Below are 141,684 nucleotides of genomic sequence, written 5' to 3'. Positions count from 1 at the left end.
TTTTTTCTTTTAAAGTAATGTCTCTGCCTGAGATGGGGCTCAAACTCATGACCATGAGCTTAAGGGTTGATTGCTCAGGGCATCTGGGTGGGCCCAGTGGGTTAAGCATCTGCCTTTGGCTCTGGTCATGATCTCAGGGTCCTGGGATCAAGCCCCGCATCGAGCTCTCTGCTCAGTGGGGAGCCTGTTTCACCTTCTCTCTCTCTCTGCCTGCCTCTCTGCCTACCTGTGATCTCTGTCAAATAAATAAGTAAAATCTTAAAAAATAAAAGTTGCTTGCTCTACCAACTGAGCCAGCCAGGCATCCTTGATGATGGCTACAATTAAGAAAGCAGATGAGTGTTGGTAAGGATGTGGAGAAATTGGAATATTTATCCACTGCTAGTAGGAATGTAAAATGTTCAGCCATTTTGGAAAGAAGTTTGGTAGTTTCTCAAAAGGTTAAACATATAGTTACCATATGACCATCACTTCTGCTCCTAGAGTAAAGAAAACAAGAGAAATGAAAACTATGTCCATGTAAAACTTTTATAAGAATGTCCATAGCAGCATTATTCATTAATAGCTAAAAGATAGCAACAACCCAAATACCCATCAGCTGATGAATGGATGAATAAAATGTGACATAGGGGCGCCTGGTGGCTCAGTGGGTTAAAGCCTCTGCCTTCGGGGTCAGGTCATGATCCCAGGGTCCTGGGATTGAGCCCCACATTAGGCTCTCTCCTAGGCGGGGAGCCGGCTTCCCCCTCTCTCTCTGCCTACTTGTGATCTCTGCCTGTCAGATAAATAAATAAAATCTTAAAAAAAAAAAGTGTGACATAGTCATACCATGGACTATTATTTGGCATTAAAAAAAGGAATGTAGTACTGATGCATGCTACAATGAGCTTTGAAAATACTATGCTAAGTGAAAGAATCAAGTAAAAAAAAAAACCTATATATTTTGTGTGATTCTATATATGTCAAATGTCTAAATTAGCCAGATTCATAGAGACAGAAAATAAGTTAGTGATTGCCTGGAGTTGAGGGTGAGGGTGTATTTGGCGGGTGGAAGGTGGAGAATGACTGCTTTACAGGTACAGGATTTTTGGGGGGAAGTGATGAAAATGTTCTCAAATTGATTGTGTTGATGGTTGCACAACTTTGAATATGCTAAAAACCATTAAATTTTACACTTAGGTGGGTGAATTTTATAGTATGTGAATTGTATTTCAGTAGACTGTTTTTCTTTTTTAAAGGTGCAAGGGAGTCAGATTTCAGGAAAATCAAATATTTCGCATTTAAAGGAATCTCAGGTTTTTAAAAGAAAGGTAAGGATAAAATTACCAGTTTCATTTATCTGTTAATGGTGGAAAATAGTAACTTTTTCTCTAGCCATATCCACAAAGATTGTGACATTTTTTAGACATTAGTATTCTAAAAGGGATGATACCATTTTTTATTGGAGTCCACACTAGATATTACTTAGTTTTAAAATTTTTCTTGGGGACTGAAGCTAGTGAGGTGACTTCATCATTGCTGATTCATCTCGGGGTACAGAGTGTTTTTCCTCATTCTGGCATTTTATTTTATTTTGTTTTTAAAAATTTTTAATTAACATATAATATATTATTAGCCCCAGGGGTACAGGTCTGTGAATCATCAGGTTTACATTTCACAGTGTAGTGCCCGAGTTTTCGTGTCCGAGAGACCAACAAGGAGCCAGGCACCGATGCAATCACACAAGGGTTTATTCGACAAGCTTAAGCTCAGGCCCAAGTATACGGGACACAGTGGAGTAGGGACTCGGGCCCCGAGGCTAGTTAAGGCAGGGGTTTTTATGGGTCATTATAAGAGGCTTGGGGGTGGGGCGTGGAGAAGTTTCAGACTTTTCTGCCTTAGGCTGATTAACTGTTGCCCGGCTGTTTATAGGGTTAGGTACTTTCTTGAAGTGTTTCAAGGTTAGTCAAGTTTACAGTTAGGTAAGTTTACAGGGTTAGGTATAGCGGTTTTTCCTGGAAGTGTTTACAGGGTTAGGTATTCCTGTTACTAAAGCAGGGTGGGGGTCTCTGAAACTAAAGCAGGGTGGGGGAAAGTTCAGCCCTTGGTCACAGGGGCCTGAGATGGCTACCAAAGCCAAGATGGCTGTACTTGTGCTAATGCTAAACTCGAGGTGGGGTGGCCTTAATTTTCTTGGCCTCCACATTTCCCCCTCTCAGAGGAACCTAAGGAAGGACCCAATTATGGGTCCAGGCTGGTCTCAGCAACAAGGTCCCGTGGTTGGTATTGCTGTCTGAGTACCATGAGCTGAACTGTACTGACTCTGTCTTTGACAAAAGTAACTAATGTATTGATAATGCAGGGCCTGAAGGTAAGGAGGAGGAGGAGGATAATGAGGGGCCCAGCTAGGGTGGACAGTAAGGTGGTTAACCATGGGGAATAATTGATCCATGACTCGAACCAACCCTGCTGCTGTTCCCATTCCCGTTTGCGTTTGGCCAAACCTTCTCTGACCTTTGCCATTGATTCTTGGACTATTCCCGAGTGGTCAGTGAAGAAGCAACATTCTTCGTTTAAGGCAGCGCATAAGCCCTCTTGTTGTAAGAAGACAAGGTCTAATCCTCTTCTGTTTTGAAGGACAACCTTGGACAAAGATGTTAGGGAGTCTTGGAGGTGGGAAATAGAGGTTTCTATCCATTCTATGTCTAGATCGATCGCTGCTCTGAGACTGTTATGGTAGGAGTTCTGTACAGCAAGTGAAGCAATACCTGTCCCCACTCCCGCTAACCCAAGTCCTAACAGTGTGGTTTTTGTGTGGTGATGGTGATAGTCAAGATGGGCTCTCTTTTATCCCATCTATGGGTACCTGCCTCGAACCACTGAAGTACCTGCTCATCTGAGTGGTAGATAATTTTAGGGAGCAGCTGAACTAGCACACAGAAACCCTTTGTCTAGTTTAGAATCTGACCATGAAGACAGGGGGTTAGGCCTGTAGAACATGCCCACCAACCATCTTGAGGAGGTAGGTGATAGTCTAGGCTAGATATAGATCTTGTATCATTACATAGGGACCGGTATTGGGGTCAGGGTGAGCCTATACAGAGTCCCTGACCTGACACTGATTGTAAAGTGAGTCCTTGAGTCTTTTGATGACATCTACAGGCATTAGGGTTGGAGGTTGTGTTGTACTGACCCAACATCACAATTCCCTCATAGAAGGGAGGCTGGATGTCATAGCAGAGCCAGCAAGATTGGGTAAGATTAGGCTTGGTCGCATTGAGGAACCTGTAAGCTTGGAGCATCAGGTCCCAAAGTGGATGCTGAGAAGGGCTGAGGAAGAGAGGACCTAGTGGGAAGGAGGCTGGGACAGGAGTGATTGTGTCTGCATCAGGGGTGTTATTGGGCTCAGACAGCACGGTAGGTACAGGGGAGGGCAGTGGGGAGACAAGAGTTGTCTGAGGTTTGGGCGGAGGAGGTGCTAGCACAGGGTTTGGGCCTAACACAATTGGGTTAGTCTGGGTGGTTTCCCTGGCCAGGAGTCTTATGGGAAATGGCTCCAGGGTCGGTTTTGTCCCATCTTGAGCCATCTCTGGAAGTTAAATAATTTCTAAGGCCCCAGGTAAGTCCCATCTGCCATCTTGTATCTAGTTTACCGGCCTCCGTGAATTTTAGCGTGATCGGATTACAGATTTTAGAGCCAGGGTTGTTGGGTGCCTGCGATGTGCTGGTTTGAGTTTTTTGTAAGGTGTGGTTTCTTTTAAGGGCAATTAAATCATCTTTGTAGGGGGCTGTCCACCAAATTTCGCCAGTGGAGACACAGCTCCGGCTGGCACAGTAAAAGTGGGAGGGGCCCCCGCACTGTCTTGCCAGGGCTCCTCTAAGATATCCCGGGCAAACATAGAAATGCTGTCTCTGCAAAAACCATGGTTGGGCCGGGCAGTGACCGCATGAGTCCCTCACATGGAGTATCTGTAACAAGTCAAAGGTCAAATCAGGAAACCAAGCTTGTAGTGGGGCAATTTTTGAGAGGGAATATACAATTTCTTCTCTAGAAACATCTATCACCTGCCAGGGTAGATTAAATGGTTGATGGGGATTGGCCCTGGCGTGAAGGGGACATAACATAAGCAACATTAGTGGGGTGAGAACGGCTCAGTCTTAGCTTTAAGGGATTGTCCTTGTTGGCTGGAACGAAGTCCTTGAGAACAGCGTGTGGGTCAGTTGGCCGGATGTGGGTGTAGTGGACCCAGGGAGTAATCCTATCGACCTTGAGAGCGGTGGGAGCGGTCAGGATCACGATGTAGGGTCCCTTCCAGTGTGGTTGAAGTGTCTGGCATTGGTATCTCTGAACGTACACCCAGTCACCCGGCCAATATCAATGGGGGTCTGGGGGTGGCCCAGTCTCGTAGAGGGCCCTCAGCTTAGGCCTCTCCTGTTCATGGGTTCGTTGTAACATTTGGAGGGAGAAAAGGAGTTGGTGATCATCAAACTCAGTAAGCACCTCAGGTTTTAAATTGGGAATAATAGGTGGGGGAGTACCGAACATGATCTTGTAGGGGTTAAGTCCCATCTTATATGGGGAGTTTCGTATCCTATATAGGGCGAAGGGGAGGAGAGTCACCCAATCGCTGCCCGTCTCCAAGGCTAACTTAGTCAAGGTCTCTTTTAACGTTCTGTTCATCCTCTCTACCTGTCCTGAGCTTTGGGGCCTATATGCACAATGTAATTTCCAATCTGCCCCAAGTGCTAGTGCCACTCCCTGTGTTACCTTAGATACGAATCCTGATCCGTTATTTGATCCAATCTTAACAGGAAGACCATAGCTTGGTAAGATGTCTTCCAGCAGTTTCTTGGTCACTGTCTGTGCTGTTTCATGTTTGGTGGGAAATGCCTCTGTCCATCCTGAAAAAGTATTTACAAATACTTGTAAATACCTGTATCCGTATTTTCCAGGTTTTATCTCGGTGAAGTCCACTTCCCGGTAGGCTCCTGGGCAGTCCCCCCGGAGCTGGGTGCCCAGGTTAGATCCATGGGCGGTGGTATTAGTTAATTGGCATGTGTGGCAGCTTGCCACAATCTGTTCGATCTTTGATCGGGAGTCTTTGATGGTGATCTTTGCATGTCGCACCAAGTTTCCCATTTTTTTTTTGTTCCCAGGTGTGTACTCCTATGCATTTTGGATAGGAGTCTCCATCCCACTTCCTCTGGTAGGATTATGCTGCTATCTGCAGCTCTCCACCAGCCATGTAAGCATTGTGTCCCGGGGAAGACGCCTAATCCATTTTAAGTCTGTGTCAGTGTAGTTGGGGCTGTCTGGCAGGCTCGGTGCTCCCAGATCAGGCAGTGTGGTCACTAAGACATGGTCCACCAAAAGAGGTGCCTCTTTTGCCTTCAAGTTGGCCAGCTGGTTTCCCCTGGCCACTGGCGTGTCTGCTTTTCGATGTCCTGGACAATGGATAATGGCCAGTGCCTTAGGCAGCCAGAGAGCCCTTAGGAGCTTGAGGATTTCTGCCTTGTTTTTAATAGTCTTTCCTTCTGCTGTTAAGAGCCCTCTTTCTCTATAAATGGCTCCATGGATGTGGGCCGTGGCAAAGGCGTACCTGCTATCAGTATAGATGTTTATCTTGCCTGCTCCCATTGTTAGTGCCTTAGCGCAGTCAGTTCTGCAGGTTGGGCAGAAGTCCCAGCCGCTAATGGTTCTGCCCAGACAGTCTCTGTTTCTGTGGTCACAGCTGCCCCCGCATACCTGATTCCTTCCTGGACAAAGCTACTGCCGTCTGTATACCAGGTGTCATCTGCATTCAGCAGTGGTTGGTCCTGGAGATCGGCTCTGACTCCATGCACCTGAGCCAGGATTTCTTAGCAGTCATGTAAGGGGGCGTCCAGGTCAGGGTTAGGGAGCAGTGTCGCTGGGTTTAGGGATGTTGGCACCTGGAACAAAATTCTGGTGGGGTTCAAAAGCAAGCTTTGGTAATGGGTCAAGCAGGCATTGCTGATCCATCAGTCCAGGGGTTGTCCGGGTAGTCCATGAATATTGTTTAGTGCCTGTGGCCCCCTGTACCCATGAGGTCTTATTTGCCAACTTCCCTTAAGGTTGCATCAAGACAGGGTGCGTGCCCTGGTGTCTACTAGGAATTTAATTGGTTGCCCCTCCACTTTAAGGGTTACTCTGGGCTCAGGGAGGGGTGCCGAACCCCGACTCCCCTAGTCATCTAACTCATCGACCTCCAAGATAGTAGTGGAGGCTTTTGGTCTTTTGTTGGGGGAGTCCTTTAACCAGGGGCAAACTTTGGTTAAAGCACACTGGTTCCTATTTAGTTTGGGGCGTTCTTGACAGGGGCCATCCCCCTTACCTTCTCCTGAAGCCAACTTCTTGAGACGTCTCTGTTTTTCATGTGGGTCATCCGTGGTTGTGGCCAGTAGGATCTTAGCCAGGTTCTGGCTCTGATGTCACTTATCCTAGCCTGTTGTTCCTCCAGGGTCTCTCTGTTATTGTAGACTCTTTCTGCCACCACTATCAGATCCTGTAGGCTCTTTTCTCCTAGTCTTTCTACCCTCTGTAATTTCCTTTTAATGTCCGGAGCGGCTTGGTTAACAAAAGCCATAACTATGGCAGTTTTGGTCTCTGGGGCACATGCCCCTTTGGATCACTACCTTTGTATCTCTAAGGTAAATACCTGGTAGTGTGATTGCTGGGTCATAGGGTAGCTCTATTTTCAATTTTCTGAGGAACCTCCATGCGGTTTTCCAGAGTGGCTGCACCAGCTTGCATTCCCACCAACAGTGTAGGAGGGTTCCCCTTTCTCCGCACCCTCACCAGCAACTGTCATTCCCTGACTTGTTAATTTTAGCCATTCTGATTGGTGTGAGGTGATATCTCATTGTGGTTTTGATTTGTATTTCCCTGATGCCGAGTGATGTGGAGAACTTTTTCATGTGTCTGTTGGCCATCTGGATGTCTTCTTTGCAGAAATGTCTGTTCATGTCCTCTGCCCATTTCTTGAATGGATTATTGGTTCTTTGGGTATTGAGTTTGCTAAGCTCTTTATAGATCTTGGGTACTAGCCCTTTATCTGATAATGTTGTTTGCAAATATCTTCTCCCATTCTGTCAGTTGTGTTTTGGTTTTGTTAATTGTTTCCTTTGCTGTACAAAAGCTTTTGATCTTGATGAAATCCCAGTAGATCATTTTGCCCTTGCTTCCCTTGCCTTTGGAGATGTTCCTAGGAAGAAGTTGCTGCCTGTGTTCTCCTCAAGGATTTTGATGGATTCCTTTCTCACATCGAGGTCCTTCATCCATTTTGAATCTATTTTTGTGTGTGGTGTAAGGAAATGGTCCAGTTTCATTTTTCTGCATGTGGCTGTCCAATATTCCCAACACCATTTGTTGAAGAGACTGTCTTTTTTCCATTGGACATTCTTTCCTGCTTTTTTGAAGAGACTGTCTTTTTTCCATTGGACATTCTTTCCTGCTTTGTCGAAGATTAGTTGACCTTAGAGTTGAGGGTCTATTTCTGGGCTTTCTATTCTGTTCCATTGATCTATGTGTCTGTTTTTGTGCCAGTACCATACTGTCTTGATGATGACAGCTTTGTAATAGAGCTTGAAGTCTGGAATTGTGATGCCACCAACTTTGGCTTTCTTTTTCAACATTGCTCTGGCTATTCGAGGTCTTTTCTGGTTCCATATAAATTTTAGGATTATAAGTTCCATTTCTTTGAAAAAAATGATGGGATTTTGATAGGGATTGCATTAAATGTGTAGATTGCTTTAGGTAGCATAGACATTTTCACAATATTTGTTCTTCCAATCCATGAGCATGGAACGTTTTTCCATTTCTTTGTGTCTTCCTCAATTTCTTTCATGAGTACTTTATAATAGTTTCTGAGTGTAGATTCTTTGCCTCTTTGGCATGTGTTCTCTAAATAATTTTGAAATTTGACCTTGAAATTTTTAAACATACATAAAGTAGAAAGAAGAGTACAATTAACCCCCATATACCCACCGTTCATTATCAGGGCTTTGCTATATTTTTTTCTTTCCTGCTTGTTTCCTTTTTGGATTATAAAGTAAATCCTAGGCATGTGTCATTTTCCCTATATACACAGTATACATGTCTAAAAACCGGATTGCTTAATCATGGTGCCACATTGAACCAAATAATCAGATTTCTTCAGTTATATTCAAAATTAGGATCCAAACAAGGTTCAAATACTACTTTCTAAAATTTTTTTTTATTTTTTAAAAATTAAAAAAAAGATTTTATTTATTTGAGAGAGAGGGAGAAAAGGAGAGAGAGAGAGTGAGAAGGAGCAGTTGTGGAGAGGCAAAGGGAGAGGAAGAAGCAGGCTTCCCACGGAGCAGGGAGCCTGATGTGGGACTCTATCCCACGACCCCAGGATCATGACCTGAGCCAAAGGCAGACCTTTAACCAACTGAGCCACCCAGGCACCCCTTACTTTTAGTTTTAGGGCTCTTAAATCTCTCTTAATCTTTTCATGCCATTGATGTGTTGCAGAAATTTTTGTTCTGTGAACTGTCCCATGCTCTAAATGTGTTTGTTTCCTTGTGGTGTCATTTAACTGGTTCCTCTAAATCCCAAATGTCCATTAAGTGGAATTTAGCTGTAGAACATGCATTTCAACAGGGATTATATTAGAAATTTTACATTATTCCTTTTCTCTCTCGATCTTGTATTTCAAGTCCATGTTTCTCCCCAATTTTATGTTAATGTAATCCTTTATTATCCTTGAAAGTGTTGTGTTGATCATATTTCTCTTCAACAAAAATACAGACGGGAGTGGCAGATTGCTAAGTATTCTAACATCCATTGTGCCCTCTTTTCCAGTATTGGAATGCCTGGACAGAAATTCCTTTTCATGTAATTTCTCTACTTGAGGTCCCAGACTATTGAGATAGTCTGGGAATACATTTGAACACCAAACCCCTGTGAAGAAATGCCCATGGTTACAGATTCTCAGGGAGAGGGTTTTTTTTTTTTTTTTCTCTTCAGAAGCCAGACGAAGAAGGATTTTTAAAAATCCATCTTTTCATTCAAGCTTAACATTTGGGAGGGCCCTGACTTCATGCAGAGTCTAAATTTTAACTCCCTGCCTTACATGGGCCTATGGGCTCCCCTCCTAGTTTTAAAATCCAAACTCTTGGATTGCTGAGGTAGGCCCAGTTTAAGCGTACTATTACCGTCCTAGTTTTCAGCCCCTCTTTACTTGTGTTTCTTGGGAGATTGCCTTATTGTCTTGCAAGTTTAGCTCTGAATCTGAGAACGTTTGTTAGATTTTATCCGGCATATCTTGGCATATCTCGGTGTTTTGAAGGCCGAACAGTTTCACATTATCTAGTTTCTGATATGGTGATAGAAATTCCTGTGCTTCTAGCTCCCTCCAATCTGATTCTTTCCCCCAGGAATCTGAGTTCCACTGCAGATAAAATTCTCTGTCATTCCCAAATTCTTTAGAATGTTCCTTTACCTCTTTGTCTTAACTGTAACTTGGCTGTTCCCCCAGAAACACTGTCATGCCTAGAGCCAGTTCGAACTCTTTCTCAGAGAGAGTCCTACGGTAACTATATTTCTTTAAAATATAGGCTTCATTACTTTATACCTTTTCTGTGCACTCTCCTTTGTTTACTTAGGGCCTTGACCTGCGGGACATTTCAACATTTCTGCAGATGACTGACTAACCAACACCCTAACCTCAAGGCCTCCTGCTGGTCTTAAACTTGAGCTACTATAAATCCTACTCCCTTTTGGCCGCCCACTCCCATAGCCACACCTTTGTTTTTTCATTGTCATCCTGAAGTGGACAATTTTAAGAATCTTAAACCTTGATGCATTGTATACTCCTCTCAATCTGCTTGCCCTCCAACTCCCTCACGAGTTTACACCTTGACTTTGTTCAGCCCTCTGATCTCTCCATACCTTCCCCCTCGGTTCATTCACTCTCTCGCATTGTTACTCTTCTGTTTCTTTTTGTGTGTACCCCACGGTGCAACACTCACTCACATTCTTGCCAGCCAGTTCAGCCTCTCCCCTTCTTATTTTCTATAGCATTTACCACGCAAAGTCTCTACCTGGGATTAATCTAACTGTGAGCCTTCTCCATCTCTATACTTAAAATTAAAATATGGTAAATTGGTGCCATTGGTGCATGGTCTCCAGCCTCACTGGGCCCTCAGCCCTGTGTCAGCAACCCTTTTACAAATACTGGATCAATGACTCCTTAGAAGCCTTCAGCTGAAGATGGCAGAGCACATATAAAAGGAGCTTGAGTGTCTGCTTGCTGCTTGAGAAAGCCATTTACTGAACATGTTGGGCTTTATTTGAACAAGAGAGAAACTTCACTTGTGTCTGAGTCATCAAACATTTGGGGATTCATTTGTTAAAGCAGCTACAGTTAGCTTAATCAATGCAATAAAATAGCATTTTGAAATTTTTTATTAAAGATTTTATTTATTTATTTGAGAGAGCGAGCGCGAGCACGTGAATGGGGGTAGGGGCAGAGGAAGGGAGAATCTCAAGCAGGTTCCATCTATGCTCAGCATGGAGCCTGACATGGGGCTTGATCTCATGACCCCAAGATCTCGAGCTGAGCTGAAATCAAGAGTCCAACACTTAACTGACTGAGCCATCCAGGTGCCCCCCCCCATTTTGATATTTTAATTTTCATCAGTAATTAGAGAAAATTCCATTCAGAAACAGTAACACAAAATTTAATCCCTTTATTTTAATTTAAGATGCATCATTAATGATACAGTTAAAAATCATCCACCCTAATTGGAAGGGGAGGTGAACCATGAGAGACTATGGACTCTGAAAAATAATCTGAGGGTTTTGAAGAAGCGGGGGGGTGGGAGGTTGGGGGAACGAGGTGGTGGATATTAGAGAGGGCACGGACTGCATGGAGCACTGGGTGTGGTGCAAAAACAATGAATACTGTTACGCTGAAAAGAAATTAAAAAGAAATCATCCACCCTTGGAGCATGGCTAGCTCAGTCAGTAGAGCATGTGACTCTTGATCTCACAGTTGTGAGTTCCCACGTAGGGTATAGTTTACTTAAAAATAAAATCTTGAAAAAAAAATCATATGCCCTTGAAGAGACTTTTCTCCAAAAAAACCATGCAGGGGCCAGCAAGCTTATAAAAAGATGTTCAACATCATCACTGGTCATTAAGAAAATGCAAATTAAAATCACTTCTCATCCACTGAGATGACCCGAACAAAAATAAACAATAAAGTAGTAAGTGTTGGCAAGGCCATGGAGAAATAGCCATTCTTGTATGCTGGTGGTGGGAATGTAAAATGGTGTGGTTGCTGTGGAAAACAATTTGTTAATTCCTTGAAAAGATAAACATACAACTACTAGCAATTCTACTTCGAGATTTATATATACCCAAAATAATTGCAAAAAGGAATGTAAATAAAACCTTGTTTATAGTGGCAGCACTATTTACAGTAGCTAAAAATATTATCCAATATACTGTCCATTTTTGCAAGTTTTTGATTGTCCCCATAGTGTCTTTTTTCAGCCTGCCTTTGTTGAATCTAAGATCCAATCAAAGTTCAGCTATTGCATTTTGATGTCCTATCTCTTTAGTCTTCTTTAATTCAAAGCAATACACTTGTCTTTTTTTTTTTTTAAGATTTTATTTATTTATTTATTTATTTGAGAGAGACAGAGACAGAGAAAGAGAGTACATGAGAGGGGGAAAGTCAGAGGGAGAAGCAGAACGCCCTGCTCAAGCAGGGAGCCCGATGCGGTACTCATCCCGGGACTCCAGGATCATGACCTGAGCCGAAGGCACTCGCTTAACCAACTGAACCACCCAGGCACCCTCAATACACTTTTCTTTAAAAAAGTTTGTCTTTTTTGATATTGGCAATTTTGAAGTGTCCAGGCCCATTGTCTGGTAGAACATCCATGTTCAGCACTTAACTGGTGCTTCGTGACTAGATTCAGGTTGAACAGTTTTGGGCAGGAGGACCACTTCAATGATGATTTGTAGATCCCCATACACTCCACCAGGAGGCATGCAATACCAGTGTGTCACATGATTAGGGATGCTAAATTCAGTCACACTGTTAAGGTGGCATTAACCTAACAGAACTGGGGGGCGGGGGGAGAAGGAGGGGATTATATGAAGAAATGTACCCAAAAGGTCTGGCCCATAAACCTTACCTCTTGCCCATTCCCCTTCAACTTTGGATGGCTTTGGGGCAGATACACATTTCTGACTGTACTTTATCACCACAAGTACTCTTGGGGGGACTGTAGCTTTCACTAAGTTGAGACTATTTTTAAAAGAATATTTTATTATGAAACTTCCAAACATACAGAGAAGTGGGGAGGGTAGTATAATGAATCTCAGTGTATTCACCATCCAGTTCTCTAAATAATCTTCATTTTGCCAATTTGTTTCCTCCTTTTCTTTTCTGGTACATTTTAAAGCAAATCTAAGATACATAAATTCATCCGTAAGTACTGAAGTATGGTACATCAGTAACAGAGACTACGTATGTATGCACGTACTTACATGTATGCATACATAGATTTACACAGACATCCCACACAACCATAACATCTAACGAAATGAAAAATAATCCCTTAATGTTACCTAAAACAAACCATATTCAGAGCTCTGGAATTACTTTTGAGTTTTATTTTTTGAGCCTCTCTTCTTTTTCTTAACACAGAGGTCCCCAAGTGGAAGCACTACACAGACTGTTACCAGACTTTGATTTTTACCTTTTGTTAGATACATTTGTTTCTCTAGGCAAAGCAGATGTGTGGTTAAAAGCACAGATGAACCAGTCTGTGGAGGGTACAGCCAAAGAATTCTTAACTTTGATTAGCACCCAGGTAGTGGAGACTCAGCCCATAGCTGCCTTAGATGTTAGTTATGCTCTGAGAAACGAGATGCATGGTTAGAAAGCCTCAAAGAGTTTGCTCATGCTTTCATTCTGGTTTTACCATGTGGATGTGGAATTTGTCCAGTCAGCCATCAGACGTTTATTGAGCATCCACTATGTGGACAAACAAGGGGTGGAAACATCCTGTCAGAGGATGGACGATGGAAGATAAACATGCAAATAACGAAGACACCATTACCGTACTGAGAAGCATTATAAAGAATTATGAAAGAATTAAAACAGACCCTGGTTTTCCTTGTTTTAATTGTTACCTCCTTTCCTTTTTCTTTCTCTCTCCTCTCCTTCCCGTTTTCCCTTTCTACTGTATTCCCTTCCCTTGGACCTTAACTAGCGTGACTCACAGGGCTTACAAAGATAGCTCTCAAAAGAACTGTTTTGGGGTGCCTGGGTGGCTCAGTGGGTTAAGCCTCTGCCTTCAGCTCAGGTCATGATCTCAGGGTCCTGGGATTGAGCCCCACATCAGGATCTCTGCTCAGCAGGAAGCCTGCTTCCCCCTCTCTCTCTGCCTGCCTCTCTGCCTGCTTGTGATCTTTCTCTCTCTGTCAAATAAATAAATAAAATCTTAAAAAAAAAAAGAACTGTTTCAACAGCTACCAAAGTTAAGATTGCACCAGCAATCATGAGAAAGAGTCATGAAAATCCCAACATAACCCTTCCATTCTAGCTGCAAAGTTTTGCAGCAGTTACAGATAAAGAAAATTGCAGCTGGGATGAGATCCTAACCATAGGCCACTCTCTTCTGTGCCCTATATATAAAAACTCGCATCCTGCTTTAGCTCAGGGAGCTTTGTCATTTTGAGGGATTGCCTGATACACATCAGCTAAACACCTGAGTTACATTAACCTCTGAGTCACTTCAACTAATTTTTTTCCCTTGCCAAAATAAATAAGACATCATTTGAAGGGAGAGAGACTTGTGGGAAATTGTCTCTGAGGAGGATGCATTTGAATTGAGACTAAATAATGAGAAGGAGATGGGCCTGAGATACAGAAACCACAGGTGCAAAGGCCAGAAAATTGGTAGAAAGAAGAGAGCATGAATAGAAGTGAGTCAATGGAGAGAGGACTGTGTGGTCTGGGAAACCCCTGGAAGTTTCTCTTCTCTTTGTTTCAGTGGCTTTCTTGATTGAGATGTAATTCCTAAATGATTCATGCATTTAAAGTATACAGTTCAGAGGCGCCTGTGTGGCTCAGTCGGTTAAGCATTAAGCATCTGCCTTGGCTCAGATCATGATCTCAGAATCCTGGGATCAGCCTGTGTTTTTGTCCTTGTTGGGCTTCCTGCTAGGCAGGGAGTATACGTCTCCCTCTCCCTGACTCCCTCTGTCCCCCACTCCTGTGAGCGCTTTTTCTCTAATAAATAGTCTTTAAAAAGATAAAGTATACAATTTAGTAGTTTTTAGTATATTCAAAACATGATGCAGCCATTACCACCGTCAATTTTAGAACACTTTTTATTACCCCTAGAAGAAATCCTATACCCATTAATATTCACTTTCTACTTCTATATCCCATTCTCACCCCCAGTTTTAGGCAACCACTAATCTGTTTTCTGTCTGTATGAATTTTTTTATTCTGGACATTTCATGTAAACAAAATCATACAATTTATGGTCTTTTATGGTCTTTTTTCATGTCTATAGCATGGTGTTTTCAAGGTTCATCCATGTTGTAGCACATGTCAGTACTTCATTCTTTTTTATGGCAGAATATTACACTATATAAATTATACTACTTTCTCTATCCATTCATTGGTTGATGAATATCTGGGTTGTTTCCCCTTTTTGGATATGATTAATAATGTTGCTATAGGGACGCTTGGGTGGCTCAGTCTGTGGGGCATTTGCCTTCCACTCAGGTCATGATCCCAGGGTTCTGGGATTAAGTCCTGCATCAGGCTCCCTGCTCAGCAGGGGGTGTGCTTCTCCCTCTCCCTCTGCCTGCTGCTCCCCTGGTTTGTGCTCTCTTTCATTCTCTCTGACAAATAAACTCTTTTAAAAAATAATGTTGCTATAAACATTCAGGTACAAATTTTTGTGTGGGCATATGTTTTCATTTTTCTTGAGCACATAAGTAAGTAAGTGGAATTGCTAGGTCATATGTTTAACCTTTTGAGGAACTGCAAAACATTGTTTGCCATTTTTATGTCAGCCATCATAGTAGGCATCTAATTGTGGTTTTGATTTGTGTTTCCTTAATGACTAATGATTTTGTGTATCTTTTCATGTATATATTAGCCATTTGTATATTTTCTTTGGAGATATGTCTGTTTGCATCCTTTACCCATTTTTAAATTGGATTATTTTTCTTTTTATTGTTGAAGTGTAACAGTTCTTTGTATAGACACAAGTTCCTTATCAGATGTATGCTTTGCAAATATTTTCTCCCATCCTGTGGGTTATCTTTTCACTTTCTTGATGGTGTCCTTTGAAACAAAAAAGTTGTTCATTTTGATGAAGTGCAACTTATCTCTTTTTCCTTTAGTTGCTTATGCTTTTGGTGTCATATCTAAGAAGCCACTGCCTAACCAAAGATCATGAAGATTTATGATTTCTTCTAAAGGCTATATAGCCTTTTTTTTTTAAAAATATCTTTTCAGCATAACAGTATTCATTATTTTTGCACCACACCCAGTGCTCCATGCAATATGTGCCCTCCTTAATACCCACCACCTGGCTCCCCCAACCTCCCACCCCCCGCCCCTTCAAAACCCTCAGGTTGTTTTTCAGAGTCCATAGTCTCTCATGGTTCACCTCCCCTTCCAATTTCCCTCAACTCCCTTCTCCTCTCCATCTCCCCATGTCCTCCATGTTATTTGTTATGCTCCATAAATAAGTGAAACCATATGATAATTGACTCTCTCTGCCAGTCCCGTCCATGTTGCTATAAAAGTTGGGTATTCATCCTTTCTGATGGAGGCATAATACTCCATAGTATATGGACCACATCTTAGTCTTAACTCTTACATATGGGCCTATGATTCATTTGAGTTAATTTTTGTATATGGTGTGAGGTAGGGGGTCTAACTTCATTTTTTTACATATGGGGATCTAATTGTCTCAGTGCCATTTGTTGAAAAGATTATTCTTTCCCTATTGAGTGGTCTTGGATTGTCAAAGATTACTTGTCAAAGTATTGTCAAAGATTACTTGACAATATATGCAAAGGTTCATTTTTGAACTCTCTATTCTATTCTATTGATCTGTTTGTCTGTCTTTACACCAGTACTATATTGTCATTTTTTAAGGTTTTATTATCTATCTATTTATTTATTTTAGAGAGAGTGCACATGTGTGTGAGTGGAGTGGTGGGGGGGGGGAGGGAGAGAATCTTAAGCAGGCTCCATGCCCAGGGCTCAATGCCCTGAGATCATGATCTAAGCCAAAATTGAGAGTTGGATGCTTAACCAACTGAGCCACCAAGGCATCTCTAAGAGTTTATTTTTAAATAATCTCTACACCCAACATGGGGCTCAAACTCATAAGCCTGAGATCAAGAGTTGCATGCTCAACTGACTGAGCCATCCATATTGTCTTAATTACCGGAGCTTTGTAGTAAGTTGTGAAATTGGAACTTCTTTCCCACAGTATTTTCGGATCAGCTTGTCAATTTCTGCAAAGAAGCCAGATGATGTTTTGGATTGTTTGGATTGTTTGCTAGTATACAGAAATAGAATTGGTATTTGTTTATTGATCTTGTATCTTGCCACCTTGCTAAACTCCTTTATTCTAATATTTTTTAGTAGATTTCTTAGGATTTTCTATATATATATAAGATCATGTTGTCTGCAAATAGAGATCTTTTTTTTTAAAGATTTTATTTATTTATTTGACAGACAGAGATCACAAGTAGGCAGAGAGGCAGGCAGAGAGAGAGGAGGAAGCAGGCTCCCCGCTGAGCAGAGAGCCCGATGCGGGGCTCGATCCCAGAACACTGGGATCATGACCTGAGCTGAAGGCAGAGGCTTTAACCCACTGAGCCACCCAGGCACCCCAACAATCATTTTATGTCTTCTTTCCAATCTGGATACCTTTTATATCTTGCCCACTTGACCTTCATAGAACCTCTAATACCTTATGAAATAAAAGGATGAAAATGAATTTTCTTGTCTTGTTTTTGATCTTGGGGGTGGAGGGAGCATTCATTCTTTTACCATTAAGTATATTGTTATCTGTGGGTTTTTAACAGATGCCCTTTTTCCAGTTTGAGGAGTTCCCTACTATTTTTAGTTTATTGAGTATTTTAATTATGAAAGGTTTTTGGATTTTATCAAGTACTTTTTTTTTTACATCTATTGAGATTATCAAAAGGTTTTTTGTTTTTTGTGGGTGTTTTTGGTTTTTTAGAGAGAGAGAGCATGCACCAGTGTGCACACAAGCTGTCAGGAAGGGGCAGAGGGAAAGGGAGAGAGAAAATCTTAAGCAGGTTCCATGCTCAGCATGGAGCCCAACTTGGGACTTAGTCTTACAACCCTGAGATTGTGGCCTAAGCCACAATCAAGAGTCAAATGCTTTCCAGCTGAGCCACCTAGGTGCCCTGGTTTTTGTTTTTATATTCTATTAGTATGATATATTGCATTATTTGATTTTCTGATGTAAAGTCAACATCATATTCCTGGGATAATTCCTACTTAGGGTGTACCATGTTGATAGATTGAGTTGACTAGTATTTATTGAGGCTTTTGCACCTATATTTATAAGAGATATTGTTAAGTAGGGGTTCTTGTAACATGTTTTTTGGTTTTTGTCTCAGAGTAACACTGGCCTTGTATAACAGGTTGAGAGGTATTTCCTCCTCCTCTTTATTTTGGAAGAGTTCAAGAGGATTTATATTAATTCTTTAAATTTTTGGTGAAATTTACCAGTAAAGCTATTTGGGCTTGGGGTTTTCTTTATGGAAAGTTTTAAATTATTAATTCAGTCTCTTTTTTTAAAAAAAGATTTTATTTATGTATTTGACAGAGATTACAAGTAGGCAGAGAGGCAGGCAGAGAGAGAGTGTGAAGGAGGCTCCCTGTTGAGCAGAGAGCCCGATATGGGGCTTGATCCCAGGACCCTGAGATCATGACCTGAGCTGAAGGCAGAGGCTTAACCCACTGAGCCACCCAGGCACCCCTAATTCAATCTCTTTACTTGTTAATCAGTCTTTCTAGACTTTATTTCATTTTGAGTTGTTTTTGGTAGTTTGTGTCTTTCTAGGATTTTGTTCATTTTGTCTGTTATCTAATTTGTTAGCATGTAGCTGTTCATAGCACTCCTTTATCATCTTTTTTATTTTTGTAAAGTCAGTAGTAATATCCCTGCTTTCATTCTCGATTTTAGTTATTTATTTTACTTAATTTATTAATGTTTTTAAGATTAGTTTGTGTTTTATTCCAAAACAGACATTAATAGAACATACTGAAAGTATTGAAGCCTTGAAAACACAAATGATTGGTCTCTGATATAAAGATGAGAACTTAATTATGTACTGAGGACCAAATATACATATAGCGCTGTTTAAAAACAAAAAATGTTTGCATTAGATATCACTTTTTAGTGAAGGCATCCACTAAGGGAGAAGCCTGCAATGTTGATTTGTACCCCTTATGCCACCAACACTGCCAGGTTTCTTTTCAAAATGTCTATTGGCTTCATTTTTCCCCTTTATTTACACTACCATCTATCACCCTAGTCTTGGACTTTTTATCTTCTTATGCAGATCATGGCAGGACTTTTCTAACTGATCTCACCGGCTCCTATCTTCTTCTGTTGAAAGCTATCCTGCTTGCCATTACCAGATTAGTCTCCCTAAAACGTTACTTTCTTGGTATAATTACCTTCCTAGAGATCTTTAGACAGTCAGGCACTGGAAAAAAATCACCTGGCCCCTCCTTTCATGGTCACTCTTCTCTATCAATATTCTCCAGCAACTTGTCTTAGATAGATGCTCTTTGATCTCGAACTGGCCATATTTATTCCCCTGTGTTTATGTTTGCTAATGGCTTTCACCTATCTGCCAAAGCTTAGGTGACCTTCAATACCAATGTCAATTCATCTACTTCCATAAAACCAGTTCTAATTATTGACATTTCTTTGATTTCCAATTAATATATTCGTAGAAGTTCATATTACTTGATTATATGTTCTTTAATTTTGGGTACCAAACTATATTCCTGCCCAGTACAGTGTTCTGCAACTGCAGTCTTGAATAACGTTTGAATAATGCAAGATTTGAATAATGGTGGGGCGCCTGGGTGGCTCAGTGGGTTAAAGCCTCTGCCTTCGGCTCAGGTCATGATCCCAGGGTCCTGGGATCGAGCCCCGCATCGGGCTCTCTGCTCAGAGGAGAGTCTGCTTCCTCCTATCTCTCTCTGCCTGCTTCTCTGCCTACTTGTGATCTCTGTCTGTCAAATAAATAAATAAAAAAAATCTTAAAAAAAAAAAAAAAAAGATTTGAATAATGGTGATCTTTGTCTCAATTTTAAATAAACCAAATTTCAGTAAATAGATTTCTGTCCACTTTAAATGTCTCCTGCAATGTTCTCATAAACCATTTCCACCAATTCTTGCTTGTTTGCAGGGAGTATTAAAACAGAATAAAAATAATAATTAGTAACAAATAAATTTTAACCAAACAACTAAAAATAGTTCAGCATGGTCTGGACACCTTTTTTCCCCCTCCTTTAATAAACACATTGGGTCATATAGAATTGCCATTTTTTTGTATCTTCAAATGGTAAAATATCAGTTTGCATACAATTTTATATGGTTCAATTTAATACATAGTAAAATTATTAATACATTTTCAGTTATTTCTAATTCACATATGGAATTAAAGTGAACCATCTAGTTAGGTTTAAGAATCACTCTTTTATGCATTAATTTGACTCTTCAGTTATAATTGAGATTTTGATAAATAAGCTTCATGAGAACTTAGGTTTAAAAGTTTCAAGGTGTTTCCTTCTATGCATCATTTTTTTTGAAAATTCACAAATTTCTGGGTTTTCTTAAGAAGCACATTTAAATGCAATAAGGTTTAAGTCTTGATATTTTCTTATTCATTTCCATTTTCCTTAGATATCTGTTCAGCTTATTTAAATTTTTTTTTTTTGCACATCCTTTCAGGAAAATTTTTGAAAGAACTTTTTTTTTTCTTTTTCTAAGGAAATTCCCTCAATAAAGGATGTAAGACTTAAACACAAAGAGAACCATGACCACCTGTGGGACTCAGTAGGGATTCAACTCACATGAGTCAGGATTTTTTGCTTCTTATTCAATTTAGATATCAGAATGTCAGTTTATTCATTTCTGATGAAAAACTGAATTGTCACTGATTAGAAATGGTAATGCAAGTGTAATCAGCATTTATTCTTTTTCAGAAGTCAAGCTGTATGAGAAATCAAACCACAGTAGGTGGTAGATTTTAAGCCACTGATTCAATTTCTTTCATGGTTATAAATTACAAGCCTACTTATATTTTCTGTTTCTTCCATAGTCAGTTTAATAAATTACATCTTTCTTTAAAATATCCATTTTCTCAGGGCAACTGTGTGGCTCAGAAGGTTAAGTGTCCAACTCTTGCTTTTGGCTCAGGTCATGATACCAGGGGTGAGAGCCTGTGTGGGGCTCTGGGCTGGATGTGGATCCTGCTTAAGATTCTTCCTCTCCTTTTCCTTGTGCCCCTCCCTACCTAAATAAACTGAAAAGTCCATTTTCTCTAAATTTTCAAGTATCATATATTTGTTCAAGATAGGTTCCTATTTTTCAAGTCTCTGATTTTCTGTAATTGTATCCCTTCTTTTTTTAAATTCTGTCATAGTTTATTCGATTTTAGTAATTTTAGCTTCTTTTTAAATAATTCCTTTTCAAAATAATTTTAATAATTTTTTATAATTTCTGCTTGGAGATTTGGCTAAAAGCCAGTTGGAAGGCAATCACTAAGCAAGTTTTTGCCATATGCTTCCAGGTGGCACCTGATTCATTCATATGCTACACCCTGTGAGCTCATGCAACTCTTCAGAAACCAGCATAATTTGTATAGCTCCTCTTGCCACAGTGATATCACTATTAGAAATATATGTCAACTTAATTTATGAATCTCTGCTTTATCCCCTACCTCCCATCTGCCACCCCACTTGACCCAGCACTTCTGAGCTATTTATTGGCTTTGAGATTCAACTTCCCTTATTTCTCTCAAACAGGAAACTTTTAAATGGTGAATTCTTTTTTATCTGCATCTTTTTCTTTTTTTAAGATTTTATTTATTTGACACATGGAGAGGGAGAGCACAAGTAGGCAGAGTGGCAGGCAGGAGGAGAGGGGGAGAAGCAGGCAGAGAACCCAGTGCAGGGCTTAATCCCAGGACTCTGGGATCACGACCTGAGCTGAATGCAGACATTTAACTGACTGAGCCACCCAGGTGCCCCTTATCTGAATCTTTAAAGATGTCACTGTATTTCTCATAGTAGACGGTTCTGTGATTAGCCTTTTTTTTTTTTTTTTTTTTAGTATTACATAAAGAATGAGCTCTTTACATATAATACAAGTAAGGTCAAGATTTCATTTGTTAAACATTTAATGAGTGTCAGGAACTGAGGCAGGGACTGTGCTAGACATCAGTTATAACACAGTGAACAAGATAGTTTCTGCCTTCAAAGAGCTCAAAGATGCAAACATTGGATGGTTTTATTATATAGTATTAAGTGCTGTGATACTAGAAAGCCAGTACAGGTGACACTGAACAGAGACCTAAGGGTCAAGCTGGGAAAAACTCCCAGAGGAGATGTTTTAGTTGAGAAGGAATTAAAAAAAAATGAGCAGAGAAGTTGGGGATGGGACAGAATAGCATATTCTAGGTGGGAGAAATAGGATGATCTAAGATCCAGACATGTATGTGGCACATTGGCAGAACTACAAATTTGAGATGGTAGGAAGGTACACTCTTAAGAGGGAGTGACAAGGGAAGGATGCGACAGCCCGATCATGAAAGGCTATCTAAACTGTATTAAGAAATTTGGGGGGAGGGTGCCTGGGTGGCTCAGTGGGTTAAAGCCTCTGCCTTTAGCTCAGGTCATGGTCTCAGGGTCCTGGGATCGAGCCCCGCATTGGGCTTTCTGCTCAGCGGGGAGCCTGCTTCCTCCTCTCTCTCTCTGCCTGCCTCTCTGACTACTTGTGATCTGTCTGTCAAATAAATAAATAAAAATCTTAAACTGTATTAAGGAATTTGGACTTTCTGAATTTTCAGTACAGTGTAGATTGTATTGAAGTGGGAAGCTTGGAGGCAGGAAGACCAGTCAATGCTTCAGGAGAAGGTGATGGCATGAACAAAACAGGGTGAAGATTTGGAGGGACAAGGAAAAGGGAAAAAATGTACTTAAGAAATGTTGATGGGATAGAATCGACAGTTGTTGGTGATTGATCGGTGGAAAAGTCAAGGGCAAAGTCCAGTTTTTTAATTTGGCAACAGGTTGAAAAGGTGGGGAAGAAACCCAGAAGGGATGAAGATGTTTGGCGTGGTCTAGGGTGGAGGAGGGGAAAATCATGATGTGCTGTTTGGACATAATTGAGTCTGATGTATCTTTTGAGATGTTCAAGGGATGTCAGTCAGTGATTGGATTTACAGATCTGGAGCTCAGAGAAGATATACATCAAAGATACAGATTTTGGGGGGTCTTGGGTGGCTCAGTCATTAAGCATCTGCCTTCGGCTCAGGTCATGATCCCAGGATCCTGGGATTGAGCCCCGCATTGGGCATCCTGCTTGGCAGGAAGCCTGCTTTTCCCTCTCCCCCTCCCCCTGCTTGTGTTCCCTCTCTTGCTGTGTCTCTGTCAAATAAATAAATAAAATCTTAAAAAAAAAAGATACAGATTTGTGGATCAGCTACATGTAGGTGGTTTTGAAAACGTATGTCGGGGGGGCACCTGGGTGGCTCAGTGGGTTAAAGCCTCTGCCTTTGGCTCAGGTCATGATCCCAGGGTCCTGGGATCGAGCCCCACATTGGGCTCTCTGCTCCGCGGGGAGCCTGCTTCCTCCTCTCTCTCTCTGCCTGCCTCTCTGCCTACTTGTGATCTCTGTCTGTCAAATAAATAAATAAAATCTTAAAAAAAAAAAGAAAAGAAAATGTATGTGGGCATAAATGAGATAGTCTAGAGAGAAAGCATAGAATGGGAAAAGAAGAGGATCTATGTTGTGCCTTAAGTAATGCCAACATTTAATAGCTAGGTAGAAGAGAATAATTCTATAAAAAATTGAGAAGTGGCTAGAGAAATAGGAGGAAAACTAGGATACAGTGTCTCAAGGAGGAGGAAGTTCTTGGTCAAGTTTGTTGCTGAGAGTTCAGGTGAAATGAGAATTGGAAAATGTCCATTAAGTGAATGAATAATATGGAATTTTACTATCTAGAGTTTAGAGAAGGGGGCAAAACCCAGATTGAAGTGGGTAGAGGAGGAAGTAAAAGGTGAGAAAATAAAAAGACACTGACTATAAACTAGTCAAAGCAGTCTGGCTGTGAGGTGAGGAGAGGCTAGTAGCATTGGTTCCTGACTTCTGATGGCTCAGGCTAATGACTTTATGACTTTATCATGGTGTGAAAACAATATGCATACAATAGAAACCAAACATCAGAGTTTGAATTCTTACCGTTTCCCAGGCTGGGGATAAGTGGTTCAGTTCTGTCGTGAGCTTGGATGGGGGGCGAGCTGCGGCTCCTAGTCAGCCACACTGTCACGGGGGTAAAGAGCTAATACACTGACAGCCATTCTGTACCCATACAACTGTTCCAGTTTTCACTTTAATACAGTGTTCAATGAATTGCAGGAGATATTCAATTCCTTATTATAAAATGGGTTTTCTGGGAGATGATTTTGCCCAACTGTAGGCTAATGTACATGTTCTGAGCATGTTTAAGGTAGGCCAGGCTAAGCTGTGATACTCAGTTAAGGGTATTACTTGCATTTTTGACTTGTGATAGTTTTGATCTAGGATGAGTTTAACCCCAGTGTAAATGGAAGAAGATCTGTAGATGGATAAGGATATGGGAAGGACAGAAAATTTTTTTCAAGATGTGAGTATGTACAGAGTTAAAAAGAGGAGGATTCAGTTGAAGAGAAGCTGAGTCGAGAGGTAGTGAATACTGAAAATACACAGTGCTTGAAAAGGTGAGGAGATAGAACCCAAAGCTCTGGTAGTGGGGAGGCCAGCCTTGCACAGGAGACACAACAGTCTCCATCTTGTAACACAATATCAGGAGCGAGACAGAACGTTAGGAGCTTCAGACATTCGCAGTGAGGAGTGGAGAAGTCAGGTATCAGATGGCTTTTCTTTTCTCTGGGGAGGAGGGGGAGGTATGCAGCCAGGATAGGACTAGGGAAAGTTCTTAACGTTGAGGGGGAAAGAGTTGTATGTGAGTGTTGAAGTAATCCTACACTGATGTGGGCGATCATAAAGCCCCCGTGAATTAACCCCGTGTGATCTCCTCTGTTCAGCATTTGCCAGCCCCGGGCTCAGGAGGAGGCAAAAAGAAGCCAGAGTGTTGGGGTCAGCCAGGGTTAGGATTGCTGAAGACAGCTCAGCATTTCTTAGACTGGCCTTTCTCAAAACATTCCCGTGACAGGTGTTACTAGGTATACTGAGGGGAAAAAAGCTTCCTTGGTCAAAGAAGTTTGGGAGAACCACTAAATGCTATTTTCCATTTTTAATATGCACATGGACATATTTGAAGTTCTGAGGGCCTTGCATTTGAAAACCTGGTTAAATTTAGTTTTGTCAACTTTTTCAAGCTTATTTGCTCTCGGAATGCTGTATGTGTGTGTGTGCGCGCGTGCTCACCTGGGCTCACGTATGCATCTGTTAAAATCTCCTGTTTGGTTTATCTCATCATTTCATCAGCTAATCAGGGGTTCACCTCACCCCTCCAGTGGGGGGCCTTTATCCCATTCGTCCAACATGTTTACATTATCTGTCATTAGCCATTTAAATCCATATTGATTTAGGGTGGAACAATAGCTTACTTTTCCTGAAACACACCTCATTCTTCATGAACAGCAGCGCTATGTGCCTGTTGCACTTGTTCTCCATTCTTGTCATAAACTTAAAAACAAACAGTATGTTCTTCAGGACTGTAAGATGCCATCTTGAAATGTGGCAAGGCAAAAACAGGGCCAGCAGCCATCCCAAATAGTTAAGATTAGTGCTGGCAGGGAGGGTGGCAGTGCGAGTTACCTGTATAATTATCATTATTCTAATAATAAGAAGCAACATTTTCATAGGTCCTTACAAGTTGCTCTCATGTGTGTTATTTTGCATAATCACATTTAATTACAGTTGAGCAAGGTACAAATCTTATTGGTGAGAGCAAGGAACATAGTTTAGGGGAGGTGACAAAAGACATGCTGAGGAAAATAGAGAGGAGCTGGGGAGGGAGCTAAGAGTCAGACAGTGGTCTGGGTCATGCATTCTCAGTGGAACCGCTGTTGCCACCAAGGGGGTAAAAGTGGTTTGTGGGGGGGACAACAAATGTAGGTATTACAATGATTTGTGGCCTTTTAGAGGGCCACAAAACTGTATAAAATATGCAATATATTTGTGGTACTAACATTTCATGGTAGAGGAACAAAAATGTCTACGGTAGGCTTTCTGGCGGGGGTGATAATGGAAAAAAGATTGGGGAGCCATGGTTTAAATCCTGTAGTGCCTTTGGAATTTTTGATGTTTGTGAATGATTCTTCTGTTCCCAGACATGTTAGCTCATTTGTCTAGCACAGTGTCTGCTTCTGGCTTCGTTTGTCCTTCGTTTGTCCTGCCCATCTTCCCCCAGGCCCTAAATGACCATGTTTTGCCCCCAGAAGCTCTTGTTTTCTGGCCACAGCTGACTGAATTAGGGTGGATATAAGCCAAGACCAGTTATGACCAGTGCATAACTGGTCCCAGAAAGCCTGGCTTTGCTCACTTCCTCTCATCAGACCCCTGTGATGCTGCTCTGTGTTTTTAAAACATCCGCTGCACTACTTACTCCCTTTGAGATGACTTGAGTGAGTGCCGGAAGAGCCCAGGACGCTTGGCCTAGCTAGGGGTGTACTGTTTGAGTAAGACTGGATGTGACTGAATGAGGAGAGAAGAGAAATCTGTTTGAATCACGGGCTCTTCATCTTGCTCATATTCAGTATCTGATGAGCACAGAGTAGGGTTTCTTAACAGCAGTGCTACTGACATTTTGGACCAGAGAATTTTGGTTGGGGGCGGGGTGGGGGCTTTCCTGTACATCGCAGAAGGGTTAGCAGCATCCCAGGCCACTCCCCGCTACATGCCAGTAACACGCACTCCACCAGTTTTGACAACCAAAAATGTCTCTAGCCATTGACCAGTGTCTCCTGGGGAACAAAATCACTTTGGGTTATGAACAATTGATATAGATAGTACAGACTATCAGAAAGCTATAAATCTGATCCTATCAGTGTGATCAGAAAGGCCAAAAAGGGCTTGTGATCCGCTATTGGACATTGCCTTGATGAGGATGTTACCAGAAATGATGGAAGATGGTCCCCGAGAGTGCTAAAACCAGCCTTGTTACCAAGATAGTCGCAGCTACCACTTAGTGAGTGCTAGCTTGTGCCAAATGCTTGCTACACGTGTTCTATTTATTAACTCATCAGCCCTCCCTGTAACTCCAGGAAGTCAGTGCCGCCATTATTCTGCCCACCCTACAGTTGAGGGAACTGAGACATGGAAGTGTTAGGGGACTTGCTGGAGGTCACCCAGCTGGTAATAGTAGCGTCACCCAGGCGGCATGGTTCTGGAGCCCATGTGCTCATGAGCATGTAATAACTCCTTTGGAGAAGGAGAAGCAAGCAGCTCTGCACTCCAGCATCCCGTAGAGATGCTTCCTAAGGAAGTTGCTAACATTAAGACAATTCAGGTGGAGGCTGGAATTTCAGAGGGAAAATCGGAAGAAGTTGAGTCTGTCACTGTCTGTCCTCCTCACTGGACTTCTTCACTCTTTTTGCACCATCACCTACTGCCCTGGCCTTATTTTCAATGTTGGGGAAACTTTTCTTGGTTTTGGAAGGTTCACAGAGGCAAAAATAATTTGTTTGGGAGATCCCAGCTAGGCTCTTGAGGTGTATCTAGAGTGGCTTAGGTTTATATATTAGAATAAATTCACTCCTTTAGAGCCACATATAAATGAACTTTGCTAGATCCAGCTGGCAAAGGTAGCTACCCACGCATCTCAGGTAGCGCCAGAGCCCAGGAGCTCCTCTGCAAAATCAAGCGTGAGCATTCCCATCTGCCACTGAGGGCACTTTATGAGGTGAGGACCACATCCAAAGTAGGAGTAGGCACAAAAGGGAAGAGGAAGGGGTGGTATCCTTCAAGTTTGGACAAAGTGAAATATTAAGCGAGCCCGGGCTCAAAGGTCCCTGGAGTTCCAGACAAATATAGACTGTCTTCCTATTCCTTCTACCCTGAGGACAGTGCTAGTGTCAGGGGTCAGCCGCATGGGTACCTGGCATGTGCTGAAAAGGCATCTGTCTCGGAGAAGGAAGGCAGACAGTGCTGCTTCCCGGTGGAGGGTGTGGTATTGCCAAGCTGGCCATGAAAGGATCACCAGGGTCGCTTGATCAATACAAAGAAGCCCAGCTCCCACCCTGGCGGACTCCAACTCCAGCTGGCTTGAGGTGGGGCATGGCGAAATGAATTTCTAACTGTAGATTCAGATGCATCACTAGACCCAGAGTGCTGCAAAGACTTCCTGTGCTGCAAAGACATTTGGAGAGGTGACCTGGAAGGGCTGCACAGTGCCAGCCGTACTAGACCTGAGGTCCTCTGGCCGAGGATCACATTAAAAGAACCCTTTGCGGGGCGCCTGGGTAGCTCAGTGTGTTAAAGCCTCTGCCTTCGGCTCAGGTCATGGTCTCAGGGTCCTGGGATCGAACCCTGCATCGGGCTCTCTGCTCGGCAGGGAGCCTGCTTTCCTCTCTCTCTCTCTGCCTGCCTCTCTGCCTACTTGTCATCTCAGTCTGTCAAACAAATAAATAAAAAAATCTAAAAAAAAAAAAAAAAGAACCCTTTGCCCAGACTCTAGGGTGATATATACAGTTATTATCACAACTCACACCTCACACAAGAAAGGGCTTAGTTGCTAGTTGCCTAATTTCTACAGATTCTTAAAAGCACAGTGTGATGGTCAGTATTGATCAGTTTAGACTCAGTCTAACATCTAACACCAAATATTGTCTTAGCAATTTGTTTATGTGTAGGTAATATCTAATAGCGAAAGTGTAAAACATCTGTAAAGATGCTTATGGTATCAGGTTAGGATCCTATAAGAATTAGTTAGCATTTACTACTAAGTAATTAGAAAGCACAACAGGGAGAACTCCTAACAGAATCCTGTTTGGAATTTTAGCATTAATGGATGGCAGCTTCACGAGTCAAACTCTTCCACGTGTTAGGCAAACCCTGAGGGGAAATGATGTCTACGTCAGGCCCAGTCACCCCCGTGAATTTAAGAGCTCGCTCTGCTGTGCAGGGATCTTATTTTGTATTTGCAGTAACGGATAGCTGTGATGGCCTGGCTCGCCGTAAGCTGCCAATACTGTTCTCTGTTCCCTTTTTAAATCCACCAGGAGTTCCGTGGGCTCAGAGTTCACATCCCTGTGGAATGTGCTGGTGGGCTCTTTGGCAGGAGACCCATTTCCCTGGTTTTCCTGTCTCTTCCCTTTCCCACTGGGTGAGATGGGGACAGAAAAGTTTATGGATCTACTCCGCTGATCTGTGTGGTGCCGAAGAGGACTCCAGGCCACCAGGTCTTTGAGGTATACATGGAGAGGAAGGCCAAAAAGAGAAGAAAGGCAGTACTCCTTGGTCAGGGGCGGGATATGCTGCTGAATCTCTTCTAGGCCTGAGTAGAGACACGAACATTTCTCAGCCTGAGCACAGCTCAAGCTCCCACGTACACCGACAGAGATGTCATTAAGGCTCAGAAGCTTTCAGTTAACTCGCCTGAGGCTGGTGCCCGCTGGGAACAGCACCTCTTCTGCCCTCTTGGTGGACTTACTTGGAGGGAGTCCATGCAGACAGAAGGTCCAGGGACAGGTTTTTCTGCTCTTGCTCCGATCTGACAAGGTGGTAGCCCAGCAAAGTCATGGTATCATTGCAGACTTTCTGAAGTCGAGAAACCTTCTTGTAAGGCAAGGTCCAGCGCCAGGCCTGGGAGGTGTTGAGGGCATTCCTGGCATTAGTGTGGAAGGCGTGACTACCCATGCCCTTGCCTCTAGTGATGTTGTACACCCAGGTCTGGAGGTGAGGCAAGAATTTCAGTCCCACATATTTATACATTTGGGCAGTCTGGCCAGTGGGGTCCCGGACCAGGTCCTCATAGCGTATGAGCATGTAGCGTTGCCTCAGGGCTTTGGGCAAGGACTGCACAGCCTTATAGATCTCCAGCTGGCTTTGGCAGATGACCTGCATCACAGAGTAAGGCTGATCCTCCTCCTTGAGTTTCTCCCAATGCTCCCCCAACACGGTGCGGCTGTCAAGCCTGAGTTCTCCAGTGGTGCGTTCTCGAGAACGGAACACCGCCCGGGGGTCCCGTACCAGGTGCACAATGTGCAGATTGAGGGAGGGGTCTCTCAGCAGTGGGTAGAGCACCTGCAGGTTGAAGAAGCGTACCTCCTTGAGCACCACGTGGCTGTAGGCGCGGCAGGCCTTCTCTACCACCTCAAAAGGCTGCTGACTGCACAGAAGCTTGCAGTGAGCCTGGGGGATGATCCTATCCCGGGAGAAGACGTTGCAGGCAGGCGGGGAGCACAGGGCCCTGCTGTTCTCCCACTGGAAGAGGCTGGACTGCCTTCGAGGACCGGGTTTCATGTAGGCATCAAAGACACTCATGTCACACAGAAAAACAGCACGGATCAGGTCCCTCACTGCCATCTGCAGCCTCCAGGCGGTGCTGTGTGTGAAGGTCATCCAGACGTGCCAGGCGGGCTCCATCAGGTAGAAGACGTCCGGGTGCTGTGCAAAAAGCTGTCCCACAAAAGAAGAGCCGGAGCGCCAGGAAGACAGGACCAGCACGTGCATGGGCTTGGGCTCTGCCTTGGTGGACAGGGAGTTGAAGTTGTGGCCATAGAGATGGAACAACAGGGCAAAGATGGCCACCTGGGAAATCAGAAACAGCAGTGGCCTCATTTTTTTGGGCGGTATCATCATGGCGAAGTGGAAGAACTTTAAGGAACAAGCAGAAGGGCTGTGTTAGGCTTCCGTTTTGGTGTCTGCCTTCCATCCCCTTTCTTGACAAAGCCATTTTTTTCCCCCTGACCCCCAGCAAGGAGCAACCTGCCGGAAACTTCTGGCAGCCAACTATGCAAATCCTTTGAATCAATTCCCATCCCTTGCAGTTAGTGTGTCATTAAGTTCTATTTATTTTAGGCTCTTTTTACTCCTTCCTCCTAGTCTTTCTTGTCCAGTGAGCTACCAAAAGTGCCTGAACGTAGCCATATTTCATCGACTTAGAGGAATAGCTCCACTCTGACACTTTGGTGACATGCATGCCGCCACACAGGCCATTTAGGCAAAGCTTAACCACAGTCTCACCAAATTTTGGCTGAATGCTCTGTGATTCCTTCTGAAACTAAGGGAGATAAGCTGACTTGGGAGGAACGACCTCAAGGCCACCGTTCACCTACCTCTCCTGTCTTGAGGGAGATTGCCATAGGCCATTTCTCATTACCTTCCTTCATCTCAACCAAGCACAGGCTTCAGTCCCCTGAAGGATATGGTTGCAGGCTGTAAAACTGTTTGGCTCGAGTTTGGAGTTGTCTCCTCAGTGGTAGAGCCAATTGCCCATGGCACCTGTCATCTGGTCCCCTCTGGTTTGGCATCATCCTGTGGGTTTAGGAGGAACTGGCCCAGTGCTGACCTGACATCTGTATAGCTCGGAAACTGTCTGAATCTATTTAGCTTGAATTGTTGTCTCCTTAACAGCTGACTCGGTGGCAGTGTGGCAAGCCAAGCTAAGAGCTACAGTTACCTGTGACCTGTTAGCCACTGTGCTGCGGCTTGGGGGAATGCTTAACTGCTTGACACAATCCAATCAGGGCATCTCAGTACAGATGGCCAGGTTATGTACTGCACAACCCTAGAGAATGCCATCTCCTCAAAATTTTAAGATATTTCTTATTAAAAAATGTTCTCGTAGGTGACAGTAAAGTATTTTGGTCCAACAGAATAAGAACATTAGGATGATTTTCCAGTTGTTAGATGTTAAACATCTAGAGATGGGCTCCTGGGTGCTCAGTTAAGCGGCCATCTCTTGATGGAGCCCCATGTTGGGTTCCATGCTCAGTAGGGAGTCTGCTTGGGATTCTCCCTCTCCCTGCTGCTTGTGCAGTCCTTCGAAATAAATCAATTAAATAAATAAATAAATAAATATATAAATACATAAATACATAAAATCTTTTAAAAATATCTAGGGAAATGAGTTCTACTTAATAATTCACACTAAGACTCATACAGACTGGTGGCAGCCCTCAACTTACTCCCTTTACAATCAAGGCTGAAAAGACCATGGTTCCCACTGCCATGCTAGAATGTTATTCTGAGGGGTTTTTTTAATGGTTTAAGGTTAATGGTTCTTTAAGGGTTAAGATGAATCTGGATCATTTTGGGTGACTTTGTAGCACAAACAACTACTGAGAGATAGAATAGAATAGCTGTTTCACACAGTGTAAAATATTAGTAGTAGCAAGGTGCTAGTTTTTTTTAAAAAACATCTTATTTTTGCATAATCTGCATACCCCATATGGGGCTCAAACTCACAATCCTGCAATCAAAAAGTCCCGTGCTCCGACGTCCATGACTGAGCCAGCCAGGCACCCACAGGGTGCTAATTATTATACACCCAAGATATTCTTCCTTCCAGCTTTAAAAAACAAAATACATTAGGGGGTGCCTGGGCAACTCAGTCGGTTAAGCATCTGCCTTGGGCTTAGTGAGCCTGCTTCTCCCTCTCCCTCCGCCTGCCACTCCCCCTGCTTGTGTTCTCTCTCTGTGTCGAATCAATAAATTCTTTTAAAAAAAATAAATAAAATAAGGCTTCCTACAATCCTGGATGCATGCAGGACCTAACGGGAGCACGTACCAGCCTGAGTCTCTAGCCTGTCACACTGCAAGTCTTTAACAGGTGTCGGCGGGGTGGGGGGGTGGAGTACTATGACAAGCAGTTATGTCTGTGGATGAAGATTATAGTTGTAAATTAGAAAACTTCTAGAGCTCTTTGTAAACAGGGTTAATGATATACCTTAATGACGGATCACGGTATTTTTCTGGGGGAAAGAACAGCTAAGAATTTTACCAGCTGTTGAATCAGTAACCTCCACTGTACTCACAGCTAGGATGAATCCGCTTGCTGATGTTTGGTCGTTACTGTACAGAGAAAGTCTACCCCAGTCCATGTCCCCCATCTGCCCGTTTCCCACCTTGCCCCCAGGTAGCAACTGGGTTTATTTTTTATGTGTCTTTTCATCTGCTTTCTACACACCCAAGAAAATTCAAATGTATGTGTAGTCTTAATTTTCCCCCTCTTTATAACAGAAAACATAGCAAGCTATACACACCTTGCTTTTTTTTAACTTTATAGTGTGTCTTGGCGAGCTCTCCATGGTAGCACATAAAGCACTTCCTCACTCCATTTTACCACCACATAGAGTTCTACCCTGCAGATACACCACAATTTATTTAGTTGCCTCATTGCTTGGCTTCTGGCTTATTTCCAGCTCTTTTGCGATTTCAGAAACGTCAGTAATGACCTGATGTTTATACATCATTACACGTTTATGTAAACTAAATCCCCAGAAGGAGAATTGCGGAGTCAAAAAATACACCTGCGTGTAGCTTTGCTATCTGTCACCCAGATGGTCTTCATACTCATCACAAACCATTCATTTTATCCAGAGCTGCAGAAATTCTAGGGTGTAGATTTTCAAGGAGGAATATATAAATATAAAAGCAAGTTTATAGGTTGCTTCCTGAAGAGATGCAGCATGCTTCCCTTGGAAGTCCCCTGAACCTTCTGGGAAGTATGTACTGACCCAAGCCAAACCTTGTGCCATAGAAACTCCTCCTGCATTCATTACAACAGTGTATTTCCTCCTTATTGCCAAAAGGATCCAGTGAGGGTCATCTCTCCTTCATGGCCAAGGTTACTTTGCTATATGCCAGGGAAATGTCAGTGAGTGGTAATTCCTTCCTTTGCCCTGAAGGTTAGAACAGGAGAAGCTAAGATATGCTCTTAGGTCTTTCAGACTCAAGCCCAAGAGGAAATGATTAAAAACTAGGACATTATTAATAACAGCCCAAGATTGGCCTCCTCTACCCCTACCTCCCAAAGACTTAGGAAATGCCTTTAGCAAGAGATCCTCTCCCAAAGATAATGTGAGTATCTGGAAAAATGTGGAACAAAGACAGGAAACAGCAGAGCAAAAGAGAGAGAAAAGTAAAGAAGAGAAAGCCTTGACCTGTGCACATTTATAAGGAAAGCATGGTAGAATTTTATATGCAGGGCCCTAACCTCCTCTATAGTCCTTGGAGTTGGTAAGCGTTTGTGAGAAGTGTGTGTCACGACTCCATTTCCGAGTCCCTGGTCCACCTTCCCAAGTGTTCTTTCCTGGCTGTTGCATTGCAAGCTTGAACCCCTCCCTCCCTGTTGTCAGAATCCCCACTGTGCTCATCTCTGGCCTGGCCTTTGACAGTAAGTAGCCTTTTTCTTCTGTCTCTCAAATTCTCCATCAACCACTGCTGCCCAAACCTGTCTTTTCTAAAGCACAAGTCTATCAGTCCCCTCCTTGACATCCTTCCGTAACTTTCCAGCACACACAGGATTAAATCAAAATCCCAAGACTTGTAGCCTGGGGCTTTCATGGTCTGGTCTTTGATCCCCTGTCAGTCCCCTGCTTTTCTGCACTTTAGGCACCAGACTTTACTTTCAGTTCTTTCCTGTTATTTAGAAGCCCTTCCTCCCAAGATTGAGTTCTCTAAACTTTCGAGGAGCATCCATCTCTCACTCTATAGTAAATAGCCATAGAAGAATTTATTTCTACCACTGGGCTGCTATAACTTAAGGGTAAATACTATGTCTTATCTTGTAAGGGATTAAGGCTCTTTAAATACTTGTTGACTAAATCAGTAGTTGAATAGGGGAAGAGGAATAATGGCTGGAAAGCAGATAACTGAATGAGATCCTTTGAGAAACGGAAACTTTTTAAAATGCACATGGGTGTCTCTGTAGTATCAGTTACTAAAATTTAGGTGATTCTGTTGAATATTGAGCACAGAACCAAAACTATCTCAAGTGTATGGAGCGAAATATTAAAGTTAAAGGCAGAGATTTGATGGTACGGCACAGTTAACCTCAAAAAAAAGAGGGGGGGCGTTCTACAGTGAGAAGGTATTAAGGAAAGCTACAAATAAAAAGCCATGAACACTACTTTTTTTAAAACTAATAAGAAAGAGAAGCAGGCCATCTGGGTGCTCAGTTGGTTGAGCATCTGACTCTTGATTTCGGCTCAGGTTGTGATCACAGGGTTATGAGATCCGCCCTGCTCAGCGGGTAGTCTGCTTCTCTCCCTCTCTCACCCTCTTCCTAAATAATTAAGTAATCTTAAAAAAGAACTAAATCTTAATAAAGAACAAAGAAAAGAAAAGAAATAAAAGTGTATTGCAAGGCACAAGACCACTCAGACTACTTCTCTTGTCTAAGTTAGGAAAAGAAAAAAACAAAACAAAACAGAGAAAACCCTCACCACATCCTGTCATCATTGCCCCCACCCCAGCCAATACTTTAAAAACAGGTTGTGCCAATGAGGGGTGAGTGCATATTCTTAAAAAACACTATCATCAACATGACCTCACCCGGGAGCCTAGATGACCCCCAAATGGGTACTGTGTAGTTCTTTTAGAAACAAAATGAGTGGGGGCGGGGGGCGCGCCTGGGTGACTCAGTTGTTTAAGCCTCTGCCTTCAGCTCAGGTCATGATCTCAGGGTCCTGGAATCCAGCCCTGCATTGGGCTCCCTGCTCAGCGGGGAGCCTTCTTCTCCCTCTCCCTCTGCCTGCCACTCTCCCTGCTTGTGTGTTCTCTCTCTCTGTCAAATCAAATCTTTAAAAAAAAAAAAAAAAAAACAAAAAAAGAGGGAGAGAAAGAAAGAAAGAAAGAAAATGAGGAATTCTGAGGGAAAAAATAACAGGCAATTTAAAGAGCCCTGGATTCCAGCCCCTGGCACATTCCTAACTTAGATCCCCCAGGGAGATTATGCTCCCATAACCCCAAGTTACAGATGGCAGAAGATATTTTCACAAACCGAGAATTCAGAGTTGGATTGAAGAAACCGAAATCCAGACATACACCTACAGACCCAGAAAAAGCACCTGGGTAAAGGTGACCCTGTGGTAACAAACGCTGACTAGACCGAAAGTGCCAGGAGGGTTGGACCTGGGCCGCCAGCACTGCTCCGTCTCCAGTGTGACAGAAACAGCGCCTGCAGCATTTACCGAATGATGACCAAGTAACATCATCTGTAGAGCAGTTTTTAGTGCTTGAGGTGCGCTCATTGATGTGGGCGAGGAAGGTAGGCAAGATAGTATTATTTTGCGCATATAAATGTATTTCACTTCCAATTAGAAGCCCTAGACTGGTCTGAGGCCCTACGGGACAAAAGTCTCTTCTGCTTCGGCTGATGTGCCTGCCTCATAACTTGATCTTTTACGTCTAAGTAGCACTCTCCGAAACTCTGAAAGCCCATTCAGCCACAACCATGACAGCTGATAATGACACGGATAATCCACACACTCGTTTTTCAGAATAAGTAAACTGAACCCTAACTGATAGACTCAGCGGTGGAAACAGCCCTACCTGAATCAGACCCCAGGTCTGTTGAGTGTCGGGGATGCGAGCATTCAATGATCACATCACACCCTGCCTGAGCTAGAGAAAACCTACAGCTCCCTCCACCTCCCGTCTGCCGTTCTCTAGCACCCGAGCAGAGAAGCTCCAGGAAGTATAGAAACTTGAACTCAGAAGCCGGGATCAGAGTAAGTTAGATGCACCAGGAGACCATCTACAGAACATCTATCAGGATAGCCCTACTGGCATTCTCTGCTTTTTCAGATCCTGTGAGAGATGGGGCTGGGTGGGGACGAGGGAGCTATTGGCAAGCAGCTTGTGCTTCTTCAGGAAGATTCTCCAGGTGACTCTGATTTAGCCGTCCTCCACAACCCCCCTTCTCCATTGCCTTTAAAATCCTTAGGTCAGCTGCGGGAGGTTTTCTAATACTCCGTCCCAGGAGCCCTGGGACAATGGCCCCCCTGCGGAGTGGCGTATAAAGAAAACTCTCTTCTTACCTTGATAATAGCTTAGGCTTCTCCACTGCTTTAGAGAGGCTCACTGCTAGCCAAGTTGTGCTTTTCTCCTCTGACTCACCAGCTCCCCTATCGGCTTCCTCTTCCTCCTTGCATTTTGCGTAACCATCCCTACTCAGAACAAATTCCACTGCCCTCTCCCTTCTGCCAGAAGAGTGACCCACCTTCCAAGACGGTGTTGAGAAAGCGCTCACTCCCGAGTAGCCTTGGTATTAGCCGCTTTAACACAGAGAGACGCTGGGAGAGTCTGTTCGCGGTAAACGGGGAGAAGCAAAGGAGGAAGCGTCCTCTCCCACGACGGGAGCTGATGCTGGAAGGCAGGCTCGGTGAAGGCAGCTGAAAAGGTTAACTCCCGAAGGCCAGGGTAGTAAAAGAAAAAGGAGACCTGGGAGATGAAGTCGATAGGGAAATCAGAGACAATTACAAACCAAATACCCACAGGATCTTAAGCTTTGTTCTTCCCTTAATCTTATCTCTGTTGCAAAAAAGAGGAGAAAAGCTGAACGCTATTTCTGGATTGTACCTGCCTGCTCACTCCACTGGATTTAGGGAGATAACGTTTTGTTTTTTTTGTTTTTGTTTTTTTTTTTGGCCTCTGTGTCATGTGCAACATCTTCGACCCTTCTGACAGGAGATTTTAACTAGATAATTAGCTAGATGAAATAACTAAATGTATGGGAGGGCAAAAATCTATTGGCATTTAGTGCAAGAAACATAATTACCTCCACAAGAAAAAAAGAAACAAGTTATTAAAACTTGTAGCTTCTTACTAGCTGCGTGGCCTTTGGCATATCACACAACTGTTCTGAGCTACTTCACATGATCGTTGTGAGTGTAAACAACAGAGGAGAATCCTCAAGTAAGTGTAAATTGCAGCCCAGTGTAAAAGCCACTGACTTTGCATTCAGACATCTGGGCAAGCAAGTCCTTCCCACCTCTCCTAGCCCTGGAATATCACTGTAAAATATAGATCTACTTTATAAAATTCTTGTGAATGTTAGGGCAGGTTTAATGCATGTCATACCCCTAATACAATATTATGACAATAATGAATTAAAAAGTGGTAGTTAAGGGACGCCTGGGAGGCGCAGTCGGTTAGACATTTCAGCTCTTGGTTTCAGCTCAGGTCTGACCTCAGGGTCAGATGCGTCCCAAGTCCAGCTCCCCGTCCGGTTTCTCTTACCCTCTTCCTCTGCTCCTCCCCGCTGCGCTATCACTGAAATAAAAAAATAAATGTTGAGAACAAGTGGTAGTTAATCATAGTACCTCTTTCTTCTTGCTCACTCGCTGGCCCATTTTCTAGGTTTGAAAGAGAGCCGGCAGAGTTATAGGAGTCCTAGGATAATCTGTAAAGTGTCTTTCCTGGTTTCCCTCAGCTGAGCCTCCTAAGGCTTCAACGCTGGCACAAATGACCAGAACTATAGTGGTGGGATTTCAACTGTGTGGCCCTCCCACTCTCCCAGTCTCTCCCCAGCAGGGAGAAGAGACAGATTTTTCTTCCTCAAACTGACTCCATGCTGTACATTGAAGAGCCAGAACCGAGCAGTTGGTGGTTCTGCTTTAATTCTTTTTATAAAAGTGAATACTTGTTCCTTATTTAAAAATTTGGAAACTACAAAATGTGTAAGGAAGACAATATAAATCCCTTTAGATTTTGCTCCCCAGAGAAAACCATTCTTGATCTTTTTTCCCAGACATGCAGAAATCTGTATTATTGAGAACACCCTGGAAAAGAAAGATTTATACTTGTTTTCCGTTTGTCTTTATTTTAAAACATCTAGAATTACAAAATTAGAATAAGGGCAGGAAGGTATAATGTAACAAGTAACTTAAAGGAACTGCCTCTTTAAAAAAGAAACCAGGACATTCATTATCAGAGCTGTTTCACCGTATCCCTCCCCTCCCACAACCTCCTCCCACCCTTGTTACTCAGAGGTGATCACTGTCATGGTAAGTGGTTCATTGCTTTTCCTTATGCTTTGTCATCTTTTTTTTTTTTTTTAATTTTTTTTTTTATTTTTGGGGGTGCCTGGGTGGCTCAGTGTGTTAAGCCTCTGCCTTCAGCTCAGGTCATGATCTCAGGGTCGTGGGATCGAGGCCCGCATCAGGCTCTCTGCTTGGCAGGGAGCCTGCTTTCCCCCCTCTCTCTCTGTCTGCCTCTCTGCCTACTTGTGATCTCTAAATGTCAAATAAATAAATAAAATCTTTAAAATTTTTTTTTATTATTTTTAAGTAATCTCTGCATCCACCGTGGGGCTCAAATTTACAACCCCTAGATCAAGAGTTGCACGCTCCACCAACTGAGCCAGCTAGGAGCCCTCTACTCTACAGTCTGTCGTCTTAATCAAGACAGTTAAAATTTCCCCAATTTGAGCTTTATGTAAGTAGAATCATAGCACATGTGCTTTTTTGAGTTTTGCTTTTTTTGGTTTCATATTATCCTTGTAAAACTCATCATGATGCTGCATATAGTTATAGGGGCTTTTTAATTTGTTCTGGTTATCCTTGAAACATATCGTGAATATACCACAATTTGTCCACAATCTTATTAACTGACATCTGAAGTGTTTGTAGTTTGGAGCTGTGGTTGAATATTCTTGACCTGTCTCCGGGCACATATTTACACAAGTGTCTCTAGGGGATGCTGAGACATGGGGGGTGTTTGGCTTTGATTTTTTCACCTCATACTATGTAATAAGCGTTTACCCACGTTAACAAATATTTATGGAAAACATTACTTCGAAAGGATTTGTCGTATGCCAACATTCTAGTGCTTGCTCGTCAGACACTGAGATTGTTCCCAGTTTCCCTGTGACATAGAACACTGTGGTAAATATGGTGACCTTAATGATTAATGAAACACTTAGCATAATTCTCAGTACGAGTAGCTGCCCCGCCTCTTTCCTTACAGGTAATACCACAGATCTTAGCCTCTTTATTTTGTGACTCATAGATTAGTTCAGAAGAACTTTCAGAAAGTTTGGGCTGAAAACAGTCATAAGGAAATAGGTATTCACAGTAGTAAAAAAACCCAGGGTATCCCAAACAGAGGGCATTCCCAGGAAGGAATTAGGAGGCACAAAGACTATAAAAGAAGAGAATGACAGGATAGCTCCTGCTTGGTCGGATCTGGGGACAAGCCAAGCACTGTACTGCGTGCTTATTGGGGTCATTGCATTGTCCTCTTTGCTGTTGCCTTAGGAGGTAATTTCCTTATTTTCCAGATGATAGAATAGAGGCTTGTAGAAGCTAAACAATATATCCACAATTATATGGCTTATAGTGGAAAATTATGGACCCAACCTCCACTCATCGCAGTGCTGCCTCTCTCTGTGATCATGGACAGGACTAGTGAGTCTGTTCCCTTTTGCTGTCCTCCTAAGAGTAGTTAATGTTTCATTCAGGGCAGAACTCTTTCTACAGTTATAGGAATAGAAATTTAACATTCATAAAGAAGAAAGAACTCTCCCAGTTCCCTGGATCACCATGGAATCCTCAGGCCTTGCAGACCTCATGGGGGATTCTACTAGCCTCATGTAAAAAGAAAAAAAGAGAGAAACTGGGTCTTTGTCAGTCATTGATGAACACCGGTAATTTAACCCAGTCCTTTCTACATTCCTTCCATGTTTTTCTGAAGCCTTCCCAAATACAGTGATCACTCAGATATACCAAAATCCCTAAATAATTCATGTCACCTACCATCTTTTCCTTGAGAGGAATTTGTGCTGGTAGAGTGCCCAGCAGCTAAAGAAAAGCCTCCTTTGGTCACTAGCCTCCGGTTGGCAGTCGGCACATTCAGATACGCGGCTTCCAAGACTCTCTAGTATTCCACAGCAGGAAGAAATTTGAACGCCAGTGTTTGACATCAAGGCCTTCTTGTGGAACAGTCACAGGGAAAACACCATTCTTTTAAGTCCGCACCATCCACAGCACTTTTCTGTGATGAAAAGCTCTTACATATCTGCATTGTCTAATACAACAGCCACTAAGACATGAGGCTGTCGGACACTTGAAATGTAGCTAATGTACCAGATTAGAGAGCTGGGTTAAGGTTGTGTAGATCCAGTCTCTTTTTGAGTCTCAGGAAATTTGATGGAAGATAAAGACCATCTCTCTCTGAAAATGTACACTTGATCATCATACAAATGCAAAATCATATCCAGTTGCAAGGGGTCCCTACTGAAGAATCCTGACAAAGGGCTGTATGTACTTTAAGTACTTCTCAAAGCATGATTTCAAGAGGGTTGACTCTCAGGGACCACTGTTCAGCAGAGCTTTGTGCTCCATCCCTCCCCCTTGGGCTTTTGCCATCTTTCGAGTCTGGAGACCATCCCTCATGGTAAGGAGTCAGCCACTGGGCCAGAGTCTGATTTTCTCAGGGGTCAAAAGGAATCTTTCTGCTGGTTATATACTCACTCCTACCTTTACAGAGACCATTGCTTCCTGTGTACAAGGAGTGGCGTTTCTTCATTGCTACACTTGGCTACATGTCTTTCCTGATCACTGACGTTAAAAGAACAGTTGGGGGTACCTGAGTGACTCAGTCGGTTAAATGTCCCACTCTTGATTTCAGCTCAGGTCTTGATCTCAGGGTTGTGACATCGAGCTCCGTGTCAGGCACTGTGCTGGGCATGGGATCTGCTTAAGATTCTCTTTCTTGGGGCACCTGGGTGTCTCTGTCATTAAGCGTCTACCTTAGGCTCAGGTGGTGCTCCCAGGGTTCTGGGAGCGGGTCCAGGATCTCGGCGGGAAGCCTGCTTCTCCCTCTCACACTTCCTTGCTTGTGTTGCCTCTCTGGCTATCTCTGTCTCTGTCAAATAAATAAATAAATTCTTAAAAAAAAAAAAAGATTCTCTTTCTCCCTCTCACTCTCCCCTTCCCCACCCTCTTAAAAAAAAAAAAAAGTCAGGCTTTTCTTGAGATCCTTTTCACATGGGGGCTCCAGAATTATCTTTAGTCAATATGAAACAGCCTGCAGTGTGAATGTCAAGACTTGAAACCTGAGTGACATTACCCTCTCTACATTGGTCACCAGCCCTGTGTTACTTACCAAGACCTGGCGTCAGGCTTGACAAGGGTACAGGCTGGGTTTGGAGAATGGATTCTAGAGGACTACAGCTTTCTACTTTGGTTAAACATCTGCAGGCTGCAAAGGTTGGACCTCAACATCCTAGAGAGTCAGCACCTCCTGAAGAAGTGTGCCAGGAAGGGAATTTTGGTTGCTATAAATCCTGTTATCAAATGGACAATTGCCTTCAGTAGAATCTGCTTTCCTGAGCTGGGCCTTGGGGGCAGACAACTGACTGGGGATCCCCTGGCCCTTATCTCTGTGTTAAAAGTATTTGTTTCAATAGTGGGAGAACAAGTTGGATTAGGGCAGGTCAGGATGAAGGAAAAGGTAAACATGGTATTAAGTTTCTTGTTCATTCTTACTTTCTTGAGGCCCCTTAATAGGACAAAGAGGGTGTGAAAATGGGGAATAAAGAGTCAGGAGTTCCTCCTAAAGCTCAGTCTTGTATGTTGTTGGTGGTTCAGGAGCTGGACATTATTGGACAAGAGAGACCTTACCAGGGATTAGATCAAGATATGATCTGAGATGAGAATTCTATCTCCAGGCTTTCAAAAGATATCCAGAGATTGATAGAGGTGATCCATGATGGCCTAGTCAAGGAGTCTCGGGGGATGAAATCCAAGGAGAGCAGAGAGGTGTCTTCTGATGGGCTCCAACCCCATGTATCACATTGGTCACCCCTATAGAACCCAAATTTGCTTCCTTTTCTTTTTGTTCACAGACACTGTCTTTGCTAAGGCTCTCAATTTTTCCTGCTTGAATTTCTGCCAACAACCCCTCAACTCTTCCCTCAACCTCCAATCCTACCCCCTCCAGTCTTTGCTTCACCCGCCTGCTAGAGTGATCTTTCGTTGTATAGATCTAATCCCAGTCACTTCTCTGATGAAATGCTGCAGTGGAGCTCATTATAGACAAGGTGAATTTTTTTTTTTTTTTGGCTTGCCACTAAGCACTTTTAAAAGCAGGTGTCTCTCTACCCTCCATCATAATCTTCTTCATGCAGTAAATTCCAGAAGTATTTATTGGTTGCCTATCACATACCAGGCTTTGCTCAAGGCCCTGAAAACTGCAGTGAATGAAAGAAAAAATTCCCTGCTTTTGTGGAGCTTGCTGGATGGGGGACAAATACATAAATAAAATGTGTGGTATATCAGATTGTGTAGGTGCTATGAAGAAAAAATAAGGAAAGCCAAGATAGAGATTGTGATCTGGGTGGGGGTTGTTCCAATTTTAAATTGAGGGGTAAGGGAAAGTACATTTTGCCAAGGACTTGAAAAGGGTGTGGGGGAAAAAACAAGAGAATATTTGAGGAAGGACCATCCCAAGCAAAGGGAATAGGCAAGTGCAGAGGTACTAAGCTAGGAATCTCAAGGAAAGTGGTGTGACTAGTCAGATGGAGTAATAGGGGAGTAAAGAAGGAAGTTGAGTGTTTGTCTTTTATTAGTGGGAGTTTGACTCCTACTTTGGGTGAAATGGGAAGCTACTGGAGGGTATGAATTTGGGACCACATATTCTAAAAGGATCATTTGGGATATAGTGAGGGGAATAAACCATAATAGAGTTAAGGGCAGAAGCTAGGAGATCAGCTAGGAGGCGAGGCAAGAGACTAATTAATGGCTTGGATCAGGGTAGTAGCAGTGAAAGCAGTAAATTCTACAATATCTATTAAAACATATTTTAAAGATAGAATCAAATAATTCACTGATGGATCAGATGTAGGGATAAGAGTAAGATGAGTCAGGGCTGACCCAAGGATATGGTTGCCATTTTTCAAAAATGGGAAGAATTAGGTTTGGGGTAGAAATCAGGTGTTTGATTTGAGATATGTTAATTTCAATGCCTGTTGGACATCCAAGTAGGAATGTTGGAGTAGACAGGTAAATACACAGTCTGGAGTTCAAAGGAGAGGTCCAGCCTGGAGACACACATTTGCAAGTCATCAAAATAGAAATAGTACATAGAACCATAAGGCTGGATGAGAACACTCTGGAAGAGTGAGAAGATGGAAGGAAGACAAAGGAAACCAGAAGAAGGAATCACTAGCAAGTTAAGAGGAAAACAAGGGTGTGTAGTATCCTGGAAGCCAAGAGAAAAGGTGTATCAAGGAGAAAGGAGTAATTAGTTATGTTAAAAGCTTCAGAAATATTAAGAAAGTTAGACTGGATATTGACCATTGGATGTAGCAAGATCGATGTTATTAATGACCTTGACTAGAAGACATTCAAGGAATCCTAAGCATGAAAATCTGTGGGGAGGAAAGGAATTGGAGGTAGGGAAGATAGCCAACTGTCAGTGTTTAAGGGGGATGAGAAATGGGATAGTAGATGGAAGTGAGGTCAAGAGATAGTTTTTTGTTTTGTTTTGTTTTAAGATGGGAGGAATAATAGCTTGTTTACTAATTGGTGGAAATGGTCCTGGACAGAGAGGAGAGTGGTTGGAGTGATGGAATAAGGTGTACACGAGTAGAGAGTTGGCCCAAGTTAGGAGCACATATGGTTCATCCTTATTAATAGGAGGGAAGGTTGACTGAATGAACTCAGATGCAGGTGGGTGGGGAGATGATGTTCTGGGAATTTGTGAACATTCTCTTCTTACTCTTTTTATTTTCTTGGTGAACTAGTTGACAGGGTTGTCATCTGAGTCTGAGGATAGGAAAGAAGTTGTAGAAAGTTTGGAGAGAGAGGAGAAGGTATGGAATGGCCATTAATGAGGAAGGGTTAGTAACTATAGGGTGAGTAACTACGCTAGGGTAATGTAAGTAAGATTGATGAGTGACATTGAAGGCCTCTGCAGGTACATGGTCATAAACTTAAAGTGAGAGCAGTTGTCATAAGTATGTGAATTTTCGAGCTATGTTCAGCTGTTGCACTTGTGTAGACATAGGTGGAGAGTTAGATTTAATTAAGGCTTGTGTTCTGTCAGAGAGTGTAATGAAATGAGAGAGGAGAAAGGGAGCCAAGGGTGTATTCAAAAGAGTGATTATGATAAAGAGTCACAGAATCTAAGTGGGATGAGAGGTGAAACAAGGACATGAAGGGAATAACCGAGCTCAGGAGGAGGACAGGCTTTTCGAGGGGAGGAGGTCAAGGATTTTAAAAATAAACATTTTGGAAGGATCGTCTGTAAGGATGTTGAGATTGTGTCAGAGGTGGGTTACAAAGGAAGAGCGGCCACATGGCTGCAGTAAGAGTAACATAGTCTGGTTAACAGAGTCAAAGCTGGGCATGGTTAAGAAGGAGGGAAGTAGAATGTCCTGGAAGCAGCAGTGGGGAATATTAGAGATAACAGAGGACAGTGATTATTCCACCGTAGGATAGGGGAGAAAAAGAGCCACCACTTGAGAGGGCTGCAGAGGAAGCAGTGTCCTCAGAGGAGACCCCAGTTTCCAGAGCAAAAAGGTGAAGAAAAAATTCAAAGACGTTGAAAAAAAGGGGGGCGGATTTTGCTGATTCTGACAATGAATTGCTAAGGGTTTCAGGACATGGGGGAGCTGGGAAATGCAGGTCAGAGAACGAGATGTACAGGGCCATTTGGGATGAAATGTGAGAGATAAGGAACCTAGGATCCTGGGCTCCTTGTGTGACTGGCATGAAGCTGGATAAAGGGAATCATGGTAACATGATGGTTTCAAGGAGGACCATCATTGGGTTATTGACTTGGTCTATGGTCTCAAGGTGGCCAAACTGAATACTCTTGATAGTCTAGGGGCCACTTGTTGATGCTTGACACTGACGATGTAGAGGTCATTCCTTTCACAGGTTCACTGAGCACTTTCTATGTGCCAGGCACTGTGCTAGGTGCTAGTTATACACCAGTAAAATGTGACCCATCCTAAAGGAGTTCCCCAACATTGGTTATATCACTGAAATTGTGTGGTTGATTGTTACTCAGCATGACGGTGGCATTGGATCATTGCTGCGGATTCCCTTGAGCATAGCTTAAGCTATGCTCAAGCTCAAGACTTAGTCCTGTTTCTCCAACCAATGTTGGGGAACTCCTTTAGGATGGGTCACATTTTACTGGTGTATAACTAGCACTTAGCATAGTGCCTGGCACATAGAAAGTGCTCCGTGAACCTTGTGAAAGGAATGAATGAATGAACCTTTGTTCAAGCTTTAAAAAAGAACTTGCTGCACAACAGGTGCCAAATTCCCCATAACTAAACAGTGTGATCGAATGAACTCACCCACAGAAAACCCGACTCAACAAGGTATGTGAAACTACAATAAAAAATAAGCTCTCATTCCACATTAAAGTGCTTTTCTACCACAGATGGTCATGTCTTAAACACCGGGGACTCAGTTTCATAGTTTATTATATTGTGTAGGAAGTTTAGAGATAATCTAAATCCCATAAATATACTTTATTTTTACAAAATATTTATTTATTTATTTGACAGAAAGTGTGAGAGAGCACAAGCAGGGGTAACAGCAGAGGGAGAGGGAGAAGCAGGCTCCCCACTGAGCAGGGACCCTGATGAAGGGCTTGATCTCTGGACCCTGAGATCATGACCTGAGCTGAAGGCAGATGCTTAACTGACTGAGCCACCCAGGTGCCCCTGTTTTCAATTTTTTTAGGAACCTCTGTACTCTTTTCCACAGTGGCTGCGCCAGTTTGAATTTCCACCAACAGTCCTTGAGGGTTTCTTTTCCTCCGCTTCTTCACCAATGCTTGTTTCTTGTATTTTTTATTGAAGCCAGAGAAGATCATATTTGTGAAAGGTCAGCAATCACTTGGTATGGCATGTTTTGGGAACTTTTTGAGTAATTTTACCAAAGAAGAAAGATTCTGCAGAGAACTAGTAAACAAGACTGGGAGTAACAAATACAATGTTAGATGTCAGTTACATGTACATTTTTTTATAAAAGGTTGGAAGTGGCAGGGCAGAATGGATTCCAGTTGTGGAAGTCCTTGAATAAAAGGTTAGGGACATTTTGACATTATCTTTTACTCAGGAGAGATAGTTCAACAGCTCTTGAGCAAAGGAGTGACATAATAAAAGATTGGGTGAATCTTAACTGCTAGATTCTAGCAGTATTGTATGTGATGGTTTTCACAGGAACACATTTAATAGTCATACTAAATTTATGATTTATGCTGGATGTAAATGACCAAGGAATTTTTTTTTAAGATTTTATTTATTTATTTGACAGAGAGCACAAGTAGGCAGAGAGGCAGGCAGAGAGAGAGAGGAAGAAGCAGGCTCCCTGCTGAGCAGAGAGCCTGATGCGGGGCTCGATCCCAGGGCCCTGGGATCATGACCTGGGCCGAAGGCAGAGGCTTTAACCCACTGAGCCACCCAGGTGCCCCCAAGGAATTATTTTGAAATCATAAGATATGCTATTCTCTTCCTGAGAGTCATTTAGCTTGTTGTGCGTTAGGAGTCCTTGAGCTACTACCTTTCCCCCTCTGGCTCTTGGGCTGTCTCATTTTCTTCTATTCTGATTTTAATACACTCCCCTGTCTCTGCTTGTCCAGTTCTATAAAAACTGTTACAGCCAGGGGTAGAAGTCAGAAGTAAGATCAAATGGGACTTCATATAGCCAAAACCAGAATCAATATTGGGATAAACTTTTCTAGGCACCTTTTCCAAAGACACATCTCACCTGAGTTTTGGTAGTATTTACCTTTTGCGTATGAGGGTGTCATTGTGTTCTTGAAAATGTTTCTTAATCTACCAATTATATTTGCTACGTGGGTGTCACTATTTCTTTTTATTCAAGTGGAACTTAGAGTCAGGAAGGTACATATCTTACCCAAATCTTCTGTCATGTTAGTGATAGAAGCATGTCTTTTCATACTCCGTTCCTTTATACACTTTTTTTTTTTTTTAAAGAATGTTCTCCTCTCCACCTCACTCCCAATTTCACCTTAAAAAGTCCCATTCAGCTTTTTGAACCCTGTTCAGAAATGCCTTTTCTGTGCAATCTTTCCTTATCCCCATGCCCAATTCTGTCTCCTCTCACCCCCCACCTCCCTGATAGAAATGATCATTCTCTGGGTTGTATGAATGTCTGTAATTATGCATATTCCTTTACATGTCTGACTCTCCTGTTGGACTGTAGGAGCCTTGGTGTTCCTCCCTTTTGTGTCCCCAGCACCAGGCTGGGAATCACAGTAGGAACTCTGTCAATGTTGCAAACCCAAAGGGAGAGAATCAAAAAGGAAAATTCTACACTCTCCTAACAATCTAAGCAGAAGATTAAGGGGCAACACCCCAAACCATCTCCACCTAGATTCATGTTTTTCGTCTTTAGAATGTTTGGGAGTGGAAGTTTCCCAGCCTTCCTACAGCCATCAAAGAGATGTCAGTGCTGCCCCTCAGGGGTTCCCCCGTGGACTCCCAAAGTTGTGTGCTGAGCTCTTCCCACGACACCTTGACCCCTCCCAGGGGCCCTGTCAGGTGTGGTTCCTTTTTCCGGCTCACTAAGTCTTCTGTGTGGATGCTTACTCTACTCGCTTTGTCCTGGTTTTCTCACATCTTCTCCATCCAAGAACTTTGTTTTCTTCCTCTGGAGGAGATCCGTCTTCCCCACCACATCCTCCTCCACCCACTGCTTCCCAGGAGAGCAGGCAAGAGGAGGCATTGTCTGGGCCCTCTTGTGTGTTTACTTTTACTTGATGTACCTTCCCTCCAGTTTTTCAAATCTGAAATCAGATAGGCATGAAGTGTAGTCAGTAGACAATGAGGACTGAATGAAAATGAACACGGTTTATTTAGGGGGCGAGAAAGAAGTCTACACTGGCAGGCTGGCTCTTCCAGCTCCTTCCAGCTTCCTACAGTTACAGCCTCCGGTACCACTGGCTTAGGGCTGAATCTGGCACGTGGGTCTTAGGGAAACCAAGGCACAAAGCTTCACACACAGCTCAGTTCTCAGGGTGCCAAAAGAAGGAGGGAATGAGCAGGCAAGTTTCAAGGGCTGGGTGGGGGACCAGTTAGGAGAGGCTGAGGGTGGACAGCGGGGCAAAAGTGTGCTGATAACCCCTTTGAACTCCTCAAATGTGTAACAAAGCACAGCCCAGGTGACCCCACTGCTCTTACCTTTAATGTCTTTTTCCAAGTACTTTCCCCGGTGGCACAGTCAGGTCATTGTTCAACCATGCCCCCCCCCACCCTAATCCCTGCATTTCATTGAGGGAACAATTTATATGAGAGTCACCCCAGGCCCCAGACTATAAATTGTTGGAAATGGAGAGTTTGGCCTAGGAGAAGAGAAGGAAGCAGGGTTGACCAGTCCCCTGTGGAGAGGAAGTAGAAAAGAGATAGAAAACACGAATGGTGATTTTTCCTTGTATTTTTCTCTAGCAAGTCTCCACAAGAAGGATGTTTCAAGCTTCTATAGCAACAGTTTTCCTAAACACATAATATAATCACATAAAACAATTATAATCTTTCTGGAGTCTTGAAATTAACAAACATTTCTTTTTAAAAAAAATGCAAACATCTGAGACCTGAAATGTTAACAGTGGTTATTAACAGTCAAGGTTCCTATAAGAAGTAGAAGGTATGCAAAGTTGCGATTTAGTAGGGAACTTCAGCTTACAGAAATGTAAGCAGTGGGCGCCTGGGTGGCTCAGTGGGTTAAGCCTCTGCCTTCAGCTCAGGTCATGGTCTCAGGGTCCTGGGATCGAGCTCCGCATCGGGCTCCCTGCTCAGCAGGGAGCCTGCTTCTTCCTCTCTCTCTCTGCCTGTCTCTCTGCCTACTTGTGATCTCTCTGTGTCAAATAAATAAATAAAATCTTTAAAAAATAAAATATTATTTATCTTGATGACTGAATTTTTTAGCATTGCCCGCCCCCTTTAAATTTTGTGCCATTGGCCACACTCTCATCCTGGCTCTAGAGGGATTCCCTCTGGAGAAAGGTATTGCGGGTGGTTTTTATTTTCTCATTTTTGCTGACCTGTATGTTCTAATTTTTCAAGTGAACGTGTATTCCTTGTATAATAAAAACAAATGCAAAATTTTCCTCTTTGAAAGTAGGGATCCTGGGACACCTGAGTGGCTGTCAGTTAAGTGGTTAAACATCTGCCTTCAGCTCAGGTCCTGATCCTGGGGTCCTGGGATTGAGCCCCGTGCTGGGCTCCGTGCTAAGCAGGGAATCTGCTTCCCTCTCTCTCTCTGCCCTTCCTCCCCAGCTCATGATCTCTCTGTCTCTCAAATAAAAAAATAAAATCTTTTAAAAAAGAACTTAAAAACAAAAGTAGGGACTCTTATTCATGCAACATGGAGCAGACTCAGCAAGAAAATCAAATGTTTTTTGAACAAGTGAATTAAAAAATGTGTATATCAACTCTGTTTCCAAATCCCACCTCTTCCCAATTTCTCAAATGCCACTTTCTCATGAAATATTTCCTTATATCCCCAATCACATTGGCCTGTGAAGGCCTACACAATGTGTACATGGGGGACCCCTGTCTCTTCGTGGCCCCCCTCCTCCTGCCACTTGCCCTCTCCCTCACTTGGTTCCTCTACATTAGCCCCCTCCTGGCTGTCGCTTCTGGCGTGTGGGGAGCAATTGATTAATATTTGGTGAATGAATGAATGAGTGAATGTGGCCTCTTCCTTTTTTTTGTATCATTCCTGGCATAATCTGTTTTGTTCTGTATAGACGTGTATTTATCTTACCTCCCCTCTTCTTAAGCAACTCAGGCCGTCTTCCTACTCACTTTGATGTGACCATTGGTGCCTGGCACATTGCTTGGAATGTAATTAGTGACAACCACTAACAACGAGAGTAGGGAGAGTCATTTTTTTGAGCCAAGCCTTGTGTTATACATTTACAGGTATCCATCACCTCATTTATTTACCTAAATGACTGTGAGGCTGCAACATCCGTAGGAGTGCAAGTAGTCATAAAAGAGAACTTTTGTTTTTAGTTGCACTTTACAGTTAAGGAAGGCAAGGCGTAGAGAGGTTAAGTCGCACGGCAGAGATCACATTGCTAATAAGTGGCATGACAGGAAACTGCAGTCCCAAATTATACCAGATCAGTAGTTCTCAGAGCATAGTCCAGGAGCCACTGGGCTTCCCAAAGCCCTTCAAGAGGTCTGTACGCTGAAAACCACTCTTGTGTGCCTACAGTTGATTTTCTCAAGGTTACATGCCATGTGCTATCAAACACGTAAAATGCAAAAGTAGGGATAAGAATCCCGCTGTCATCTGTTAATCCAGACACTAAAGAGATTTCCACAAATGTAAAAGAATGCCAATGTTTTCACTTCATTTTTTAATGTTTTGTAAAATATGGTTGTTTTTCGTAAAACATATTGTTTATGTTAGGACGTAATGTGATTACTATTGTTATTTTAAAATAAATTAACAAATACTTAAAAATTTTATTGGTGTTAATTTCTAAGATGGTCAATATCAGTGGCCCACATTTAAACAAAAACTCTTTGGGGTCCTCAACGTCTTTAAGAGTATTATGGGGCCCAGGGATCAAATTGCTTGAGTATTAGATGTACTAGGTAATATTTAAGTTTCTTAGCAGCTCTAAAATTTCAGGGTTCTCTACTCATGAAGCAGTTTAGGTCATACATAACTTTTGGAAGGCAGGGGCAGGGGCTCCAGGTCACGAGGCAGTCTGTCTCTGGGGCAGCTCAGGGAAAAGGGGCCATCTTGGGATTGGATTCTGTGTCTAGGTTCCACTTTGTTTCACTGGTCTTGGGCACCTGGATTTATTCTGCTCTCAATTGCTCTGTGGACTTCTGGAAACTCCTGTTCCTGTTTTGGACTCACCCGTAACTCCCAGTTATGATTCAGTTCTCCAAGACTCATTATTTTAATCTTTGTCCCTCATCCTCTTTTATGCTTCTATGATGTGTGTCACTGTTTACCTTGACCCTTGACTAGACCCTGCTGCTAACTTTTATTTTATCTTCCAACCAGGCTTATTGAACATATAAAAATTCTGTGTACAAAGTGACATGGACCTGCTGCTTCAAAACATGATCCTTTCTGACTAATATTTTGATAAGTCAGTCCATTGAGGGTCCAAAAGCAACTTACTCTAAAATTAATAGGAAAGTGCCCAATACACACTAAAGAAATGGCCTCACTGCTGGAACTTTAATAGTTCTACAAGGTAATTAACATTGAGCCCCTGTGACAGGCTGTAGGTGAACTTATATGAGATATCAAGAGGTCATTTTGTACAATGCCACTATGATGCCATCATATTTCTGGATCATCACGTTCCATTATCTTTTTTTTTTAAATTTTATTTATTTATTTGACAGAGAGAGATCACAAGGAGGCAGAGAGGCTGGCAGAGAGAGCGGAGGAAGCAGGCTCCCTGCTGAGCAGAGAGCCCAACACGTGGCTCGATCAGAAGACCTGAGATTATGACCCGGGCCGAAGGCAGAGGCTTAATCCACTGCGCCACCCAGGTGCCCCGTCATTATCTTTTTTTTTTTTTTTTGTAGTTTTAGGGTTTTATTAATGCAAATATGACGTGTACACAAGCTGACTATTCATTTTCTTCACGGCACAGCCTGGCATTGGGATTGGTAACTCTGACTGCCAGTTGGGCTGCTCTTTCCACAATGGCTTTGTGGTTATATATATATATATATAGTCGCCGCACAGTAAGATTTGTTGCCTGTCAGGACTTCAAACTCCTTGACATTGTGGACTAGGAACTCCGCAAGGGATTTCCTTGCAGAGTGTAGTTAATGCAGTTAACATTTTTTTTGTTTCTCAGGTAACTAATGTTGGGCATCAAGATCTGGCCCTTGAATCTTCAGCGCACCCTATTGTCAATGCCTCTGGGCTTCCGCCTGTTGCGCTTAATTTTGACCTATCGGTCTGACTGGTGCTGGATGGACTTCTTGGTCTTCTTTTTAATGATCTTGGGCTTCACCAGAGGTCTGAGGGCAGCCATGATGCCCAGTAATAGATGGCTGCCACCTGTGCAGGCAGAGCCGACGAAGAGAGGGGAACCATGTTCCCATTATCGGATTCCAGACACACCACAGGAATATTGGTGAGGTCTGAGGTTAGCGTAGCTGCTTGCTGGACTAGAACAGATATCACCCCAGCATGCTCCTCTGATGGCATCCCACAGCAGCCCAGATTAAGTCCTTGCACATCTGTGCCCAGGACTCCAACAATGGCTTGATTCTGCGTTGTGTCCTCCAAGTGCTGCTCCAAGGTTGTCTTCATCCCGCCTACTGTCCATCCAGCCCTGCCCTGCTGCCAACTTTCTATACTTAGTCTTCCATAAATGAAGGTCTTCAATATCCAAACACTTCCTGAACAACAGATTAGCCCCAAATATCTTTTTCATGTTGCCCAAGGGATATACGGGGTTACAACAGATTTCATGATTTCAATTCTTTCTCATTGATTATGTATGGGGAGGTAAAGAGGTGGAAGGGAAACTCGTTCTTTTGTAATACCTTTTGAATTACTAGCCAAAAAATAAACTAAAACTTTGTTTCAAATGAAGCAAAAAATTAATAATTTATCCTGAAATAACTTCCTTGTTAAATTATCATTAAGTTATCATTCTACCCTGGGAATGCTCATCTTGCAGGGTGCTTACAGAAGTACAAAGTGTAACACAGATCACTGGACAGTGAAAAATGAATGTGCCTTTTGGGATGGAAACTGCTTTGGGGAGCTTTATGGTGGTTTTTTTTTTTTTTCTGCTTTTCAGTTAACTGAGTCACAGTTTGATGGGACAGACTGAGAATAGTCATGGGCCTCTGTTATTTCATGAAAATGGTATTTTATAAAAATCCATAAACTTAGATAGAGTATATATTGTAAATATAGTATACATACTGGATATGTTTTATACTTTCTGTTAATTTGCTGGTATTTGATGTAATTGGTGATTTCTTCATGCTCTGTGGATGCATGTGGAGAAAGAAGGTGCTATTCCCAACCAAGACATTTATCTGCTGTGAGATCTTTGGCCAAGTCTTGCCCTGGATCTCCATGACCCACATCTGTCCCACAGAGAGAAGACTTGCCTTTGAGGGACAGTTGTGAGGAAAACATAAGGTCCAGACCTCAAAGCCTTTTGGAAATTTAGAAGTACTATTCGAAACCTAAGTAATAGTAGTAGTAGTAACTATTTCTCATGCTTAATTCTCAGAACACTATGGAAGGAAACCGAAAACTAGACATTGGCTCAGCTTGCCAGATTAGAACAAGAAGGCTAAATTCCAAAGCAGGTCAGTGGTGGAGCCTGCTCTATCTGCCTTTCTCCAGCCCAAAAAATATCCTTGAAGCTGGAGGTCCGTCTGGGTCAGTGGTCTTCAAAGTGGGAATAGCACCATCTATTTCCAGATCCTCAGCTTTGTGTGGGAGCAGGGCTGCTTGCTCGCTCTGGTTCTCCTTCCCAAAACCCCACCCTCGGGTTCTCCTTCCCAAAACTGATTTACAATCTGCCCTTCTGCTTGATTAAAAGAATGCGTGCTCCTAACCTGCCCTGCACTGCCCAGGGGAGTCAAAACCTCTGGGGCACCAAACAAAGAGACACTGTGAAATATAGATTTCTGGAAAGGATCCTTTAATAATTAATCAAAGGGGAAAAAATCCTGCCTCCCTTTTGTCTTCCATTGTCCTGTACTTTTTTTTGTTGGGAGGAATTGGCCTGTGTTATGACAGTCTGAATTCAGATACTGTGTACCGACACAGCGGGGTGCAGGTGACTCCACTTCTTCCATCTCTAGTTCATTGTTGAAAAACCTTTTCTCCTAGCAACAACCCCACAAAATCAAAACAAACATCCAATCTTCAGAATGCCTACCCCCCCATATTTAAGATAAGCTGTTCCATTCAGTATGTTTCATTCAGTACTCACCCCAGGACATCTTTTGTGGAAAGAAAAGGTACCTCTAAATGGGTACAAGTTAATAATGCTGATTCCTTTCAAGGAAACTTCATCTGGGACTATCATATTATTCAAGATACACTGCATCAATTTGCCAGCAAAAATTCCATGTGATTTCTTTCAGATTTTCTGTGCATTAATCGATACAGTATTTAATAAGGTACTTTTATCAAAGCATATCTTGAAATATTTATTCCAATAGCAGTCAATCCTCAACTTATTTCACTTATAAAATGTTTAATGATGCAAGTGTTGGGCTAATTAGCGCAATATGCCTTTCTCTTTCATTGGAAAGTTCAGTCATGATGTCAAGCAAAAGTAGTAAAGTTAAATTCTGATTTTTATACATCGTTTTATTTTCAAAAACTGAACACCTGGTATTTATATATGCACATGTACACATCAAAGAAATATTATATCTTCCTTGTATTTCTTGCTTTGTAAATAACTTACAGTGTTAGTTGAATTTATATTGAAACATAATTAAGTGGTGACAAATAGCATAATTACCTTGTTTTTATAAATTATTCTAAATGTGAATAAATTAATTATATAAGAGCTGCATTATTTGAATCTTACCTGCTTTTAGTAATGTGTTGTACCAGATGTGTTCCATAACTTGTTTCTCAGTAGTTCTTATAATATTCCTCAAAAATGCCTATTAACACATTTACTTGACTTTTAAAAGTTAGGCAGAAATTAACTCTGATGTAGTTTGTTTGAAAATGAGGATCAGAGTTTACAATTAGGTAGATGATGCAAAAAAGTCTCCAAGACTTTTTTAAAAAATATATTTAAAATGTGGGATGAGGAAATTACTTTTATTGAAAAAATATTGGTACCTGGGTGGCTCAGTGGGTTAAGCCTCTGCCTTCAGCTCGGATCATGATCTTGGGGTCCTGGGATCGAGCCCCACATGGGGCTCTCTGCTTGGCAGGGAGTCTGCTTCCCTCTCTCTCTCTGCCTGCCTCTCTGCCTACTTGTGATCTCTGTCTGTCAAATAAATAAATAAAATATTTTTTAAAAAGAAAAAAATATTGAATTGGCTGTGTGCATTAGAATTAATATTTTGTTTTTTTTCCCCAATATTTTCTGAGCATATCAGATTAAACAAGATGTCTCTTACATGAAAGAGACACCTGGGTGGCTTAGTCAGTTGAGCGTCTGACTCTTGTCGTGATCTCATGGGTCATGGGATGGAGCTTACCTCAGTCTCTGTGATCATGGGGGAGTCTGCTTGAAGATTCTCTCCCTCTACCTCTCCCCTAACCCCCACATGCACTCTCTCTCTCTCTAAGAAATAAGTAAATCTTAAAAAAAAGAGTAACAGGCATAACTGCATAATTCTTAATACTAACAATTATATAATAATAATTTTTTTTAAAGATTTCATTTATTTGTTTGACAGAGAAAGATCACAAGCAGGCAGAGAGGCAGGCAGAGGGTGGGGGGAAGCAGGCTCCCTGCTGAGCAGAGAGCCCGATGTGGAGCTTGATCCCAGAACCCTGAGATCATGACCCAAGCTGAAGCTGAGGTTTAACCCACTGAGCCACCCAGGCGCCTCTGATAATTAATAATTCTTAAAGCTATTTGAGTATACTCCTTTCCAGAAATTAAGAAAGTGAATGACTCTAAATAGGAAATAAATTATTTTCTGGTTCCCAATTATTTATTTTCATTAAAACTGAAGGAAGAGGGGTGCCTGGGTGGCTCAGTTGTTAAGCGACTGCCTTCAGCTCAGGTCATGATCCCAGGATTCTGGGATGGAGTCCTGCATCAGACTCCCTTGTCAGAGGGAAGCCTGCTTCTCCCTCTCCCACTCCCCCTGCTTCTATTCCTTCTTTTGCTGTGTGTCTCTCTCTCTGCATCAAATAAATAAATAAAATCTTTTTCAAAAAACTGAAGGAAGAACATGTAATGAAATGCTGGATCTAGGCAGTGATTATTAATGGCTGCTAAACCATCAGGTGAAAAAATGATGGAGACCTTGGTAATGGGTGGATACAGCTAATAACACTGAGCCCACTGATACAGCCTATCACACACACACACAAAAGAAACCCAGACTTTAGGTACCTCCAATGAAATAAAAAGTACAAACACACCAGCTATGAAGAACTCTTGCCAAAGTATCAAATCTGTATCTAATCAAGGCTCAAGATCTAAATATCAATTTTCAGGAAATACAGAGACCAAAGAGATGTAATCAACAAAATCCAGAACATGGAAAACATATCCACAGGACAAATGACCCAGTTCTTCAACAAATCAATTGCAAGGGGAAAGAAAAACAAGGAGAAAGAATCTATTGGTTAAAAAAAAAAAAAAAAAAAGACTTAGGGCACCTGGGTGGCTCAGTGGGTTAAGCCTCTGCCTTCGGCTCAGGCCATGGTCTAAGGGTCCTGGGATGATGCCCCGTGTAGGGGCTTGGTGAAGTCTGCTTCTCCCCATTCCCCTGCTTGTGCACGTGTGCACTCTCTCTCTCTTCAAATAAATAAATAAAATCTTTTTAAAGAATTAAAATTGAAAAAAAAAAAGACGTCAGAGGAGCACCTGGGTGGCTCAGTCAGCTAAGCATCTGACTCTTGACTCTTGATCTCAGCTCAGGGCTTGATATCATGGTTGTGAGTTTAAGCCCCATGTTAGGTTCCATGCTAGGTGTGGAGCCTACTTAAAACAAAATCAAGAGAAATATGCATAGAGCCAGATGTAATTTGTGGGCATTGTTAGACTCTTGAGTTGAAAAACCAACACTAAAATCCAAACCAAATCAAAACAAAAGCATGTATGATATAATCTAGGGAAATTTAGACAATGGCTGGGTATTGGATAATTTACATTTCTTAGGTATACTGGTTTGTTTTAAAAGTGTCTTTATTTTTAAAAGATATTTATAGAGGTATTCTTTCTATTCTCATCCCAAGATGATTCTTGGGATTTGCTTCAAAATTATCCAACGGTGGTGAAGGGGTGGGAGTGGAGGACACACAGCAGGAAAGGATTGAAATGAAAGAAGGTTGACTATGGGTTGATGAAATTGTCAAAGCTGGATGGGAGTCATGTGGAGATTCATTTTATTATTTTTCTACATTTGTACAGACTTAAAAATTAAAAGATAAAAACAAATCTTAAAAAAAAACCTCACTGAAGGAGTACCTACTCTAGCTCTCAGCTAATAGATCAGTAAAACTAATTTTTTGATGATATATCACTGTGTGATTTTTGGCGTATACCTTGAAAGGACTGAGTGACTGATGTTGGTATAACAAAACTCTCCATTCCTGTATGCCTGTTTATATGGACAGTGCTTAAATGTGTAGAGACAAAACCAAGCAATGCTTGTTTATGTGGAACTCTTTCATTTTCATTTTATTTTTTTAAAGATTTTATATATTTATTTGACAGAAACACAGAGAGAGAAGGAACACAAGCAGGGGGAGTGGGAGAGGGAGAAGCAGGCTCCCTACTGAGCAGGGAGACCGATCTGGGGCTCTATCCCAGGACCTTGGATCATGACCTGAGCCAAAAGCAGATGCTTAATGACTGAGCCACCCAGGCGCCCTGAACTCTTGTTTTAGCAAGAGGTGATATTTATCCATGAATTCATGAGCAAACAGGAAAAAAAAGAAAAGCCCCATCCAGTCTTTTAAGAGACTTGTGTTTTCAAGAATTTTTTTCTTTTTTATGTTTAATAGTTGCTTATATTGTTATTTCTTTTTAGAGAGTGGAGAGGGAGAGGGAGAGAGAGAATCCCAAGCAAGCTTCATGCCCAGTGCAGAGTCTGACCTGGGGCTTGATCTCACAACCCTGAGATCATGACCTGAGTCTAAATCAAGAGTTGGATGCTTAACCAGTTGAGCCACCCAGGTGCCCCAGTTATTTATATTATTTATCAGAGTAATATTTATGTTGTTTTGATCAATTATATACTAATACCAACTATAACAACCCAATCCAGAAGAAATTTTTAGTATTTGGAGACTTTGGGATCAGGAAAAAAGAACTTCAAAAATTATACCAAAAGGGGTACCTGTGTCGTGCAGTCAGTTAAGCGTCCAAAACTTGCTCTCAGCTCAGGTCATGATCTCTGGGTCATGAGATCAAGCCCCGTGTGGGACTCCACACTCAGTGGGGAGCTTGCTTGGGATTCTCTCTCTCCTTCTCCCTCTGCTCCTCCCCCACTCTCCTCTCCAAATCAATCAATAAATCTTAGAAAAAAAAAAAACAAAAATTACACAAAGATAAAAATCTAAGGGGAAATGCAATGGAAATATAATTTTAAGAAGAAAAAGGAGTGATATAACTTAGAGTTATAGAGGAGGTTGTTCATATACTTTTAAAAATAGGTGATGGGTTTGGGGTGCCTGGCTGACTCCGTCAGTAGAGCCCGCGACCCCTGATCTCAGGTCGCGAGTTCGAGGCCCATGTTGGGGGTAGAAATTAACTAAAAAAAATAGGCGATGGGGTATCAAATTAGAGCATTAAGATCATATGGATGTATTTAGAAGAATGACGTAACTGTTTTATTTTGAAGTGTTATTTATGATATACTGTAGAGCCACCCTCTACACCCCCAGCAGGGCATCAGTATCATATGATCTACCAGAAGTTACATCCTTTGCAATTCTTTATACTTATGTTCAAAAATGTTAAATATTAACCAAAAATATGTAGGGAGACTTTTGTTTTGGAATTTTTTTATTGAGTTAAGTTCACATAACATAAAATTAACCATTAACCACATTAAAGCATACAATTTGTGGCATTTACTATGTTTATAATATTGTGCAACCACCCCCTCTATTTCGAGACATTTGCATCATCTCAAAAGGAAACCCTGCACTCCTTAGGCAGTAACTACCATCCCTCCCCGCCAGTTTCCTGGCAACCTCTAATCTGTTTTCTGTCTCTATGGATTTACCTATTCTGATGTTTCCTATAAATGGAATCATGCGATATTGGACTTTCTGTGTCTGGTTCCTTTTACTTAGCATAATGTTTTTGAGGTGTATCCAAGTGGGAGCATGTACCAGCACTTCCTTCCCTTTTATGGTTGAAAAACATTCCATTGTCTGTATGTACCCCATTGTGATTATTCATTCATCAGGTGATATACATTTGTCTTGTTTCCACCTTTTGCTAATAGGATTGTGTTGCTATGAACATCAGCGTACCAGTATTTGTTTGAATATTTATTTCCAACTCTTTTGTGTCTCTACTTAGGAGCAAAATTATTGATAATTCTGTTTCACTTTTTGAGGAACTGCCAAATTTCCCACAGCCACTGTACCTACATTTCCAGCAACCATGGGTTCCAATTTCTCTGCCTCTTTGAGAACTCTTGTTGTTTTCATTAAAAAAAAAAATGTGACTCACCTGGTAGGTATAGAGTGGTATCTCACTGTAGTTTTGGTTTGCATTTCCCTAATGATGTTGAGTATCTGTTCATGTGCTTGTTGGCCATGACTACCTAGTTTTTACAGAATTATTTTCAGGGGTGTGCAAGCAAAAGTGTTATGGTCCATGGCTGTAGACATAAGCTGTTGTGTTTCTGAAGGCCTTGTCTAGTACTCTTCTGTTCTCCAGCAGCATCGTGCTCTCACCTCAAGGCTTTGAGAGTTTGTCTGAGTGACCCTCCTCCCATCTAGAGGTGCAGAACTAAAAATAAAAAAATACTTTCCTTCTCAGTGGGTTGGCTGGTGGGTCTGTGCAGACTGAAACTACAATTTATAATACCAAATCTTCTTTCTCTGCTCCCTGCTAAATGAGCCCTCCTATGTTTTGAAGACATTAAAAAAAAAGAGAGACTGAACTAATGAAAGGTTTAAGCAACACTCAAGGACCCACAGGGTATACTTACTAGTGCCAAGATAATATCTACCATGGATTGAAGGTCCCATGTGGGCCATGGTCTTGTACTAGGGGATCTATTTACATGTCAACAAATAAAAAGACATCTAATTTAATAACAGTACTACTAATAAATAGGGCTGGCTTAAGGAATACGCATGTCAAAAGCTTTTGAAACATGTTTTAAACCTAAGTGATGTACATAATATTTACACATTGTGAGTATGCTCTTCAGCCCCATGTGGCAGGAAGTGTAGATTGGCTCACACAACACTCTTTCCATCCTCTTTCTACCATGGAAGCCAGAAGGAAAAAAAAATTGCCCTCTAGATTCTCTGCTATTGGGAGTAGCTATGTGATATAATTTTGGCCACTAAGAATGTAAGCTTTATGAGAACAGGGATTTTTGTCTATTTTGTTCTCTACTGGTCAAAACTCACCAAATCGTACACTCTAAAAATATCCAGTTTGTGTGGGGATTAGGATCATTGTGGGAGTGGAAGGACATGACTTACTGGAACTCATGGCCACTGAAATGGGTTATTCATGCATTCCATAGACACTGAACTACCATGAGTCACACTGTGCTGGGACTCAAGGGTGAGTAATGACCAGTGCTTGTCCTTGAAGAGGTCAGACTTCAAAACAAGACAAGACATCTAAAGAAATTCTTTAAAGAGGATAAGCTAAGGTGTTGTTCAGGGGTACAAACTTGCAACGGGTAGTAAATAAGTCCTAGAGATCTAATGCACAATGTAGTGAATATAAACAACAATATTGTATTATAGTCATCAAATTTCTAAGGACTAGAACTTAATTATTCCAGCCACTAAAAATAAACTATAATTATGTAACATGATAGAGGTGGTGGTTGTTGCTATAATGGCAATCATATTACAATATGTAAATGTACAAAATTAACACGTTGTTAATTTTACCTTAAATTTACACGATGTTATATGTTAAATATATTTCAGTTTAAAAAACATCCAGGGGCACCTGGGTGGCTCAGTCGGTTAAGAATCCGACTCTTGATTTCAGCTCAGGTCATGATCTCAGGGTTGTGAGATCACGTCAGGCTCCATTGTGGAGCCTGCTTAATATTCTCTCTCTGTCTCTGTCTATGTGCCCCTTCTCTGCTCCCATGTGCTCTTTCTCTCAAAACAAACAAACAAACAAACAAAAACACAAATCCATCCAGTTTGTTATATAATTTTATTTCAATAATGTGAAAAATAAGAGCGATTGTTAAGCAAATTAAAAGGCAAGTTACAAACCAGAAAAAAAAAATGACAAATTTCTTAGCCCTGCAGGAATCCTGAGAGAAAGGGAGGCACCAAGAAACCTATTTCTCGAAATTTCAAGTAAATTGCCGAGCTAGCTGATATTTAACCAGCCAACACTAGATGTCACCATTGTGCTGTGCAAATATAGCGGGCAGTCTGGCATGCTATTTAATATTTAGGATGGGGTCAGGCTTTTCGAGCGTTTCAAAATTGCTCATTTTTTCACCCCCGTTTGATGCTGGAATATGATTACTGTGGCTTTACCAAAACTCCCTGAACCTTGATCTTCTCTTGTTTTTGATTCATTCTACATCTCTCGTGCTTGGTACTACTTGGAGCCAAGCTCTAAGGGACACACCGAAGGGGCGGGGGGTGCCAGCCTCAGTGCTTCCTGTGAAGGACGGCAACGTGCAAGGTTCCTATGTTATCTCTGCCTTGGACCTGTGCTTGCATCTCCTTGGAGGTCTCACAGGTGCAAGCTCCACTGCTAGAGCTGGAAAGAGAGCGACCCAGGGGTGGGGAGCATGAGGGAAGTGTGTGCAGGTGGCACTGCCCAGGCGGGAGAAAGGGAGAGACAAGGAGCCCACCTCCTAAGGGGCTAGACACGCATTTAAAATGGGGAGACTACTTGGTCCTGGGAAACTGAACAGCCTCCTGGGTTCTGTCACCAAAAGCTGAAGCTTTAACCAAGGCTCTTATCCAGTTGTTTGGGACCATCCAAAACTACCAGTTCAGTACAAGAAATCACATGTAATATACAGAAGTTATTGTTCCCAGTCTTTAATGATTCCTGGACTTTGGCAAGAAATATGAAGAAAGAATGTATTGTACATGAACTATAAGAGAGTAATAAGGGAGAAGAGTGCTTACTTATATTTAATTTGTTGCATGAGTAGTTAGTTAGTAATTTAGGAATTTCTGTTTAGGATAGTGTACTTCATGGATACCTGGGGTTTGTCCTGAGTGAAAAGAGGAAGGGCACTCCACATATTAGAAATATAGGATTTTCCATTTGCAAGGCTATCTAGGTAAAGGCAATAACCCTATTCACAGGCTTATTTACCCTTGTACTTATGGAAAGTAACCCAGTTACTTTCTACAGTAGTAGTACAGTTACTACAACCTAGATATAGGTAGAGTATGTCTCATCCTTTGGCGTATTGATGCTTTTTGGAACATTTTAACCTGTTTACATTTAATGTGATGAAATTTGGTCTGACATCTATCATCTTAAATGCTTTTAATTTTTGCTGATTATTGCTGTCCTATTTAGTCCCTTTTGCTATGTGGACTTGGCTTTCTTTACTCTTTTATCATCCTTAGGTATTTTGGAAGATTTCTTCTGTTTTTATTCTACTAGTGGTACCATTGAGATTTTAAAACATTCTTAGAAATATTTAAGGTGTAGAAAAATAGCATATAATAAACCTCTATGTACCTCTTCTTGGCTTTATCATATGTTTCTAAGAACTGTTTCACATGTTTCTAAGAACTAAAGCAGCGCAGATGTAATTGAAGTCCTCTGTATTAAATTGCATTTCCCTCTCTGTGGCTCCAGAGGCAGTTTACCATCTGGATATGGTGTTAATTGTGCCCATAGATGTTTTTAAACTTGTTATATGTGGTTATTTCCATGAACATCATCACATTATATGCACATTTTGAATCACATAAATGGTATATCTTTCTGCAGCTTATTTTTTAAATTCAACATGATGTGATTGAGATTTTTTTTTAAAGATTTCATTTATTTATTTGAGAGAGAGAGAGCATGGGCAGGGGGAGGAGGAGCAGAGGGAGAGAGAGAATCTCAAGCAGGCTCCATGCCCAGTGCAGCACAGGGAGCCCAACATGGGGCCCGATGCCAGGATCCTGAGATCATAACCTAAGACAAAGGCAGCCACTTAACTGACTGAGCCACCCAGGCACCCCTGTAATTTAGATTTAAACTTATAGTTCAAGTTCATTCATTTCTACTTATGTTTAGTATAGTATTTCATTTTGTGAGCTAAAGCTCAGTTGATTTAGCCATTGCCTTAATAATGGACATTAAGGTTGTTTGGAGTTTTTTCTTTTGAAAAACGGATGCAGTGAACATTGTTGGATATGTTTCTTTGCGCACACATGTGAAATAATTTTTCTCTGACATAATTGCTGGGTCCAAATGTAGGGTGAGGGAAAGTGTAATGCTGGTGATGGAAAGAACATGTAACTGGCAACAAGGCCTGGTTTATTTTTCTACCTTGACCATTTCCCTTTTTTTGAGATACTGCGTATTTCCTTTATAATAACCTCAGCTTGTCATTGGTTAGTTGAGGTGATTGGGCAATGATATTCAATAGTTCTATAATTTTGTGATCCTGTTTCTTTTTCAGGAGCAATTAAAAAAATTTTTTTCTATTTTAATTTTTTTTTGAGTGGGAAGAGGCAGATGGAGAGAGAGAGAGAGAGAATTTCAAGCAGGCCCCATGCCCAGTGCAGAGCCTAACAAGAGGCCTGACACAGGGCTGGTCCTACAACCCTGAGATCATGACCTGAACCAAAATCAAGAGTCATACGCTCATACAACTGAGCCACTTAGGTGCCCCTCAGGAGCAATTCTTAAGTGTAATATTGTTTTCCACTTCTAAGTACAGATGATGTAACCAAGATGGCAAATAAATTCATAACAACAAATGATACAGCAAAGGAAGAGAATATGCTCTCTAGTAAACTCCAAAGAAACATTTTCCAAGGAACTACCTTTCTTTCCTTTCTTTTTTTTTTTTTAAAGATTTTATTTATTTATTTGTCAGAGACAGAGGGAGAGAGAGCGAGCGAGTATAGGCAGAGGCAGAGGGAGAAGCAGGCTCCCTGCCGAGCAAGGAGCCCGATGTGGGACTCGATCCCAGGATGCTGGGATCATGACCTGAGCCGAAGGCAGCCACTTAACCAACTGAGCCACCCAGGCATCCCAGAACTACCTTTCTTTTTTAAAAAATTTATTTATTTGACAGAGACACAGCAAGCGAGGGAACATGAGCAAGGGGAGTGGGAGAGGGAGGAGAAGGCTTCCTACTGGGTGGGGAGCCCAATGCAGGGCTCGATCACAGGACCCTGGGATCATGACCAGAGCTGAAGGCAGATGCTTAACAACTGAGCCACCCAGGCACCCCAAGGAACTATGTTTCTAGAAGACTACGAAGTGAAGAGACAATAGGAAATATCCACGGTGGGGAAAGGGGAGGGGAATAAAAGTTTTTTTCCAGCAGGGGTGGACAGGATTAGAATCTCCACTGGAGAGGTTATTTTAGTCAATGTGTAGACATTTTATCAGTTTCAAAGCATTCCCACTAGGGAGAAGTCCTATGAATGTAGGATATGTGGGAAAGGTATCAGCTTTAATTCAAAACTGATTGAGCACTGAAGAATGTACATGGGGGTGATACTCTTCAAATATATAGTGTGTAAGAAAACCTTTGGGTGTAACTCCCAACTTAGCACTAGAGAAGTCCACAGAAGAGTTTTGAAGCTATCTCAATGTAAGGAATGTGGGAAAACCTTCGATAGGAGTACAAAACTAACTTGGCATTAAGCCACACTGTGGAGAAACCCTGAGTTTTAAAACTCAGCATGATTTTTATGAGATTTACATGTTGAAGCTTGTAGCTCTAGTTCATTTTAACTAATGAATAGAATTTTCTACAGCCTACTTATCTACTTTTACTATTTCAAGGAGTGTCATAGTGAATATCCTCAAATGTGTTAGAGAAACAAACTTGGGGCACCTGGGTGGCTCAGTAGGTTAAGGCTTTGCCTTCAACTCAGGTCATGATCCCAGGGTCCTGGGATCGAGCCGCATCGGGCTCTCTGCTCAGCAGGGAGCCTGCTTCCCCACCCCGCTCTCTGCCTGCCTCTCTGCCTACTTGTGATCGGTCAAATAAATAAAATCTTTATTTAAAAAAAGAAGCAAACTCAAAGAGGTCTGTAAGAAGAAAGCAAAAGCAAAGGTGTCTTCATGTTTAATAGTTGGTAAGTACATACTACTTATATAATAGGGGTTACAGAATGAAGGGAATGACACAAATAGTAAGAAATCAGTAGAGGTAATATGCCCATTACATAGTAAGTGAATAAACTCAATTTCGTACAACAAGCATATGCTAACAAGTGTGGGTTTTTTTTTTTATAGCAAGTAGAGCACGCCAGAACAATTTCCCACAGAAAATATAAAAAAGTTTGCAGTGGGGCGCCTGGGTGGCTCAGTGGGTTAAGCCACTGCCTTCGGCTCAGGTCATGATCTCGGGATCCTGGGATCGAGCCCCGCATCGGGCTCTCTGCTCAGCAGGGAGCCTGCTTCCCCCCCCCACCTCTCTCTGCCTGCCTCTCTGCCTACTTGTGATCTCTCTCTGTCAAATAAATAAATAAAATCTTAAAAAAAAAAAAAAGTTTGCAGTAATCATAATCTTGCCATTTAGAGTAGGTTACCTAGGAGGCAAATATAAAACTATGGTAGACAGTAATAATGCTTTCTCTTTATTAATGGAGGCCTTAGAGACTCAAATTCTACGTTAGTCCTGCATGAATACATCTACCAGTGGAGCCCATTCAGAAGCCCAGATATGGGACATTTGGTATTTAGCTTTCCATCTTGCGGTACAGAAAGGCACCCCAGAAGAAGGCTGGTAAAGATGCTGAATGAAACACTCCATGGTAACTACCACATAGAGTGTGCACTGATTGGACTCATACTACAATGGTGTCCCATTTGGCTTAGGCTCCTCTTTTTAATGCCTTTAGGTAACTGGTATGTAATGTTTTAAAATACTTCTTTAAAGAAATGTAGGCATTGACTTCTCAAAAGCATGTATAAGAATATTCATCCCTTTAAAGGTTTCTCATAAAATACCATTGTTACTTGTTACTCAGAGTATCAACAAAGTTTTAACCATGACTAAATCAAACTTTTGGGGCTTATAATTTTTTATTTATGCAGAATGACTCCCTGTGCATGTGTGCAAGAGTTTTTTTTAAGGTTATAGGAACAGGGTCATAGTGCCTATGGTTTTTCAATTTTATGATATGGAAATGTATGGAAATACGGGACTGGAAGCGTTTGCAGATTCCCAAGTGACTGAGCTGAGGCAATGAGAACAGAGATAAAAGCCTGGGTCATAATGCTTAAATGGCCAAGAAGCTTCCTACATCCCCGTGAGATCTCTGATGTCTTATCTTTCTAGGATCAGTTCCCTCAGTGGAATAATAGATCTTGAGGTGAAGAAGGCACATGTCCAACATTTCGGGTTTTTTGTCAAGCCAAGGGCATTGAGACAGAATAAACATTGGCGATTTTGGAGCAGTTTGGGTGCTGATCATGTGTAAAGGGAAAGTAAGAACACTTAAAGATTAATTTCTAGAGAGGTACCATCCAGAAGGCTGAATAAATGCGTGCAGATAAATATGCTTGTGTGTATCTACAGTTACAGCTGCTTCCCGTTACAGCACAGCCTGTGAGAGATGCTAATGGTAGAGTTCCAAATAGTACTGCGACCATCCAGCTCTTCATCGTTGCTGACGAGGACGTTTTATTAGCCTTCTGACTGCTCTCTTGCCTATCTTAAATGCATTTTTCACGCTGCAATTACAACTCATAGATCTACAACGAAATCAGACCTGGTCCAAAGAGCAGAACCAGCTCGAGTACAGCAAGTAAGAGAGTCCCCCAATACTAGCGCTCATCCAGGATGGCCTTTGGCTTCCTCCGTCTCTTGCGAAGGTTTAAAGTCTGTGCCACCGCAAGCCCTTCAAAGAGCAGGTCGCCTCCTCCTCGCTGGGGTAGGCCCGCGTAGGGGAGCCCGGAGGAATCCGAAGAAGCTCCAGCATCCCAAAGTCGAGGAAGGGCGAGTCCGGGAGACGCGCCGGCGGTGACGCACTTCCGGCGCGCCTCCTGCGGTCCACCGGCCGACCACCGCCTGCCGCTCACCGTTTGAGGTGAGGGCGGAATGAGAGGCTTCGTTGTGGAGCCTGAGGCTGGCAGTTCCCGTGATTCCCTAGGCCTCTGGGAGGTCGTCCCGGGAGGCTGACCCAGGAGGGGTCGGGCGACGGCTTCGCTATCGAGGAGAGAGGGGGGGTTTGCGGGCTGTCCGCCCCTTCCCCCCGCGCTCCTTCACTCGCCGCGGCGGCCACTTCAGGAAATGGGGGCCGAGGCTGTGGGCCGCCGGTGGAAGGTGTGGCCCACTTGGGTGACCGACGTGCCGTAGTTTAGGCTGCTACCCCCACTGAGCGCATGTTAAGTGCAGTGTAGTTCTGGTTCCGGGGATGCAGCACTACGTAAGACAGCCGCAGGGACTTTGAGGCTAACGGGGAAGTGGCTGTTAATTCTGATCATGCTTCTGCCCCTGCTCGTAATATCCCCATTGATTTTGGACAAAAACGCTCTGAATGTTCACGGGCCCTGCTTGGCCTGGTGTCTCGCAGCTTCTTTCAACTCGGTCTTGCCCCACACTCCCTTTGCCCCAGCTACAGGCTTCGTGGCGTGGTACTTGTAAAACATGCACCTTTTGGCCTGGTTAATTCCACTTCTCAAGTCTTCCCTCGACTAGGGCAATCCCCTGCTTGCACTGGCACTGTTGACCTCATCATGGGTTTTCAAACCACCATATACCTAGCACATAACAGATGTTGTAACCTCACACTTAAGTTTTAGTGTAAGTTACACGAGAAGAAGTTTGAATCCCTAGTGCCAACCATATTGCCTGCACACAGTATACCTCGATAAATATTGACTGAAAGGGCAGATATATTTGTAATTGCACTGTAAGGTTATATATACCTAAATAGATAGATAGGTAGATACTTGATATAAGAAAAGTATATATGCCCACCAGATCTCACTTAATTTAGATCTTTCAGGATATGACTTTCAGATTGAGTTCTGAAGCTCTGAAGAGGAGTTAACAGGTTAAAAGGTGGGCAAGTTGGGAAAGGCTGTTAGAGGCAGGGGGAAATAGGCGCTAGGACGGATTTGGGACCCAATAAGCCATTTAATAGTTGCACTATGACATTTCTTTTAATTTGAAAAGTAGTAATGTATTTCTAGTAAGCAGACTGGGGAAATAATTAAAGTGGCACAAAAGAAAAAATCATCAGTAAGACTACCATTCAGAGATAGTTTTCAAGTTTATATCCATCAAGTGGTTTTGTGGATATTTGTAAGCACACACATGATTTTTACGCAATTGAAGGTCGAAATAATGAAATTTTCTCACAGCATTTGAATATTTTCCTATGTTGTGAAATGTCCTACAGCATGGTTTTTAATGTCTACTCTTTTTCTGATTTGTTCCAGATATTTGGATATTTAAGTTTGCATCTTTTTCATACTAGAAGTAACTGTGATGAATGCTTATGAGTAGACATGTCTTTGAACACATCTCAGATAAGTTCCTCAAGTTGGAATTTTTAAAAATTAACTACCTAAGCAAATTTAAACCGTACTACATGTGTGTGGTAAGAAAAAGGATTACTTAAGATTGTATAGTAAAAAAGAAATCTCCCTCTCTATTTGGACCCACAGGTCCATTCTCTGGAGGTAACCACTACTAACAATTTTCTAAATTTGAGCAAATCACACACAACTGAATTGGCATTTTATACTTAACAGTATAGATAGGAATATTTTTAAGTAGATATTTGTTTTGAGGAAAAAATGGAACAGTTTACATTTCTACCAGCAGATACTGGTTTTCTGTATTTTCTTCAGTATAAAACATTATCTTTTTTTTTTTTAAGTTCCCAATTGGATAGAAAGAAAAATTACATTTTATTGTTTTAATTTGCCTTCTTTATACAGTAAAGGGTAAACAGCTTTTGGTGTGTTTGCTGGCCATGTATAGGTGAATTGCCTATCAATATTTTCTAGGATATTTGACTTTTTCTTACTGGTTTTGTAAGGACCTGGGCTGTTTATATTTTTTACATATTTTGTAGAGTTAGTTCCTAGTTTGCTTTTGAGTTTTCCTTAGTCATTTAAACCAGAAGTTTTAAAGTAGTTTAATTTGTCATTTTAAGAGTTTTCTCTTTGTTTCTTTGTCATTTGGCCTGTGATCCTACCACCGTGCTGGAACTGCTTGTGCTAGATGTCTCTGTACCCAAGGATATAGACTTACCTTTATTTTCTTCTAGTGTTTCTTTGATTTTGTTTTTCACACTCAGAATTTTAGTGCATATGTAATTTATTTCAGTGTATGGTAGGAGATAATTCAATTACAGATTTTTTCTTCAGTAGTTAACCAGTTTTTCCAGTGTTGTTCATTGAATAATCTGTCCCTTTTCCCTACTGATTTGGAATGCCATCTTTCTGATTTACTTTTATGCTTTAGTCTTTCCTGGATCTTAGATTCTGTTTTATTGTTCTAGCAGTTTGTTCTTGTACGAGTGTACCTTTTTCGTTATACATTTTGCATCTGGTATTGCAAGTTTTTTCTTTCCTATTTTCCATTTTTATTTATATTTTAGTGACTATTTTGACTGTTCTGTATCAACTTTGGAATCACTTTATCAGACTTCTAAATAAGTGCTGTTCATAATTTGCTTGAAAGTAATATTGGTTAGCTGCCTACAAGTATGGCTCTTGGAATCTGACAAACTTGAAATCCAAGTTTGGCCTAAAATCCAGGTTTGATTCTCCGTTCTTTGTGTGAACATGGTGAAGTTAATCTTGTAGCTTTTGTTTATCCATCTGTTTGGAGGGGGGTGGGAACCCAAAACCTAAATCTCTTTTATTTTTATTTATTTTTTTGAAGCTTTTATTTGTTTATTTGACAGAGAGAGATACAGTGAGAGAGGAAGCACAAGCAGGGGGAGTGGGAGAGGGAGAAGCAGGCTTCCCACCAAGCAGAGAGCCTGATGCGAGGCTTGATCCCAGAACCCAGGGATCATGATCTGAGCTGAAGGCAGACTCTTAACAACTAAGCCACCCAGACACCACCCTAAATCTCTTTTAAAGGAATGTGAGGAGTAGATGAGAAGATGTGTATAAAGCATTGTAGTGTGGTGCTGAGCATACACAAGCTCTTTGTAAAAGGAAGTTATTACTAAATATGTAGATTAGTTTGAAGGAAAGTCAGCATTTACAAGAAGTTTAACATTGATTGTTTCAATCCAGGAACATGTTTTGCCTTTTCATTTATATTTGTCAATAATATTTTATATAATTTTCTTTACATAAATTTGTTATATTTCTTACTAAGTTTATTCCTGGGTTCTTTTTTTTTTTTTTTAGATTTTAAACAAGCTGTTACATTTTATTTGATTTTATTTATTTATTTATTTGACAGACAGAGATCACAAGTAGGCAGAGAGGCAGGCAGAGAGAGAGGAGGAAGCAGGCTCCCTGCTGAGCAGAGAGCCCGATGCGGGACTCGATCCCAGGACCCTGGGATCATGACCTGAGCTGAAGGCAGAGGCTTTAACCCACTGAGCCACTCAGGCGCCCCACAAGCTGTTACATTTTAAAATGTGTTTAGGTACATGCTAAAAATTTGAACAGTTCAAAAGGTATGGAGTGAAAAGAAAGTCTGTTTTCTGTCCTGGATTCCAATTTCCCAATCTTCCTACACCAGAAGCAGCTTCTGTTGCCAGTTTCTCACATAGATTCCCTGGGTTCTTTTTTCAATGTTTGCTTTGTTTTGCTTTTGTTTATTTATATTTTTGCCCTGCTGTATTGTTTTTACCGAGGAGAGAGAGCATTACCTAGTGGTTATGAATACAGCTCTTGTGGCCTAAAATAATTACTTAAACTTTCTAAGTCTCCTTTCTTTGTTTTGGTAAATGAGAACAATGGTTTTACATATCCGCTAGTATTATAATGAATATAAAGTGTTGAGTTCTGAAGCTGGCACATTGCAAGCCTAGAGAGAATGTCAGTTGTTATTAGCAGCTAATATAGGTTTGCTCGTTTAAAGGAAGGTCACTGACTGGGCCAGGCTCACTCTTGGTTCTCTTTGCTTCTTCCCTCAGCCCCTGCCCTTCATTGAGAGGGAGCCAAGGTGATGGCAGCCATGTCCCTGAACGCCTGGCACCAGGTGAGCTGTGACTGCCTCAGATCCATCAAGAAATCTTATTTGAAGGAAATGGGAAATAAGAGGAGTGATCTGGGCAGAAATGTTAGAGCCAAAGCAGCAGGAAGGCCCCGCTTCATCCCCACAGCGTGACTGGACAGTGACAGATTGAGCAGCCAGAGACCCCAGCGTCCAGGAAACAATGGCTGGAGACGGCTAGAGAGAGTGAGGAATCAGAAGTACAGCCTCTGAGGATCTCTGCTGAGCTGGAGAGCTCCCGGGTTCAGTAGGGACCCCGACACAGGGATCCATGAGATAAGAGACTTAGACTGGTGGTGGAGGTATCCAGCGTTCAGTAGGAGTATTCAAGATCAAGGTGGCAAGATTCTTGGGAGGTGGGATCAGAGGGATGGTAGGAGAAACAAAAGAAAAAGGGAGCCTATAGCGTTTGTCCTCCCAAAAGAGAGCAAAGTTAGAGGCTCGGGATCAGTGAGGAAAGAATTGGTTCCAGAAAGGGCACATGAATGTCTGTCTTGAGAGTCAGTACTTCTGGTTGAGGCCAGCAGCATGCGGCAATATGAAATGTGGTACTAGGTGACAGGAAATTTAATTTCAGAGGAGATCTCCATCAGCCCTCAGGGGCACTGTGACTTTGAGCTAGTCACCTAACCTCTTTGTGCCTCAGTCGGCCTCATCTGTCAGATGGCAACAGTGCTGCTCATTCCAGGTTAGGAGAAAGATTCTGCCAGGTGCCTTTCAGCTCTGCAGTTTGCTGGGTTGTTGAGTGCTGCTTGATGGGCTCAGTCTTCTTCAGGCTTCTTCATGTCGCATCTCGCCATCCATGATCCTATCCCAAGTACCATTCCCAGATCATCCATTATCTGGGTTCCTTTCCATTAGTATGGCTTTGCCTGGAAGCCTGATCTCGATGCATCAGTTTATTGTACCCATTGTACCTACCACTTCTCCTGCACTTCCTGATAATTGCTAGTTTCCCCATGCTACTATCCATGGTCACTGTTTTCAGATTTTTATCATTGACTCTTCACTCTCCTTTGTCACCTTGTTCATTCAATCCAAGTTCTTTTGTTCCTATCTCAGCACCCATTTGTCCCTTCTTTGGCTTTCCTGATTTTTTTGAAGATTTTATTTATTTATTTTTGAGAGAGGCAGAGAAAGCAGGAGTGGGGGGAGGGGCAGAAGGAGAGGGAGAGTGACAAATAGACTGCCTGCTGAGGAAGGAACCTGACACAGGGCTCAGTCCCAGGACCCTGAGATCATGACCTGAGCTGAAGTCTGACATTTAACTGACTGAGCCACCCAGGAGCCCCTGGCTTTCCTGATTTTATCATCCCTTTCCTGGATATTGTCAGCAGAGCCTCTCAGTAATTTCGTTTGTCTTCAATCTTGGGCCATCCTGTCCTCTAACATTTATTGCCTTTAAAACTCAGGCTCAGGTTCTTGAATTTGAGTTTGTTGTTGTATGGTGATCCATCTAAGTGCATTAGCTCACAGAGTTGAGGTGTCAGATTCGCATTTTATAAAGATCTTTCTATGTGCTGGACAAAGGTGGACTTGGAGGATAAGCCTGGAGTCAGGGATCGTAAGTCGCCATGGTCCAAAGTACAGTTGCTGAGGAGTTATGGGTGATTCATGATGTTGCATAGGAGTCAGATTCAAGAAATATTTAGGAGAGAGAATAGTCAGGATTTGATTACTGATTGCTTGTTAGAACTAAGCAGTGACTAGGGAGATAGTTGAGAATGATTCTCAGGTTCCCATCTAAGGGGACCAGGCTGAAAGTGTTGCTACTGGCTGAGACAGGAAACCAAAATAATGACCAGCATCAGATGTGAGCACTTACCATTTGTTTCTCCTTGTACTGAGCAGGATTAGAAGCACTTTAAGGGAGAGCGACGGGTTCAGAATTGGACATGTCAGAAATATAACTGGCATGTGGGTCATTGACATCTGAGGCAGGCATGTGACTGATGATGCCGGGACCACATGAGACCTTGGAGTGAGGATCATGTTCACATGGGGAAGGCACCAAGGAGACAAGAAGGACCACATCATTGTGCTGTCTGGGAAAGAAGAGTTTGGGCTGGCAGGCTGTTTGATTGGCAGAGGACAGCTTATCTGAGAGGTATAGAGACAGCCAAGGAGCCACCCAGCAGCAGTTAGAATCAGGAAGCATTTTGTCCTAGGAAGACTGCCTGGAGTTAAAGAGGCTCTCCCAACACCAGAGTTCTTTCTGAGGGAGGGGCTCAAGCAGAGGCAGCATAGCCCCCTTTTGTGAGAGTGGAAGGGTGGATGGCACAGCAGGGTTCTGTATCAGGTGAGGGCTTCAGAGGGTGGGGCCCCTTTGGACAAACCATGAATATTATCAGTAGGTGGCTGTAAGGATTGGGGTAGGCAGGTAGATGCGGACATATAGCAGGGCTTGGTGTAAGTGCAGGGAGCAGGATGGGTAGGCTGGACTCTGATCAGGAAAGTGGGGACGGCAGCAGAGACATCCCTGGGATGTCACCCATGAGAAGTATAGTTGGAGACCAATCATCTGTTCATAGAGTGTCTGAAAGACCAGAAGGGCATGTGCAAAAATGAAGAGGGTTTACTTCAGGGAGGTGAATTTGTGAAAGATTTTCTCGCTTCCAGTTTTCTATATTGTGACATTGCCTCTTATAATAGTAAGTCTCATGCATAATTAGAAGCTGCTCTGACAGTGAAGGGAGTCTCAGAGTTGCTGGTTGTAGGTGTGGTCATTCATTAGCACTCAGCGCCTTGTCCTTTTACTCTTCATTTCCTATCCATCATGGGACTGTCCCTCAGAAACTCACAATGTCCCCTGTGCTCCACACTCTGGCTCTGAGCCAGATGATTGGCTCTGGGGCAGCAGGAACCTCTTGTTTTAGGAGGCGGTGACTTTCAAGGACGTGGCTGTCTACTTCACCCGGACAGAATGGGCTGGCCTTTCTCTTGCACAGAGAGACCTGTTCAGGGAGGTGATGCTGACAAATTATGGGAACTTGACTTCACCTTTGGGACTCAGATGCCTAGGACGAGGGTAGGGTGGATTGTGGTGTGACTCTCATAACCTTTTACATATTTACAGGGGCAAAAACTGCTATACCCTCAGCCTCAGAAGATGTCAGGAAGGGATGGAGGGAGAAGTCTGAGGTTAGTTTGGGTCTAATGTGGATTGGCCATTCTCTGGTGAGAACACTTCCCACCATACGAGTTCTGTGCAGGGCACCATGGGAAAGAAGTATCTTCTGTTGAAGGTAGTGCCTTCAGTTCTCCCAGTGGTCTAAAGAAGACTTCCCTCATTGCTTTTCTTTGCTTGCATGTATCTCACAGGATTTCACTGACAAACTTTAAGTGATTTTTCATAAAGAGGTCACAAATACTCAGTTTCCTTTTGATCAAAAATCTTGGGTTCCCCATTTTCCAGCCCACTTCTGTGAGCCTTATCCTTACTGAGCTGCTTTGGGGTTTCCTCCTCTGACTGCATACACAGCCTTATGTGGTATCTCAAGAACACTAACATGAGACTCCCTTCCAGTGCCATTTTCTGCTTCCTTTTCAGGATACCCAGTTTGCAGACTTGCCCTGATCTCACTTCTGGAAGGAGGGCATTTGCCTTGGGGTCTGGAGCCATAGGACGATCCCCCTGCAGAGGGTACCAGTGATGTCTCTAAAGGTAGGTGAGGCAGGTTTAGAACCATCAACCATAGTCCTTTGTTAGAGGCGTGTTTTGCCAGTTTTTGAGCACTTGCTGTGTGCTAAAATAGCACTTCCTTGTTTGAGAAGCTCTGGAGGATACCAGTTACGGAGACAGAGTTAGCTAAAAAAGAGTTAAGTACTTTTAAGTACTGTTAGTATATTGTTGGTATATACGCAGCAGGCTATGGGACAAGCAGGAAGGGTTAGACGAATTCCCACCTCGAATATCAGGTGAAACTTCTTCAATGGCAGCCCACATGTTCTGCATGCAGCAGATAAGAACACATTGCAGATGGGTTGGGAGAAGATAATCTGGCTGGAGGAAAGGAATAATATAAGATCCAGTATCATTCCTGGCACAATATAATATCTGGAAAAGGATTAGTGTCTGGAATATATAAACAACTCTGAAAACTCAGCAACAAAAACAAATAAACAACCCAGTTAGGAAATGTGTGAAAGGTATGAACAGACATTTCACCAAAGGGAACACAAATGAAAGCATGCTTGACATCATTAGCCATCAGGGAAATGTAGTTGAAAACCACAGTGAGATATCACTACACCTTGATCATGTATGTCACCATACAATTGTGGAGAGTTTCATAGTTTGATGTGCAGGAGAATTACCTGGGGGTGTATTTTAAAATGGACATTTCGGGTGCCTGGGTGGCTCAGTGGGTTAAGCCTCTGCCTTCGGCTCAGGTCATGATCTCAGGGTCCTGGGATCGAGTCCCGCATCGGGCTCTCTGCTCCGCTGGGAGCCTGCTTCCTCCTCTCTCTCTCTCTCTCTCTTTGCCTGCCTCTCTGCCTACTTGTGATCTCTCTGTCAAATAAATAAATAAAAATCTGTTTAAAATGGACATTTCTGGGGCCAACCTGTGAGCATTCATTGTTCTGTCTTTTTAAGTAAGTGTCCAGGAACATAGGCTTAGGACTGAAAGCCTAAGCAGGACTTCCTTTTGTCTACTTCTGTACAGTTGACATGGTGGCCACTGGTCCTGTGTGCTTATTAAACTCTTAAGCAATTGAAGGGGGGGCTGATTCAAATTGAAATATCCTCTAAGTATAAAATACCAGATTTTGAAGACTTAGTAAAAAAAAAAAAAGTGTAAATGATCTCATTGATAATTTTTATGTTGACTTCATGTTGAAATAATGTTTTAGATTTATTGGGTTAAATAAAATACATTATTAAAATTAGTTCTACCATTTTCATTTTACTTTTTTAATGTGGCTCCCGTAAAAACAAAATTACATATGTAGCTTTTGTTTATGGCTCACATTATATTTCTTTTAAACAGCCCTACTCTACTACAGAGCATATCCTTAAGCCCTCTTATTTAGCCAGCCATGCATAGACATCGTTGGTGTGTCTAGAAAAGCCTAGAACATAGAGGTTGTGGCAGATCTGAAAACCTGAAGACTTCTGTCCTAGGGAACTTATTGCATGGAAATAGGAAATGAGAGAGCTGGCAAAACAACATGGAGCAGGAGGGGGGACCCCTGCCACAGTGACCTTGCCACTAGCGGCATATGACATAAGCCCATGATTGCTATGTTTTAAAAATATTAGCTGGACATCATATATAATTTGATTGGACTATGGGGGATATTAAGGTATAAAATCCTGTTACATTGTTACTATATTGCAGTTAGTAATTTCAGAGGCCTGCATAAAGGTAGGGACAGGGTGATGCAGGGATAGAAAGGATTGTAGAGGTGTCAGGGTAGCACTGATAAAGCTTATCAGTAAACATAAATGAGTCTTGATATGGTGACAAGCACAGTAGAATTATCCCATGAAATTTGAGTTTCTCTGGAACATACAGCTCCCTGGGTATAGCAGGCTCTTGAGAATGCAACTGTGATGTTGGGACAAGGTCAAGGCTGGGATTATACAGGGTGTCAAAGTCTGGAAACCTAGGCAGGCATACATAACAGTGTCAAAGACATTTTCAATCTATTAAAAAATACATCTGCTTCCAGACTTTATGATCACCCTGTATATGTGAGAGTCCTCCAAATCCGTGGTTCTCACTAGGGCCAGCCACTTTTGTTCCCCCAGGGGACATTTGGTAATGTCTGGAGACATTTTTGTTCAGTATACAAAGGAAGGCACTGTGCGGTCTCCTGGGCCTCAAAGCAAACCGTGTTCTCCCCCTTTCTAAGTGGTTGAGCAGTCCAGCAAGTCCCACAACAACACATACTCAGCCATTTCTAACAGTTAGATGTCATATGCACAACTCTTATAGCTCACCAGGTATTGCTTCTTTCTCTTAGATTCTGTGTTTCTTCCTCTGTGAGCATTTTCAAGCATTTAAGTACTATGAAGTCACAAGTTATTGGGGACATACAAGGGACAAACTCAAAATCTCATTTCCTCTTCCACTGCTACTATTTTCTGCCTCTGTGATATTTGGCTCTTCCAGTTTAATAGGTTTCTGTCTCTGGCAGGCTACGTGGAGGTTGGGATAGTAATCTCCAAAGGCTCTATAATTTTAGTGCTCTATTATTTCCAGAATAATTCTTAGGTGGCATATGTCTTCCATTTCTCATGTCTGGAATGTTGCCGAGACCAACATTGACAGTGAGTCCACATCAACTCAGGGAATTTCTGAAGAAAGAGATGTGATGATATCACATGGGCTGCCACAGAGTGTTTCTCCGGAAAGTGACTTTCCAGAGACATGTGAACCAGAGAAACACCAGGAAATCCCCACGGTGAAAAATATTAAAAGAAAGGATGAGAGTATCCTCTGTTCAAGGAAACGCTTCAGATGTGAGGAGTGTGGGAGATGCTTCACCTTTTTTTCTTACTATGTGAGACACCAGAGAATCCACCCTGGGGAGAAACCCTTTGAGTGTAATGAGTGTGGGAAATCCTTTAATGGCAATTCTTCATTAATTCGGCACCAGAGAATCCATACTGGAGAAAAAAACCTATCAGTGTGAGGAATGTGGGCAAGCCTTTAATAGTGCAGATCTGATCAGGCTTCAGAGAGTCCACAGTGGAGACAGGCCCAGTGTCTGCCAGGAGTGTGGAAATGGCTTCCACAGTAGTTCTGAGTTGGTTATACACCAGAGTATCCACACTGGGGAGAAACTTTGAGTTTAATGAGTGTGGAAAAGCTTTCACTGTTAAGTCAACACTAAGTAGGCATCAGAGGATCCACAGTGGAGAGAAACCATATGAGTGTCTCAAAAGTGGGAAAACCTTTGGAACTTCCTCCCAGCTACATCATCATGCGTATGTTCACGCTAGAGAGAGACCTGTCCTGGACGTCGGTTCCTTTGGCCTCCCAGCATTTTTTACCCCCTTTTCATGGCGATTACCCGCCTGCTTTTTTTATTTATTTTTTCTTTGGAAAGCCACTCAGCTCTCACTCAACAGTTGATGTGGTATGTAGGTGAAGCTCACTACCCCACTGTAGGGGTGCAACATGTAGCCTAGTCTAACCCATCTATACTGTTCCTTCCCCTGCCACAGTGTTGGGTTTAGGTGACGAGGCCCATCTAATCAGGTGCTGAACCTACCAGGAAGCAACATTTCATTCTGCTGGACTCGGGTGTTAGCCTTGATCCATCATGAAGGGTGAGAAGAGGCTAGTCCTGCATATAAGAGAGAAATGCAGAGAATCGGATCTACCTCTGGGTGTTTCAGTGACCTGAATCAATAAATTTCAGGTTTTTGCTTAAGTAGTTTTGAGTTGGATTTTCTTTCCTTGGTGATACTGAGCCATTTCAATGTCTCACATGTTTCAAAGCCTTCAGAGTTAACATAAACTTAATTTGGCATCACTAAGTCCAGGGTATGCAGAAACCTTTCATACGTATGGTATGTTGGAAACACTGTAGCTGTGATTCTGATGGTTTGTGCAGAGGCACTCTAGTATGAATGTGGGAAAGCCATTAACTCTCAGTTAAGGCATGTTAACATTCAGGTATCCCAAATGAATGGAAGTTACAGCAATTTAAGCGCTGAAATGAAAATTTCAAGTTACTGTAAGTGCTTTTCTTTGTTTTAAGTAGGGTCCATGCCCAACATAGGACTCGAACTCATGAGCTAAGAAGTCACATGTGCTACTGAATGAGCCAGCCAGGTGTTCCTTCAAGTTACTCAAAAACTAAATCTTGGGGCACCCAGGTGGCTCAGTCTGTTTAGCATCTGTCTTTGGCTCATGATCTCAGGATCCTCGGATCGAGCCCCACATCAGGCTCCCTGCTCAGTGGGAAGCCTGCTTCTCTCTCTCCCTCTGCCGCTCCCCCTCACTTGCTCCCTCCCTCTGTCAAATAAATAAAATCTTTAAGAAACAAAACAAAACAAACAAAAAACTAAATCTCTATCAAGGAATATTCTGTAGGGAAGATGTATGTATTAAATGGAAAGCCTTGTTTACTTTCTACTCAGTTTCTGACAGAAGCGGATGCTGAATTTTTTTTTTAAGATTTTTATTTATTTAACAGACAGAGATCACATGTAGGCAGAGAGGCAGACAGAGACAGAGGAAAGGAAGCAGACTCCCCGCCGAGCAGAGAGCCCAACATGGGGCTCGATCCCAGGACCCCGAGATCATGACCTGAGCTGAAGGCAGAGGCTTTAACCCACTGAGCCACCCAGACGCCCCGGATGCTGAATTTTTAATCTTATTTTAGATCTTACCGGATGTTTCCTTTTTGACCTATCTATAGTTAATTATACTAGTGTTTTCCTAATGTTTAGTCATATTTATATTCTCATAATCCTAGTTGGATATGGTAGTACACGTTTCTTTATATCTTGCTGGATAGTATTTGTTAGTATATTTAGGATCTTGTCATCTATATTCATATGTGTGATTGCCCTGTAATTTTTTTTCCATCTTTGTCAAGATTGGGAACTGAGTTATATGAGAGTGCTAGAAATAGCTAGGAGCTCTTCTTTTTCTGTACATTAGAACAGTCTCAAAAGCCTAGCAATTATCTGTTCCCTGGAAATTTGGAGAAAAGTCCACCTAATAATGCTGGCTGGGCCAGCCGCTTTAGTTGGGGGTAGCGTAGAGGACAAGAGATCTTTGATTACTTTATCAGTTCCTTCTATGGCATTGATCCAATTACACTATTTCTTCTTGAACCAATGTTGGTAATTTATAATTTCTTACTGACATTTACAAATCATTAGTCCTGCCTTTTACCCAGACTATCCTATTTTTTTAAATATTTTCAATATATGTTCCTTAGCATTCCTAAATCTGTTGGTCAACAAAATCTGTATGAAGAGTTTTTATTACTCATACATTTGCATGCAAAAGCTTGACATTCATCCTTATAATGCCTGGAATAACATGGCTGCCATGACCTTTGATTTGGCTAGGGGACTCTAATAACCGAGGAAATGGCCTTGGTTATCCATCTACAGCAGGGTTCCTCAAACTTGACACTGTCAACATTTGGGACCTGATGATTTTTTGTTGATGCTGTCCTGTACATTGCAGGATGTTTAACTGACCTCTCCCCACTAGATACTATTTGTAACACTCTGCCTGATCCCAGTCATGAAAATCGAATTTTTGTCCCCTAGAGAGATCGTAAGGGTATATTTTTGTAAAATTAGGAGCAAATCCTCTTCTTTGCATGCATGTCAATCTGTGCCTTTTTTGTCCCATACCTCCCCATACTATCGTCTGGTTGTTGGGACAGTTCTCAATTCCATATTACCTTGCTGTCTGCAATCTTGCCTTCAGAAGACAACTTTCTCAACTTCTTATTTGACAGTAATTTCCCCAGTGGGGAGGACATTGGGAGGTCATCTTTTAGTAATGGACTTAAAATTGTGCAGAGATACCAAAAGTGATTCAAGCAAGGAAATGGTTGAAGTCACTTGAGTTAAGGTGTGTTTGTTTCAATTGTTGCCTCCCCAACAGAATATTAGCCTTTTATTGTTATAGCTGTTCTTTAATAAACACTAATAACCAGTACATTGTGTGTGCTTTCCTATGCTAGGTAATTCCCATTAACTGGATCCTCCCAGCAGCTTTTGAAATAGATACTGTTACCTTGTTTCAGTTAGGAAATTGAAGAACAAAGAGGTTAAGTAGGTTGCCCAGAGATACAGCAAATAAGTGTAAGAGCGGAGACTCAAACCCAGGCAGTCTGACTTAAGAGCCCTTGCGCTAACCATTACCCAGTATTGCCCTCCTGTCTCCACTGCTTGTTTTTTTTTTTTAAGCTTTATTGTATGATTGACATATAATTAAGTCATTTTATTCACTTCTGCAAAAGGTTTTGCTGGGATTTTGATTGGATTGCTTTTAATGTATAGATGAATTGGGGAGAATTGACATCTTAATAATATTTTTCAGTCAGTGAATACTACATCTCTGTGTATTAGGTATTCTTTCATTTGTCATTATTTTATAGTTTTCAGCATGCATATCTTGGGTATATTTTTAGATTTATACCTAAATATTTCATGATTTTTTGTGCTATTGTAAATGGTACTGTTTTTGAAAATTTATTAAAATTGTATTTGTATCATAGAAAATATTACTATTAGAAATTTCAGTTACCAACAATTAATTTTTTTTCTTTTTTGTACCTTGACTTTAATTCTGTGACCTTGCTAAACTCACTTGTTAGCTCTAGGAAATTTTGTAGATTCTTTGGGATTTTCTTTTCTTTCTTTCTTTCTTTATTTGACAGAGAGAGGGAGAGACAACACAAGCAGGGGCAACTGCAGGTGGAGTTAGAGGGAGAAACAGACTCCGCACTGGCAGTGATCCCCACATGGGACTCGATCCCAGGACCCTGGGATCATGACCTAAGCTGAAGGCAGATTCTTTTTTAAATTTATTTTTATTTTTATTTTTTTAATTTTTTCAGTGTTCCAAGATTCATTGTTTATGTACCACACCCAGGACTCCATGCAGTAGGTGCCCTCAATACCCACCACCAGTCTCACCCACCCACCCACCCCCTTCCCCTCTAAAACCCTTGAAGGCAGACTCTTAACCAACTGAGCCACCCAGGTGCCCTGGGATTTTCTGGGTAGACAGTTATGTCCTCTTGCAGATAGTAACAGTTTTATTTCTTCCTTTCCAATCTGTATGCCCTTTCTTTTCTGGCCTTCCTTGTACTTGTTAGTACAGTGTTGAATAGTAGTGGTAAGAGCAGACATACCTGCCTTGTACCCAATCTTGGAAGGAAGGCATTCTTTTTTTTTTTTAAGATTTTATTTTTTTTAATTTATTTGACAGAGAGCAATCACAGTAGAGAGAGAGAGAGAGGAGGAAGCAGGCTCCCTGCCTAGCAGAGAGCCCAATGCGGGACTCGATCCCAGGACCCTGACTGAGATCATGACCTGAGCTGAAGGCAGAAGCTTAACCCACTGAGCCACCCAGGCAGCCATGGAAGGCATTCTTTCTATCACCATTCAGTATATTTTCAGCTGCAAGGAAACAATCCATACTAAATCCTATGTCTTTGTAGCCACTGCAATAAAACATTGAGTTTTAACAGTGCCTTTTTGGGCAGCCAAGTTTTGTGTGTGAAACTTAAGTTCCACTATAACTTCAGTCCATTTGTGGCCAGGCTTTTCAGAGAGCTGGGAGAGAAGTTGATATTTCCCCCACCACTTTAAAGTCAGGAATAACAGCAAATGTGTCATGATCATATGCTATATTCTGGGTCCCCCGACTTACAGTGCTCTTAGTCTAAATTTAAGTTAGATAACATAGGAGTTAGAGGGAGAGCCGGGTATTCAGGCCATGAAGTGACCAAGACAGGAAGTGGCCTCTATTGGAATCTGAGGAGTGGCCAAGGCTTTAAGATAATTATGTTTGATGGTAGATACCACAATAGACCTGGGTATGAGTATACATTTTCTTGTAGGTGGTACAATAGAACAGTACCAGTTAGCTATTTATTAATCCTGAAGACTCAACTGGAATACCGTGTGGGCAGCTGGGAGTGGAAATTACTCATCATTTAAGCAAAAAGGATTTCAGGTGGCTAGCTTCTCCCCATTCTAATGATCCTAAGGACATTGGATTAGAGTCTTGGACAGGGAAACCCAGATTGCAAAATCCTACTGAGTTTCTCTCTAAATATCAAGAGTAGTATGCACTCTGGTTCATAAAATGTGACTATGCAGGAAATAAGTAACACTGCTTAAGTTCTAATTCTTCCCCATAAGTCACCTGTGACAGTAATTGTTCACCTGCCATTCACCTGTGACAGTAATCTTGTTAAATTTACTAAATAATTTGAAGGAAAAAAAGACTTGCATAAAAATCAATACAATGTCATGGAGAAACAGGGCACCTAAGTTCAAGCCTTGGTAGGACACATCTGCTAATGCTCATGGCCAGGGTTGAAAGATGGCGTAATATGTAGTTTGTCCAAAGCACTTCAGAGTACAACTCAAATCACACTGTCTCTCTGCTTGGAGTGGTCATTTATCAGAGATAGTTGAGACATTTCTCCTCATTGGGGTAGTCTTTTGTTGTTGTTGTTGAGTTTGTGCAGATTAAAAGTATAGCAACCCTCTTCCCCAAGCAAAAAAATCAAGCTCTTCCCGAGTCTTGCCACTCAGTAAACACATAGGTTTCCATTATTCTAAAGACTAATAAAATTACCAACAATAAAGACTTTGTTTGTTTTGTGTCCAGATTTAATGGACATTATATGAGTAAATGCCCAAAATAGGCAAGTCTGTAGATCTGAAAGTAGATCAGTAGTTGTTTGGGAATGGAGGAAAGCTTCACATGGGGGTTGTATTAATTTTCTGTTTGCTGCTGTAACAAATTACCATGAACAGTGACTTAACACACACTCTATGTGTTTATTAATTTATCTTATAGTTCTAGAAGTCAGAAGTCCAAAATGGGTTTCACTGGGCTAAATTCCAAGTGTTGGCTAAGGAAGGACTATTTTCTTGCCTTTTGTAGTTTCTAGAGGCCACTTTTCTTGGTTTGTGGCTCTTTTCCTCTAGCTTCAAAGCCAGCAATGTTGGGACAAGTTTCTCTCAATCTGTTACCTCTGTGGTTCCAGTGACCTCTTCCAGTGATCTCTCCACTTTTAAGGACTCTTATGAGTATACTGGGCCCATCTAGATAATCCAGGATAATCTTATTTTCAAATCAGCTGATAAGCAATTTAATTCCATCTGCAACCTTAATGTTTCTTTGTTATATAACCTAACATACAGGTTCCAGACATGTTTGAGGGGACATTACTCTGCCTATCACAGGGAAGATGGAAAGTGAGTGCTAGTGCTGACGGTTACAGGGTTTAGTTTTGGGAACGATGAAACTGTTCTAAAACTGATTGTGGTGATGGTTGTGCAATTCTTTTAATATGCCAAAAACTACTAAGTTGTATACATTAGTGTGGGATATGAATTACATTTTAATAAAGCGTGTGTGTGTGTGTTTTCAGTATTTCTAGAACCAATTTCTGTAATCTTCCTGCCTGAGTCCAGCTCCTCTTCCTGAATTCCTGAATTACCTGAGTCTTAGTTAATGACACCTTCATCTATCACGTCACCCAAACTTTATGGCTAGAATAGATTGCTCCCTTTCCTCATATCTGTTATTTGATCTTTTTAAAAAAAAATCTCCACTGTTTTCACTTCCTAAATAGTTCTAAAATAGTATCCCTTCTCAATCCTGGTCTTTCTTAATGTGACTGGATCTTTACCCCTGAGCACAGGGGTATTTTTTTTGCCTAACTGTCTCTTTGGCATTGTCATGACATCTGTGGACCACTCTAAAACTAGTTAATTAAAATACAGTTAAATGGCTTTAAAAAAAAATCTGGGATACATTAGTATATGTGTGCCTTTACCACTGTGGTGAAATGAAATGACAAAATCTAAAGGTGAGCCCTAATAACAACGATGACAATTTCAAATTAGGGATGAGAATAGTTTATATTTTGAGATACCTGCATTAACTGTGATATGATATGAAAATATCTGTGATTTCTATTGGTGACAAAGTCACAGGTACTGCTGATAGTAATGTGGTATGTTGCCAGTACGTAATTGAAGGAAATGCTAAATTTCGGTTAGAGATCAGCGAAAACAACAGTCAACTTTCTCCGCCATTCAAGGTCTCCGAGGACCGCAGGTTAAGAAGCCCCCGCCCCCCGGGGCCCGAAGCCTGGGGACAACCGAGCGGCGCGCTCCGGCGTCCTAGAGAGGAGCTCGTGAGTCTCGGGCGACGGGGCCCGGCAGGGACGCGCTTCCGGTCACGCTGCACACTGCTCCTTTTCTGAGGTGAGTGGTGGGCTTTGTCGCCGGGCATCTCTGCTAGGGACGCACCCTTCGCCCTTGGAGGAGGCTGCCTCCTGCGTCCCGGAAACCGTGTCGGAGGGAGGCGGAGGCTGGCTACCTGCCGGCCAGTGCTGCCTTCCCTTGGGTGGCTTCGCTCGCCCCAGCCCACAGCTGCCGCTTTGGGACGAAGAGCTGTGGACGGAAAGTAGGCGCTCTGTGTGCGCGACACAGCTCGCCCTGCCCTTTGGCCCCGCCACTACCTACCGAGCCGCTGCCTGGCAGCTGCGGCTCCAAGTTCCAGGCATGCGGCTGGAAAGGAGCCAAGCGTGGGCCCCACCCTCCGGGAGCTTTCAGTTTAGTGGGAAAGTCACATAGTCATCAAACGTGATCGATTGACGCCACCTGCTTGCAACCCGGTGGCCTGTTGCTTTCCGGCTAAAGACCCAACTCCTTAACTTGTGCACAGGTCCCTGCATGGCTCCATCTTCTACAGCTGTACACTGTCGTTTTGCAGCACACTCTTCTTTGGCCATGCTACAGCCTTCTTGGCTTTTCGCCTCCAGAACATGCGTTTTTAACTTAGTTAATTCCTATCCCTAAGTCTTCCCATCTATGATAGGTTTCCCTGGCACAAGTCACAGTTGTGATCTTTGTTATTTATGAGTATCTTTGATTTGTATGTATCCTTCTTTTAGTCAAGACAAAGCTTCATGACAGAAGGTCACACCCGTTTTTCCTCTCTCCACTGTATCTCACACTTGGCCTGGAGTGAATGAAGTATACGATAAATGTTTGTTGAGTGAAGAAAGCACAAATTAATGCAAATGTATAATCTCAAACTGGGAGAGGTGGTATACAGTAAAGGGAACACGGTATGAGTGGAGATTCTAATGTGAGAAGCTAACCTGGTTTGTAGAGCACAATCTGAGGGATGATCTAGTATTATCTAGGTGAGCTAGGGTCAGGCTGCTGGAGAGTATTGTAGGCAGACCGTATCAGTTACAAAGGTCCTAAGTTGGAGAAGAGTATTCATACAGAGGCAATAGCGGGTACAAAGGCCCTGAATTAGCAGAGTAGAGGGAACTGAAGGAAGGCCAGAGTGGCTAAACAAAGGAGGGGGTGGCACAAGATGAGGCCAGCAGGAAATGACAGCATGCAGTGAGGTTAGGGAGGATAGTGGCTTTGGGGCAGAATATGACTGCTTAGTAAGAATACGAAGTGTCGGGGCACTTGGGTGGCTAAATTGTTAAGCATCTGCCTTTGGTTCATATCCTGATCCCAGGACCCTGGGAACTAGCCCCCTCTTCAGGCTCCTTGCTCAGCAGGAAGCCTGCTTCGCGCTCTCCCGCTCCCCCTGCTGGTGGTTCTGCAGAGTCTTTCTCTGTCAAATGAATAAGTAAAATCTTAAAAAAAAAAAAAACAACAAACAAAGTGTCTGTAGGGGATGATATAGTTAAAGTAATAACCTAGCATTTTGGCATGGTGAGGTGGCCTTTCATGGTCCTTTGCTAATCAGTCACCACTGGGTCCTAGAATGGAGTGGTGAACAAAAAGAAAAGAAAGACTTACTCTGCGATTCTTTTCTCTCGATTTTCTTGGTGACTATTCCATATTAACATCAGAATCACTGTATCAGGCTCTAAAAGATCCTTTTGGGATTATTACTGGAAGTGATCTAGTGTAGTTAACTGAAAATGTGACATTTGGAATATGGTACATCTGGTTGGAATCCAGGTTCATCTACCACCTTGTGACCTTGGTAAAGAAAATTATTCTCATAGCCTTGTTTTCTCATTTGGGAAAAAGAAAATTCAGAGCATTAAAGTGGAGACTGAATGAATTTTACATCCAATAACTTTTTTTTCCTTTTTAGGTTTCTCTGTAAAAGTTTTGAGTTTTTAAAAATTTTTATTTATTTATTTGTTTGACAGAGCACAAGAGTGCAAGCAGGGGGAGGATTGGAGGGAGAGGGACAAGCAGACTTTGCATGGAGGGGTGGGGGGGGGTATTCAACGTGGGAGTGGATCCATGATCCCTAGATCCTGACCTGAGCTGAAATCAAGAGTTGGATGCTTAACAGACTGAGCCACCCAGGCTCAGTTTATTTTTTAAAAATAAAGGCCTGGGTTTCCTCATCTTAGGTTTTGCTCTTTGGTCTTTGCTTGTTTTGCTCTTTGTGTACTCCTGTTCCCCCTTTACTTACATCTTACCCAGGCCAGGCAGAATGACTTGATGGTGGTACAGGCTCCGGTGCCTGAGGGCAAGTTACTTAATCTTTCAAAATCTATTTCTTCCGAAGTCACACTTCATTTTATGGAGTGGGGTGAAGGAAGAAATACATGCCACTTCTCCAATGGGCATTGGATAAATGATGGCTGCTGTTGTTATTGGCCACAGGTTTGTTGGTTTAAAGGAGAGCCTTTGACTGGGCCAAGCTCACTCATGGTTCTCTTTGCTTCTTCCCCTCAGCCCCTGCCCTTCACCGAGAGGGAGCCCAGGTGATGGCAGCCATGCCCCTGAACGCCTGGCACCAGGTGAGCTCTGACTCCCTCAGGTTAGCCTTCAGAGATCTAATCTGAAAGAAATGGGGCACGAGAGGGATAATTCTGGCAAGACTCTTAGAACCAAAAGATGCAGGAAGGCATCTTTTCTTTCTCTCCTGTAGGACTGGATGTTGGGGAGAAAGTTGATGGTAAGGGGCTGAGCAGCCAGAAGCCCGGCAAACACTGGCTGGAGGAAGTGTCCAGGGAATCAGTGGTCTCCTGTTCTCTAGCTCTCTGCTGAACTGAAGAGCGCCCAGGTTCAGTAGGGACCCCCATGGAGGGATCTCTGAGAATGAAGGACTCAGGTTGGTGGTATAAGTATCCAGTGTTTGGTGGAAGTGATCGAGATCAGTGAAGTTTCAAGGTTCTTAGGAGGTGGGGGCAGAGGGCAGGCAGGAAGAAGACAAGAAAAAGTGGCTCCTAGCCTTTGTCCTCTTAAAGAAGTTTGGCTTCATAACCAGGGAAAATATATCATCCTCAATGTCACTGCTGCTGGCTAAGGTGAGGCACCAGCAGGCTGTGATGGGGGAAATCTTCTGCGCTAGGATGGGACACCTGAATTTAGGGATCCCATCAGGACTCTGTGAGTCTTGAGTCAACCAGTTGAACTCTGTATTCTGATGGACTTTCATCTGTAAAGTGAGCATTAAGTACTTTACATTTGTGGAACTGGGAAATTGATTTCTTGAGTTGTAGTTCACTTTTTAACTGGGGAGTTGCTAGGTTTTGATTATCATTTCCTCTTCTCGGGACTTATTTATCCAGTAACTTAACATCCATGAACCATATCCCAAGTCCCAGTCCTGGATTTCTGACATCTTGTAGGTCCCTCTCCCTCACTTTAATCGATGCAGTATCTTCCCGATAGCTTCCACCCTCTTCTCATCTTCTGTAAGTGCTGGTGAGTCACTGGCACCACCATAGCACACAGTCCTCATTGTTTCCAGATTGTTGACTCATTCTCCTTTGATACCACTTCTAGAGAGGCACCAAGTCCCAACTCCTCCTGCCTGCTATCTCTTTCACTTGTTCCATATTTTATATTGCCATCATTCATGGTTTATCATTCCTTTTCTGGGATTTTTGTTGGCAGATCATTCCAGCTAGTTGCTCTGTGTACAGTCTCATGCCTTCCTCTCACTACTTATCACCTGATGAAGCTCAGTGTCCTGAGCTTTGATTTTATCCTCTAGTCCAGGGTTCTCAAACTTTAGTGTGCTCCAGAATCATCTGGAGGGCTCATTAAAGCAGAAATTGCTTTCAGGTGGGGCATACCAGTTTGCTTTCCAAAGGTTTTCAGATTCTGCTTCTGTTCCTCCTCCTCCTCCTTTCCTCTTCTTCCCCCTCCTTCTCTCCCCCACCTCCCCAGTCCTATTCCTTCTCCTGGTCTTCCTCCTGCTGCTGCTTCTGCTCTGGGGAACCACACTCTAAGAACCACTGTTGTAGTTAGTGCTGACTCATTAAGTCATTGAGTTTAGCGGGTCATGTTGTCATTTTAAAATAGATCATTGTATGTGCTGGCTGAGGATGGATTCAATGCAGGACAGCCTGGAACTGGAGCTGTTTAAGTGTCGCCGGCTGTTGAGCTAGGGTACTGATTGTATGATGGTGTAGAAGAGTCAGATTCTGGAAATATTTGGGCAATGAAACTGGCAGGATCTGATTACCAGCTGCATATGAGAAATGGGGAGTGACTGGAGTGAGTTAATCTCGGGTAAATTTCAGGTTGTTGTGTAGGTGTCCGGGCTGAAATTGGTACTGTTAACTGAGGGAAACAATATTGTCGCTCATTGTGCCGATTAGTTTATATGAGTTAGAAAAGCCAGTTTTGGTTGGAAGATAAATTTGGTGTAGTTGATGGGTCAGGCATATTAGGTCACCAGGGAGTGCTGGAACTAGTGGAAGATGGGGATCTGCAGAATCAGTTGAGGCATTAGAAAGAGGATATTCATTGCATGTTCAGGTAACCAGGTTGATACTAAAGTCTAAGGAGTAGGTAGAGGGTCTAAACCAGATGCTGGCACTTTCCGGGGAGGTAGAGCTGGGGCCGTCAGAGAAGGGAAAGGAGGGGCTGTTGAAAAATCTCGAGACTTGGTTGGTAGAAGCAACTGTAGATTGTCCTGGAGGTATAAAGAAAAGCCCCTAAAAGAGCTGTCCAGCAGCAATTTGATTCCAAAGGCAGATTCTCCCAGGAAGACCCATCAGGAAGTCCATCAGAATAGACTGCCCCAGGCGGCACGAAGATCTCTGCTAGATGTTCTTAAGCACAGGCAGTATAGCTCTTCAAACACAGATCGGGATTGGATGAGACAGGCTCATCAGAGCAGACCATGATGCTCTTCTTGTGAAGGTGGGCTTGAGATTTGGGGCAGAATGAGCACTTGTGGGCGCCTGGGTGACTTAGTTCGTTAAGCAACTGCTTTTGTCTCAGGTCATGATCCCAGAGTCCCGGGATTGAGTCCCGCATTGGGCTTCCAGCTCCACGGGGAGTCTGCTTCTCTCTCTGAGCTTCTCCCCTCTCGTGCTCTCTCTCACTGTCTCTCTCTCAATAAATAAATAAAATCTTAAAAAAAAATTTAAAAAAAGAATGAACATTTGTCAGGTACAGATGGATTGATTACCTGGGCACTGAGGCAGTGAAGGGGGAACAGGTAGGTCCTGACATGCTACCTGTGAGTGGGAGTCTAGATCGATTGAAGCTAATGTCCATTCATAGGTGTAACAACAAAATATTAGAAGTATTTATAAAATCAAAGAATTTGCTTTGGGAAATTTAATTAATGGGAGATTATCTAAGGTTTTTGAATGTTACCATGTTATGAAATATTATATTTCATGTCCTAATGGAAGCTCTTCTGTTAATGAAGGAAGTTTTGGATTTTTGGTTGTAGAAATAGTGATTTAATGGTCCAACATCCAGTTTCTTCACTTTTTCTCATTAGCAGTCCCTATTAGGACCCCTCACTCATAGTGTCCCCTATGCCCTGTACTCTGTCCCTGAGTCAGAAAATTGGCTCTGGGGCAGCAGGAACCTCTTGTTTTAGGAGTTGGTGACCTTTAAGGATGTGGCTGTCTACTTCACCTGGACAGAATGGGCTGGTCTTTCTCCCACACAGAAGGCCCTATACAGAAGCGTGATGCTGGAGAATTATGGGAACTTGACATCCCTGGGTAAGGCTGCTTTCCTTCTGGGACTCAGAGCTGTGCTTTCCTGTTTCCTTCCTTGTTCTCTCCTAATAGGCTGGGTGTGCAGTGTGGAGAGGGAGTGGTTGTCTCTGGTATCCTCCACTCTGGCTCCAGGGCTAAAACCAAATGACCCACTTCAAAGGTTGCTGGGTAGGGAGAGATCTTGGGTCAGTTTGGTCGCAATTTATGGAATTGCTGTCCCCTGGTAAAAGTATATCCCATCTTCTAAGGGGCTCTGCACAGTAAAGAGTACATAGTTTTTATTGCCAGAGCTAATTTCTTAGCTTGTCTAGGGAAGGGTGTGACCCCCTGTGTCTGTAGGATCTCACTAACTTATCTATTCTTTAAGTAGGAAAGGATCACAGATGCTTGCTTTCTTGATCAAATCTTGGCTTTCTCCAGTCCCGAGTCTTGTTCTGTGGATCTCGTCTTACCGAGGCCCTTGGGGTTTTCCTTCTTTTGACACATTGGACACACAGCTGAAAGGTGCTGTTTTCTCCCCCCTTTTCAGGATACCCAGTGCCCAAACCTGCCCTGATCTCACTTCTGGAGGGAGAGAATTTGCCTTGGGGCTTGGAGGCACAGGAGAAGCCATCTGCAGAGGGGACCAAAGACATCTGTAAAGGTAAGGAGGAAGGTTTAGAACTGGCAACTATGGAGCTTTATAGAGCACTGTATTTTCAAATGAACCGTGCTGGGAAGAATTTAAATAAATGGTTGATTTCTCTTATAAGTAAAATACGAAACCTTTCCCATTAATTTTAACTCTTAACAAGATAACAGGTTCCCCTTAGGGTTCATGTAGTTTTTGAATCCATTACTCCTTTCTGAGTTTCAGCTTTTCCTGTCTAAGTGGTTCCCCCTTCTTTGGACAAGATGGATTTGTTCACAGGTGGTTTTCAGCACTTGCCATGTGCTAAGCTTTGTTTAAAAAGCTCTGGAGGATACATGCTATGGGGATAGATGTAAAGAACTTTTAAAAAGTGTATTAAAAGCTGTTGTTTGTATATAGGTAGTGGGCTGTGGGAGCACAGCAGAAGGAGAAGTTGGAGAAATTACCATTTAGAAGCTCAAGTAAGCTGCTTCAGTGGCAGGTTTTATGTTCCAAATTTGACTTACAACAATGGATCCCATGTGGAAAAAAAGAAGGTAGATTATCTGGCCTAAGAAAAGGAGTAGAGGGTCCAGTAAATTGTTCAGAAGAATTTTGCAGTTTAATGTTCAGGGACAGTTACCTGGAGAGCATATTTTAAAATGGGTATTTCTGGAGCACTTATAAGTATTTGTCTTTTCTAGTAAGCGGTAGAAGAGCGTGACGCTTAGGACTTAAAGCCCAAGTAAGCTTTCTAGAATCTGAGGTTGGCCTAGTCTACAGTATACCCTGAACCCCTTTACTCAGCCAGTGGTGGGAATGAAGGTAGTTGCTGTGTCTTACTCACTCAGCCTTGTATGGGAAATCTAGAATGCAGGGTGTGTGGTGGATCTGAGGGCTTTATCCTTTTTTTTTTTTAGATTTTATTTATTTATTTGACAGAGATCACAAGTAGGCAAAGAGGCGGCAGAGAGAGAGGAGGAAGCAGGCTTCCCACTGAGCAGAGAACCTGATGTGGGGCTCGATCTGGACCCTGAGATCATGACCTGATCTGAAGGCAGTTTGAAAAACACTACTGTAAGAAAAAGTTGGATGTGAAGAGGTGATCATTAAGCCCCAGTGGACTTGAGGGTCTGCAGAAGGAAATGGTAATGAAGAGGAGGGATGATAGAGCTGGTAGAGCAGTGAAGCTTGGGGAAGGGAGGAGATGGCATGAGGGGTGATTGGGAAGCACGAGATATAAGAGGGCAGCAGATGGCTTGGAACGAGTGGGGGTAGAAATGGAAGGGAAAGACACTGAGGGCACTGCATCTGGGCAGCTTTGGTGGCGGTAATGGCTAGGAAGGTGGTGGCTTGGAAGAACTGCTGTGGGGATCCTGATCTAGATGATGGCAGATTATGGGGCAGCAGAAAAATAAACAGTATTTTGGTCATTGATTGCCCAAGTCCTGGTTTTATAAGTGAGCTCCCTAGTAGCAGGAACGAGGCAGGGTGTGAAGAGCGGACTGCCAGGTCTCAGTGGTGATCATTCTCTTCTATACCGCTCGTTGCCCTGTTCACTTCAGTCTCCAATGTCTCCTCTCCCACCGCCTTTCTCCAAGGGCTCTTACTAGTTTAACTCACACTTGAAGGATGAACTTGATTAATAAGCAGAAGAGTCCCAGGTAACCCAGATTAATGTTAAAACAAAATTAGTCCAGCATTTTACATACAACAGATTGACTTGGGGACACCTGGGTGGCTCGGTTGGTTGAGCATCTGCCTTTGGCTTGGGTCGTGATCCCAGGGTCCTGAGACTGAGCCTGGCATAGGGCTAGTTGCTCAGCAGGGAGCCTGCTTCTCCTGCTGCCTGCTGTTCCCCCTACTTGTGCACTCTCGCTTGATCTCTGACAAATAACTAAAATCTTAAAAAAAAAAAAAAATTAGATTGACTTTAACTGAGGTAGAGTGGCATCCAGTCTTGGAATACGAATGCCATTTTACAGGTGGCTGTTTGTCTTCTTTTTCTAAAATGAGAAGAACTGCTCTGCAGTCTTGCTGTATCTAAGTAAACTGTATTCTTCCTTTCCAAATAAAGTTTCTGCATGTTTGAGATTCAGACTTTTGTGAGAGTCTGATAACAAGACAGGAATTTCCAGCAATTTTAGGGAGTTCATTGTCCTCTATGAACCTGCAGTGAACAACTTTGGGGGGATGTCCTGCAGCTGAGAATCTCTGAGTGGGATTTTCTTCTCTCTCTGCCTTGTCACAGCCTAGTGCCTTTAATGCTTAGTGTCTCCAGGCTTTTGGGCTATTTGAGTGTATTAATTTTTTAAAAGAATCTTTTTCCTTCATCACCTTTGTATTCTGACTCTGTTCTTTTGTACATTCTGACTCTGAGTCTCGCCAGCCCCAGTGTCACCACTTGCTCTTAGGGCCTGTGCCTTTGCTATTTTGTAGGCCTATGAATATGGTAAGGTGGAAAGATAACAGAATGTACCAGAGAGAAGTTATTCAAAAAGTCTGGAGTCTGGAAAACTTTAGGAAGCAACCTGGTGTGTGCTGTGTATACCAATACCCTATCTCTCCTCGACTGTTCTCTGTGTGATATTTGGCACTTTGATTTTAGTAGCCTGGTCTTGCTAGCAGTCCAGTGTGGGGGTTGGAATAATAATCTCTGAAGGCTCTATAATTTCCAATACTGTTTTGTTTCTAGCATAATTCTCAGGTGGCATTTGTGTTTTATGTTATATTAGATACTGAGACCAGTGTTGGCAATGAGTCCACATCAACACAGGGAATTTCTGAAGAAAGAGATGTGATATGGTCACATGGGTTGCAGGAGAGTGCTGTTCATGGAGCCAACTTTCTAGAAGCCTGTAAACTGGAAAAGCACCAGGAAATCCCCACAGTGAAAAATATTAAAGGAAAGGTTCCAAGAATGCACTGTGCAAGGAAACCCTTCAGATGTGAGGAGTGTGGGAAATGCTTCAGTTATTTTTCGTATTATGTGAGACACCAGAGAATCCACACTGGGGAGAAACCCTTTGAGTGTAATGAGTGTGGAAAAGCCTTTAATGGCAATTCTTCATTAATTCGGCACCAGAGAATCCACACTGGAGAGAAACCCTATCAGTGTGAAGAGTGTGGGCGAGCCTTTAATGATAATGCCAATCTGATCAGGCATCAGAGAATCCACAGTGGGGACCGGCCCTATCTCTGTGGAGAGTGTGGAAATAGCTTTACCAGCAGTTCTGAGTTTGTTATACATCAAAGAATCCATACTGGGGAGAGACCTTATGAGTGTAATGAGTGTGGAAAAGCTTTTGTTGGTAATTCACCACTACTTCGACATCAGAAAATCCACACCGGAGAGAAACCCTATGAATGTAATGAGTGTGGCAAGAGCTTTGGAAGGACGTCTCATCTTAGCCAACATCAACGTATTCACACGGGGGGAAAGCCTTATTCTTGTAAAATATGTGGTCAGGCCTTCAATTTTCATACAAAATTAACTCGGCACCAGAGAGTCCACAGTGAAGAGAAACCTTTTGATTGTGTAGATTGTGGAAAATCCTTTAGTGCTCAGGAACAATTAAAAAGGCATCTGAGGATCCATATTCAGGAGTCTTCCTATTTATGTGATGCGTGTGGAAAAGTCTTCACTGGCAAAAGAAATCTTCTTCAGCATCAGAGAAGCCATACTGCAGAGAAAACCTATGAGTGTGTCAAGTATGGAAAAACCTTTAGGACTTCTTCCAAGCTAGGTCATCATGAGCATGTCCACCCTGGAGACAAACCTGTCCTGGACATTTGTCATTTTGGCCTCCCAGAGTTTTTCACCCCCTTTTACTGGTAGTAGATTACTGAATTTGCCTTTGGCTTTCGTCTTCCACTCAGGAGCAGGATGTGTGACACAGGCCTGGCTCAGCTGCACGTTCCTTCCCCTCAGCCGTGGCTGGTGGTTCAGATGTCAGTAGTTTACCCAGCGTGGTCCAGTCACAGCTGCAGGACTTGGCAGGAGTTACTAGGAAGAAATACTCTTCTTTTACCCCCTTCGTCTTAAGGCTGAGAGGAGCTCTTAGATTCTTGTGGAGGCTGAGGAGAACGTCAACACAGCAAAAGAGAAATCAGAGTTGAAGAGCAATCACCCTCGAAGCTTCTGTTTGAACAACTACATTAAACTATATCTGAAGCCAGAAATACAGCTTGGTTTTGAGTTCCAGTAACCAGTACAATTTAACTTTGTTTTTGTTTTGTTGTCTTTTTGTTCAAGCAAAGTTAGGGTAGGTTTTCTTCCCTTGCAAAAGAGCCACTGTAACAAAAATCTTCAGCAATAACAAACCTGGTGGAGAAACGTTTTTATGTGTATAATGTGTGGGAAAGTCTTTAGCTGTAGTTCCAGCAGTCCCTGTGATTGTGACAAGAATGAAAAACCCCTTGTAATGCAGGGGCCTGGGCTACATCAGGCACCAGCCATTTAAGCTCTGTTTCAGTGTTAACTGCAAAACTCTGTCTGCGTCAAGGAGTCCATTCGCAAGATTTAAGTCGTGACTTCGAAACCAATAGCTACTGCTCTTAAGGCTTTCATTTTGTTCACCCAGTTTTTATGTGGAATGGATGCTTTTCTAGGGATTAAACTGGGAAGTGCCAAGCTGTTGTAGCATTTACAGCATGCCATTTACCAGTTTGTCTAGAATAGCATGCCCACCGTGCCCTTTGATTTGGTCGGTGGGCCAAGGAAATGCTCTAGTTCTCTCATAAGAAGGAGTGCTGAGGTGTCTCAGTAGGAAGACAAAGAGCTGGCCCTTTTACTTAGGGGGTGATTGTGGTCACACTCCAAACTTACCTGCTCCCTAAAGTCTGGCACCTGGTGGCTTCACTGCCCCTTCCTTATTCACCAGCAGTTGAACGAGCAGTTGTGTCACATGTTTGGATTGACCAATTAGTGGTAGGCTGGGGGAATCACTTAACTTAAAATTTGAAGTATAATATACACACAGGAGGGGTGCCTGAGTGGCTCAGTGGGTTAAGCCTCTGCCTTCGGCTCAGGTCATGATCCCAGGGTCCTGGGATCGAGCCCCGCATCAGGCTACCTGCTCAGTAGAGAGCCTGCTTCCTCCTCTCTCTTTCTGCCTGCCTCTCTGCCTACTTGTGATCTCTGTCAAATAAATAAATAAAATCTTTAAAATATATATACATACAGGAAAATGTACCACTTGAAATATTACCTAGAACATAGCCTTATAATCACCGAGATCAGGAGAAAGCACATACCAGTACCTGATGCTTGGTTCTAGTCATTACTTATCTACCCCAGTAGTCTCTGTTCTGACTTCTACCATCACAAATGTTTACGTGAATGGAATCGTTAGTATAGATTCATTCTCATTGCCACATGGTGTTCTGTTATGTGAATATGCCATTATTGCCTGCTCTTGGTAGGAATGTGCGTTAATTCCAGGGGCATCTTTTTTTTCTTCTAAGATTTTATTTATTTATTTGACGGAGAGCATGAGCAGGGGGAGCAATAGGCAGAGGGAGAGGGAAAAGCAGGCTCTCTGCTGAGCAGACAGCCCGATGTGGGGCTCGATCCCGGGACCCTGAGATCATGACCTGAGCCGAAGGCAGATGCTCAACTGACTGAGCCACCCAGGTGCCCCGGGGGGATTATTTTGAGGGCAGATCATGTAAAAGTCACTCAGAATAAAACTGGTGAGAGTAACAGGCTCTGGGACTTAGTTTTGCATGTTACCACGTCAGCCATAGCTGCCCTTCAATAAATGATGTCACAGCAGTGATATGCTTGTGACACATTCTGTGCCAGGCACTTTCCTAATCACTGCACATACTTAAACAATTGTATGAAGTAGTTGTTGTCATTAGCTCCATGTTACAGTTGAGGCAAAGATTAATTTGGCCACCCAAGGACACAAGTAGCAGAGAAGGGGTTCAAACACAGGCAGCCAGGTTTCAGAGCCCACCAGTGTCCTGGCCATCCCAGTATTGCCTTGTTGAGATCAGGGGTAGGTCAGTAACAGTAGAGGGGCTGTTGGAGGAGACTGATAAGTTCCTTAGAGGTGGAGGAGAACATCAAGAACAAGTCAAGGAGTGCCGTGAAGTGTGTAAACCCGGCGATTCACAGACCTGTACCCCTCGGGCTAGTAATACATTATATGCTAATAAAAAATTAAAAAAGAAAAAGAACAAGTCAAGATGAGGCTGTACCCGAGGGGTAGATGGAAATAGGCAACAGCGAGGGGGAAGAACAGATTGAGCTAAAACAGACATGTCTACTACAGACAGTATCTTAATATGGCACACCCAGGAGGCAGGGGACCTGGCTTTTAAGTCCCTTCTCCCTCAGAAACACCGTTTGAAACTGGGTATTTTCTGTCATGTACCTGAACCAGAGAGCTGGGTCCTCCGAGGTGTTTCAGCTTCAAGATGTGGTGACAGCCTGAGAGATGTTTAGCCGTTTTCATCTTTGTGGACTTCTTTATTGAGTAATTAGCATCCATGGTCCCTGACCCCAGTGCCACTATCAGGAAGCCCCCTCCACCTTAATAACCGTCTTTGAATTAGTCATGGTTAGTGTATTAGTTTCCTGTGGCTCTGACAAATTACCACAAATTAAGCAGAACAAAACAATTTTATTCACTCAGTTCTGGAGGCCAGAAGTCTGAAATCCATTTTCTTGGGCTGAAGTCATGATGTCGGGAAGGCTGCACTCCCTGGGGCAGCTCTAGGGCAGAATCCATGCTTCTCTTCTTGCAGCATTTGGTGGCTGCCAGCATTCCTTAGCTTGTGGCCACATCAGTCCTCAGTCTGTGCTATTTGTCTTCACATCACCCGCTCTATGTCTGATCTCTATTTGCCTCTCTCGTAAGGAAACATGGCTTTTAGGACCCACCCAGGTGATCCATGTTACACCAGCAAAAACTGCCATTTACAGCAATATTTACCAGGTTCTAGAAGTCAGGACCTGGTATCTGGTTGGCTGTTACTCGGATGCACAAATGAGGTGGAAGAGGAAAGAAGTTAACAATTGAGCAATGCCTGAATCCCAGGCCATACCGTGCGCCTTAAGTGAAACAGCATATAGTATGTACAACAACTGTGTGCTCTTACCCTTTTTTCAGATAAATGAGTGGAGTTCCAGAAAAATGAAGAGGTTGCCCAGTGTGTCATAGCTAGTTAGTTAGTGAAGGAGCCAGGACTCCTCAGTATGATCCCTGCTAGGTCACACTGCCTCAAAAGCTGGCTGCTAAGTGTTTTGCACTTTATGAACAGACAGTGTTAAGTTAGTGTACTCGATAACATAACGAACTTACCTGTTTCTTTTTCATTTCCTGCCTACCATTTATACTGCATTTTTGCCTGACCTGGAGATACAAAGAACATTGGGGTATTAGCAGCTTGCTGTTATCTAATGTGGTTTGTAATGTGGCCAAATGAGGGAATTCAAGGAAAACTACCCTCAGGAACCAGAAGTACTTGGTTTGGCTATCGATTTAGTCCCTGCTTTTTTATTACCATCAATGTGATCTTTGCTTTTTTAATTGGAATATTTAATCACTTGTATTTGATATACTTGCTAGGTTTAAATCTATCATCTTGCTGTTTGTTTTCTATTTGGCCCATAGTTATCCCCTTTCCCAGCCCTATTCCCTTCCCTTTTTTGAATCAATTAAATTTTTGTGATTTCTTTTTAACCTCTTTTCTGGCTATTCAGCTATAGCAGTTTTTGTTTTAGTGTTTCTTTACGATTTAGACTATATAAAACTTAGCACACTCTACCTTTAAGTAATATTATACCACTTCATATAAATCATAAAAACCTTATAAAAATGTATTTCCATTTCTCCTCTCATAACCTTTTAAGGCTGCTAGAAGTTGTTCCACAGCTCATGAATGATCTGTTCATTTATTATTTAATTAGACTTTTAATTTTGAGATGATTGTAGATTGACATGCAGTTGTAAGAAATAATATGGAGAGGTTCCAGGTATCTTTTACCAAGTTTCCTCCAAAGGTAACATCTTGCAAACTAAAGTGCAATAGTCAGGATACTGACACAGGTGCAGTCAGTATACCGCACCCTTCTGTAATCACAGGGGTCCCTCATGTTGCTCTTCTAGAGCCACACACAATCTTCTTCACTCCTGGGAGCCACCAACCTGTTCTCTATTTCCTTTTAAAAGATCATTTTAAGAATGGTATGTAAATGGTACCGGACAGTATATAACATTTTGGGATTGGCCTTTCTTTTCACTGAGTGTAACTCTCTGGAGAGTGAATGAGCTTGCATCCATAATCTTCCTTTTGATTGCTGAGTATATTCCATAGTATAGATAACCCGCAGTTTGCTCCCCTATTGAAGGACATCTGAGTCATTTCTAGTTTTTGGCTGTTATGAATGGAGCTGCTATAGACATTTGTGTACAGATTTTTGTATGAAAGTTTTCATTTGGCCTGAATAAATGCCCAGAAGTGCTGGGTCGTGTGATAATTGCATGTTTGGTATCCAAAGAAACTGTTTTCCAGTGGGACCGCACCATTTTGTTTTACGTTTCCACCGGTAACATATGAGTGATCCAGTTGCTCTCCATCCTCACCAGCATTTGGTGTTGTCACTATTGTTTTGTTTCAGTCATTCTGATGGTATTTATGTTAATGATATTGTGGTTTAATTGCATTTCCCTAATGGCTAATGATGTTGAACATCTTTCGTTATCTGTGTATCTTCTTCGGTGAAGTGTTTCTTCACGTATTTTGCCCATTTTCCGATTGGTTGTTCTTTTGCTGTTGTTTTTTTTTTTTTTTTAAGATTTTATTTATTTACTTTCCAGAGGTCACAAGTAGGCAGAGAGGCAAGCAGAGAGAGAGAGAGAGGGGAAGCACGCTCCCTGCTGAGCAGAGAGCCTGATGCGGGGCTCAATCCCAGGACCCTGAGATCATGACCTGAGCCGAAGGCAGAGGCTTAACCCACTGAACTATCCAGGCGCCCCTGCTGTTGAGTTTTGAGAATTCTTTATATATTCCAGAAGTACAGCAAGAAGTATGGGCTAGCACTTGTTGGATATGTGGCTTGCACATATTTTCTCCTACTCCGTAGCTAGTCTTTTCATCCTTTTAATAGGATCTTTTGTAGAGAACATTTTTTAAATTTAATGAAGTCTAATATATCCATTTTTCCTCTTATGACTAATGCATCTTGTTTTAGGTCTAAGAACTGTTTGCCTAGCCCTAAGTCCTAAGGATTTTCTCTTTCATTTGTTTCTAAACAATTTACATTTACATATTTATAGTTTACTTAATTTCATTTTACATTTATGGCCGTGATCATTTTGGGTTTATAAGTTGTGATACCTAAGTTGAGATTCATTTTTTCCCCTATGAATGTTCAGTTGATCCACCAGCATTTTTTGAAAGCCATGAATTGCTTACGTACTTTTGTAAAAGAAATAAGCATATTTATATGGATCTATTTCTAGGTTCTTCATTCTGTTCCATTGATCTATGTATATATTCCTCTGCCAATAATATACAGTCTTGATTGTTTTAACTACATAATAAGACTTGAAATTGGTAGACCTATTACTTTCATGTTATTCTCCTTTTTCAAACTGGTTTACTTACTCTAGATTCTTTGCCTTTTCATATAAATTTTAAATCAGTCTTATCTGTATCTTCAAAAAATCTGCTGGAATTTTAGTATGAACTGCATTAAACCTGTATATCAATTTGGGGAACACATGACATCTTAATTTCTGAATCTTCCAATCCATGAACCTGGTATTTATTCCCAATAGTTTAGATCTGATTTGATTTCTTTCATCAGCACTTTGTGGCTTTCACCATGCACATCCTTTACATGTTTTGTTAGTGTTCATTTATTTTTAATTTTCTTTTCTCTGTGTGTTTCTTTCTGGATAGTTTTTAGTGCTGTGACTTCGAGTTCACTACATTTTTTAAAGTTTTTTTTTTCAACATCTACTCTTAATTCTGTCCAGTGTATTTTTTATTGTACATTATAGTTTTCATCTCTGGAAGTTTGATTTAGGTCATTTCTATATTTTCCATGTCTCTACTTAATTGTTGATTCTGTGGAATGCAGTTATAATAACTTTTAAATGCCATTGTCTCCAAATTCTCTAGTGACTATTTCATTAGTTTGCTAGGATTCATATTTAATTTCTTAGGTTATGAGTTCCTAGTTCAAGTAGTAAGTATTAATTTTAAACTATGAACTCAGTAATACAGGCTGTGATTATAATTTCTTAGGTGACATCCCCACTATCACTCCAAAACTGAGGCAAGGACTCTTTTGTTATCTCTTTTTGTTAGTGGGAAGTTTTTTTTTCCTAGTTATCCTTTCATGGGTCCAGACATTGGGGTGGGTGTAGGTGTGTGTGAGAAGCCCCAGTTCCTACTCCTTGTTTCATGTGGCCTCCTGAATATTATAATACAGCCTCTGCAGATATCAAGATCTTTAAATCTCCACTATTACCAGTCATGTCGGCCAAATCAGCCAGGGCAGCTAACCTATGGTTTAGTTTCTGGTCCAGTTTTGGTACCTGGGTATATTTTCCTGTGAGCTAAGTATAAAAATGATGTTATAAATGATATCTTATTCTATGTTTCTAAATACTAGTTTATATCATTCATTATATTGCCTTAAGTGGAATCCTACCTAGTGATATTTTTTGTCTCAAAATCATTGCTATATTAATATAGTTAATGCCAGTATTCCTTTAGCTTAACACTTGTCTAGTATATCCACTCTTTAACATTCAATCCTTTTGTGTTTTTATGTTTTAGTAGTACCTTATAAATATATAACATTTTTCCCCTAGGTGAACCTTGGAATCATTTCACAAGTTCCAAAACAAATCCCATTGTGGTTTTACTTGGGTAGGGCAATTTCTCCCACTTTATTCTTTTTTTCCCAAAATTATTTGAAATTGGACTCATAGATTAAATCAAGATGAATGCCATTTCTTTGGAAAATTACCTGCACCTTTCCATATACAAGTTTTTATTGTTGTTGGTGGTGGTTATGGTTTAGCCCTTGAATATTTATGTTTTTCTTCATCTATGTCTTAAACATTTATTATTAAATTTATTCTTAATTTTTTGTTTGCTTTGTTGCTTTTGTGAATATGACCTCTCCCTGCCCTATTTCTCGACATAATAGATTGAGTGATTTGTTAATTTAATTCACGATATCAATAAGTAAAGGAAATTTTAATATTGAGATATTCTTGAATTCTTAGAATGAATCCCAAACAGACTTTTGTTGTTTTCCCATAATTTTCAAAATAAGTAGGCAGAACATCCTTTACTATATTATCTTAAAACTGGAAACACCAGAAACAGATACTTTAACTGGGGGAAGATCTGTCATTTTCTCCTGGTGGGCAGGGAAGAAGGGCTTGGGGGAGGCTCTGGGACTGTAAGGACAGAGGGTACTTAGAGCTGAGCAGGAGGATTCTTGGCTGCAGGCCCAGCATAGAGATGGACTTACAGAACAGTAAAATATGAGAACCAGCCTAAATTTTTAAGTGTGTTTTGATTTTAAGTATGTGCATATCATGTTTCCATCATTCCTCTTTCCTAGAGGTATTCTATAAGGCTATAGTGCTGGGTACTGATTTGAAGAACCCAAATCTGTGTGGTTAATTAAGCATGATGAAAGCTTATTTCTCACTCATATATCATCTGAAGGTAAGTAGTCCAGGACTGGTACAGCAGCCCGGTGGTAGCTCCTAGCAGCTCTGTCATCCCCAGCGACAACATCCTCATTCACATGGTTTACACCCTTGTCAGATGCTTACCCCCTTGTCAGCATTCCATCTAACTGAAAGGGATATTGGGCCAGGAATGGCACGTTCCTTTTCTTTAAGGGCATAGCATCACCTATTTTTATAGCCTCTTTGCCAGAAGTTGGTCACCTAGTCACAATTTAAAGAGGGTCATGTGTGTCAGCAGACATGAAAACAACATTAGGGGTGCCTGCATGGTTCAGTTGATTAAGCGTCTGCCTTTGGCTCAGGTAATGGTCCCAGGGTCCTGGGATTGAGCCCTGAGTCGGGCTCCTTGCTCAGTGGGAGCCCGCTTCTCCCTCACCTGCTTCTCTCTCTCAAATAAATAAAATCTTAAAAAGAAAATTTAAAGAGGGCCAGAACATGTTGTTTTTTTCTGGACTGTCTTTGGCTTGCTAGAGATTCTGTTAATATATAAAGGAAGAACAGAGATTAACAGACCAGTGGTCTCTGCTTCTGCAGGGCTTTTATAACTTGGGATGTGCCTGTGCTAGTACTCTCAGGAGCAGGGGCTTCAGGTTCTTTAGGAGGCCTTCTTATCTGTAAATTTAGTGGCTAGTTTATGATCCAACATTTGGGCCCAGCATTTCTATGACACTGTGATCTCCTAATTCTTTCCTATTTCTTTAGACAAGCCCTCAGTCCTCGCTGAAGTTCCGCTAAACGAAAAAAACCCCTTTTTTCCAAGAGCAATGTAATCCCCAGTTATCACTCTGCCAAATCTTGGGACCGTTTTCCTATCTGAACAAGATAAGCTGTGTAAAATGCTCATTTTAGGAAATAGCGATGATCAGGGACAAGGCAAAACAGAGAAGGGCTCCTGACAGTGTTCAGTGTCATGATTCTGGGCATAAGATACATCCTACCTCCAGGGGCCCAGAAATAAAGAGGTGTCCTACTCTGGAGTTGGGGTTGGAGCCTTTGGATAATGTCAACAGGAGGTATTTTGTTACGTGCCTCCTTTGTGCTAGGCCTTGTGCTTTAGCTGAGGACAATGATGCTAAACAAGATAGATACAGTCCCTGCTTCCTGGAGTGAGCAAAGACAGTTAAACTGAGAAATACAGAGTGCTATGATGGCATGTAACTTGGGGTCTGCCTTATTCTGGATGGTCAAAAAAAACTCGCTTTCCATGGGAAATGGGATTTGAGCCTAGATTTCAAGTAACAATCAAGGTGGAAGGTGGGAATGGGAAGGGTATTCTAGGTTTAGAGAACAGTATTCAGCAAGTGGGGCTGAAGTTGAGAGAGAAGGAGGAATGGGAGAACTAGGAGGCTGGGAGAGAGAAGTCGGACTGACTGCCAACCACATTCCAGTGCTGTAGCATCTCAGGGATCAGAGCTAGAAGAAAGGCTCGCACTATCAAGGTTGGGAGGAAACTTAAGGATGGTCTAATCCAGTGGCTTTTAGTGCTGTTCCCCTTCCCCCTTGGCTCATTTTGAAATTTTATGGGAGTATTTTTGTATCAATGTTTGGTGGTGGTAGATGGGAACCCGGAGTGCCACGAATCCTGAAAGGCAAAGAAGGGTTCCACCTACTTGGAAAAGTTTTCACAGACTTTTTGGTCTTTGTGGATGTTCATGTAGGTAAAAACTGTTTATAAATGACCAGAATCTAGAACCTGTTTTTCAGCTAAATGAATTTTTACACAGTTTTAACATATGATTTTCTGGGAATATAACTACTGTATAATCAAAAGAAGATTATACTGTTTCACTTAAACCTTACCAAGAAGCATTCACCATTTTGGATCACAGTTTGCGATTTTTTGAAACATCAGTAAAAGACAGCACTGTGGCTTTGGCGTTCAGGCACATTCAACATGAAAATGCAAGTATCTGACCTTTAGGTCTATAGGAATCATGACCAGACATTTACATATTGAAATGTGTATTTTTACAAATCATTTTTCTTTTATATCTCCTCTATGAAAGCATAGTATTATGGGGTTTTTTGTAGTTTCAAGTATTTATTTAAATTCTAGTTAGTGTATTGTGTAGTACTAGTTTCAGAAGTAGAATTTAGTGGGGCGCCTGGGTGGCTCAGTGGGTTAAAGCCTCTGCCTTCAGCTCTGGTCATGATCCCATGATCCCAGGATCCTGGGTTCGAGCCCCACATTGGGCTCTCTGCTCAGCAGGGAACCTGCTTCCTCCTCTCTCTCTCTGCCTGCCTCTCTGCCTACTTGTGATCTCTATCTGTCAAATAAATAAATAAAATCTTTAAAAAAAAAGAAGTAGAATTTAGTGATTCATCACTTATATACAACACCCAGTGCTCATCACAAGTGCCTGCCTTTATATCCATCATCCATCCAGCCCATCCCCCACACACCTCCCTTCAGTAACCCTCAACTTATTTTCTACCCTTAAGAGTTTGCTTTATGGTTTGCTGCTTTATCCCCAATGTTCATCTGTTTCTTAAATTCCACATATGAGACATATGGTATTTGTCTTTCTCTGACCGACTTATTTCACGTAGCATAATACTCTCTAGCTCCAACCACATTGTTTCAAATGGCCAAGGTTTCATTTTTTCATGGTTGGGTAATGTTCCCACTCATCTATCTACCTATCTCACAACTTCTTTATCCATTCATCAGTTTTTAAAACGTGGGTTGTTTATATTACCTACGATCTTCTAAGTCGTGATCTGTGAGCTTCATGACAGGAGAATAAAGCGGTCACTAGAAAACAGTTGTTACAAAAAGGCAGCCTTAGGTGTGACAGCGTGTGATAGATGCACAGGCCCAATCCAGAATTCCCAAATCCGGGTGCACCTGCAGCTTTACTAAAATGCAGATACCTGGCGCCACCCCAGGGGTGAATCCAGCTCTCCCCTCTGATGCTTCCCCAGCCCACCTCGAGGAATAATGGCACTGCGGCCAGGTCCCGCCAGAGAGGGGCGGGGGGCCCAGGAGCCCCTGTTACTGAGACTCGGGCTGCAGGGGCGGGGGCAGAGCACCACCAAGAGGGAGCAACGCCGCTCCTAGAGAGGCTCGGCCGCGGCCTGGTGACGCACTTCCGACTGCGCCATGGTAAGATCCGCGGCGGAGGTGAGTGTCGGCCTGCGGTCGGCGGGGGCGGTACCCTGGCCGGTAGCTGTGGGTTGGGTAGGGATGCCCCTCCGGCTCTTGGAAGAGTGGGTAGGGCGATGGTCCGCGGTCCTCCTGCGTCCGTCCTAGATTCCCGCTTTGGACTTGGGGACCGAATTGGAAGACGCGGCGTGGATTACTGCCACAACACTCTGTTCCAGGAAGATGCTACTGACCTTTCGGGAAGATGTGTCGGAGCAGCCCCGGGGTGGAATATTTGCAGGGGTGAAGCCCGTTATGATATCGCGATTCTTGACATGTTGAAGTCGTACAGGGGCTGTTACCTATATGCGTTTCAAGTATGGACTCTATGCCCCCTGACTCCTAACATTGGGTCGTGAATCAGGGTTCAGTGAGCACAAAAAAAAGCAGAGCCCCTCCGGGTCACCGGGGAGTAGAAGCAGTCCGGCTTTTCGAGAGCATCGTCTTCTGGAGCTGGTAGTTCCAAAAGGTAATTTGGCCTTGTCTCGGGCTGTTGGGATGACAATGACTTGGGGATGATTTCTACGTTGTAATCACTTATTTGCTCAGTTGTAGAATACACATGAAATACACATCATAAGATAGTTCCAGAGTGGCTCATTCATACCGTAATGAAAGTTATACGAAAATTATACTACACTAAGATTATAAAATAGTAATTAAAACATGAAATACAAAAAAGAAAATCTCTGTAATGTGGCTAGTCGAATATTCAGAGGAAAATTTACGTTCTTATAGGTTTTCATTGCCAAATAGGAAAGAATGAAATAATAAATCGTGCATCCTCAAGAAGCATTTGGGCAGAGGTTTTTTTTTTTTTGTTTTTTTTTTTTTAAGATCTTGTTTATTTATTTGACAGAGAGAGAGAGATCACAAGTAGGCAGAGAGAGAGGCAGAAAGAGAGGAAGGGAAGCAGGCTCCCCGCCTAGCAGAGAGCCCGATGTGGGGCTCGATCCCAGGACCCTAGGACCATGACCTGAGCCGAAGGCAGAGGCTTTAACCCACTGAGCCACCCAGGCGCCCCTGGGCAGAGGTTTTTTAACCTTACAGTACCTAGTTCCTACTTAAAACACTGCTTTCCGAAGTTATTTAGTTCTTTTCTTTCCCACCACTTCAGTGTGGTTATGTTATTCAGTTGTAGTATAATTAGACTCATTTGATGTTTGTATTCCTTTTTGATTTGTCACCCCATCCCATCCTGGTTGGTTTATTTAATATACGTATATTTATTTATTTATTTGGATATGTGAAACGTTACTATGGTTATGAAAGTCAGAAGAAAAAGGCAAACTCAGAAGCACCACTCCCCCACTCATCTCTTCTACCCGATTTCCTTTCATCCTCTTTTCCATCCCAGGCTCCTTTCATTTCCTGTCCATATCTGAAGCAATGATTCTCCTTAGTTTCTTATTTATCCTTCTATTTCTTTTTTGTACAGGTGACCGTATACACACATATTTTTTTATACTCCTGTTTTTTGTACACAAGAGGTAGCACACTGCCTTTTGCACTTTGCTTGTTTCATTTAACAATATATTCTGGAAATCACTCCTTATTATAGAGCTAAGTATGTTTTTTTAAATGTTACTCATGCATACTGAACACTTCATCTAGCATGACATTTAAGAAGCATAGTAGTAGCAGGGCGCCTGAGTGGCTCAGTTGTTAAGCATCTGCCTTTAGCTCAGGTCATGATCCCAGGATCCTGCTCCGAGGGAAGCCTGCTTCTTCCTCTCCCACTCCCCCTGCCTGTGTTCCCTTTCTTGCTGTATCTCTCTCTGTCAAATAAATAAATAAAATCTTAAAAAAAAAAAAAGAAGCATAGTAGTAAAATGTGTACCCATGAACACACCACTCCACTAAGGAGAACATTTCCAGTACTGCTTCTCAACACAGCTCCCAGCTTCTGACCCCTGTAGAGGTAACAACTATCTTGAATTTTGTGTTAGTCATAGTCTTACCTATTTATAAAAATAATTTTATCTCATAAAATATGTCTGTAAGCAATATGTTTAATTTTTGAGCTTTATGCAAATGGCCTTATAGTGTATATAGTCATCTGGGACTTGTATGACTCAATATTATGTTCCTGAAATCATCTCTGTTGTGGCATGTAATGTGAGCCATTCATCTTTGCTGCTGGATAATATTCCTTTTTAAAGATGAGGACAGTTTATTTATGTATTCTAAATGGATATGTGGGTTGTTTCCAGTGTTTGATATTCATATACTCACAATGAATAATTTTGTACATGTTTTCTACATAATGAGGGTTTCTCTAAGACATAAATTTTAAAATGTAAGCATGAGTATTGAATTTTATCAAATGCCTTTGGCATCTGTTGGGATGGAGAGTGTTTTTATCTTTCTTTGGTTTATTCATGTGGAGAAGTATACTAATCTGTATTCTAATATTAAGCTTTACTCACATTCGTGGGATGATCCCTTTTAGTCATGGTATGTCACTGTAATGAAATACTGGAGTGTATTCCTTTATATTGGGGATTTTTCTGTCAGTATTCATAAATGAGACTGGTTTGTGGTTTTTGTATCAGTGTTGTGCTGGCATCATAAAAAGGACCAGGAAACTTACTTTGCTGTTCTCTCCTACAGTTTCAGTAGTGTTAGAATTACTCATTTCTTAAAGACGTGAAAAGATTTGTCCATGATACATACAGGCTCGGTGTTTTGTGAGAGTTTGCTCTTTACTGGCTGTCTCAGTTTAATTAGGTAAAAGTAATCATGGATTCCAGAGAAATATCTACATAATAAAACTAGTAGAGTTGATTTATTAGATCCAAATAGAATTACATGTTCTTCTATCATAGAATAAGTTTTCTTTGTAAGTACTTACACTTCAGTCAACAGAAAAAGACCTCAAAATCTGTAAAGCAGAAGTAAATCGATCAGATTATTTAAACACTATGCAGTAAAGCCAGAAATTTTGAACAGAGAAGAAATTAGCAACAAACTATCCTAACAGTCTGTGGTCGGAGACAAAACACAGTTGCTGACAGGCTATAAAATGTAATTAACATAATTAAAACATGAAATATTAAAAAAAAAACCTCTGGCATGTGGCCAATAGTGTATTCAAAGGGAAAATTTATGGGTTTACAGATTTTAATTGCTAAATAGGAAAGAATGAAAACAAATGAATAAATCATGCAACCTCAAGAAGGTAGAAAAAAAGGATGCCTGGGTGACTCAGTCGATTGTCTGCCTTCAGCTTGGGTCATGGTCCGGTAATCCTGAGATTGAGCCCCCGCCTCAGGATCCCCGCCTCAGGATCCCATGGTCCTGGAATCCCGAGATTGATCCCCCGCCTCAGGATCCCTGGAGAGCCTACTTCTCCCTCTGGCTGCTGCTCTCCCTGTTTGTGCTCTTACTCTTTCTCACTCTCGCTCTATCTCAAATAAATAAAATCTTTAAAAAAAAAAAAAAAGGTAGAAAAAAGCCTGTAGTCCAGCTTCCCCCAAAAGCAGAACACAGGACAGAAACTTGTGTGCATGCAGTTTACTCGGGAACATTTTCCCAAGGGCAGAGTGGAAGACAAGGGGAACAAAACGAGAGGGAGAGCCAATACAAGGGCACATTGTCAGGCTGGCCTGTCGACAGGCTACTGGTGCTCAGTTTTGTAGGATCATTGAGGAGCCTTGGAATCTCACGTAGGAGACTGAAGGGGAAAGTATTTATCCACTGACCTCTGTCCCCTGTTGGTCATGGGTATTCTCATAGGCATTAACTTCTGCCTTTCAGGACCTAGCAAGTGTCCGTGGGTATCTGCAGATGCCCCCCCCACAGGACACCAGAGAAGCCCCAGGGCAGGAATCAGCCATATGTGGTATAGATCTTTGAGGATGCATTGGTGGGTTATACCCGCACAAAGCCGGTCAAAGTCTCTGGCACTGGACTGAGACAAGAGGATTTAGAGGGGAACAGAAGGTGTACCTCTCACAGAGGTACTAAGGAAACAAAGAAAGCAGAACTTAATGAGCTAAAAGGAAATAGAAAAGAGTGGTGTTCTAAATAAATAGAAAAAATTGTTCTTTAAAAATAAAACAGCATTCAGGTACACAAACCATTGTCCAAGTTAACTTTATTAGTCTGCTCAGGCCACTATACAGAATACCATAGACTGCATGGTTCAAACAACAGAAATTTATTTTTCACAGTTCTAGAGGCTGAAAGCCCAAGTTTAAGGTGCCAGACAATTTGGCTCTTGGTGAGGGCTCTCCTTGGGTTGCAGGTGGCTGTCTTCTCACTGGGTCTGCATGTGTAGAAAAAGACCTCTGGTGTCCTTCCTCCTTTTTATAAGGGCACCAGCCTTATCAGAGTAGGGCTCAGATTTATGGCTTCGTTTAACCTTATTACCTCCTCACAGGTTCTATATCCAAATATAGTCACATTGAGGGATAGGACTTCAACGTATGAATCTTGGAGGGGACACCTTCCATCCGTAACATTAACAATGGGGAAGGGGTCTAGAAAACACATGTATCCATGTATGCAAAAGTGGGAAAAGCAAAGTAGCTCCAGATATGGAAGAAATGGGAAGAATCATGAACCAGTGGTTTCCACAACTCTGCACTCAAGTTGAAATCCTGGAAGACATGAATGGTATTTTAGGAAAACACGTATTTTCAAGACTAACTTTGGTGGCAGCAAAAACCCGAAAATAAGCAGTCCATATGTTTTGAATACAGTGAACAAGGGTTGCTGGGTCCTGGGACCCTAGATGATACAGTGACCCCCTCTCTCAGGGAGCTGAGGCTCTGGCTTCTTCACTATCAGAGGCTGGAGAACATGAGGAGGCAGCCTGGGACCTTAAAGGTAAGCCTGGGCCATGCGGGAGGCTGGCTTCCCAAGGTCTCTACAGAGATAGTGGGGCTCTTGAGGACACTCAGCTGTGTGAGGGAGCCGGCGGATTTTGGGGGGTGCGGGGAGTGGGCAGCTGTCTCCTTCAGCTCCCAGGGGCTTGACTCAGGTCTCTGTGCGGGGGCCGCAGCCCTCCCAGCGTGGCTTTTCTTGCAGTGTAATCGAGGGTGTTGCTTGTTTAGAGGGAAACAAGTAAGTCCAAGATCTTGGTAATGTTTTATTAAGCTGAATGGTTGCTATGTAGGTCTTTGTTTTATTATCCTTTAGGCTCTGAATACACTTTATGTCTGCCCTTGTGTGTGTGATATGTGTCAGAATTGTGAAATCCTGGGGTTCCTGACAGCATCAGTGTCATGGCTGGGGGGGCCCCCCTTCCTCATGTGGCAGCGCCTGCTGCACTCCTGTCTGGACAGTGGCTGCCTGTCCAGGGCAGCCCCTGTGAGGGGCTGTGTGGTTCCTTCTGGGACGGGGTTCACCTCACACACTCTCTCTGTTTTTCCTCAGCTCCAGCCCTGCTCTGAGAGGGAAAGCACGTGATGGCAGCCATGCCCTTGACCGCCTGGCCCCAGGTGAGCTGTGGCTCCTTCCGCTCTTCCTCCAAACAGTTTCAAACTGAAGAAAACCGAGAAGGGAAGCTGGTGAGCTTTGTGGTGGAAGCTGGAGGGGCCCTCCTCGCTTCCGCCTGGCACTTGTGAGAAGAGCGGTGGTGTGAAGGGACGGAAGCAGCAGGAGAGCACCCCAAAGGCAGGAGTGAAGCGTTCTGCACACCGAGGTGCTTTGCTCCTCTGGTGACAAGGAAACATGGGAGCCGCCCGTGGAGGGTGCTCCATTCGAGGGTGTGAATGGAGGGGGTAGTGGAGGATGAGGCTGCCCGGGGGCCGGGCCGTAGGTGAAGAGGAGTGGTGGGACTGGGTCATCATGAAGGCTGGCTCGGTGGGGGCAGGGAGACGAGTGGGGTCCAAAGAGGGGGAAAGAAAGTCCTGTGGGACAGGATGTCTCACTGTGTCCCGGAGAGGCCTTCAGGGCTTGGGTGTAGGAGCTCCAACTTAGGTCTCTGATAAAAGCTCTGGACCCTCCCCCGGCTCAGAGAAATGCAAACCACATCCTCCATACAGTTTCAGGGACTTCATGGATGCCCTGAAGCGCATCCATGGGCCTCCATGGACTACAGGTTGCAAATAACGGTAGTCACAGGAACTCCAGTAACATTGAGGCCTGCTCTTCTGCGGGCACCACACTCAGCACTCGGGTGGATCGCTTAGTCCTGACACTGCCCCTTGTGCTAGGGGCTGGGTCGTGCTCTTTCTGCCACAGAAGACACGAGGGCAACGGAGAGTAGAGTGCCTTGCCCAAGGTCATACAGCCAATGTTTGATTTTTTTTTTTTTTAAGATTTTTATGTATTTATTTGAGAGAGAATGAGAGAGAGAGCACGAGAAGGGGAGGGCCAGAGGGAGAAGCAGACTCCCCACAGAGCAGGGAGCCCAATGCGGGACTTGATCCCGGGACTCCAGGATCATGACCTGAGCCGAGGGCAGTTGCTTAACCAACTGAGCCACCAGGCACCCCCGCCCCCTGACTGTGTTTGATTCTTCCCGGCTCATCCTTATGATACGTGTGCGACCCGTGAAGTTAACATGGTCAGAGTTGCGATGGCTTTGTAGGGAATAATTTTTGGGGGTGATTCGAAAAGAAGCTGACCACTTCAGTAAGAATTCCATTGGTCCAGGTTGATGTGGGCTTCATCAAGGAAAGTAGTTGTTAAAGAAAAAGAATCCAGTTCAAGTAATGCTTAACGTGAAAAGCTTTAGGACGTTGAGAGTCAAAGGACTGGGTGCGGCGGGGGTAGGTAAGGGAGAGGGAGGAGTCAGGAACAGTCCCCAGGGTTCTGGCTGAGGCTTCCTGCACACATGGTGGGGGATGTTGGGGTTCAGGAAGAGGCGCCAACTTCCGAGGGTGAAGGGTGGTGGTGGCGGCAGTGAAGGCATTTCATATTGTTCAGAGAAGTTCTATGACCCATCCAAGGTCACAGATGAATGACTTGCAGACTCACGCAGAGGCTGGACTAGAATTGCTGATGGCTGAAGTCAGTAGAAGGAAGCAAGACAGATTCTGGAAGAGAGCAATTGAGGGCATATCCCTGCCAGTGTGTCTCCAAGGTTGTTGGGAAGGGGGCAGAGAGAGAGAAAGCGACCAGAGGCTACAGCTCCCCAAAAGGGAGGCATCAGCCCTGATGGCAGAGCCTGTGCTGAGCACATGGAGTGATGCAGAGACGAGCAGCTGGACGGGTGGCCACTGGAAGGCTGATCTCCCGTTTCCCGAACCTTCTCGGAGAAACAGTGAATTCTTGGGTAAAGATGAAAAGGATGAGAGGCTTGAATGGGAGAGGGTAACAGAAAATGTTGGATTTTCAGCAAGATGCCTCTGGGAGCAGAATGGTCCGCGGCCCCCACCTTAGCCAGTCAGGACGGCGTAGAACTGCTGGTGGTGTTCAGGCAGCTGCACTGCCTTTTGTAGCAGCAGCAGTGACAGCCGGGCGCTGGGCCAGATGGAGGCCATAGCTCTTCTTCGAGGGTGGATGGAGGTTATCAGGGGAGGGGAGCAGGATGGAGAAGCCGAGATTTCGAATGGGAACGCTGGTGGGTTGGTCCTGAGCTGCATCTGCCTCTGAGGACGGGGCCTAATGGAAACAGTGGAGTTGCTTTGGGGAACTCGATTATGGGAATTTTCTTCCTGTCATCTCAACTTAGGATATCGTTTATAAATGTAAAATATGGCATGAGGTTCCCTGCCATGAGAGAAGTCAGATATTCTCCATTATGTATCTTCCAGGTGCTATTTCTCAGACCTGTCCCCTTTTCATTAATTCTGTGCTCTTCACAAGCTCCCTCCCCAAGCCCTTATACTGCCCTCTGCCCCTCACTTAGGGCCTGAGCCATGGAATTGGCCCTAGGGCAGCAGGAACCTGTTGTTTCAGAAGTCGGTGACCTTCGAGGACGTGGCTGTGTACTTCACCCAGACGGAATGGGATGGCCTGTCCCCTGCACAGAGGGCCCTGTACAGGGATGTGATGCTGGAGAATTATGGGAATGTGGCCTCCCTGGGTAAGGCCTCTCTCCCCCTGGGACCCGGACTCTGCCAGTTGGGGTTTCCTGGCTTATTGCCCCCTAACAGGTTGCAGGTGGGGTCTCTGGTAATCCTTTACTGAGTGGGAACCCCAGGGGCTGAGATTCCTAATCCCCCTTGAGTCAGGGGCTGCTGGGAAGGGTGAACCTCAAGCCTTTTTTGGGCCCATACAGGACTTTGCCAGGACTGGTGTGCTCTCTCTATCCACCCTCGAGAAGTTGTGGTTTGGATACAGTGTGGAAAAAAGAAACTTACTGTTTCACACAGCATTATCTTTGGGTTCACCCACACCCAACCTGTGTATCTTGAGGCCTTCTGGGCCCAAGTCTGGGCCATTCTCAACTCCTCCCACACCTTCTCAGGCACTCCCCCCCACACATATACCTTCCAAGCCTCCCATCTTTCCAGTTGTCCCCCTGAAACCCCGCTTTCCCATAGTTTTTAGGCATGGGATCCCCTAGCACTCTTTAATTTTGCCATCCCATTGCCAAGACAGTCTGAGGAGATGCTTAAGAACTCATCTGTGGGACATTATTCACCTGTGTCTCCCATTTCTTTCCCCCTAAACAGGATTTTCGCTTCTCAAACCTGCTGTGATCTCACAACTGGAGGGAGCAGGTGAGCTGGGGCGCCCATCTCCACTGGTGGCTGGAACAGAAATAGGCCCCCAGGGCCTCTGGACTGGTAAGGGACATACAGGTTGCCTAATAAGGGGGAAAGTTTAACTCTTTAAGAAGGAGGTCAGCTTAAGCAGCATATAAGCATGCCACATTTATGAGCCAGCTGTACAGAGTAAAATTTAAATAAATGATGATTTATAGAGATAGGTACAGTTGGACCTCTTTTTCTAGTTTGTTGTTTCTTTCTGATTCCAAGAGCAGATCTTTTTTCAGATGTCTCATTCTGATTCTTTCCAGTCCTAATTTTGGAATTCTGCCTTTCTCAGATGAAATTAATGGATGCTGTGTTTAGGTCCTTGCTACTTCTAAGCACTGTACACTTAATGTGATGGGTGGAGAATTAACAGTCTTTTTATACAGAAAGACAGAGTAGCCTGGTGGTTAAAAGTACAGTCTTTGGAGTAGACTTCCCTGAGGTACCATCCTAACTGCTCTTCCTAGTTATATGACTTCCTACTTGTGATTTTAAGCAGGTCCATTATTTGAGTTCTCTAAGCTTCAGTGTTTTTATCCCTGAAAGTAGGGTAATAAAATGAGAAAATAGTGCTGGTCTTATGGGTTGAGGATTACATAAGATAATACATATTAAGTGCATAACTTGTAGTGTGTGCTCAATGAAGTATTAGTTTTTATTAGTTTTTTGTTGTTGTTTTTTGTTTTTTTGGAGGAGACAGCTGTATAGTAAGCTGTGGGAAATAAGGTGGAAAGGAGAAAGTGTTCTCAATTCAGTGCTTCTCAAATGATATGCAAATGAATCCCTTGGGTGTCTTGCAAATATGCATATTGTCATTTAGTAAGTCTGGCGTAGGGCCAAGATTCTGCATTTCTGTTAATTCTCAGATTCTGCCAATGTTTCTGGTTCCTAGACCATAGTTGAAGTAGCATGCTACTCGTTGGCTTAAGCAGAGTAGTTGCGAAATGATTTCCCATTTCCCACTTGTATCCTTTTAGTGAATCCTTCTTTTTAAAAAGACAGTTTCAGGGCACCTGGGTGGTTCAGTTGGTTAAGTGGCTGCCTTCGGCTCAGGTCATGATCTCAGCAGGGAACCTGCTTCTCCCCCTGCTTGTGTTCTCTCTCTCTCTGTCAAATAAATAAAATCTTTTTCAAAAAATAAAATAAATAAAATAAAAAGATAGTTCCAGTGGATTTTTGTTCCTTGTGACCATTCAGCCAGATGATCCCTGACCAAGGAAGACATGTTTTGCAAAATGATGAGTTTAAAGCGGATCGCATATAGAAGGGAAAAGAAATGATGTTGTGGAGCTCCTCAAAGGAGTCTGGATTTCATTCTGTAGTTAACAGAAAATCCCAAAGTCTGAAGTTTTCAAATAACCATCATGATCTATGCTGAAAATGGAAACATTAATTAGTGTGTGAAGGTTAATTGGAGCAAGGAATCAAATGGCTTTTAGGCAGACAGAAGGGGAAGGTAGGTACAGGGCACAAGGCCCATGTCAGCAGAGTGGACTCTCTTCTAAAAAAAAACTTTCAGAAAACAAAAAACAAAAACTTTCAGAAGTCCTATCCAGTGACTTCTGTTTAAATCTCATTTGCTGGAACTGTCTTACGGCCCCCTACTGCAAGAGTGTGGAAAATACAGTTTTTAGCTGTAGTTTTTATTGCTACCTCAAAAAAATTGGAAAATATATTAGTAAGGAAGAAAGGGAGAATGGAATTGGTTAAGCAACTGATAGCATCTGCCACACCGTAGGATTTGGTAAATAGAAGGTCACGAGTATAGAAGAATTGGCAAAGAATATAAGTGTGATCCACATAAGAAGTACAAATTTTAATAAATGAGAAAAATCTTCACCCTCTTAGAAACCAATGAAATACAAATTAAAATAGAGATGTTCCACCTAACACACTTGACATAGGTAGGCCGGGTCCAAGGACCCGGGGGTGGGGAGGCTCCTGTAGGACCAGCCAAGAGGGTCCTGGGCTTTGAGCAGAACAGAAATCAAGTGCAAGCCAGGAGGAGGTGAGAGCAGAGTTTATTGAATAGCATAAGTGATAGAATATAGCAGATGGAGTGTTTGGGAGACTCAGAAAGAAAAAGAGAGTGAGTGTCTTCTTTGCTTGGGGTCTAGGGTTTTTACTGAGGATTGGGGTGGGTCCAGTATACATGTCCTCTTCAGACACTCAGGAGCTGGTCAGAACAAAGACAAGTGCCTAGGTGTCCTCCATAAAGCACTTATTACCTGGAGCTAGGTGATTTTTGGCATCAAGACTTCTAGAGTCAGTGGCCTAGAAAATGTACATGATGACCCTGCTTGTCATTAGATGTTATCACCTGTGCTGAAAGACTCCAAAAAATCATTAACTCCTTGACCCTTGTAAGAAGGACATACATCATTTGTACTGTAAGGCATGTACAAGGCAGGGGTACAGGTCCTAGCAAGAACAGAAGCAGGAAAATAAGCAAAAAGCAGTTTTTCATGGAGTTCCTTTAGTTTCCCTAGTTCATACAGAGAACAGTTACATTGATGGAGAGAATACACCAAACTGGAATAGATTTTTGGAGGTGAATGTGAATCTGTAGTCTTTCTAGAAAGTACTTTAGCAGTACATATCAAGAGCCTTTTAAAGTCTGTCCGTGATAGTCTGGATATTCTCTCCTAGACTATCCTAATAAAGTAATCAGAGATACAGACAAAGATGAACATTAACAAAAGTTCAACATAATTCTATATAATAAAATGTTGGAAATAACATTTCCAACAGACATTCAGCATAGAGACATTCAGTATAAAGAGAACTGTTTAAATTAAGATACTTCTAAGAATGGAATGCTATTTAAAAAGCCATGAGTTTAAGTTCTAAAAAGAGAAACAAAGTTTTTTCCCTTTCACCTCCTGGTGCTGCAAACTCTTGCTGTCCTCAGTGTTGCTACATGTTGTTGGATCCTGTGCCTTTTCCTTCTTAAGCAGTTTCCATTTTTATCAACAAGGGACTTAAGGACACGGGGATAGCAGAGAAAAAAACTGCAGAGTATAGTAAAGTGTGACTCAAGGAAAGAATGCTCAGCCGGTGGATAAAACCTAGGATTTTATTCCATTACTGTCCCACTTAACCTTTATGTTACTGGTTATTTGCGTAGAGGTTGGTAATCTTTTGAAATTGTTCATGCTCAAAACTGTACAGGAAGTGTGGAAAGCACGCTGGAGAACAAAGTCTCCCAGACTTCCTGTACTAATTTGCTCAGTTTCTTGTGTATTCTTCCAGGAGTTTTCTAGGCATGCCCATACAAATATATAAGTATATATCAGCCCATTTTATTTTTCCTTCATACAAATGGAATCTGCCTTACATCCATTTGTCAGTTTGTTTTTCCATTTAATAGTGTATCTTGGACATCTTTTCACATCAGCACATATGGATTTGTTTCTTCCTTCCTTCCCTTTTTTTTTTTTTTTTAAACCAGCTACATATTACTCTACCTTATGAATGAACCTTAGATTCTTTGACCTAGTTTGGTGGTTTTCAAGAGACCCTTGATTAACTAAGATTCTTTATTCCTTTTACCATAGTTCTTTTCTCTAACATGGTTCTTACATGATATTTTATGTTTTCTGGGTTTTTTTAAATAGTAGATATTGATATCCAGACTGACAATAATTTGACAAAGGAAGTGTATGAAGAAAAACACAATACATCATTTGAACTTCAGAGGCACTTTTCCCAGGGGACAGACTTTTCAGAAGCCTGTATTCTAGAGAAACAGCAGGAAGTCCATTTGGTAGGAAGCATGAAGAAAGAAAATAGCAACATTGACGGAACAGTGAAAGACGACACAAGCCCTGTGGAGGAGTGTTTGTTTAGTCAGAGTCCAAACTTGGGTCAGTGTCACGCCGTCACCCATGGAGAGCAGCCTCCTGAATGTATAGGATTGGAGGGAGCCTCCAGCTTTGACACAAAACTTATTCAGCATGAAATAATTAATTCTGGGGAAAGACCTTTTAAATGTGAAGAATTAGTGGAAGCCTTCAGGTGTAACTCTGAGCATCAAGATGGCCACACTGGGGAGAAGCCCTATCAGTGTAAAGAGTGTGGCAAAGCCTTTAGCATTAATGCAAAATTAATTTGGCATCAGAGACTTCATAGTGGGGAGAAACCCTTCAAATGTGTGGAGTGTGGGAAAAGCTTCAGTTACAGTTCCCATTATATCACACATCTGACAATCCACAGCGGGGAGAAGCCCTATCAGTGCAGGGAATGTGGGAAAGCCTTCAGCGTGAGTGGGAGTCTAAGTCGGCACCAGAGAATCCATACAGGAGAGAAGCCCTATCAGTGCAAGGAATGTGGAAGTGGCTTCACCTGTAGCTCTGCATACATCACACACCAGAGGGTCCACACTGGAGAGAAGCCCTATGAGTGCAAAGACTGTGGGAAAGCTTTCAATGTGAATGCAAAATTAATTCAACATCAGAGGATCCACACTGGAGAGAAACCTTACGAGTGTAATGAGTGTGGGAAAGGCTTCAGGTGCAGCTCCCAGCTGCGACAGCATCAGAGCGTCCACACTGGGGAGAAGCCCTATCAGTGTAAGGAGTGTGCAAAAGCCTTCAGTAATAATGCAAAACTCATTCAGCATCAAAGAATCCACACAGGCGAGAAGCCCTATGGGTGTACTGAATGTGGAAAAGCCTTTAGTGTCAAAGGGAAGTTAATCCAGCACCAGAGAATTCACACAGGTGAGAAACCCTATGGGTGTAACGAATGTGGGAAAGCCTTCAGGTGTAACTCCCAGCTGCGGCAGCATCTGAGAATCCACACCGGGGAAAAGCCCTATGAGTGCAGTGAGTGTGGAAAAGCCTTCAGCGTTAATGCAAAACTCATGCAGCATCAGAGGATTCATACTGGGGAGAAACCCTTTGAGTGTAATGAGTGTGGGAAATGCTTTACTTCTAAAAGAAACCTGCTCGATCATCACCGAATCCATACTGGAGAAAAGCCTTATCAGTGTAAGGAGTGTGGGAAAGCCTTCAGTATCAATGCCAAACTAACAAGGCATCAGAGAATACACACTGGGGAGAAACCTTTCAAATGTATGGAATGTGAAAAAGCATTTAGCTGTAGTTCTGACTATATTGTACATCAGAGGATCCATACTGGAGAGAAACCCTTTCAGTGTAAGGAGTGTGGAAAGGCCTTCCATGTTAATGCCCATTTAATTCGGCATCAGAGAAGCCACACTGGGGAGAAACCATTCAGATGTGTGGAGTGTGGCAAAGGGTTCAGCTATAGTTCTGACTGTATTATACATCAGACTGTCCATACTTGGAAGAAACCCTACGTGTGTAACGTGTGTGGGAAAACCTTCAGGTTTAGCTTCCAACTTGCTCAGCATCAGAGTGTCCATAGTGAAGGAAAATCCTAATGAGAAGGATGTAGAAAACTCTCAAAGTTAATGAAATGGATCAAGTATCATCAGAATCACTGTGGTGGAAAACCTTGAGGGAAATGAATATGGCATCTTCCCATGGAAACACATCTTTCCCCTCTTACTTTTAAAATCAGGAATGATGACTGGTTAAAAAGTAACAACCAAAAATATATAGCTTGTCTTACACCGACAACCAATTAGAAAATATGAAAAGATCCCATTCCCAACATCATCAAGAAAAGTGGCTCTCCTAGGAATAAACTTAAGTGTTATACAGGATTTATATGGAGAAAGAAATCTCCACTGAGGACCACAAAAGGAAAAATAAATGGGGAGAGAGGGAAACCTTGTTCTTGGATAGGAAGACTCATGAAGATCCTCCCTCTACCTAAATTTACTTCCCTTTCATTTTGGACACCAAGCATGTATCCCTTTTGTAAAGAGGATAAACAATAAAGATTTCCTTAGAAAGAAAAGATGAGTAAATTCTTTATGTTCATGGAAGGGAGAAAACCTTTCCTAAGCATCATATGAAAGCTAGAAACCAACCATAAGGGAAAATATCAGTACGTTGGTTTTTCAAATTTAAATATTTTCTAGATAACCCCAAATAAAGTTTAAAGATAAAGCACAAAAAGTAGAAATACCTTTGTGCAATTTATAAGTCTTTAATATGTAAAGGTAGATTTTTATAATCAAGAGAAAAGTAATCTAATAAAACCCAGAAAAATGACATCAGCAGGCAGTTTTTTTTAAATATTAAAATAACTTAATAAAGAGATGTTCAGTCTCAGTCCTCTAAGGATTGAAAATGAAACATGCACACAGTCATACACAGGGAGCCCTCTGACCACTCTTCCACAGACCCTCCAACAGACACAAACATAGCCACAATGTCCCCTGTGTATGCAGAGACGGCACCCCCAGAGGCCACTGACACCTGCCCTTGCGTGTTCCGTAGCTCAAGCAACCACTGTTGGCTAGGGATGCTATCTTGAATATTTCAAAGGAACCATTCCTGTTAGAAAGCAAATGATGTGATATAGGACCCCAGCAGAGTGTCGGGGGGATGCCATTGTGTGTAACTCCCATCACTCTGCCCCCAGGCTCCTGGAAGCTGAGCAAGGGTGGAGGCCAGACCCTGGAGCCCCCAGAACATAAGAAGGAGCATGTCTTTTCTTCCCACTATCTGACCCTGCTCCTCTGGCAGTTCCAGATGACATACTAAGACCCAAAAGTGCCCCAGGCCATGGGTCCAAGTCCTTCATTTACTTAGAAACAGGCCCAAAGATGGATGGCACTACTTCTGGTCACACAGCAAATCAGCTGCTGATGTGGTCCCTTTACCCAGGCCACAATGCCACAGCACTCCCCAAACCATCCCGGTCCATGAGCAGCCACTAGTTGGGTTTATACCCAACTAGGCCTGGTCCTGGCTCCCAGCAGGGTCTGGCAGTTTCTCTGCCATGGCAAGACCAAGGTGGGGATTCTAGGAGGGTCAAAAACCACTAAGGATAGAACCTACTGTCTGGAATCAGCTACCAGTGTCCTATGTGACCATGGTCTCTCTCTGGGTCTCAGGCTCTTGTCAGTGGGTAAGGGCTGGTCCCAGAATTCAAGGCCCTTCCCACCCAGATGGTCCTTGAGGGTTTTCTTCCTCTCTGTAGGTTTGTTATTGTCCAGGACAGGTCCTCTGCTCAGAGCCTAAGGACAAGAGAAGGAAGAAAGTTAGACACCTTCAGAACCTCATGAAGTCACATGGCTCCATCACCTAGTAGTCCCGCCATCTTGTATCCTCAGTGCTCTTTACTCCAGCCCAGAGCTGCCTGGGTCCAGTGGAAGCCTTATCAGGAACAAAGGAGCCATGGCACTGGAGACCTCAGCCCCCTCACAAAAGCTCTTCTCTTTTTCTGAACAGGAACTGTGGCCCCGGAAAGGCCAGGATTAAATAAAGCCTTTCTCCCTTGGTCCCAGTCAGTGTGTTCTATCCCTATAGCACACCCTTTCAGCCTGGCCTGTCACACTGGAAGGGCCCTCAGAGGACATCTGGTCCTGCCCTGTCCAGGTCAGGAGGGCAAATTGCCACATCCAGGTCAGAGGAAAATGGCCGTCCACAGTCGCCCAGCAGGTCAGGGGACAACCTGGGGAGAAAGGCCAAAGCAGGACAAGTCTTCAGTGTCATCTGGGGGAACAAGAGGCCCGGCACAGCTACTCCCAGGCTGGTAGCCCTCTCCTGGCACTGGGACTGGGGGTTGTGAGAAGAGGCTTCTGGACCTCTACCTCTGAGGTCCCCACTATCCCCAACCACAACCCCACTATGTGCCATCCTGTCTCTTGATAGGGAACTGAGGATACCCTTCTCCTTCCACAGACCAAGTCTGACCAATGCTGGGGAACGGAAGATGAGGCCAACCTCGGTAGTCTGTAGTCCGTAGTCCCCCTCTACGGTCTACGGGCGGGGAGAGCTCCCGGCAGTCCCTTCCCCTAGCTCTCAGGCCCTGGCGCTGCACAGACCACGTGGTCCCCAGCAAATCCAAGTCGTGCCCGGGCTCCCGGGGCTCTAGCCCTGGGTTTGAGCCCACTCTGCGGGGCTCTGGCTCCTCCGCCCGTCCTCGGGCTGCCAGCGGCCTGAGCCTCTCTTCCGCTCCAGCTCTCCCTGCCACGGCTTGCCAGCCCTGGGTGGCTCTGGTGATCCTGCAGTGTGACCTCCCACCCTTGCCGGCCACCGAAATGCCACCCGCGCTCAGCCGAAGCCCAGCCTCCGGAAACCTCCCCCGCGCTGCTCCGCCGGCTTCGCCCAGCCAGCTACGGTAAGGGGCAGTTGGGTCACCCGTTCCGCGTGTCGGCCACCTCCCTTTGGCCTGCGAGCCCTTGGCCCACGTGTTCCCAGGGTAGGGACTGGAGGCTCCGGATCCCAGCCGCCCCGGGCCACTGCGCGTGGGTAGGGAGCCAGGCGACGGCTTTCTGCGGCCGCCTCACTCCCCGGCCCGCACGGGGGCGCCTTCCCGCCCTGGCACTATTTTGGCCTCTGTGTGACGGGGGTCGGGCCGCGCGCGTCCAGGGCCCTGTGACCTGCACTTGGGCATGAGAAGCCATTAGCAGCCAGTGGCCGCCAGCCTCGGGCCCCTGCTGTCCCCCGTGGCCAGTTCTCTCCCTGCAGGGCTCGAGACGCCCAGCCCGCTCTCCCCAGAACCGCCACCCGCCGCGTGCGGCGCCTCCCTGCCCTGATCCCCAGGGTCTCCCTGGAGCAGAGTCCTGGGGCAGCTGAGTCTGAGCTCTTGGTGGCAGCTCTCCTGGAGATCCGGCGGGGGTGGGGTGGACCTGACCTTAGGCGCCAGGCAGGGCGGGGTCCGAAGGACCCTTAGAACGCTTAGGCCAGCATATTGCAAACTTCCCAAGAAGTAGATCCCTCTCGACCCATCATCTTCTCTTCCCCGCTCCCCACCCCACAGGGAAATCTTAGAGGCGCATATGATATACTCTTAAGTAGAGTCTCTGTGAAAGACTGGGGTGGGGGTGGGGTGCGGGGAAGGGCAGTTGCCATTGGGTCCCAAAGCCAAGGGCAGGGGTTTTGCTTAAGGATGATGCCTTGGAAGGGAAGAGGGGATACAGGAAGGAAATCGGAACGCGTTCTATAGAATCCAAGAGTCCCACGCAGGGCCACAGATGTGAGGTGGCTGGGAAGAACAATAGATGAGGGAGATGGGCTCCCTCGGGAAGGGCACATAGTAAAGAATGGTGAGTTGGCCTCCCCATGACAGTGGGGAAAGAGAGAGTACAGGCAACAGAAGCCTAGTCATGCTTTGCCCTGTCCCTTCTGCCCAGAGGGCTCTCCCTGCCTTCAGACTGAGCTCACTAAGCCAAACTCCACACCCGCCTTGCTGGCCTCCCTGGTCTCCTTCACCAGCACTGGGTGCCCCGCGCTGGGTCCTCCACCAGTTCTCTGAGCCCTCGACCTGAAGTTGCTGTTTCACGACCTTATCCTGTGGACCACGAACTCACTGGGGGGTGCGAGTGCGGGCAGCTCATCCGGCTAGGCCAGACCTTGCTGGTTGAATCATTTCAGTTGAGCGGATAATGTTAGTGAGTCAGTAAGGGAAGAAGTGTTTCGTGCCTGTGTTTATATGGTTTATATGTTTTCATCAACAATGGGTGTCCAGGTGAATTCTCAGGGAGGCTCTCATGCTGAAAGAGAAATAAATTCCCGGGCTTGGGAGCCATCAGACAAGCACAGCCATCAAGCGCACTGGCCTAGGAGCGCAAACATCTTAGAATTTGGTTGCATTCCGGTTGCCCACCAGAGGGCGCTCCACCCCAAATAAAGATCTGGAGGCTGACGTTGGAGATCCCGCTCTGGTGACTCAAGTTCTCTGACCTCAGTGTTTGCCCCCTCCCCCGGCCCTGCCCCCCGGTGCTGCTGCGCACCGTCTCCGCCCCCAAGCTGCCATTAGACTATAGCTGGCCAGGGTGTCTGGGGACAGGGGCACCTGCAACAGGCTGGCTCTTCTCCTTGGGGAGCAAAGATTAAGAAAACCACCAGCTAAACTGCCTGGTGTTTGCTAGATGAAGGAGGAAAGAAATGCTGTGGGAACTTGCAAGACCTCTAACTCATGACAGAATGACAGATTTTATTTCTTTATGGTGGTTAAATACACATGACATAAAACCGACCATTTTAACTATCTCAGAGTGCCTAATTCAGTAGCATTAGGTACATTCACAGTGTTGCGTACCCATCACCACCACCTAGTTTCAGATCTTTTCCATCAACCCGAAAGGAATTCTCTATTAAAAAAGCAGTCTTCCAACCCCAGCGCCTGATAAGCACTAGTCTGCTCTCTGTCTCTATGGATTTGCCTATTCTGGGTATTTCGTGTGAATGGAATCAGACAATATGTGGCCTTCGTGTCTGGCTTTTTTCACTTAGTGTCATGTTATCAAGGTTCCCCCACATTGTAGCATTAATCTGCACATCCTTCCTTCTTATTGGCAACTAATAAGTCATTGTGTGGATATAGCACATTTTGCTTATCCATCCATCTGTTGATGGGCCCTTGGGTTCTTAGCTTCTGTTTTCAGTTCTCTCGGGTATATACCTAGGAGTGGAATGGCTAGTTTATGTGGTAGTTCTGTGTTTAACTTTTTGAGGGACTACCAAACTTTTTTCTACAGAGGCTGCACCAGTTTACATTCCCACCAAGAGTGCCCAGGCATTCCAGTTTCTCCACATCCTCATCAACATTTATTATTTGCTGTAATTTGTGTTGTTGTTCTATCCATCCTAGTGGGTGTGAAGTGGAATCTTGTTATGGATTGGATTTGATTTCTATTTCCCGGGTGAGTCCTAATGTTGGGCATCTTTTTTTTTTTTTTTAAGATTTTTAAAAAATTATTTATTTCTTTGACAGAGATACAGTGAGAGAGGGAACACATGCAGGGGGAGTGGGAGAGGGAGAAGCAGGCTTTCTGCTGAGCCGGGAGCCCAGTGTAGGGCTCGATCCCAAGACTCTGGGATCATGACCTGAGCTGAAGGCAGACACTTAACGAATTTAGGAAATATGTCTTAAATAAGACTCAAAAAAAAAAAAAAAAGAAAAAGAAAAAGAAAAAAGGGCTAACCTTAAAAGACTAGATAAGCTGGACTGAATTAAAATTAAGAACTTCTGTTCATCTACAGACACCATTAGGAGAGCTCAAAGGCCAGCCCCAGACTGGCTGGAGTCACAGCTGGGGCATATATTCTGCCAAAGGATTCGTAGGCAGAGCAGAGAAAGAAGCCCTCTGATTCAATACAGCTCCCTCAAAAACATATTTTTAAAAATCACATAGGCCTGGCTTTGGACCCTAGCTCTTCTCACCTGTTCAGTGAGATCCTGTCCACGAGGTTCCGAGCCCCCGAATTAATTATTGTATTTCCAAACTGGGGATAAAATCCCTGCCTCACTGTTGTGTTTCCTGTAAGAATCAAAAAAGGGACTAATTCGCCAAAAATGGATCATCGGTCAGCTGGGGAATTCTATCAATAGCCCTCTGTCCCTCCCTCACACATCCGAGCTCCCCAAGGACTTGGGGCAGGTGTTAGGCTGGTCTCTGGTAACTTGTCTGAACAAGTTACAAGTACAGGGGAATGTAAATGTGCTATGTGAGTGGACAAAGAACAACATTCCCGGCTGAGGGCACAGCATGCGAGAAGTGTGAGGGTGGGAAGGTACAGTCAAGTTCTTTGGGGGTCGGGTTAAGGTACAATCAGGGGAAAAGTGAGAACAGGCTGGGCTTGGCAGGGGCCAGATCTTAAATACCGGACCGAGGATAATGCCAGGCATTATCGGGAAGGCCACAGGCAACCATAAAAGTTGTGAGACCAGGGGTGCATAAATGATGGGGAAGGAGGGAGAGACAGAGAACTTTGGAGATTAGAGATGAGGGTTAGTAAAAGATTTCTCTGTACGCAGCAGCCATTTCAGGAATTCTGCTTGGAAAGAAGGAAGAAAGGAATCCAAGTGAAAGAGAGTATGTATTCAGGGGGAGGGGTGGGCCAGAGGTAAGGGGTTCGTGGGGGAGAAGAGCGGGAGGGGATCACGCTTCACCTCCCGCTCACTCCTGTGGAAGGGGACCACCAGACAGAGGGGCTGGCCCATCCCACACCAACAGAATTAGGGTCTCTGGGGTGGGTCCTGCACTCCAGGGGATTCAGGTGCTCAAATTTGAGACCGTCCTGTTCTGGTAAGACAGCCACTGAGGCCAAAGGCCTCCCTGGTCTTCCCTTTCAGAGACACAGGTGAAAGACAAAGGGTCACAGAGCCAGGCACATTCCGGGCGGCAGAGGTGGCCCCCATCCCCTCCCTCCGTAGCCCATAGTAGCCTCAGCCCAAGCCAGGCTTCACCCTAATGGGGTGCACCTGGAGATGAGAATCTGCACCCCCTCCTGGGGACAGCTCAAGCAGCTCTCCGTCTCTCCACAAACACTGGCTCTTGGGGCCGGCCCGAGCCGGGGCCTAAGACCTAGCCCTTAAAACTTTCTCTCTCCATCTTGCCTCCTGCCCTTGACTTTCCTCGGCGGACCCCCATCCCATCCCTCTCCCAAGGCCACGGTGGGGGCTAATAGGAAGAGGCCAGTGGTGGCCACGCCCCGGAAGACACCTGCCCCAGGTTCTGACCCAGGGCTTGATTATCAATTAAGCTAAGGTTTAAAAATAGCAGCCCTGCAGGGGAGAAGGCTGTACCTGGGCGTGGGAGGGAGGGTCCCAGCGCGGGTTCAGTTCTGCGGCCTTCCCGTCTCTGGCTTTGACCTTCTACCTTCAAGGGTGAGTTTCCTGCCAGTGGGGGGATTGGTGAGGGCCTGACTTGCCGGCAGAAGGGACCCATCCCCCCCCAACACCCCCCCTCCCCCACAACTAACATTTTGTACTGAAGCTTGCCGGTAAGGGGAGGGGTCCCTGCATTTCCAGCTCCCAGGGCGAGAACAGAGGGGGTTTCAGTGATGTTGATTCTTCCCTCTGCTCTTTCTAGAAAGCCTTGTCTTACTCTTAGGGTCAAATCCTCCTCATATGTGAGATCCTGGCTAAATGGCCTCACTGCCTTTAAGCTTCACCTGAGGGCCGCTTGCTCGTCCCTTCCTGCCCATCCTCACCACACTGGCTGGCGGCGGGGGTTGTTGCTCTGAGAATTGGCCCACTTCGAGGAGCCTGATGCATGTCAGGGTGAATTTGTTAAAATTTTTAAATAAGTACGTAGGCATCATGAGGACTCCAAATTGTCCTTTGGGGGAAGATGAGAAAGAAGGATTTGGTTGAGAAAAAGACTCCAGGTCTAGCGATTTTAAATTTAGGTTCAAAGAGCCACACCTGTGCAGAAACGATCCCAAGCTGGGCAGAGACCCATCTTCCTCCCGCTCTTCTAGCCCGCGTGGCAATTTGCATTCCCAAAGGCAACTCCTCCTCCTAGGTTCTTAGGTGCACACAAACATATGCAAAGACAGGTTCTAATGGCCATCCTCCTCTCACACCAAAGCTGCGTATTAGGCACTTTGTTCGGAACCTTGGATCCACCCCTCCCTGCACTGACCCACCTGGGAATTTTCCTGGTCCTCCAGGTTGTGTCCTTATTTTTCACAGCGGCTTTGTATTCCAGGCAATGCAGGTCCTGTAACGTTTCACTGGTCCCTTCCCCATGGCTGCGGGGTTTGTCATTAGTCCTTTCCCGTGGACGGGGGTTTGTCCAGTCACCTGCTGTCCCGGCCGGCGCTGCGGCTAGAGCCTTCTGTTGCCTGGACTTCAGTGTTAGGTCAGAGGGCAACGGCCTTTGTACCTTTTTTGTTTTGGGTTTTTTTTTTTTTTGTCCTAGAGGGAAGAATCAAGGGGCTAAAGAAGCGGCTGTTTTGTCTTCCTTCTGGTGGGGAGGCAGGAAGGAGACCGTCCAGAGCCAGACCTGGGCAGGGTGGGCAGGGAGGAGGAGGTGGATTTGAACCTTTTCCTCGTGTTTTCTAGTTATTTGTTCACCTGAGCTTCAGTTTTTAAAATATGTAAAATGTGGGGAGGATGCTGTGGAATCACCTGTGTCAAGTGTTTTAGTTCAAGGCCAGACGCAGAGTGAGAGAGCTCGAGGTGTCCAGTAGCGTCCAGAGTAGTGGTGATACAGCTGCCCGACATTGTCCCTGGGGTGACTCTGGGATGACTGCCGGTGCATGTGGGGAGCGTGGGGTCTCCGAGCAGGGACTGAGCTTGGTCGGCCGGCATTTGTTCCCTGGGGAAGATCCCTTCGTTTTGTCCCTGAGCTGCTGTGCTCCACTGTGGAACACTGGGGCTCCCCAGGCCCTTTCTGGGGCTCCCCGTTGGGAGGCCTGGAGGGAGAAGGCATGTGGTCTGCCTTAATGTCCTCAAAGCTCTGGTCCCCGGCACAGTCCACAGATGAACGTACTTGCTGCTGGTGACTGGGCTGCCGCTACCGTACAGAAGTCTGTGTATTCTACCTGCGTGATTCCATTCATGCCTCAGAATTACCCCGTAGGGTAGGAGAGACGAATAGCCCCACCAGCCAGCCCCTCGGTCATGGTGGGGCCTAGCTCCATCCAAACGGAACCTCATGTTTGCCGCACGCCTCTCGGTTCTTCTACGCTGCCCCCTCAAGGCAGGGAAGGAGCCTGTGACACGAGCAGAGTTGCCCCATGTTCACACTGGGCATGAGTCCTCCGTGGAGAGGTATGGTGCTAGACTAAAGGGTGACTTGGATTGCGTAGGACTGGAAATGTCATCTGTGGGTCTGGAAGGAAAAACCAACACCTGCTACTAACATCTCGAAATGTCTGTGTGACACTTTCGCCCTTAACACCATCATTGCCAACATGTAGTTGATAAAACACTGGTCAGCAGCCAGTCTTTGGCATCCTTTTGGCAACACCGTGTTCTCAGACCCTTGCAAACAGACCCCCAGCAGGGCCCGTGCCTGTATCTGCGTCTGTTCTCTTGCTGCAGGAGCTCAGGACGAACTGGCTTCCCGGACGCTGTTGGAACAGCCCTAGAACCGGGAGACTAGGGGACTGCACTGATCTGAGAGCATGAGTAGAGAGAAGGATGAGGCGTTGTTTCGTATACTCCGTATTTATGATGAGCCAGAGGAGATGAGGAACGAGCTCGAAAGCTCTGGCATTTCCTCCCAGTGTGAGCACCAAGCACAGTCCCAACCAGAGGGGGTGTATGGAATGCCCCAGCAGACCCCTGGTTTCCTGACACAGCGTGGCCTGGTTTGTCAGGAGATGAGCGCCGGGACCCCACAGCAGTGGGTCCTCCAGACTCCGGGCAGATCTGAGCTCCAGGCCAGTTGTCTCCCCCAGACAGAGCCAGAAGCAGCCGCAGAGCTGGACCCCAGGTAGGTGTTGCTTGAACCAGACTGGGGGAGGGAGCGGGAGCGGGAGCTGTCCTGGGGAGAGGAGATCCTGGCACTGAGCTCTCCAGATCACACTGTGTCCCCCTACCCTTCATCCACGTGTCATAGCTTCCTGCCAGGACCCAAGTTTGGTAAGTCCCAGCTCGGACGCGTGGGCAGGGAAGGTGGCAGCCCCAAGCCAGGCCTCGGATTGGGGGGATGAGGCGTGAAGCCTGGTGTCGGGGAAGCAGACTTCTCCTTGGGTCCCGCGGTCCTTTTGCTGTGGGCCGCCCTCTCCGTGAGCCGGTGGGCCTTGATATTTCCCTGCAGGCCAGCCTTGCCCCTCACCTCCTCCCAGTGAAGAAGTCTGGTCGTTCCTCAGGACAATTGTAAGTGTCTTATTTTTTCTACACTTGGGATCTTTGCCTTCCCCACTCCTCCCCAAAAGAGAAGCTAGTAAGGAAAGGGGAGGGCATGCGGTGTGCCTGGATTCTCCCATAGCTCCCTGCTGCCTTTGAACTTGGCTGCCAGGCTCTCACTGCCACTGTGTGGGGCCTTTGGCTCACAGTGTCTCCTCTTCTAGAGCTGTGTCGGGAGTGGGGGGTGTCTGAGCCGGACCCTGTTGTCAATGCTGGTGCACAGAGCTGTCTCAGAACCTCGGGTGAACACCCAGGAATTCAGTCAGAGGACCGGGCAGGTGGTCGCCCATGGGCGATGGAAGGCAAGGACTGTGCCCTCTGATGGGCACCTGCGTTCTCCTCTCCCCAGCCGCCTGTTCCCAATGAAGCGGTGGTCAGGCAGAGGGTCCCCCGGCGGTGCTGGAAGGTTGGCAGGCTCCGCCACGGAAAGAAAGTCTACGCTGTGGCCATCAGCAGCTCGACTCACCACGTGTACACGTGTGGCCACGGCTACATTAAAGTCTGGGACGAGAGCGCCCTGCATGCCCTCAGCAAGGCCCCACAGGCCCAGCTGGACTTACAGGTGAGGGGTGTTCAGGAAGGGCTGGGGGAACCTAGACGTGACCTCTGTCGTGTGACTTGGAGCCTGGCCCTCGAGGAGGTTAAGTGAGGGCGGGGACTGTTCCTGCAGGACCACCAGAACTGTGTCCTGGCCTGCAAGCTGTTCCCGGACGAGCAGTGCCTCATTACCGGGGGTCTGTCCCGGAGCCTGACCCTGTGGGATCTGGCGCCCACACCACGCGTCAGGGCCCAGCTGGCCTCCACGGGCCCCCTGTGCTATTCCCTGGCGCTCTCCTCCAATGCCCAGATCTGCTTGGCGTGTTTCAAAGGATTTGTCGAGATTTGGGATTTGCAGAACCAAATCTTGATCAGGTATGCCCCCGGGGAGGGCTGGACGGTGAGGTCTTTGGGAAGGCTCGTGTCCCTTTCTGGACCTCCCTCACCTATCTGTGCAGTAGGACTCGGTGAGTCCGTGCGGAGATTAGATGTGGGGGCTTCCTGGGCCCGAAATGTCCTGAGACAGTGCGTGAACCTCGGAGATCTTCTCCTGCCAGGAAGCATGAGGTCCCTGAATATGGGTCCCGCTGCGTGGACATCGCAGGCAATAAGTTCTGGACAGGAGGTGAAGACACCAGACTCTATTCCTGGGACCTGAGGAGCTACCAGAGGTTGCAGGAGCACGAGTTACGGCATGAGGTGTCTGGCAGCCCCCAGTGGGCTGCGGGTGGTCCCCGTGGCCGGGAGTGGGGGCCTGAGTTCCACAGGGGGGCAGGGTGTGAATGACTATGTAGACAGCTTGGACCGCTGACTCCGGTCCTCCTTCCAAACAGATCCTCAGCATTACCCACGAGCCCACTGAAGAGTGGGTGCTGGTAGGCCTGAGAACAAGCGACATTATAATTCTCCACACACACCGGCCAGAGAAGTTTAAGGCAGTCTTGCATAAGTACGTCAACCACCACAACCTCAAGTTTGCCTCCTGTGGTGAGTGGAAGCCAGGTGACCCCTCTAGGAGTCCTGTCCCTGACACCCCCAGGATGTCTGGTCCTCTGCAGAGTCTGGATCCAGCCTTGTTTCAGGCTCTGGTCTTCCCTCCCCAGCCCCAAGCCTGGCGGAGTGGAGACTCAGGTGTCTGGTTCCCTGCTGCTGTCAGCTCTGCACCCCCTTCCCCACTGCTGCCTCTCCCCCCATCTCCTGGCGTCCTACATGTCTTCTGTCCCCATCCCTCTCCTCTCCGACTCTCCCTGTAACGGTGCCTTCCTACACAGAACAGCAGCCTGAAGACAAGAGCTGGCAGAAAAGGCATGAAGCCCCATGTGATTGTCCTTTTGTGCAGTGATACTGAGCCCTGTCCCGTGTGGGGCTGGAGGGAAGGGCCAGATGAGGGAATGGTTTGGCTCTTGTCTCTGGTTTTTCTAAATGGGCACAGTGGGCCAGAGGAAGAGCTTCTCTTTGCTCAGTCACCTTGGGGAGGGACCTGGGCCCGGAATGCAAGCTTGGTCTCGGCTTCTCCACCTGCCTTTCCTTCGACAGGGAGCTACTTCGTGACTGCGATCGACGAGTCGATCCACTGCATAGCTGCACCTTCTCTACAAAGGTTGTTTCAGGTATCGGGAGGAGGGCTCTGCAAACCCAGGCTCTCAGAGCTCATGGGGCTCTGCAAACCCAGGCTCTCAGAGCTCACAGGCCCAGATCCCAGTGGGTCGGGTCCCGAGGACAGTGACAGGAACTATCCCTGGGGTAGTATATGGGGCCCTTTACTAGACCCAGGGGAATGAGGACTCAAGGTTCTGTGACCTCATGGGTTCCACCGTGAGCCCCAAGACCTGCCCCGTTGTCTCCAGACTGAACCTCAGGTCTGTCCTTCACCTTGAAACTGCCCCCAAGTGAGGCCTTCATCTTTGGCCCACGCCTGGCCCCTGCCTGTAATCAATCTTCTGGCCTCCTTCCCTGTAGGTAGAGGAGCCGACAGATGTCCTGTGTTGTGATGTGTCTGCTGACAACCAGTATCTGGTCACGGGCTCCAAGAACAGTGCCACAGTTTACCAGCTCTTGTACTGAAGTTTGCGTGCTGTGTTCCTGCTGGCGAAGACCCAGAGGAGGCCAGCAGGCCGAGGGCATGGCAGCCTCCGTGGCCCGATACCTTCACCTGACCCTCGGTGGTTGGGCCTGTCTGCTCCCTCTGCCCCAGACACACCTTGCCTGTGCTCGCAGGTTTTTATGATATGACGTAGGGGTTTTTCCTTTGTTCCTATTCTTACTGCTGATTTCTGGGTTTGGGTGGGGAAACTTGCCTTCGTAATTAACAAAATAGAAAAGCAAAACCAAAATGGCATGATAACGTGGTCAGTTTTTTCAAAGAGCAAACCCCTTGTGATGGATTTCTCAGACCCCACTCAGCAACTTCCAAGGTGGGGAAGGAATTTTACAGCAGATTTAGTTTGGCTTGCAACTTTTTTGGCGGGTCAGAGATTTCTTGGAAACTTCAGAAAGTTCAAGAAGAAAGGCATGTACCTGTGCAAACCTTCACGCTGTGTCACGGAGTCAGCATCCCATCAACACTCCATTCCTGACCCAGGTTAATAGTCCATGAGCTGGTCTAACCATATCCCAAGGAAGGGCGCTCGCTCGCTCTCGCTCTCTCTCTCTCTCTCTCTCTCCCTCTCTCCCCCCCTCTCTGCTTTTAGTCACTGCGTGAAGATGTGTGGCTTTATCTGAGTCTTTGGAAGGCTTGATTTTTGTTCTGGCATTCTGTAATATTTTTGTCTGGTCCTTTGCAGGTAGATAAAGCCCAGCTCCTGAAATCAAGCCATAGAGGCCTGCTTCCTTATCCTTGCCCATTCTGCCTCCTCTTTGTTTGCTTAGGGTTGAGACAGCTGAGACAGCTGAGTTTGTAGCTCAGAGTTGTCATTGGGAGGAGATGCAAAGCCAGGGACCAAGTGAGTGAGGAATGAGTCTCTTATTCCTGGACCAAGGCTAAAGGAGTCAGGGGCATTCCCCCACTGCTCCGCCCCCACGTTCTGGGTCCCCTTCTACCAGCTCAAGGCAAGGAGGTGGAGGTCCTTGGGGACTGCAAGGCCATGAGGTGGAAGTGTCCGCTGGGCCAGACACAAAATTACAAGTGTCCACTGACAGATGAATGGACAAGGAAAATCTGATATATCTGTAATACACACACAAGGGAATGTCGGGTTCAGCCTTTAAAAGGAAGGAAATTCTGACCTGTGCTGCAACACGGATGAACCCTGAAGGCCTTGTGGGAAGTGGAATGAGCCAGTCACAGAAGGACAAATACTGTGATTCTATTCCTGTGAGGTCCTCCGATCACTCACAGAGACAGGCAGCAGAAGGGTGGGTGCGGGGGGCTGAGGGAGAGAGAGAGAGAGATGGAAGGTTAGTGTTTGATGGGGATAGAGTTTCACTTCTGCAAGGTGACAAGGATTCTGGAGATGGAGGGTGGCCCCAGTGACACAGCAGCTTGGGCGTGCTCAGTGCTGCTGACTTGTACACCTCCAGGTGGTGGAGATGGTGTAAGATCTGTTACGTGCATTTTACACAATTAAATCAACAACTAGGGAATTACAAAGATCAAGTTCAGAATAGTGGTGATCTCTGGGGAGGGAGGGAGAGAAACTGGGTCGTAAAGTGAGAAAAAGGGAGCTTTGACTCCATCTGCAGTGTTTTTTTCTTCAAAAATGAAGTTAGTCAAAAAATGAGCACCTGGGTGAGACCATCAGGAAAGGGGACCGACAGGCCACAGAAGGGGAGAGGATATTTGCAAATGCTATTTCTGGTCAGGGACTTTTATCCAAAATACACAAGGAATTCTTATAACTCAACAATAAAAAGACAAGTAAACTAATTGTACACGGGGCAAAGGATTTGAATAGGTTTTTCTCCAAAGGAGACACACAGATGGCCAGTAAGCACGGGGAAGGATGCTCACCATCACTGGGAAAATGCCAATCAAATCCACCCTCTAGGAAGGCTAGAATAAAACAGACAACAGCAGGTGTTGGTAAGGAAGTGGAGAAAGTGGAACCGTAAATGGGGCAGCTGCTTTGAAAAACAGTTCCGTAGCTCAAAGCGCTCACCTAGTTACCCCGTGACCCAGCAATCCCACTCTCAGGCATGTGTCCGAGAGAACTGGAAGAAGAAGAAAACCATGTAAGGAGGGAGGCAATAACTAGAGTGATAAAAGAGTTCTGAATTTTTTTCTGGGAAAGTAAAAGTCTGGAGTGCTTGGCTGGCTCAGTCAGTAGAGCACACCACTGTTGATCTCTTAGGGTTGTGAGTTTGAGCCCCATGTTGGGCAAAAAGATTTTTTTTTTTTTTTAAAGATATTATTCGACAGAGAGACCGAGAAAGAGGAAGCTGGGGCAGTGGAAGAGGAGGAAGCAGCCTCCCTGCTCAGCAGGGAGCGGGGCTCCATCCCAGGACCCTGGGATTATGGCCCAAGCCTAAGGCAGATGCTTAACAACTAAGCCACCCAGGTGCCCAAGATTACTTAAAAAAAAAAAAAGGGGTAGAAGTCCCAGTTAATAGTAGTCTTCACAAGTCAAGTAGTGGCATTGGGATTTCTAGGTTAATTACTAAAAGAATATTAAACAAGGGTACAGTTTCAAAATAGAGGGAAAATGTTGACATAATAAAACATAAGAATAACAGTATTTATAATCAGTGTAATCTAAATATGCATAATTTGATATTAATCTATGAATATAAATATAATAAAGCATTCCAAAAGAAGAGAGGATATATGTTAACTAACTAGAATTTTTAAAAATTTTTTTAAAAGATTTTATTTATTAGAGAGCGTGCGTGCGTGAGCGGGAGCACATGTGTGTCCACATGTGAGTGGGCAGGGGGAGGGGCAGAGGGAGAGGCAGGCTCCCCTTTGAGCAGGAAGCCCAATTCGGGGCTTGATCCCAGGACCCTGGGATCGTGACCTCAGCCAGAGGCAGACACTGAACAGACTGAGCCACCCAGGTACCAGTTAACTAACTAGAATTAAAATAAAACAGGCAGAACAGAAAGGGAAACCTTATTCAAATGGTAGATTTAAATCCAAGCATACCAGTAATTATATTAAATGCAAACAGAGTAAATATTCCTATTAATCTGTAGAGGTTATATGACTGGGTTAAAAATATCTCAAATATGTGTTTAAGAAAGACATATATATGTATATTTAAAGAGATGTATATTTAAGAGAGACATATATATTTAAAGATTTTGTCAGAGAGAGCACAGGCAGGGGGAGCAGCAGGCTCCCCACTGAGCAGGGAGCCCAATGCAGGACTGGATCCCAGGACCCTGGGATCATGACCTGATCTAAAGGGAGATGCTTAACTGAATGAGCCACCCAGGTGCCCCTAAAAGAAACATTAAAACAAGGATAAAGTATGAAACTCAGAAAAAGATGCTTCTTCTACACACTAAATCAAAGCAAGCTGATATTACTATTAGACCACATGTCGTTTAAAATGAAAACAATACTGGCAGTAAAGGAAACACTTCATAAGTGTTCAATTCAGGTTCATTTCAGCAGGAAGACAGGAGAATTCTATGCTTTATGCATTAATATAGGCTCAAAATATATACAAATTGACAAAACAGACAAATCTATCAATAATATTTCAAACATACCCCAAAAAATAACAGATTTTTAAAAAAGAATATAAAAGATGAACATGAGTAGAAAATATAGTTCATTGCCTATGACCAATACAGAATACATGCTTTTCCCCACATACACAAAAAGCATTTACAAAATGCGATCATACCGTGAGTTATAAATTTCAGTGGATTTAATTCTTATAGAGTATATTCTGTGACCAGGGTGCCTGGCTGGCTCAGTTGATAGAGTATGTGATTCTTGACCTCAGGGCTGTGAGTTCAAGCCCCTCACTGGTGTAGAGCTTACTTTAAAAAATTAAAAATAAGTAATGAGGCACCTGGGTGGCTCAGTGTGTTAAAGCTTCTGCCTTTGGCTCAGGTCATGATCCCAGGGTCCTGGGTTTGAGCCCCGCATCGGGCTCTCTGCCCAGTGGAGAGCCTGTTTCCCCCTCTCTCTGTCACTGCCTGCCTCTGCCTACTTGTGATCTCTGTCAAATAAATAAAATCTTAAAAAAAATAAAAATAAGTAAAAAATACACATATATAAAACTATATAATATATATATTTTATTGATGTGAAGAACAAAGGCAAAATAAATGAGATAAAATTAAATTTCCTTCTAACTTGCAGCCCATTGACAAATACTTGAGGCAAGCCGAGTATGACATTCCTCCAGAAATTCCCGACGGTTTTACCGTTAATGCTTTGCTAGAGGGAAAAAACCACCTTGGCTAGACATCCCTACCTAGGCCTCCAGGATCCTTTAAGTCTTTAACATACGAAAATCCTTTTGGAAACTTCCTTAGTCTTGACCTCCCCCAGCTCCAAAGCTGATCATCACTTGCCCCTCAACAATCCCAGCTCCGCTCCTGCCCAAGGTCCTGCCCGGGGTCTATAACCAAGCCACCTTTTTGCACCAAAAACCTCTCAAGGATTCTTTCTTGACTCTTTGCTCAGGAACCCCACGTCAAACCACATCGCTATGACCACAGTGCGACCAATTAAGATAGAAATGAATAATAAAAACTAGAAATTTCCCTATTTTGGAAAATAAGAAATATCCTTCTAAATAATTAATAAAAGACTAAATCACAAAGTAATTGGAAGCTATTGTAAACCGAATAATCAAAACTTGCAGGGGTCAGCTGGAGCTATGGGTAGAGCCGTGGCCTCGCCGGGGCCGCCAGGGTGGCGCCCCACCTTGCTGTCCTGGGCCACGTGGGGGGCACCCCCGCCCTGAGCGCCCAGGTCCTCCCCCACCACATCCAGGCGGGCTCTTGAAAGCGGGGTCTGGGATGGAGCGAGGATACAGTCTCTGGAGACAGCCGGAAATGAACGTAGAGACCCGGTTCTGCTCCGAGTAAAGTTGGGGCTAAGGGAGGGGTCCAGGAGACGCGGTTTCACAAGTGCTGCAAAAGCAAGCGCACCACTCGGCCACGCTCTGTCCATTTCCCCGCTGTCGCGACAGCACGGCGAGTTTTCTCACTTACGGCTTTTTATTCTTGGGAGTGGGCCGTGGTCCTTGCTCCCGCCTGGGGCTTGCGTTCCCGCTGAGTGAGGTCCCCCGACCGCTGGGGTCTCCATTCCTCCGTCCGCGGCGTCTCCGTGTCCGGGGGGCTTCAATGCACCGTCGCAGCAAGTTTTCTGCACACAGTGCATTGGAGCGCGGCAAAACTCTCGTGCCCTCTCTGAGGCTCGAACTCAGGACCTTCAGATTATGAGACTGACGCGCTGCCCACTGCGCTAAGAGGGCCACAGGAGAAGCTTCCCTTTTTATCACTAAAGGGACGTATCTACGGCCCCTTCCGCCGCCTGAGCCACTTTCACGGGTCTCTCTCTCCCTGCAGCGACCCGGGGGTCCCTACCCCGCGGCGGGCCCCACGCCGTTGGCTTGTACTGACACGCGGGGAAGGAGGGTCGCTCCTGGGAGAGAAGCGGTTTCCGCGGAGAGAACGCGCGCCGAGCCCCGCAGCCCCGCGCGGACCCGGCCCCGAGCCGCGGCGTTCCGGGCAGGTGCCCGGGCTCCGAGGGTGACCCCGCCGGCGCGCTCGGGCACTCGGAGGGCGCGCGCCTGCCTCGGGTGCGGACAGGTGAGAGGGGGCCTCCGAGTCCAGGTGTCAGTCCAGAGGGCGGGGGCGGGAGAGAGGACCTAGGGCTGGCGGTGCTGACGCGCTGGGACAGAGGCTGCGGGTGGGCAGCAGGGGGCGCCCCCGAGTAAGGGTGGGGTGGGTAGGGCCTAGGTAGCAGGCGTGGGGGGCGGAGCGGATGACGGGGAGAGAGGGGCATGAGGTCTCCAGGCTTGGTCCTGGATTAGGGGTGGGAGTGAGGTAGGGGAAGGGAGGAAAGATTTCAGAGGACTCTTGGGATGTGAATTCAGGGAAGCACAGGGAAGAAATTATGGTTACCTTGGACTTGTCAGTTTATTAGACTGTATTTTTGTATTTTCTTGCCAATGATTTGCTCCCTTGTTACATATAAGGGTATCTCATCTGAAAGGTCAGAAGACTGGCACCATTGCCCGCAGCAGGGTTTTAAGTTTCATTGTAATAAGATGGGTGGGTGGGCAGAACATACAACCATCCCTAGGAAGGCTTTCCTTCCTTATTCCTTTTTTTCCCACCCTCTTCCTTATTCCTGAAGGGAAATTTCTGCTGCAGATGCCCAGACAGATGGCTCCCAAGGAATCATTCATTGCCTGTCCCATGTACCCAGCGATTATTACAGGTAAGATGACTACGTTGGACTTGTCAGCTTATTCTCTCCCCAGCTCTCGTGGGATTCTTGCTTTCACCCGAGTAGCAATATATTTTCATATCTGGTAGGACTAGCCCCTTCCCCCTCCTTGCGCCTTTAAGGGTTTTGGTGCTCCATTGCAAACAGGTTTCAAGTCACTCTTGTAACACAGTTCACACTGATTCCCTCTTATTTCCCTGATTTCCTATCCTGTGCTTCCAGATTGTTCTCAGTTGTTCCCTCTCTGTCAGTTCTGCCTCCTCTCTTGACTGGGTGTTCCAGTCAGGTGATCCAGGGACAGGAGCTGACCCACCTCTAAGTACACCACATTCAGAAGGATGGGTGGCAGGGCTCTGGGCCCCACCCCAAGCCACCCTCTGCTGCCATCTCCTGCCCAGACTCAAGAGCGGGTGGGAGAGTGTGCACTGGGCAACGAGCACTGCATGGAGAGTCAATGGCTTGGGTTTGGTTTTCTCTCAGCTGCTACCCAAACTTGACTTTGTGGCTTCCCCTCCTTTTCATCCTGGGGAGGCACAAACTCTGCCCCAAAAATAGGAGGCCGAATCTGACAGGGGAAGGGCTTTTTGGGGGGCGGGGGGTATCGGAGCCGTGAAGCCAGAGCTCCCTCTACCTCTCCCACCTTGAGAAGTTGCAGAGGGAGTCTCTGTTTGTTCTAGGAGTCTCTCTAAACATGCTTTGCAAGGTGTCCCCATGCCTAGGCTTGAGCCGTTTCTCACTGTCCTTTAGGGGAAATAGCCATTAGGGCCCTGCAGTGGTAAGACAGACCCTTGGCCTCCCAGCCAGGTGAGACGTATTGTCCATCCAGGGCCCTCCTGCCTTCCTCCCGTCTGCCTGCTCTTCCTAATCTGTTTCCTGGGCTCCTCCTGCACAGCGGCCTGAGACCAGCAGAGATGCTTCTCTCTCTCCATCACTTCTTCGAAACCTTTGCTATTCCCCTAAGATGATTGCTCTTTCTTTGGGGCAGAGGTGGGTATGGAATCTTCTGGATCCTCTGCAGCAGGTATATAAGAACTAGTTTTAGCTTATTGATAGGCCTGAGAGGGGAGGGCCTGAGAGGCAGGTGCAGCTGAGGGGTGGGGGGTGGGGGCTTATTGTGAGGAGTCAGTGTTGGGAGACCCCGCCGCCAGGACTTGGGTGGGCAGGGAGTGAGGAGCTGAGGGGAAAAGCAGGCCCCAGGGAATATGAGGGGAGTCTCTGCTTTCTTTCTTTCCCTGGGGCTTTCTTACTGGCCTCTTCGTTACTAAAATCATTCCCTCTTCACACTTAGCTCAGCTATGATGCCTCCTACGAGCCCCTCCCTTGATTTGCTGGTGGGTATTTGGTCCTCCCTTCTGTTCCCCTCCAGCTCTATGGGCACTGCACATTGTGTTTGAGATGCCCCGCACCTTATCACCTCCGAGGAGACGGACAGGTTTATTTTCTCACATTCGATCTCCTCGGCGTCCATCCCGGGGCCTCGTCCATGAATGAAAAGCCATTCTCTCTAGGTGTTTCTGCAGTTCTTGCTTTCAGGGATGCAGGGAGGAAAAACTGCTTTGTGTGTGTTGGGCCCCTGAGAGGACTTCGTTGACAGGGTCCTGGGGATTCGGCAGGAGGGCACTAGCAAATCAAATAGAACCTCCCGCCCTTCTGCCCTGGCAGGGAGGGTCAGGGTCTTGAAATCCACCAGCCTGCAAAGTGAAGACTTTCAGGGTCCCAGGAAGGGATGCCTGCAGTTTTCCGGCCCTTCCGCCAGGGGGCAGCCTTGCATCGCCTCTAACATCCAAATGGTTTGCATTGAATGCCAGGAGCCTTGCCTATGAGACCTGGCCTCTGGTCTCTGTTTTGGCTT

The 141,684-nt window shown here is 44.0% G+C and overlaps 6 protein-coding genes and 1 non-coding gene across 22 annotated transcripts; 4 read left to right on the top strand and 3 right to left on the bottom strand.

The window, feature by feature from the left end:
- Positions 1 to 28,956: 28,956 nt before the first annotated feature.
- CHST4 (carbohydrate sulfotransferase 4) lies at positions 28,957 to 36,524 on the bottom strand. Of its 2 annotated transcripts, none has more exons than XM_032854626.1 (2): positions 36,479 to 36,524; positions 28,957 to 30,126 (listed from the first exon to the last, which is right to left on the bottom strand). In XM_032854626.1, the coding sequence occupies exon 2, from the start codon at positions 30,109 to 30,111 to the stop codon at positions 28,957 to 28,959; it is 1,155 nt and encodes a 384-aa protein (XP_032710517.1). In that variant the 5' UTR covers positions 30,112 to 30,126; positions 36,479 to 36,524. The 2 variants fall into 2 exon arrangements, with proteins under 2 accessions (XP_032710517.1, XP_032710516.1); XM_032854625.1 differs by lacking the exon at positions 36,479 to 36,524 and adding an exon at positions 36,297 to 36,357.
- A 14,999-nt stretch (positions 36,525 to 51,523) lies between these two features.
- Positions 51,524 to 52,550, bottom strand: LOC116865968 (ragulator complex protein LAMTOR5-like). Its single transcript, XM_032854624.1, has 2 exons — positions 52,332 to 52,550; positions 51,524 to 51,580 (listed from the first exon to the last, which is right to left on the bottom strand). Exons 1-2 carry the CDS (start codon positions 52,548 to 52,550, stop codon positions 51,524 to 51,526), a joined length of 276 nt encoding a protein of 91 aa, XP_032710515.1.
- Positions 52,551 to 71,398: 18,848 nt separating this feature from the next.
- Positions 71,399 to 85,763, top strand: LOC116865495 (zinc finger protein 19-like). Its single transcript, XM_032853710.1, is given in 9 exon segments — positions 71,399 to 71,431; positions 74,323 to 74,444; positions 74,992 to 75,114; positions 75,158 to 75,161; positions 77,711 to 78,070; positions 78,072 to 78,238; positions 78,240 to 78,417; positions 85,151 to 85,321; positions 85,392 to 85,763. Coding segments are annotated over 9 exon segments (1,530 nt in total).
- ZNF19 (zinc finger protein 19) lies at positions 75,025 to 96,691 on the top strand. Of its 5 annotated transcripts, none has more exons than XM_032854014.1 (6): positions 75,025 to 75,110; positions 85,226 to 85,391; positions 87,858 to 87,922; positions 91,048 to 91,102; positions 91,629 to 91,742; positions 94,445 to 96,691. In XM_032854014.1, the coding sequence occupies exons 3-6, from the start codon at positions 87,890 to 87,892 to the stop codon at positions 95,545 to 95,547; spliced, it is 1,305 nt and encodes a 434-aa protein (XP_032709905.1). In that variant the 5' UTR covers positions 75,025 to 75,110; positions 85,226 to 85,391; positions 87,858 to 87,889; the 3' UTR covers positions 95,548 to 96,691. The 5 variants fall into 5 exon arrangements, with proteins under 5 accessions (XP_032709905.1, XP_032709902.1, XP_032709901.1 ...); XM_032854011.1 differs by having other exon boundaries at positions 90,979 to 91,102; XM_032854010.1 differs by having other exon boundaries at positions 90,976 to 91,102; positions 94,445 to 96,690.
- Positions 96,692 to 106,565: 9,874 nt separating this feature from the next.
- On the top strand, positions 106,566 to 121,135 carry ZNF23 (zinc finger protein 23). Of its 11 annotated transcripts, none has more exons than XM_032854004.1 (6): positions 106,566 to 107,058; positions 111,353 to 111,422; positions 111,978 to 112,036; positions 114,444 to 114,570; positions 115,163 to 115,276; positions 118,864 to 121,135. In XM_032854004.1, exons 3-6 carry the CDS (start codon positions 112,004 to 112,006, stop codon positions 120,651 to 120,653), a joined length of 2,064 nt encoding a protein of 687 aa, XP_032709895.1. In that variant the 5' UTR covers positions 106,566 to 107,058; positions 111,353 to 111,422; positions 111,978 to 112,003; the 3' UTR covers positions 120,654 to 121,135. The 11 variants fall into 11 exon arrangements, with proteins under 11 accessions (XP_032709895.1, XP_032709899.1, XP_032709894.1 ...); XM_032854008.1 differs by having other exon boundaries at positions 114,394 to 114,570; XM_032854003.1 differs by having other exon boundaries at positions 111,972 to 112,036.
- A 9,077-nt stretch (positions 121,136 to 130,212) lies between these two features.
- TLE7 (TLE family member 7) lies at positions 130,213 to 133,614 on the top strand. Its single transcript, XM_032854623.1, has 9 exons — positions 130,213 to 130,523; positions 130,650 to 130,672; positions 130,851 to 130,909; positions 131,289 to 131,501; positions 131,610 to 131,851; positions 132,034 to 132,175; positions 132,310 to 132,463; positions 133,013 to 133,086; positions 133,436 to 133,614. Exons 1-9 carry the CDS (start codon positions 130,213 to 130,215, stop codon positions 133,538 to 133,540), a joined length of 1,323 nt encoding a protein of 440 aa, XP_032710514.1. The 3' UTR covers positions 133,541 to 133,614.
- Positions 133,615 to 138,779: 5,165 nt separating this feature from the next.
- TRNAM-CAU lies at positions 138,780 to 138,852 on the bottom strand. Its single transcript has one exon. It is a non-coding gene; the product is annotated as a tRNA-Met (tRNA).
- Positions 138,853 to 141,684: the final 2,832 nt, after the last annotated feature.

Source organism: Lontra canadensis, unplaced genomic scaffold (genome assembly GCF_010015895.1).
Source record: "Lontra canadensis isolate GAN:19392208 unplaced genomic scaffold, GSC_riverotter_1.0 scaffold8, whole genome shotgun sequence".
NCBI lineage: Eukaryota > Metazoa > Chordata > Mammalia > Carnivora > Mustelidae > Lontra > Lontra canadensis.
The sequence above is the reverse complement of the archived record's forward strand: the minus strand, read 5'-3'. Positions and strand labels throughout refer to the sequence as shown.

Bases quoted from the DNA above. Each gene is read 5' to 3' on its own strand.
- CHST4 (XM_032854626.1), bottom strand. From the start codon at position 30,111: ATGATGATACCGCCCAAAAAAATGAGGCCACTGCTGTTTCTGATTTCC.
- LOC116865968 (XM_032854624.1), bottom strand. From the start codon at position 52,550: ATGAAGACAACCTTGGAGCAGCACTTGGAGGACACAACGCAGAATCAA. The intron at 51,581-52,331 runs ATGGTTCCCCTC...AGATAATGGAAC, and splicing joins TGGAATCCGATAATGGGAAC to GTGATGATCCAGAAATATGA.
- ZNF19 (XM_032854010.1), top strand. From the start codon at position 87,890: ATGGCAGCCATGCCCCTGAACGCCTGGCACCAG. The intron at 87,923-90,975 runs GTGAGCTCTGAC...CTCTTGTTTTAG, and splicing joins CCCTGAACGCCTGGCACCAG to GAGTTGGTGACCTTTAAGGA. The intron at 91,743-94,444 runs GTAAGGAGGAAG...ATGTTATATTAG, and splicing joins GACCAAAGACATCTGTAAAG to ATACTGAGACCAGTGTTGGC.
- ZNF23 (XM_032853999.1), top strand. From the start codon at position 112,004: ATGGCAGCCATGCCCTTGACCGCCTGGCCCCAGGTGAGCTGTGGCTCC. The intron at 112,106-114,443 runs GTGAGCTTTGTG...CTGTTGTTTCAG, and splicing joins AAAACCGAGAAGGGAAGCTG to AAGTCGGTGACCTTCGAGGA. The intron at 114,571-115,162 runs GTAAGGCCTCTC...CCCCCTAAACAG, and splicing joins TGGGAATGTGGCCTCCCTGG to GATTTTCGCTTCTCAAACCT.
- TLE7 (XM_032854623.1), top strand. From the start codon at position 130,213: ATGAGTAGAGAGAAGGATGAGGCGTTGTTTCGTATACTCCGTATTTAT. The intron at 131,852-132,033 runs GTATGCCCCCGG...TTCTCCTGCCAG, and splicing joins CAGAACCAAATCTTGATCAG to GAAGCATGAGGTCCCTGAAT. The intron at 133,087-133,435 runs GTATCGGGAGGA...CCTTCCCTGTAG, and splicing joins CTCTACAAAGGTTGTTTCAG to GTAGAGGAGCCGACAGATGT.